Here is a 144,179-nt window from a genome sequence, read left to right as displayed (position 1 = left end):
AGAGTAAATGGTTGGGAAAAGATTTTCCAATCAAATGGACCTAAGATACAAGCTGGTATGGCTATCCTAATATCTAACAAAATAGACTTCAAACCAAAATTAATTATGGAGAAGGACATTTCATATTCATTAAAAGAAAAATCTATCAGGATGATGTCTCAGTTCTAAACATTCATGCTCCAAATGCAAGGGCACTCACATTTGTAAAAGAAACATTACTAAACCATAAAACATACCTTCAACCCTACACATTCATAGTGGGAGATTTCAAAACCCCACTCTCACCAATGGACAAGATGTCCAGACAGAAATTGAACAGGGAAATAATGAAACTAAGAGACATTATAACTGAAATGGACCTAACAGATATCTACTGACCATTTTACCCAAACACAAAAGAATACACCTCCTTCTTTTTATTATTTATTTATATTTGTGTTTTAATTTTACACATCAGCCATGGGTTCCCCTGTCCTCCCTCCTCCCTCCCCTGACCCCACCTTACCCCCAGCCCCTCCCCTGCATTCCCATGTCCTCAAGGTCCAAGACTCCCCTGGGGATTCATTTAAACCTGGTGGATTCAGTACAGGCAGGTCCAGTCCCCTTCTTCCAGGTTGAGCAAAGTGCCCCTGCATAAGCCCAAGGTTCCAAACAGCCAGCTCATGCACTAAGGACAGACAGGTCCTGGTCCCACAGCCTGGGTGCCTCCCAAACAGTTCAAGCTATTCAATTGTCTCACTTATCCAGAGGGCCTGATCCAGCTGGGGGCTCCACAGCCTTTGGTTCATAATTCATGTGCTTCCATTAGTTTGGCTATTTGTCCCTGTGCTTTTCCAATCTTGGTCTCAAAAGTTCATGCTCTTACAGTCCCTCCGCTTTCCCAACAATTGGACTCCTGGAGCTGCACCTGGGGCCTGGCTGAGGATCTCGGCATCCACTTCGATCAATTATTGGATGAGAGTTCCAGCACAACAGTTAAGGTGTTTGGCCATCTGATCACCAGACTAGGTCAGATCAGGCTTTCTCTCGACCATTGCCAGCAGTCTACAGAGGATGTATCATTGTGGATTTAAGGGGACCTCTCCAGCACTCTGCCTATTCCTGTTCTCATGTGATCATCATTTATCATGGTCTGTTATTCCATGTTCTCCCTTTCTGTTCTTGATCCAGCTGGGATCTCCTGTTCCCCTAAGCTTTCTTTCCCTCAAATCTTGCCCTTCATTATTCCCATTTTCATCCAGCATGTTCAAGGAGATCTCATCCAATTCTCTGTCATTGGGTGATCCCTATGTCTTTCCTAGGGTCCTGTTGTGTAGGTAGCCTCCCTGGAGTTGTGAGTAGCAGTCTAGTCATCTGTGTTTTAAATCTAGTATCCTACTATGAGTGAGTACATACCATGTTTGTCTTTCTGAGTCTGGGTTACCTCACTCAGGATGATTTTTTTCTAGATCTATCCATTTGCCTGCAACCTCATGATGTCATTGTTTTTTCTCTGGTGAGTAGTACACCATTGTGTACATGTGCCATATTTTCTTTATCCATTCTTCAGTTGAAGGGCATCTAGGTTGTTTCCAGGTTCTGGCTATTACAAACAATGCTGATATGAACATAGCTGAGCAAATGCCCTTCTGGTATTATTGAGCATTCTTTGGGTATATGCCCAAGAGTGCTATAGCTGGGTCTTGGGGGAGATGGATTCCCAATTTTCTAAGGAAGCATCATGTTGATTTCCAAATTGGCTGCACAAGCTTGCATTCCCACCAGCAGTGGAGGAGAGTTCCCCTTGATCCACTTCCTCTCCAGCATAAGCTGTCTTCTGTGTCTTTGATCTTAGCCATTTTGACAGGTGTAAGGTAGTATCTCAGAGTCGTTTTGATTTGCATTTCCCAGAAAATTAGGGATGTTGAGCAATTCCTTAAGTGTCTTTCAGCCATTTGAAATTCCTCTGTGGAGGATTCTCTGTTTAGCTCTATAGCCCATTTCTTAAATGGACTGTTGGGCATTTTGATGTCTAATTTCTTGAGTTCTTTATATATTCTGGATATCAGCCCTCTGTCAGATGTGGGGTTGGTGAAGATCTTTTCCCATTCTGTAGGCTGTTGCTTTGTCTTGTTGACTGTGTCCTTTGCTCTACAAAAGTTTCTCAGTTTCAACAGGTCCCATTGATTGATTGTTTCTCTCAGTGTCTGTGCTACTGGTGTTATATTTAGGAAGTGATCTTCTGTGCCATTGTGTTCAAGACTACTTCCTACTTTCTCTTCTCTCAGGTTCAGAGTAACTGGATTTATGTTGAGGTCTTTGATCCACTTGGACTTAAGTTTTGTGTATGGTGACAGATATGGATCTATTTGCAGCCTTCTACACATTGACACCTAATTATGCAGCACCATTTGCTGAAGATGCTTTCTTTTTTCCATTGTACAGTTTTGGATTCTTTGTCAAAAATTATATCTTCATAGGTGTGTGGTTTAATGTCAGGGTCTTCAATTCGATTCCATTGGTCCACATGTCAGGTTTTTATGCCAGTACCAAGCTCTTTTTATTATGGTAGCTCTATAATAGAGCTTGAGGTCAGGGATTGCGATGCCTCCAGAGGTTGTTTCATTGTACAGGATTCTTTTGGCTATCTGGTTTTTTTGTTTTTCCATATGAAGTTGAGTATTATTCTTTCCAGGTCTGTGAAGAATTGTGGTGGTAATTTGATGGGGATTGCATTGAATCTGTAGATTGCTTTTGGTAAGATTGCCATTTTTACTATGTTAATCCTGCCTATCCGTGATCATGGTACATCTTTCCATTTTCTGTCATCTTCTTCAATTTCTTTTTTCAGGGACTTAAAAGTTCTTGTCATATAGGTCCTTCACATGCTTAGTTAGAATAACCCCAAGGTATTTTATATCATTTCTGGCTATTGTAAAGGGTGATGTATCTCTGATTTCCTTCTCAGCCTGTTTGTCTATTGTATATAGGAGGGCTACTGATTTTTTTGAGTTGATCTTGTATCCTGCTATGTTGCTGAAGGTGTTTATAAGCTGTATCAGTTCCTTGGTTGAATTTTGGTGTCACTCATGTATACTATCATGTCATCTGCAAATAGGGAAAGCTTGACTTCTTCCTTTCCAATTTGTATCCCATTAGTCTCCTTATGTTGTCTTATTGCTCTGGCTAGAACTTTAAGTACTATATTGAACAAGTATGGGGAGAGCAGACAGCCTTGCCTTGTTCCTGATTTTAGTGGGATTGCTTTGAGTTTCTCTCCATTTAATTTGATGTTGGCTGTTGGCTTGCTGTAGATTGCTTTTATTATGTTTAGGTATGTTCCCTGTATTCCTGTTCGCTCCAAGACCTTTATCATGAGGGGGTGTTGGATTTTGTCAAATGCCTTTTCTGCATCTAGTGAAATGATCATGTGGTTTTTTTCTTTCAGTTTGTTTATATGGTGTATTACATTGACAGACATTCATGTGTTGAACCACCCTTGCGTCCCTGGGATGAAGCCTACTTGATCATGGTGGATAATTGTTTTGATGTGTTCTTGGAGTCTGTTTGCCAGTATTTTATTGAGTATTTTTGCATCAATGTTCATGAGGGAGATTGGTCTGTAGTTCTCTTTCTTTGTTGCATCTTTGGTTTAGGAATCAGGGTAATTGTAGTCTCATAGAAGGAGTTTGGTAATATTCTTTCTGCTTCTATTGTGTGGAACAATTTAAAGAGTATTGGTATTAAGTCTTCTTTGAAGATCTGGTAGAATTCTGCAGTGAAACCATCTGGTCCTGGGCTTTTTTTTTTGTTGGGAGACTTTTAACGACTGATTCTATTTCCTTAGGAGTTATTGGGCTATTTAAATGGTTTATCTGGTCTTGATTTAACTTAGGTATGTGGTACCTATCCAGAAAATTATCCATTTCTTTTAAATTTTCCAGTTTTATGGAGTAGAGGTTTTTGAAGTATGACCTGATGATTCTCTGGATTTCCTCATTGTCTGTTGTTATGTCCCCCTTTTCATTTCTGAATTTTGTTAATTTGGATGCTCTCTCTCTGTCTTTTGGTTGGTTTGGATAAGGGCTTGTCTATCTTGTTGATCTTCTCAAAGAACCAACTCTTTGTTTCATTAATTCTTTGTATTGTTCTCTTTATTTCTATTTTATTGATTTCAGCTCTCAATTTGATAATGTCCTGGCATCTGTTCCTCCTGGGAGACTTTTGCTTCTTCCTGTTCAAGGGCTTTCAGGTGTGCTGTCAAGTCACAAGCATGAGATTTCTCCAGCTTCTTTATGTGGGCATTCAGTGCTATGAATTTCCCTCTTAGCACTGCTTTCATAGTATCCCATAAGTTTTGGTATGTGGAGTATCATTTTCATTGATCTCTAGGAAGTCTTTAATTTCTTTCTTTATTTCTTCCTTAACCCATTGGTGATTCAATTGAGCATTATTCAGTTTCCATGAGATTGTAGGATTTCTGTAGTTTTTTCTGTTGTTGAAATCTAACTTTCAACCATGGTGGTCTGATAGAACACAGGAGGTTATTCCAATTGTTTTGTATCTGTTGAGATTTGCTTTGTGGCCAAGTATGTGGACGATTTTAGAGAAGGTTCCATGGGGTGCTGAGAAGAAGGTTATTCTTTTTTGTTTGGGTGGAATGTTCTGTAGATATCGATTAAGTCCATTTGCATCATAGCATCAGTTAAGTCCATTATTTCTCTGTTAAGTTTCAATTTGGCTGATCTGTCCAGAGGTGAAAGTGGGGTGTTGAAGTCTCCCACTATTAATGTGTGGGGTTTTATATGTGATTTAAGCTTTAGTAATGTTTCTTTTACATATGTGTGTGCCCTTGTGTTTGGGGCATAAATGTTCAGAATTGAGACTTCATCTTGGTGGATCTTTCCTGAGATGAGTATGTAATGTCCTTCATCATCTCTTTTGATTGATTTTAGTTTGAAGTCTATTTTGCTGGATATTAGCATGGCTACACCAGCTTGCTTCTTAAGACCATTTGATTGGAAAGCCTTTCCCAGCCTTTTATTCTTAGGAGGTGTCTATCTTTGAATTTGAGGTGTGTTTCTTGTATGCAGCAGAAAGATGGGTCCTGTTTTTGTAACATTCCTTTAGTCTGTGTCTTTTTATAGGTGAATTAAGTCCATTGATATTAAGGGATATTAATGACCAGTGTTTGTTCGTTCCTGTTACTATTTTTATTTTTTTGGTGGTAGTGTGTATTTACTTCTCTTCTTTGGGGTTTACTGCTGTGGTGTTACCTATTGCCTGTGTTTTCATGGGTGTATCTGACTTCCTTAGGTTGGAATTTTCCTTCTAGTGCTTTCTGTAGGGCTGTGTTTGTGGATAAGTATTGTTAAAATCTGGTTTTGTCTTGGAAGGTCTTGTTCACTCCATCTACAATGATTGAAAGTTTTGCTGGGTATATTAGTCTAGGCTGGCATCCATGGTCTCTTAATGTCAGTATTATATCTGTCCAGGTCCTTCTGGCTTTCAAAGTCTCCATTGAGAAATTGGGTGTTATTCTGATGGGTTTGCCTTTATAAGTCACTTGGCCTTTTTCCTTTGCTGCCCTTAATAGTCTTTCTTTATTCTGTATGTTTAGTTGTTTAATTATTATGTGGTGAGGGGACTTTTTTCGGGGTCTAGTCTGTTTGGTGTTCTATAGGCTTCTTGTATCTTCATAGGCATTTTGTTAAGTTGGGAAAGTTTTCTTCTATGATCTTGTTAAATATATTTTCTGTGCCTTTGAGTTGGTATTCTTCTCCTTCCTCTATCCCTATTATTGGTAGGTTTGGTCTTTTCATGGTGTTCCAAATTTCTTGGACATTTTGGGTCATGACTCTGTTGGCTTTAATGTTTTCTTTGACTGATGAATCTATTTCTTCTAACATATCTTCAACACCAGAGATCCTCTCTTCCATCTCTTGCATTCTGTTGGTTATACTTGCATCTGAAGTTCCTGTTCATTTACTCAGATTTTCTATTTCCAGCATTCCTTCTGCTTGTATCTTCTTCATTTTTTCTATTTCCCTCTTCAGGTCTTGGACTGTTTCCCTTGTCTGTTTCATTTCTTTTTCATGATTTTCTTTCAGGGACTTATTGTTTTCTTCTGCTTTAATTGTCCTTTTCTCTAGTTTTATATAGCGTTCTTCCCATTTTTTGTTTGTCTGTTCCTCCACTTTATTTTTGATTTCTTCTATATAAGGCTCTAGCCTCTTCATCATGTTACTTATAAGGTTGTTTTCTTCTGCTCCTTCCATTCTGTGATGTTCAGGTCTAGATGTTGGAGAAGGGCTAGGTTCTGGTGATGCTGTATTATTCTTTATTTTGTCTTTGTACTTCTGCCTTGACCTCTGCCCATCTCCTCTTGGGTTCGTTCTTGGTCTTATCAGTGTACTTGGTACAGAGCTGACAGATTTAGGGAGCCTCTCTCTGGTCCAGATGGAAGCTCTGGGCTGGATGTGAGCTCTGGTGCAGATGAGAGTGCTGGCCCGATAGGAGCTGGGGGGCTGGGCTCTGAGTCTCAGAAGTCCCTGGGGTCTCCTTATCTTGTCCAGATGGGAGCTCCTCTTGTCCAGATGGGAGTTCCAGGGCAGGATGGAAGCTCTGGTCCAGATGGGAGTTGCTGGGAGCTCTCTGGTCCAAATAGGAATTCTGGGGCAGGATGGAAGCTGGGGGCTGGTTTCTAAGTCTCAGGAAGTGGCTAGGGTCTCTGGCAGATGGGTATGGGGGCAGGGCGTGGAGCTTGTAGGGTTCACCAGAGGGTCTTGGAGAGGGGTAACCTTCCTGGTGGGGATGGGTGGTCCTGCCCTATGGCCAGAACCTGGGGCCCAGTTGGGCTGGTCTTCCCTGGAGTGGCTGGTGCCCAGGGCTGGGACCCAGGTGGGACCTCTCTGGGTGTGACCCCAGGCACACACCTCTCTTCCAGGTGGGAGTTCCAGGGCAGGATGGAAGCTGGAGGCTGGTCTCTGAGTCTCAAGTAGTGGCTGGGGTCTCAGGCAAATGGGTCTGGGGGTAGGGTGTGGAGATTGAAGGGTCTGCCTGCAGTCTTGGAAAAGGGGAGCCTTCCCGCAGGGCCCACTGAATGGCCAGAAACTGGGGCCAAGTTGGGAAGTTCCTCCCAGGAGGATTGCTGGTGCCCAGGGGTGGGACTCAGGGGCGGTTGCCTCTCTGACTATAACCCCAGGCACTCACCTCTGGTCCAGGGCAGAATTGAATATACCTCTTTCTAAGAACCTCATGGAAACTTCTCCAAAGTTGATCACATACTTGGTCACAAAGCAAGTCTCAACAATACAAGAAAATTGAAATAACTCCCTGTATCCTATCAGACAATCATGGATTAGTGTTGGAGTCAACAACAACAGAAATAATAGAAAGCCTACAAACTCATGGAAACTGAACAACATTCAACAGAAATACCACTGGGCAAAGAATGAAAAAGGATACCTGCTTATGTGACTTGTAAGTACAATGCGTTGGATCTAAGAAAACCCACTGTTATTACCATTTTCCTAAGCAAAATTGAAAGAGAAATTGCCTCTGTTAGTAAAAAACACAGTGTTTTTCTCCTGAGCAATCCCCCCCACTTCCAGTCACATTGGTAAACACAGTTCAGAGAGTAGTCATCTCTTTATTGAAAACAGTGTGCTTCTTGTAAGGAAACTTACTGTTGTATTCACATTCATAAATGCAGTTGAAAGACATTTTGCCTCTTTTCAGAGAGAGAGAGAGAGAGAGAGACAGACAGACAGACAGACAGACACAGAGACAGGCAAATTAAAGACTTCATAGAATTCAATGAAAATGACTGCAAAACATATCTAAACTCATGGGACACAATGAAAGTGGAACTAAGAGGAAAATTAATAGAACTAAGTTCCTGCAGAAAGAAATTAATACTCATATCAGTCACTTAACAGCATACCTGAAAGAGATAGAACAAAAAGAAGCAGACACATCCAAGAGTTGTGGCAGACAGGAAATAAAACTCAGGGATGAGATCAATAAAATAGAAACAAAGAGAATAATACAAAGAATCAAGGAAACAAAGAATTGGTTCTTTGAGAAAATCAACAAGATAGACAACTCTTTATCCAAACTAAAAGCCTGAGAAAGAATGTCCAAATTAACAAAATCAGAAATGAAAAGGGAGACATAACAACAGACACTGAGAAAATCCAGAGAATCCTTAGGTGACACTTCAAAAACCTGTACTCCACAAAAATGGAAAATCTAAAAGACATGGATAATTTTCTTGATATGTACTACTTACCAGAGTAAGTCAAAATCAGAAAAAACAATTTAAATAGACCTATAAGCCACAAGGAAATCAATCAAAGCAGTCATTAAAAGTCTCCCAACAAAAAAAAGGCCCAGGGCCAGACAGTTTCAGCACAGAATTTTACCAGACCTTCAAAGAAGAGCTAGTACCAATACTCCTCAAATTATTCCATAAAATAGAAACAGAAAGAAAATTGCCAAATTCATTTTATGAGGCCACCATCACCTTCATACTGAAACCACACAAAGACTCAACCAAAAAGAGAATTACAGGCCAATGAACATAGATGAAAAAACACCCAATAAAATACTTACAACCGACTCCAAGAACACATCAAAAATATCATCCACCATGATCGAGTGGGCTTTATTCCAGAAATTCAGGGCTAGTTCAACATATGAAAATCTGTCAATGTGATCCACCATATAAACAAAGTGAAAGAAAAAAGCCACATGATCATCTCATTAGATGCTGAAAAAACCTTTGACAAAATCCAAACCCTTCATGACAAAAGTTCTGGAGAAATGAGGGACACAAGGAAGATACCTAAGCATAATAAAGGCAATTTATTACAAACCATTAGCCAACATCAAATTAAATGGAGAGAAACTTGAAGCAATGCCACTAAATTTAGAACAAGACAAGGCTGTCTGCTCTCTCTCTATGTATTCAATATAGTACTTGAAGTTCTAGCTGGAGCAATAAGACAACTATAGGAGACCAAGTGGATACAAATTGGAAAGGAAGAAGTAAAATATCACTATTTGCAGATGATATGATAGTATACAAAAGCAACCTTAAAAATTCTACCAGGGAACTCCTACAGCTCATAACACCTTAAGTGAAGTGGCTGGATACAAGATTAACAACAACAATAATAATAACAACAACAACAACAACAACAACAACAACAACAACAACAAAAAGTAACCCTCCTATATACAAATGATAAATGGACTGAAAAAGAAATCAGGGTTACAACACCCTTCACAATACCTGTAAATAATATAAAATATCTTGGTGTAACTCTAACCAAGCAAGTGAAGGGTCTCTAAGACAAAAAATTCAACTCTTTGAAGAAAGAAATTGGAGAAGATATTAGAAGATGGAAGATCTCCCATGATCATGGATAGGTAGAATTAACAATAAAAATGGCCTTCTTATAAAAACAATAAAAAGATTCAGTGTAATCCTCATTAAAATCCAAACACAATTCTTTATAGACATTGAAAGAACAATATTCAACTTCATGTGGAAAAACAAAAAGCCCAGGATAGGTAAAAACAATCTTGTACAATAAAAGAACTTCCAGAGGTATCACCATCCCAGATTTCAAGCTCTACTACAGAGCTGTAGTAATAAAAACTGCATGGTATTGGCATAAAAACAGACAGGTGGATCAGTGAAATCAAATAGAAGACCCAGACATAAAGCTACACACCTATGGACACCTTTCTTTTAAAAAGGAGCCAAAATTATACAATGGAAAAAAGAAAGTGTCTTCAACAATTGGTGCTATTCTAACTGAATGTCAGCATGTAGATGAATCAGATAGATCCATATCTGTAATCCTGCAGAAAACTCAAGTCCAAGAAGATCCAAGACCTCAACATAAAAACAGGTACACTGAACCTGATGGAAGAGAATGTGATAGATTGCCTTGAACACATTGTCACAGGAAAGAGTATAGGTGGAAGTTTTCCCATGTCCTGCCTGAATCTGCAGCTACTCAGTCCCAAATAAACACACAGAAGCTTATATTAATTACAAACTCTATGGCCTATGGCTCAGGCTTCTTGATAGCTAGCTCTAATAACTTACCTCAACCCATGCTTACTAGTCTCTATGTTGCTACATGGCCATGGCATGACTGGTGTGCTGGCATCTTGTTGCTCCTTGGGTGGCAGGCTGGAATCTCTTCTAACTCTGTTTCTTCTCTCACTATCTCTTTTGGATTTTCCCACCACACTCCATCCTGCCCTGCCATAGGCTAATGCACCTTTATTTATCAGTCAATAGGAGCAACTCATATTCACAGCACACAGGAAGACATCCCACAGCACAGTGCTACAGCTGGGTCTTGGGGGAGATGGATTCCCAATTTTCTAAGGAAGCGCCATATTGATTTCCAAAGTGGCTGTACAAGCTTACATTCCCACCAACAGTGGAGGAGAGTTCCCCTTGATCCACATCCTCTCCAGCATAAGCTGTCTTCTGTGTTTTTGATCTTAGCCATTCTGACGGGTGTAAGGTGGTATCTCAGAGCCATTTTGATTTGCATTTCCCGGATAATTAGGGATGTTGAGCAATTCCTTAAAAGTCTTTCAGCCATTTGAACTTCCTCTGTTGAGAATTCTCTGTTTAGTTCTATAGCCCATTTCTTAATTGGACTGTTGGGCATTTTGATGTCTAATTTCTTGAGTTCTTTATATATTCTGGATATCAGCCCTCTGTCAGATGAGGGGTTGGTGAAGACCTTTTCCCATTCTGTAGGCTGTTGCTTTGTCTTGTTGACCATGTCCTTTGCTCTACAAAAGCTTCTCAGTTTCAAGAGGTCCCTCCCATTGATTGATTGTTTCTCTCAGTGTCTGTGCTACTGGTGTTATATTTAGAAAGTGATCTCCAGTGCCAATGCATTCAAGACTATTTCCTATTTTCTCTTCTATCAGGTTCAGAGTAACTGGATTTATGTTGGGGTCTTTGATCCACTTGGACTTAAGTTTTGTGCACGGTGACAGATATGGATCTATTTGCAGCCTTCTACACATTGACATTGGTACATATACACAATGGAGTACTACTCAGCAGAGAAAAACAATGACATCATGAGGTTTGCAGGCAAATGTATGGATCTAGAAAAAATCATCCTGAGTGAGGTAACCGAGATTCAGAAGGACAAATATGGTCTGTACTCACTCATAGGAGGATACTAGATTTAAAACAAGATGACTAGACTGCTACACAACTCCAGGGAGGCTACCTAGAATACGGGACCCTAGGAAAGACATAGGGATCACCTAATGACAGAGAAATGGATGAGATCTACATGAACAACCTGGATGACAGTGGGAATAATCAAGGGCAAGGTTTGAGGGAAAGAAAGCTTAGGGGAACAGGAGATCCTAGCTGGATCAAAAACAGAAAGGGAGAACAAGGAATAACAGACCATGCTAAATGAAGACCACATGAGAACAGGAATAGGCAGAGTGCTGGAGAGGTCCCCTTAAATCCACAATGATACATCCTCTGTAGACTGCTGGCAATGGTCGAGAGAAAGCCTGATCTGACCTAGTCTGGTGATCAGATGGCCAAACACCCTACCAGTTGAGCTGGAACTCTCATCCAATAACTGATGGAAGTAGATGCAGAGATCCTCAGCCAGGCCCCAGGTGGAGCTCCAGGTGTCCAATTATTGAGAAAGAGGAGGGACTGTAAGAGCATGAATTTTTGAGACCAAGATTGGAAAAAGCACATGGACAAATAGCCAAACGAATGGAAGCACATGAATTATGAACCAAAGGCTGTGGATCACACTGCCAGGGGCATCTCAAACAGACCTAGCTACACAACCGTCTCCTGTATGCAGAGGATCTAGTCCAGTCCCATGCAGGTTCCACAGCTGTCAGTATGAAGTTTATGAGTTCCTTTGAGCTTGGTTCAGTTGTCTCTGTAGATTTCCCCATCAAGATCTTGACACCCTCCCTCCCTGCTTGCTCATATAATCCCTCTTCCCTATCTTCGTCTGGACTTCAGGAGCTCAGCCTGATACTTGGTTGTGGATCTCTGCATCTGCTTCCATCAGTTACTGGATGAAAGCTGTTAGGGTATTCACTAACTTAATTGCCAGGGTAGGCTAGTTCAGGCACCCACACACTATTGCTAGTAGTCTAATCTGGGGTCCTCCTTATGGATTCCTGGGAATTTCCCTAGCACCAAGTTCCTCCCTTATGACATAATGTCTCCCTCTATCAAGATATCTCATTTATTGCTCTCCCATTCCAACCCCCCAGCACAAACATCCTGTTCCCTCATGATCCCATCTTCCATCACTATCCTCTATTGACCCTTCCCCATCCTCAGTTTACTTATTTGGATCTCCTCTGTTTCCCCTTCCCAAGGTGATCCTTACTTTACTTCCCTCTTAGGTCCTCCTTGTTTCCTAACTTCTCTGGAGTTATGGGTTGTAGTCTGATTATCTTTTGCTTTACACCTAGAATCCACTTATGAGTGAGTACATACATTTGTTTTTCTGAGTCTGGGTTACCTCACTCAGGGTATTTTCTAGTTCCATCCATTTTCCTGCAAATTTCATGATATCATTTTTTTATAGCTGAGTAATACTCCACTGTGTATATGTACCACAATTTCTTTATCCACTCTTTGATTGAGGGGCATCAAGGTTGCTTCCAGGTTCTGGCTATTATGAATAATGCTGCTACAAACATAGTTGAGCAAGTGTTATGCTTGAGCATTCCTTGGGTATATTCCCAGGAGTGGTATAGCTGGGTCTTGAGGAAGATTGATTCCCAATTTTCTGAGAAACCACCATACTGAGTTCCAAAGTGCTGTACAAGTTTGCATCCCCACCAACAGTGGAGGAATGTTCTCCTTATTCCACATCCTCTCCAACATAAGCTGTCATCAGTGTTTTTGATCTTAACCATTCTGACAGGTGCAAGATGGCATCTCATAGTCATTTTGATTTACATTTACCTGATGACTAAGGATGTTGAACAATTCCTTAAATGACTTTTAGCCGTTTGGGATTCTTCTGTTGGGAATTCTCTGTTTATATCTATAGTGCATTTTTTAATTGGATTGTTTGTTATTGTGCTGTCTAGCTTCTCGAGTTCTTTACATACTTTAGAGATCAGCCCTCCGTCAAATATGGGGTTGGTGAAGATCTTTTCCTATTCTACAGGCTGTCATTTTGTCTTATTGACAGTGTCCTTTGGCTTACAAAGGCTTCTCATTTTCAGGAGGTCCCATTTGTTAATTGTTGCTTTCAGTGTTTGCACTACTGATGTTATATTTAGGAAGTGGTCTCCTGTGCCAATGCTTTCTAGGCTACTGACTACTTGTTCCTCTATTAGGTTCAGTGTAGTTGGATTTATGTTGAGGTCTTTGATCTACTTGGATTTGAGTTTCATGCATGGTGATAGATATGGATCTATTTGCAATCTTCTACATGTTGACATCCAGTTATACCAGCACCATTTGTTGAAGATGCTTTCTTTTTTCCATGGTATAGTTTTGGTATCTTTGTTAAAAATCAGGTGTTCACATGTGTATGGATTAATGTCAGGATCTTCAATTTGATTCCATTGGTCCACATGTCAGTTTTTAAGCCAATACCAAGCTGTTTTCATTACTATAGCTTTATAGTAGAGCTTGAAGTCCGGGATGGTGATGCCTCCAGAAGTTGCTTTATTGTAAAGGATTGTTTTAGCTATCTTGGGTTTTTTGTGTTTCCATATGAAGTGAGTATTATTCTTTCCAGGTCTGTAAAGAATTGTTCTGAGATTTTGATGGGATTGCATTGAATCTGCAGATTTCTTTTGGTAAGATCGCCATTTTTACTACATTTGTTCTACCTATGTATGAGCATGGGAGATCTACCTATGTATGAGCATGGGAGATCTACCTATGTATGAGCATGGGAGATCTTTCCATTTTCTGGTACCTTCTTTAATTTCTGTCTTCAAGGACTTGTCACACAGGTCTCTCACTTGCTTAGTTAGAGTTACCCCAGGGTATTTTATATTAATTGTGGCTAGTATAAGGGTGATGTTTCTCTGCTTTCATTCTTGGCCCATTTATCATTTGTGTATATGATTTTTGTGAGTTAATACTGTGTTCTGACACATTACTGAAGATGTTAAGCAGTTGTAGGAGCTCCCTGGTAGAATTTTTTGGTCACTTATGTATACTATCATATCTGCAAATAGAAAAAGTTTGGCTTCTTCCTTCCCAATTTGTAGCCCTTTGATCTCCTTTTGTTGTCTTATTTTTCTAGCTAGAACTTTGAGTGTTATATTGAATAGATATAGGAAGAGTGTACAGCCTTTCTTGTTTGTGATTTTAGTGGAATCACTCTGAGTTTCTCTCCACTTAATTTGATGCTGGCTGTCACCTTGCTGTAAATTGCCTTTATTATGCTTAGGTATGTTCCTTTTATTCCTGATCTTTCCAAGACCTTTGTCATGAAGTGGCGTTGGATTTTGTCAAAGGCTTTTTCAGCATGTAATGAGATGACTATGTTTTTTCTTTCAGTTTGTTTACATGGTGGATTACATTGACAGATTTTTGTATGTTGAACCATCCCTACATCTCTTGAATGAAGCCTACTTGATCATGACTGATGTTTTTTTTATTTGTTCTTGGATTCGGTTAGCCAGTATTTTATTGATTATTTTGCAGTCTTCATGAGGGAGATTGGGTGGACAATTTTAGGAGTATTAGTATTAGCTCTTCTTTGACATTCTGGTAGAATTCTGCACTGAAACCATCTGGGCCTATGCATTTTTTTTTTTTTTTTTTGGTTGGGAGACTTTGAATGACTGCTTCTATTTCCTTAGGAATTATAGGTCTATTTAACTTGTTTATCTGGTCTTGATTTAATTTGGGTATATGGTACTTATCCAGAAAATTGTCCATTTCTTTTAGATTTCCCATTTTGTGGAGTACAGGTTTTTGAAGTAGGACCTGTTGATTCTCTGGATTTCCTCATTGTCAGTTGTTATGTCTCCCTTTTTGTTTCTGATTTTGTTAATTCAGATAGTCTCTCTCTGCCTTTTAGTTTGGATAAGGGTTTGTCTATCTTGTTGATTTTATAAAAGAACCAAATCTTTGTCTCATCAAATCTTCATGCTTTTCTCTTTGTTTCTGTTTTTATTGATTTCAGCCCCAATTTGATTATTTCTTGGCACCTACTACTCCTGGGTGAATTTGCTCTTTTTCTTCTCGCTTGCAGGTGTGCTGTTAAGTTGCTAGTGTGAGATTTCTCCATCTTCTTTATGTAAGCATTTAGCACTATGAACTTTCCTCTTACTACTGCGTTCATAGTGTCCCATAAGTTCAGGTGTGGTGTACATTTATTTTTGTTGAATTCTAGGAAGTCTTTAATTTTTTTATTTCTTCCTTAACCCAGTGATGATTCAGGTGAGAATTGTTCAGTTTCCATGAGTTTGTAGGCTTTCTATAATTTGAGTTGTTGTTGAATTCTAACTTTAAGGCATGGTGGTCCAATGAAATACAGAAGGTTATTCCAATTTTTTTTTTTATCTGTTGAGATTTGCTTTGTGAACAAGTATGTGGTTGATTTTAGAGAAGGTTCCATGGGGTGTGGAGAAGAAAGTACATTCTCTTGTGTTTGGGTGGAATATACTGTAGATGTCTATTATGTCCATTTGAGTCTTAACATCTTTTATTTTCTTATTTCTTTGTTAAACTTCTGTTTTGCAGACCTGTCCTTTGGTGAGATTGGGGATTTGAAGTCTCCCACTATTAGTGTGTGGGGTTTCATGTGTGATTTAAGCTTTAGTAATGTTTCTTTTACATTTGTAGGTGCCCTTGTATTTGGGGTATAAATGTTCAGAATTGAGACTTCATCTTGGGGAATTTTTACTGCGATGAATATGTAATGCCCTTCTCGATCTCTTTTGGTTAGTTTGAGTTTGAAGTCTTGTTTTGTTAGCTAATAGGATAGCTACACCAGCTTGCTTCTTAAGTCCATTTGATTGAAAAGACCTTTCCCAGCCCTTCACTCTGATGTAGTGTCTGTCTTTGAAACTGAGGTGCTTCTTGTATGCAGCTGAAGCATGAATCTTAGATGGTCTTATTAATAAAATCATACCTGAGGCCAGTTATTGGGGTGAATGCTGGAAGATCAGAGAAGCAGAACAAGCTACAGCCACCTCACCTCGCCAATTCCTCAGCTGATCCTGTTTCCTCAGACTGGAAGCTTCTGAGTCCTTATCCAGATGGATCTCAGCTGAACTGCTGCTCAAAAGTCTAAAAGCTTAACCAGGCTATAGTTCCTCCTCCTCACACCTTAAATACCTTTCTGACTCTTGCCATTACTTTTCTGGGATTAAAGGCATGAGTCACCATGCTTGGCTATATCCTTGAACACACAGAGGTCCAAGTAGATCTCTGCCTCTGGAATGCTAGGATTAAAGGCGTGAGTGCCACCATTTTCTAGCCTCTGTATCTAGTGGCTGTTCTGTTGGCTGACCCCAGATAAGTTTATTAGAGTGCACAATATTTTGGGGAACACAATACCACCACATGCAGCAGAAAGATGGATTCTATTTTTGTATTCATTCTGTTAGTCTGTGTCTTTTTATAGGCAAATTGAGTCTATTGATGTTAAGGGATATTAATGACCAGTGATTGTTAATTTCTGTTATTTTTGGGTGGTAGTGTTGTGTGTTTCCCATCTTTGGAGTTCATTGGTGTGTGATTATCTACTCTCTGTGTTTTCATGGGTGCATGTAATTTCCTTGGGTTGGATTTTTCTTTCTAGTGCTCTCTGTAGGGCTGGATTTATGGATAGGTATTGTTTAAATCTGGTTTTATCATGGAATATTTTCTTTACTCCATTTATGATGATTGAGAATTTTGCTGGGTATAATAGTGTCTGCTTAATGTCTGTCCAGGGCTTTCTGGCTTTCAGAGTCTCCATTGAGAAGTCAAGTGTTATTCTGATGGGTCTGCCTTTATATGTTACTTGGCCTTTTTCCGTTGCAGCTCTTAATATTTTTCTTTATTCTGTATGTTTAGTGGTTTGATTATTATGTAGTGAAGGGACTTCTTTCTTGGGTCCAGTCTATTTGGTATTCTGTAACCTTCTTGTATCTACACAGGGATTTCCTTCTTTAGGTTGAGAAAGTTTTCTTCTATGGTTTTCTTGAATATATTTTTTGTGCCTTTGAGTTGGTATTCTCCTTCTTCTATCCCTATTATTCTTAGGTTTGGCTTTTTCATGCTGTCCTAGATTTCCTGGACATTTTGTGTTATGACATTTTTGGCTTTAGCATTTTCTTTGACTGACAAATTTCCTTTATTGTATCCTTTATGCCAGAGATTCTCCCTTCCATCTCTTATATTCTGTTGGTTATGCTTGCATCTATAGTTCCTGTTCATTTACTCAGATTTTCCATTTCTATCATTCCCTTTATTTGTGCCATCTTCATTTTTTAAATTTCATTTTCAGGTCTTGTACTGTTTCCTTCACATGTTTAATTGCTTTTTCTTGGTCTTCTTTAAGAGGTTTATTGATTGTGGTTAGAGTTTTCCTGCCTGGCCCAGAGTCAGGACAAATCTCTCTCACCCGCCAGGCCCATAGACGCTCAGACCCAACCAAGTAAACACACAGAAACTTATATTGCTTACAAACTGTATGGTGTGGCAGGCTTCTTGTTATCTACTTCTTCTATCTTAAATTAACCCTTTCTGTTAGTCTATACTTTGCCACATGGCTTGTGGCTTACCGGTGTTTTTACATGTTGCTTCTCATGGCAGCAGCTGGCAGTGTCTCCCCCAGACTTCCACTTCCCAGAATTCTCTTCTCTCTTGTCCCGCCTATACTTCCTGCCTGGCCACTGGCCAATTAGAACTTTATTTACACAAAGCGATATCCACAGCAATTGATTTCTACCTTTTTTTGGTCTTTTATTCAATTTCTTTAAGGGAAATTTTCATTTCCTCTTTGAGGCCCCTCTCATCTTCTTTGAGTCATTTTCAAGGTCATTTTCTTCTGCTTCTTCTACATTGTGATGTTCAGGTCTTGCTGATGTAGAACCGCTAGGTTCTGGTGGTGCCATATTGCTATTTATGTTGTTAAATGTATTCTTGCATTGGTATCTACCCATCTCTTCCTCTAATTAGTGCAAATGATGTCTGTGTCTCAGGGAGCCATTCTTGGTGTAATTGGAGCTGGCAAAATCTGTGTCTCAGGAAGCAGCTCCTGTCTTGGAGGATGGGTGAGTTTGGGGAGTAAATTGGGGCTTGTAGGTTACAGGGTCCAGAGGGGAATGGTGGTAGTTGGGCCTTCCTCTAGGAGTCCCACGTGCTGTCCTGCAACTGGTTGTGCTCCTGGGCCTAAGACCTAGAGGCTGGGGTGATCTACTAGGAGAACAAAGTCTCACTTCTTGGTCTAATTGGAGCTGGTTGAGTCTGTATCTCAGGGAGCTTGGTTGAGTCTGTGTCTCAGGGAGCAGTTGCTGTCTCAGAGGATGGGTGGGTTTGGGGGATGGATTGGGGGTTGTAGGTTATAGGGTCTGGTGGGTGATGGTGGTAGTCGAGCCTGCCTACAGGGGTCCTGCTTGCTGTCCTGTAAGTGGTTGTGCTTTGTAATCATTCTTTGACCATTGATTTAAACTGCAGTGTGGCTAGGACCAAAGAGGCAGCCCTGCCACTTGAGTTTTTCAACATGGCAGAAAACTCATCTACCTCTAGCTCTGGTAGCCATGCTCATTGTCAAATCTGGGGAGCAGTGTGTCTATTCATCCATCAAGCAGTGTGTAGGCTAGAAACCTTTTTTTTTTTTGTCTGTACTAGAAAAAGCTAAATCTACCACACAGTGTGCTGTGTGGCTTGGAGATGCCTCTGTGTACCAAGGCTGGAATCTACCATGCTGTGCTCAAGCTTGAATACAGCAGCATCTTTGTACAGCAGCATCTCTGTACTGTGGCCCCCACAAGACATACAAACTAGGAAGCTGCTCTTAGCTCCATTTTAGTAAGTTCTCTCAGGTTTTTGGTGGAAATTCTTGCCATCATGTTGGGCACCATATATAGATGGAATTTTTCCTGTGCAGAGGCTTATATTAATTACAAACTCTGTGGTCTATGGCTCAGGCTTCTTGATAGTTAGCTAGCTCTTGCATCTTAACCCATTCCTATTAATCTATGTGTTGCCAATGGCTGTGGCATTACTGGTCTGCTAGCATCTTATTGCTCTTTAGGCGGCAGGCTGGTGTCTTTTCCCACTCCCTTTCTTCTCTCACTATATCTCTGATTTTCTCATGTTGTTCCTTCATGCCCTGCCATAGGCCAATGCAACTTTATTTATTAGCCAATCGGAGCAACACAAACTCACAGCATACAGAAACACATCCCACAGCAAAAGAGCTTCCTGAATAGAACACCAATACTGTAGATACTAAGATCCACAATTAATAAATGGGATCTCATGAAACTGAAAAGCTTCTGTAAGGCAAAGGACACTGTCATTCTGACAAAGAGGCAATCCATTTGGGAAAAGACTATAAAACTCCATATCTGAGAGGGTTCTAATATCCCAAATATATAAAGAACTTATAAAACTAGATATTAAAATATCAAATAGTCAAATCAAAAATGGGTACAGATCTAAATATAGAATTCTCAATAGAGGAACTTATATGGCTGAGAAACACTTAAATGTTCAATATCCTTAGCTATCAGGGTAATACAAATTTAAACTACTTTGAAATGCCAACTTAATCTTATCAGAATGCCTAAGATCAACAACACAGCTCATGCTGTCAAGGAATTAGAGAAAGGGGAACACTCCTTCATTGTTGGTGGGAATGCAAACTTGTTCAGCCACTATGGAAATAAAATTGGCAGTTCCCGAGATCACTGGGAATCAGTCTACCTCAAGACCCATCTATGCCATTCTTGGATATATACCCAAAGGTCACTACATCTAATCACAAGGACACTTGCTTAATTATGTTCATTTTTGCTATATTCATAATAGCCAGAAACTGGAAACCATATAGATGTCCCTTAACTGATAAATAGATAAAGAAACTGTACATTTACACAATAGCATATCATTCAGAATTTTAAAAAATGACATCATGAAATTCACAGGCAAATGGATGGAACTAGAAAAAAAAAATCATCCTAAGTGAGGTCACCCAGATCCAGAAAGGCAAACATGGTATATACTACCTTATAAGTGGATATTACTATTGAGTAAATGATAATCAATTTACAATCCACAGACTAAGAGTGGCTGAGGACATGAGTGAGAGGGATAGGGAGGAAGAATGTGGGGAGAACTGGAATTGGGGGGCACCTGGGAAATAGTATGGAAACCTAGTGCAGTGGAAATGGCCTGGAATCTCTGAGGGTGACCCTAGTGAAGACTCCTAGTAATGGAGGATATATTCTGAACTGATCATCTTTTTTAGCCAGGCAAGGCTTCCAGTGGAGAGACTGGGTTATATTTAGTTGAGGTTTTGGTCATGGAGGTCCTGTGGAGATCTCTATACAACTCAGGCTTATGAAAAGACAGAAGGTTGCCTTCTGAAAATTGGCAGCTAGTCCCAATTACCAAGGATATCCTCTACTCAGTTCAATGACCATCAAAAGACCTAGCTGGTGCAGGCTTGGGAGCCTTCACCCCATATTTTAGGCTCTTTGGTGCAAGAAGGTACTTTGTAGGCTATGAAAAGAAAACCTGGACAACAACCCAGCCACAAAACCCTCCACCTACAATGACTCTGTCCTGCCTGCAAGATGTGCAGAGGCAATGGTGGTGTCGAACATGTGCAAGTGGCCAACCAATGTTTGGTTTAACTTGAGGCCCACCCCACCAGAGGGAGTCCATGCCCTACACAGCTTTGATTCCCGACAGTGAGTGACTAGATAGCACAGAGACCTAAGGTAGAACCAAACATGATTGGCAAAAGAGAACAAATGAACAAATCAATGGAATGATTCCTAGTGATATTTTCCTATATTCATAGACTAGTATCTTGTCCAGTCATCATCAGAGAGGCTTCCTCTGGCAGCAGATAGGAGGGGATGCAGAGACCCAAAGCTAGACATTATGTGATGAGAGTCTAAACTGGAGGTCTCCATTGGGTCCCTTCCCGTGAAGATTTGGGAAGCCTGCAGAAGAGGTGAAGGAAAGAATGTAGGAATTAGAGGGGATGGAGGATACCAGGAGAGCATGGCCCACTGAATCACCTCACATAGACTGAATAGCAAGTACAGGGCCTGACTGGGTCTGCAACAAGTCCTCCTTATGTCTGTTAGCTTTGTGTTTTTGTGAGACTCCTAATAGTGGGGGTGGGTGTATGTTTGACTCTTTTGCCTGCTCCTGAGACTCTTCCTATTGGGTTGCTTTATCTAATCTTGATATGAGAACTTTTGCTTTATCTTATTCTTCCTTACTTTGTCCTGTCTGTCTGGCATCTCTTGAAGACCTTCTCTTTTCTGAAGAGGAAACAGAAGGGGAGTAGCTCTGTGGGATAAGGGAGGTATGGGGGAGGCTAAGATGAGTGGAGGGAGGGGAGACTGTGGTTGGGATATACTGTATGAGAGAAGAATATTTTCAATAGAAAAGTTCATAAAATAAAATTAAATTAAAAACTATCAAACTTAAAATCAATAGCAAACACATCTCTACTAAGTATACAAACTCATGGAAATTAAGTATCCCATTTCTGAATGATGAACAGATCAAAGAAATGAAAAATAGATGGAACTAAATGAAAACAAACCCACAATACAACAATATCCTTAGAACACATTAAAAGTATTCCTATTAGGTATTTTTATAGCCCTAAGTGCCTACATTAAAAAAATCAGAAAGAGTATAAACAAATAACCTTATGATAAAACTCAAGTTATTGGAAGAACAATTAACAAACCAAACCCAAATCCAATGGACAGAAAGAAATGAACGTCTGAGCAGAAATCAATGAAATGAAAACAATACAAAGAATCAATACATCTCAGAGCTGGTTCTTGGAAAAAATGAACAAGATCAACAGACTGTTGGCCTAACTAACAAAATGGAAAGAAAGAGATGGTCAAAATTAACACAATCAGGAATGAAGAAGGAAACAATACAAAATACAAAAGAAACCCAGAATCTTATCAGGAAATACTTAAAGGACCCATACTCCATTAAGTTGAAAAATCTAACATAAATGGATGAATATCTTGATTAATTCAAATTATCAAAGTTAAAACAAGAAAACTTAAGACCCATAAAACATAAGGAAAATGAAATAGTAATAAAAAAGCCAACAACTAAAAAGCCCAGGGCTACATGGATTTACAGCAGAATTCTACCAGACTTTCAAAGAAAATACAATCAATACTACTTAAAATTTTACAGAAAAAAATTAAAAGAAAAAAGGAAGAAACAAAGAAAGGAAGGAAGGAAAGAAAAAGAGTTCTTCCAATTTCCTTCTACTAAGCCAATATTACTCTAATAACCAAACCAGGTAAAGACACAGCAACAACAAAGACAAAATTACAGATGACTGCTCCTGATGAAAATAGATGTACAATTCTTGAATACCTGCAAACCAAATACAAGCACTCATTGAGAAGTTCACCCACCATAATCAAGTTGGCTTTACCCCAAAGACATGGGGATAAAAATGGTTCAATATGTGTAAGCTAATAAATGAAAAAAAAAATATAAATGAATTTAAAGAAAAAAAATCATGATTATCTCATTAGATGCAGAAAAAACCTTTGACAAAACCCAACATGCTTGCATGATAAAAGTCCTAAAGAAGGTAGTACTTGGAACATAATAGCATAATAAAGACTACATATGACAAACCTATGTTCAGTATTATCCTAAAAGAGGAAAAACAAAACTCAAAGCAATCCCATAAAATCAGGGACAAGGCAGGAATGTGTGAGAGCCCACAGTGAGTGACTCCAGCTTGTGGCTTGATGTCATCTTGACTCAAGGTCAGAGAGTTCAATCTTATCTTTACCCCTTAAGGCTGGATAACAGGATGTTTGGCCAAAGGCATGGTTACCAGATGTCTTGAGAATTTAGGAGGTGTTTATGTTTGTTCCTTGAACCATGGTGTCCTTGAGAAGGGGAGGTCTTTTGCCCCCCCCCTTGCTTTGGTTATAAAAAGGCTGTGAGAAATAAACTCAGGGCTAGTGTGGTATTGACTTGGCCTTCTCAAAGCTATCATATCTCTCTCTCTCTCTCTCTCTCTCTCTCTCTCTCTCTCTCTCTCTCTCTCTTTACATTTATGTCTCTATTTTTCCTATTATTTCTCAATTCTCAATCCCCTATTCAGGACTGTTTGACAGGTTGTGTGGGACCTGGCAGGAACGTCCACCATTCCTAACCCCTTTTAAACATGAAACAAATTTGTCTGAGTGAGGGTAGAAGATCTGCTGAGCCGCTTGCTGAATCAATAGGAAATTTAGAATGAAGAGGTGAAGGTAGTTATGACTATTAAACCAGTTTCAAAATGAAGATTGTAATTAAAATTTAAAAAAAAATTGTATGAGTATTGTGCCAGTATGTATGTGTACCATACGCATGGCTGGTGTGCAAGGTCAGAAGAGAGTGTTAGATTACCCAGGGACTGGAGTTACAGATGGTTGTGAGCTGCCATTTAAGTGCTGGGAATTAAGTCCAGGTCCTCTGGGAGAATAGCCACTGCCTTTAAATGCTCAGCAATCACCCCAAATGCATATTTATTATAGCTCCATTGACTAAATCAAGGAAGGAACCAACCAAGTTGTCCAACAAATAATGAGTGGGTAGTGAAAACCTGGTGCATATGTAAAATTGTAAATTATTCAGCTCTAAAGAACAATGAAATCACAAAATTTGAAGGAAAATGGATGGATTTAGAATGTATATTAAGCAAGGTCACTTACCTCAGAAGGAAAAAAAAAGACACATTCTATTTCATATGCGGATCCTAGTCTATTACACACACACACACACACACACACACACACACACACACACACTATAGTAGTATAACAGCAAAGAAAACAAGACAGGGTAATAAAAAAGACAAAATGCTTACTGATGAGTTCACACACATAGTTCAGTTTAAGTTCTCAGAATAATCTTTCAAGGTACAATATGTTCTCAATGTAAAGTAAGTCATTAAATGGGTAGTGTCCCCATGTGATCCCTTGAGGGACTGTTACTGTAAAGTAACAGCCTAAATTTCAAATTATGTTTTTCATTGAATATTCTTCTAATATATATTTCCTCATAAGTACTTTTAAACTTAGTGTATTTTATTCTTTAGAGTTTTAGCTATTCAAATCATAGAGCATAAGATAGCTGAAAATGTTTAAAATATAATTTTGATAACTCCAAGCATATTTGGGAATACTGATTTATTGTCCCCAAATTTCAAAAAGTAGAAGGCAGAAATCTAAGAACACTGAGAAATTTGGCTTTTCACTGGATCTTGTAATTAAAAATTACATCACTGTTGATGTATAAACATACTTTTTAGAAAATCAAAAATTTTAAAAAATTAAATTTTTTTAAAAATCAAAAAATTTGAATAATGTGTCAAATATCACTGACAGGTTAAGAAAAAGATGAAAAGACTAACTGGCCATTACATTGAACAGTATGACCATTACTGAAGATGTACAAGAGTAACTTTAGACTGCTTTTGTGATAATGATTAAATTTTCCTATGAATTCAACTGAGAGTTGGTGTTTGAGACCAGAAACATACACTGTGAATACTGTTCTTATTGTTGTTGGTGTAGGTGTGTATACATGTGGTATGGAGACCAGAAAATAACCTTGGTGTAGTCCTCAGAAAATACTTTCATTCCTTTGAGACTGGATGTCTCATTGGCTCAGAAATACTTCTGATTCTGCCTCCCTAGCACAAGGATTACAAGTATGTGTCACTATGCACAACACTTTTCACTTGGGTTCTGATTTTCACTCAGTATCTTTTTAATAAAGGATTCAAGACACCCTTTAAATATTATAGAATATATCAAAAGAAATACACACTTGATAAATATAGTAAACAGCAAACTCTTCACAAGAAATAGGTAGACACATAAGTAGGAAAATAAATATAGATTAAAATAGAGGTAAGAAAATGAAATTGATGATGAAAAGTATGTCTATCATGATTTTTATTGCACTTATTTATTTAACAAACACTGTTAGGATGCTAAAACTGTGTTAAGACTGTTGTATAGTAGTTTTCTCAATATGAACCTATAACTCTAAGGGAAAAAAAAAAACACTTTAGGACTGGGATGTTTTAATGGGAAGTGAAATGTTCCATACTGTAGGGAAGCTCATTAAGTCTGGGACATGAACTCAAAATAAATTCAGGAAGTCCCTGAAAATGACCAGACTCACTAGGCTCTTCTCCAGCATGACTAAGTTGTAAGAACTGCTGACACTCTGAGACAAGTGAGCTTCCCAGATTACCAGACAAGATGAGCTACCTGAAAGAAGCAAAGACCAACTAATTAGCCTAGAAGCAGCAAAGACAAGCCCAGATGCCTAGAATAGGCTCAGATTACCTGAGCTACCTGGAAAGGATATTCAAAAACCTGTTGGACTGTCTGCCTTCAAGTTGTGTAGTGTACTCCAGGTTTCCAGTTTTCATGAGCTATTGTCAATGATGAGGTGGGGTTGGGTGATATTGCTTTGAGTCATTTCTGTTCCTCTAAATAACCTTCCCCATATATTTTTGTTAATAAGCACAATAAAATTCATTGGTTCACAATGTTGGACTGTAGTGGTATGTACACTTTGATCTGCCATCAATCAATTGCCTATCAAGTGTGAGCAGATATTTGAACTTGAATTAGGTCACCAAGAAAACGAGTAGGTAGAAGCAGAGAAACAGAGACTGAGGCCTGGGGCACATAAAACATTAGATTAGGAAGATAAGGAATCAGCAAGGAGACAGATTCAGTCATGATTCACTGAGGTAGAAGTATCTTCTATAAGTGAAATATGTATCAAATATTAATAAGACCTTTAGCAATTCATGTTACACATATGTTCATAGGAAAGCTTATATACATTCATAGCAGCATTTTCAGTATCCCATATTGGAAACAATCCAAATGCATCTATCAGATGGATAAACAAAACCTAGTCAGTCCATTTTTAGATGAGTTCTATAATCAATCATGTTAAAAATGTTGGAATGTCTACATTAAGACTTTCTTACTCCCTAAATAATTTAATACAAACTACATTGTTATGTAGCTTATTTTATCTAGAAATATTTAAGATATAGAAGTGTGGTGAGATCATATGTAAAGGTTATTCCATTTCATGTCCAAGACTTAGACAAATGTGGATTTTGATATCCTTGGGGTATTTGGGAACAAATCTTCCAGATACTAAGATTCCATACAATGGAATATTGCTAGGCAATAAAGGCAAAGTACTAATATATGTTATGCTATGACTAAACCTTGTATATATTTGGCCAAGTGATAATTACAAAAGAAAATACACTGTATGATTCCTTGTACATGAAATGCTCACAAATGGCAATTTCTATTGAAGCAGGATGTTGCATAGGTGAAGATAAAAGAATGGGATGACAGCTAATAGCTACAGAATTTATATGGGGGGGGTTAGTGTTCTGAAATTATTAATGCTGTCACCCTACTGAGTATAACTTAAAAGGGTAAGTTTTATGGTATGCAAATTATACTTAAATAAAACTATTTCTAAAAAAAGCAGCAGAATCTAATTGATTATTGTTTTAATATTTCTGTCTATGGTTTCTTCTTGTTGTCCTTACAGTTTGGGATCTTATTTCCAGAGGTTTGATTTTTTAACTAGCTAATCTTGATTTTTTATTCTCTATCCATTCATTATATTTTCTAACTTTCCCAAATCAAAGATTAACCAGAAAAAAAAAATGGATGCTTCTAGAACAAAACTATTGTTTGAGACATTTAACATGTGACTAAGTTCCAGAACTACCTTTCAGATAATCTATGCATAATATATACCAAAAAGTGAAGAAGCTGCTATTAAAGTAGCATAAAATTTAATAATGTAGTGTTTTGTGTATATGTATAAAAGTGACTGTATAGCATATGTATATAGGTACTGGAGGTCAGAAGGTGGCATTGGGTCCTCTGGAGCTCTAGTTACAGATATTTATGAACCACCTGATGTGAGGGCTGGGAACTGTATTTGGGTTCTATGGAAAACAGCAAGTGCTCTCAACTGCTGAACCATCTCTCCAGCTTCTTAAAACATAATTTGTAAGCCCAAAATAAAATATATCATGAAAGAGCCTAAATTTCAAACTTATTTTTGGAATACATAATATTGTAAGAAATCAAAAAACATATACCCTTCACGCTGAAGAATATTTGAGTAAATAAATTATAATAATTTTCTTGATGGAATAAAAATAACAACAACAGCGAGTAGGTTGTATCATTTTTATAGTTAAGATCAAGACAGAACACATAGAAACTCAATGGTAAAGGTAAGTTTACAGCTGACTTCCTATCTTGGATTATAGGATTTTAGGATACAATAAAACCTGAGGACGTTAGTTGAAGATATAACATTAATAGACACCTTGTACAAAATATTCAAATTTGGAGAATTTCATTTCACAGAAAAATATCAAAATTCTCTTCCAAAACAAGTATGTCAAAATACTTCATGTAGATTATGGACAAGTCATAGGACTCAATCTTTTCTTTACCTCTTTCAGAGTGCCTTTATAAGTAACAACAATCCTTTATAACCCAGTTGCCTTTTCAGTTTTCAGTTGCCCATGATAAACTTCTGTCCAAAATATTGATGAAAAACTCCAGAAAGAAGTTCCTAACTTTTAAATGTATGCCATTTTGAGTAGCATGACAAAAACTTCAGTGTCCTGTTCAAAATATCAACAATCCTCTTCATTAAGTGTTTCCACACTGTATATACTACTTGCTTGTCATTCATCTAAATAGACGTTTAGTTATCAGAATAAACGCCATGATTTCATAGCAGTTGTATACAGAATTTGGTATCATCTCCAGTTTCAGGCATCCACTGGCAGTCTTGACTATATCCACAGCAAGTAAGAGGGAACTACTGTAGTAATACAAGTCTTTAAATCCTAGACATTTTACTTTTTTTGGTGCATCTTACGCATTTCTTCAAGAGCTGCTTCTTTCTCTTGTAAAATCTGCTTAAGTCTTCTTATTTTCTCATCTCTGATGGTTTCTTCTAATTCTGGTGGTGTCACTAGAAAAATATCTTCAGTATAGTTTTTATTAAAATAATTACTTGGTTCAAAAGATGTACTTGAACTTAATGTGCCTTTTTCCTGTTTGTCAGGGGAGCAGTGTTCTTCTACTTCAGTTATCTTGTCTTCCTTGGTTGTGCTATGGCTTGTGACAATGTTTTGTTGTGGTATGTCTGATGCTGGTAAAATACTAAGCAGTTGGGAACTGTTAACATCCATTCCATTCATGACCGTGTTACTAGCTCTCTTAATTTTTCTCCTTTTTGTGTAATCCATCTTCTTAACAGTTTTTGCTTTTCTTTTCTTAGGAAAACTCTGTTGCAATGTTAAATAAGACAAAAAATAATGTTATTACTATGCCTCATGCTCTCAAATCAAATATCAAACAAATAGCAATTAAATTTGATTCTATAAATTTTACTGGGGATATAGCTATAGTAAAAATTGGATGCTACTAAGTGGCACCAAAATAAAAAGTCACAATCACAGTCCTAGAAAACAAGCTAGTTTATTTACATAGTCTTGTTTAAATTGGGTATTAGAAGTCATCCTGACCTATCACTAAAATAAAATAGTATCTGAGATAAACAATTGATTTCATTTTTCATTCATTTGCAAAGTAGGCACATGTAGAAACTTCTTAAAAAGGTTTTTCTGAAAAGGTTGAAGTTCACGATACTAGATTATAATGTACGTAAGGCATTACTGAATATATATGCTGCTTATAAATGTATTAAGTGCTAATACTTCAATGAAGATCAGCATGCTCACATTTTCTTTTGTATTTATTTCCTTTAGGTAATTCTTAAAAACAGGATAACTAGTTGAAATGCTTTTGACTATTTTGTTACATTACAAAAGGAAAAAAACAAGGTGACTAAAAATACTTAGAACTCAAATTAGGGATATATTTTTATCTGTGTGTAAAATTCCTTTTGTCATTGTTTTGTATGAGATATTTGCAAATTTGGTAAAAAAAAAATAAATCATCATTTAATCTACTGCACATCAAAAACCAGATAAGAGATAAATGTAACTCTGTATCTTTGTCATACCTACAAAAATGTCATACAGTTAAAACAATTACCTGTTTTATTTCTTCTTCCTTCACCACAGAGTCTGCATCTTTGTAAGAACTACTCTTCATTGAACTGCTAAAAGAATCAAAATCTTTTCTAGAGACCAGATGGTCAGGAATTCGAGTAAGACACACTCTCAAATCTTTAGTGAGACCAAACAGCCTTTTAAATTCAGCATCACTCTTCACATATGATGCTTTAGTGTTGCTTCCTTGAGAATACTTCTTGTTATTTCTTTCTTGGGAATCTTTCTTTAACACTGATGCCATCTCATACTGGGTCTGGAATCAAAAGAAGCAAACACAAACAATATTGCTAATTACTCAGATTACTCTGACAGACATGCAACTAAGCAATTAGCTATTCTCCCACAAAAGAACCATTTATACTTTAAAAGATTTGTACTTCATTTATTTTTACCATGCATTCAAAAACTGAATTTAAATGAATACAAACTTAAAATATCCATACAATTACTCACTTTATTATACAGAAAAGTAACAAAGGTCTATTCTCAAGTAAATGAGGAGAGACTAGATACGACAACCACTTTAAAATAATCTGGGCTGGGCATGGTACCCTATAAATCCCAACGCTCAGGAGGCAGGACGATGGTGAATTCAAGGCCAGCCTGAGTTACATATTGAGGCACTAAAAAACAAATCAAAACAAAAATTTTACATAACAACGTATGAAGAATGTAGTCTTCTGTAAGGTTAATGTTTTCAACAAATCTCATTTTTATTAGAATTTACCTCCTTAATCTTCAAAAATCAGTGATTTCTGTACTGAAGGGAACAGACACTAACATTACTAAGCAAGCAAGCAAGCAAGGAAAAAGTGGCTATACATGTCCTAACAAAATAATGGTAGCTGATAGATATGTTATAGAATTAGAGGAGTCAGAAAGGGCTAAAAAGAAGTACACATCTTCAAAAGGCCAACCCCTGCACCCCCCACAAAAAATTTAAAGCTTGAATAATCAAAGATGTTGATAAAAATTCTATTTGATGGAAAGGTTCTGACATCTTCTATTTCACTCATTTCATGGTACTTAAAAAAAAACTGGATTTTTTTTTCCCACGACCACAACCAAAAACAAAGCAAAAAAAAAAAAAAGCTCCACCCTGAAGTTTCCATCTTTAAATCTTGTCTCTTCTATGAAGTTTATTTTTTATATACTAAACATAGGCTATTAATATTATATGCAGTATACACATGTATGCATAGTCACCCAATCTTACTAATCCTTGAAGACATATCACCCTCCAATTCTTCTGCACTTAGTTCTGCCATTCTGCCTTACAGATTTGCCAAGCTAAATAATGAAAGAGGAAGATACTGCTTAGACTCCATCAACTGTACTCCGCTAATATTTATTCAGATGACAGCTTTAAGTAAGCACGTGTGGTGGGGTGTGTGTGTATGTAGGACACAACTACAGACAATTTTGACGATTAAGAAATATTTTCTACCGAGATATACAAAATGAACACCCTGACACAGGAAAATTACCTGTACTTCTTGGTCTCTGAAAACACACTGTTGTGAAGTAACAGTTGTTGCATCAACAGAGGAACGTATTTTCTCTATGCTCTGGATGAGATTTCCTTTTCTGGGGGCATTTTGTCCTGTCCTAAATCCATCTGGAAAGACTGGGTTTGTAAATAGAGTCTTACTCTGTTTAAGGTAGATATTGGATTGGTTCATAGTATGTAGGTTTGTCATAGAAAAAGATGATCTCTCCACTTTTTCCTTCTTCACTGCTTTTAGATTGGTCATGGAAGCAAGCTGGGTATCTGAAAGTGATTTTGTCTCCAACTGCAAAGATTTACTTTTAATCAAAGCACTATATACCTCTTTGGATGTTTCTGTGCCTGGACTTGAGCTTACTACCTGTGATGAATCTTTCCTTAGTGAAATATCAGAAAAAACAGAATTCTGTTGGTCATTTTGTGATGGCAGACCACATGGCCCCCTTTTAGTCAACAGACAGACTTTCCCATTAAACATTACCAAAGCATTATCTTTAATAGGCACATTTATGGGTTGTGTCCCATTAGAACCGAAGGTATTCAACAGAGGTGTATTTACATTATTATCTCTCATTCTTTTTCTACCTATACAAGTTTTTAAAATCTTTGAAGCCACATTATTTGATGACTTAACAGGAACAAAGGATGGAATACCAGGCTGTAGACTCTCTTGAAAATTCCATTTCATTCGAGCAGCTTGAGAATGCTGATAACCTCTTAACTGTGTCTCTGTAGCAATATTCGGTGGAATTTTCATGGTATTTGATATCGTTGGCTTGGGGTAAATATTCTGAAAGTTCTTGGTAACTCTATTTTTCACTGAATTTACAGGAGATACAAAAATAACTGTTGGTATTTGGGAGGGCTCAACTGTTCCCGAAGTACTTGCGGCTGCAGTTGCAAGTGTCTTTTGCTGAACTGAAGGAGAAAAGGTTGATGCAGGTGTAGAATTCACTTCAGCATGGGCTGGAATCTGTAAATGATGCCCGGAAGGCAAAACTGAAGAATTCACATTCACTGGAAAACTTGGGGTATTGACTACAAAGTAAGATGAATCATTTTGTGTTGAGGGAGGAATAGCAAATGTTTGCATGGTCAGTCCATCAATTTTCACACCATGACTCTCAACTTTAGAAACTGGTGGTGTAAAACTTCCAGTCCCCACAGAAGTAACTCTACCTTTTCCTGATGTATCTACTGTTCCTGTAAAAAAATATTTTGTAGTATTGGCTGGCTGAAAAATGGGCAATTGAACTGACGCACTTGTGGAAGAGCTGGAAATCTGAGTTTGAAAAGTAACTTGAACTGGTTTTCCTGTATCCCCTTTCAAAGTGTCAGATACCACTGGAGACTGAACTACTGGGGTAAGATTTCCAGAAGATTTAGTAATTGGAAGTAATTGCAGAAGATTTTTTCCATCCGTGCCAATCGTCTGAACTACTTGGTACATGCAGCCTGAAACACTTAAAAAAATATTTTGAGTAAATAAACACAACATACTACAAGTTATATACATTTTATTTAAAACAAGTATTTGCAATTACTTTATATACTAAAATTTAATAACAGTATGTAATTTTAAGTTTGCAATGTAAAAGATAGTGGAATAGACTTTAAAGAAAAGATAAAGATATAAGCAACTTTGATTCAGATGTCACAAGTAGGTTATGAAATCTTAACATTTATTCCAAAATGAAAAGGTTTCTAAAGTTGCACTCAAACCTAGTGCTATTAGACAAGACTCTTCACACATAATTATCATTCTCTTCTCCTTTAATTTCTATTCTCTTCCTTTATTTTACCAAGCAGGACTATTATTTCAACTCTAATTTTGCTACTTCTATCACTCTCCCACCTCCAATTTGTTCTATCTTCTTCCCTTGACAAATTCTGCCAGCTTTTTTCTGTTGTTTGAGATCTTTCATGTGTTGATATTTCAGTTTGTTGATGTAATGAACATACTCATGTAGAAACCATTTCCTTCTTGGATTATTGTTTCCATGTATGTGAGGTACATGCTCCATTATTTCTAATGCTTTTACTATAAAACAATCTGAACATAATATTATAGAAATTTTGGTTGAGAGATATTCCATAAAGGTATAGCATACTTGAGAGGAATATATTTTTTTAGATTAGTCCACTGCAATCTCCATTCTTATGAGCTATTTTTAAATACAAATTGTCAAGTTTATACAAAGCCAAGATACATTAATCTCTGCATAATCCATTTGGAGGTTACTTATCAAATTATATCTAAATTCACCTTTCAGATGCTAGAAAGTATAGTGCTCTCATGTAATGCAAGGCAATCACATTCCTCTACCCAGGTACTTCTCTCCTATACAACTCTACTTGGAGCTTAAGTTTCAGCATAAATGATACTTCCTAAGAGGCACATTCTCTAGCCAACTTAACTATCCTCATCCTTCTTTCATAATAAACTTATTGCAGTTAATTTCCTTCATACCTTCATATTCTTATCATATACCTAAGTTTATGTCTACAGATGATTTTTCATGCTAAAGTCTAAAAACGTAACCATGAAGTCCACAAATTGATATGTTCTTAGATGACTAAGAATAAATGAAGAAAACCTTAAAGACACACGTTAATTCTTAAAAGTGTAAAGGTCTGTTTTACAACGTACAGGTGTGATTTTAAAATCAAATATAAATGAAAAAACCACACCCCAAATCCTATGTATCCTCACTACAACCGAAACATGTTATCCTCGAAAGTTTTGAAACACAATTCTGTGTATGAAAACTCATGCTAACTTTTATTAAGTTTAGAGAAGTATAAACACAAGGATAAGTCTCAGTTCTTGCTTTCAGGGCTTGAAGACCCACCTGCACTATCTCTGCAAAAAGTATATTGTAAGCACAACATGAATTTATTCAACATTAAATGAAAATGTACTCAATGAGAGATGAGCATGCTGCCTCATGCATGGAATCTTAACACTTAGGGGCTGGAGGAGATTGAAGGTGAACAACACCAATTCTCAAAACCAACTAACGAATTACCAAGTTTTATGGTTCAAACACCAGGCTTTGTTAGGGAAAATGGGTCAGGCTAAACCTGACCCATTCTGGTTTTATGTTAACTCATGGGCATGTAGTTTTCAGACTTTAAGAGGATGAAAAACACATCAAGAAGGAATTCTGTATCAAGTTCTGTTAGGAGATTAAACTGCAGTATCCAAAAATATGAAGTTTTATTATCACACAGTGGCTGCTGAGCTGCAATAGAGCTAAATAGTTCCAAGAGAGACTAAATGGTTCTCAAAGTCTAAATATTTACTAACAGAACTCATAAACGACGTAGTTGCTGAATCCCCCACTAAAACCAGGTATATAAACACAGACAGGTAATTATCATGAAATAAGATATGTGATATATTTGCACCTAAATCTTTTCCTAAAAATATTCTCATTCGAAGACTTTCAACCATCTTTGACAACTCATCCTAGCTAAAGAATATTAGTCTTTTTACTCTGTACTCTTTTCCACATAGTTTCCTAGGGGCTAAGTGATTCTATATCATCAATAAAAATTTTGCATCGGTAGCTTCTTTGGGATACAAGATATATATCCAAATTCTCCCTGGACATTTTACTCAGAATCTTGTGGGCTCCTGAAACTCAAAATGTCCAGGATGTCTTCCTTTCCAAACTCTCATAATTCCTTGGCATCTCATCTTAGGGGCCTGTGTCAGAGTACATAAATCCTGTTTTCTCACCCTGCTATAATTCTACTAAAACTTCATTCTCAAAGATTACCAAGTATGTCTTCACACTTAAGTCTGTCTGTCTTTTACCCCATTCTCTACATGTTCTGTTGCAAATGACACTTTTTTTTTTTTTTTGGTTTTGTTTTTGAAGAGAGGGTTTCTTGTGTGGCCCGGAATGTCCTGGAGCTTACTCTGTAGAGCTCACTCAGAGAGATCTGCCTGCCTCTGCCTTCAAGTGCTGGGATTAAATGTGTGGTATCACTGTCACCTGGTGCAACTGACACTCTTATTATAACTTCCTCATGAAGCTTTTCTCTTTCATGGTTCCTATTGCGTATAATATGTTCTCTTGACTTAATGTCTCCTTATTAACATTCCTGTATTTAAGTATTCATCCTCGATTATTCCCCCAAATATAGTTATTGCCCAATTCATTTTAACACTGTTTTTCTCCTTCAAGATATTTTCCCCTTAAAGACTGAACTCATTTTCATGGCTTCAACTAATTCCCTCAATCATCTCCTTTGCAATAATGACTATTATAGTTATATATTTTTACTCCTAGCCCCACTATTAATCATCACTCCCTTATTTGTGGTCTTTTATCAAACATTTTAATTTAAATATCATTTAAAATCCAACAAGGTAAAATTAATCTCTATTAAAACTAGTACTATATTCTACTTTCCAATCATGTAACAGTGCTGATTGCAAGCTCACATAGATTAATTACCTAATTAGCTTTGACTTATTATCCTTCTTATAAATTTTTAATTCATAGCACCATGAATACGTGGTTATAAAAGATAAACAGCTGATAAATATATCCTAAAATGAATGAAACATCCAGATTATAAAGTTTTCGTTCTTTTACTACGTCTTCCCCATTTTGTTTCCACTTCTTTCCTACTAGAATATCTAATATCTAAACTAGCTCCCACCATCTTGGGTCTCGCATTCTTCATCTCATCCCTGTACTCTGCTCTGCTGTTTAGCCTTTCTGATTCTAACTGCTGTTGGTTAGCATGTAGCTATGAAAGATTAATGCTGGTTTTATAATGTTGCTTCATACTCAGTTTTAAATTAATATTCATCATTGCCAATCCAGTTTGCCAAAAAAAAAAAAAAGAAAACTATAATCAATAGCTACACCACCATTACCTGTAACTTCTCTACATGAAATCTCTGCTCTTATCAAAGAAACTCCTTTATGCCATGTGAATTATTTAACTAAGTATTCTTTGGTCCATCACAACAATATAAAATGAAGTTCTAATTCTAGCTCTTCCATAAAATATGGAAGACATACCAACTCAACTTTTGTCAACTTTGGACTATAAAGTATTATTAATATTATTCCAGTTAATATTGGAATATAATGCCTTTAATACTAACTACTTTTTTAAAAAAGGAATTAAATATTGTTTTTCATAGTAACACTGAAATTCCTTAAGATGAGAAACAATAATTCCACAATTATTTTTCAAATACCAGGAATAGTAAACACTCAAAAATATTATATATATATATATAAAAAAAACCAGTGTAGTTCTTTCCAATTGCCAATCCAAGAAAACTAGTTCAATACTTGTGTTTAGTCCCCTTTGATATAAATATATTTCATTTATTAGAAAAATATGCCTAAAAAACCAGAAGCTTCAACAGAAATAACCTATATTTTATAATTATTTATATTAAGAGCAAGTATATTTCAAATGGCATGTAACTGAACAAATCACACTTTTAATGTCTCACATGTTATATTATAGGCTAAACGGTCTCCCTATTCTTGCTTTACAAAGAAATACACTTTATATAGTACATTTTATATATCTGTCTACCTATATTTACAACTGCCACTTCCCTGCCAAAGTGACAGAAAAAAAAAAATGCAGCTTCTTCCAAGTCTACATATCATAAGAAATTCACATAATCTACCAGACTGTAAATTCTTTATGGTTAGATTATCCTATTCATATTCTATTCTCTGTATCCAATAGAGCAAATTAGCATGCTACCCAAATTGATTCCTACAAGCTATTAAAAATGATTTGATTTACTGACAAATGAGTTCTTAAAACTAAACTGAAATGCAGATTTCTAAAGAAAAAAGTAATAAATTGAATAAAATTCATACATACTCTTTCAATTGGTATACACATTTTCCAGCTCTAGTGGGCATCTCCAACAATCACACTTAGATTCCACTTTCTTAAAAATATTCCATTTTCTTAGAGATCACATTCTGTGGCCTAATGTCGTCACTAAAACTAGAATCAACAAGATTCTTCATCCCATAATCCAGTTTGGACACTTAGAATTATTAGTGCACCAACTACATTAAACCACCTGGTATTTGAACCGAGAAACTACACTGAAAAAAAAAAACAACACTAAATTTTAAGACTTAAAAAAGAAAAGAGAAATACATTAGAAAGATTACTTCTAATTCTGGCTCTTCCATTTACTGGCTAACTGACTTTAGAAAACCTACTTAACTATAGCAGCTTACGTCTGTAGTTCCAGCTAACGTCGAGGGCTGAAGTCGGTGTGGGAAATCACATGAGTCTTGGTGTGCAAGACGGCCAGGACAACACAATGATAGACAATCTCAACATTAAAGAGTCTTGCTAAATGTGCTAACAAAACTATGTAATCGCTGAGGTTGTTTTTCTATTCTGATATGGATATGCATCATTCATGTATTACAAATGGAATGATGAACACCATGGAGGCTAATAAGTATTTTATAATTTTGAAAATAATGTATTTTTCAGCTGTTAGGAGACCATTTCCCTTCCCATTCTACTCTAAAGTTGTAAAGATAAAACTTGAAAACTAAAGGCTTCAAGCAGCAATAAAACATTTTCTTTCTAAGAGAACTAAGCCACATTCCGACAGTAGTAATTTTAACTGGGCATTTGTGTGTTTGTCTTATCTAATTCCAAATATTGACCAGAAAACTGGCATAACATCTCGAAAGAAATGGTAATTTGCTGATCAGTTCTGCCTATTCCATTCCACTTCTTTTAATCTAGTCCGTATTCTCTACCACCAAATCCAGGCCCTCGGTATTTCTCAAAAATCACCTAAAATCTAATCCTTATTCTAAATCAGCACTGTCATTAATTATCCAAACTTCACACCTAGCTGCATCAATCCTATTCTTAAAATTTCCTGACCAATCAGTCTCCAGAAGATAAAATCCTTGCTAGACTGAAGCAACCCTTCAGAGCTGTTCTCCCACAAGTGAGTAAATAACTTTTCAGTGCAAACTTGAATGAGATGGGTGCTACTGCACAAATATCCAGATTTTGCTCTGCACTCATAAAATTGAGTTCCCTATTTTTATGCTCAATTAAATCAGATAAATTAAATAATAAACATCCTTTATCACAATACTGAATTTTCATTAAAAGAATAGTAACTCAAGAAAAGTTCAAACATCTACAGAAAAGAAAATCCTATCAATTTTATAAAGAAAACAAATAACAGTGCCATCAAAATATATACATACAACTTCCAATAAAACAAAGAACCAACATTAATCAAATTATTTACATAATTACATTTCAACATCAAGCATGTTATTATTAAAACAAAGTATAATCTAATATGTAACCAGTAAGGAAACTGTCAAACACTTCAGGAAACCATCTGGCGGTAAATGCCTCAATATGTTATGATAATATCAGACAATTTAAAGAATTAAAAGCATGTAAGTATAACAAAGCACCAACACACAAACCAATGAATTAATGAATTTGAAATGACTTTTATGAAAGTAACCAAAACATAATTGAATTTAAAATGTTCTTCAGAGTTCAAAATTTGCCAAATTAGTAACTTTTTTAAAAAGAGAATCCCAGTCCTCCAAAAGTTTTATTTATCACTTAATCTTACTCCTAGAATTCAAAAAGAATGCTGTCTTAAACACCTGCTATAAGCTATATAGTACATCAGATATCACAAATATACAGGCATTAAAATATAGGAAAAATTAGTTATTAAAAAGTAAAGTAGTCGGGCGGTGGTGGCGCACACCTTTAATCTCAGCACTTGGGAGGCAGAGCCGGGCGGAACTCTGTGATTTCGAGGCCAGCCTGGGCTACCAAGTGAGTCCCAGGAAAGGCACAAAGCTACACAGAGAAACCCTGTCTCGAAAAGACAAAAAAAAAAAAAAAAAGTAAAGTAGTTTTACCTTTGCCTATAGGATACAATCTGTTTCCAATTTCCACAAAATATACATACTACCAAAGAGCTGTCTCTTAATGATATATAATGGTTCTTCAATATCAACAGCTCACTATTTACTATTCATGACTTTTTTTTTGTACTTACACAGTAATAACTTCCTATAGACCCAGTTACTGGGAAGGCTGAGGCAGGATGACCACTTGCTTTTCAACCCAGGGATTTAAGGGAAAATTAATTAAAAACAAACAAAAAAAACTATAGTTTTTTTTCATCGCAATTATTATTGTATCTACCTGTAACTAAAAGAAACCCACTTCAGGCTAAAAACAGGACACAAAGTTATATTCTTATAATAGTAGCAAATATTAAAGTAATCCCTTTTTTTTTTTTTTTTCTTACACTATTTCTTGTTTCTTCTTTTTCTGTTATCAAAATATTCTTGGGAGCTATTATTTTGATCAGAGAGTGGTGCGTTAATCTCATAAACACTAATAAATAATAACGAACAATGCTGAAATAAACACCAGGCAGTCTTTTTCTTCAACTGCAAATCCCCTTTCATGAGTTTTGCTCTTAGATTTCATGCTCTTCATTTACCTTCTTGTAGACATCTACTAATCTCTGCTTCTCACCATGATTCTCAACAACCATAGAAGTCATAAATTAAAATATTTTTCCTAAAGAACAGTTTGTTGTTCACCTGGATTAACACAAACTGAAAAAGTTACTGGTGATCTGTTTTTTAACGTGAGAAGTCTGTCGCAGCCCGTAATCCTAACACTAGGCAAGGCCCGGCTGGACTGAGAACAGCCTCTGCTATATAGTTGCCTATCCAGCCGGAGCCACAAAGATAGTGTAGGAAATAGTCAGCCCAGCTGCCCCTTGTGGAGACCACCAAGGAGATGCACTCCCTTCACACCAGTTTCAAAGGCGCTGCCTGGAAAAGCTGGTGTAACGTTTAAACTTTTCACTTTTCTCCATATTAGTTGAAATTTTCAAATACCGAAGTCCCTTCTAGAACAACGTTTTCTAAGTACATTAAAATGTGACTATTTCACTTGAAGGTCCAGCGCCCCGGGGCTGCATTTGCTAATTCAAATTGTGTGTTTCGCTGCCTGTGCTTGAGATTCTTCCAGAAGGATTCTCAACACCTGGAACGTCGCCATGATGCTTTTCTTCCGTGGGTATCTACTCCGTCCGCCTATGAAATTCCAGCCGCTGGCCTTCTGCGCGCCTGAGTCCAAGAGACGCTAACTGCGTCACCATCTGAGGGCGGTTTACGTTTCCTGGAGGAATGTGCGCCCGGAGCTCTGGAGCGCCAGGGGGAAGGCACTGCGCTCGCACGGCCCCGCAGCTACCCCCTCTGTGCGGCTGAACCTCAGCCAACGCGGCCTTCGGACATCTTAAGATACAGGGTGCGGGCGGGCGCGTGAAGGGCTGGGAACTGGTACTTACCAATGCGAGCCTGAGCCTGAATTTTCCTCTGCGGTTTTCAGAAAGGCGTTCTGGAGACTATTAGACATTTCAGAGGGGTGGGAGGGGACAGGGCAGGGAGTAGTGTGGGGACAGGGTCCCCAACCCGGGCGCGAACCAGAGTGTGAGGGACCGCAGCCACTGAGGGGCGTGATGCGGGCGGCAAGGTGCGTGACCGAAGGCACTCAAAAGGGCTGATTTCCTGGCTTCGGAGGGAAGTGGCTGTGGAAGCCGGAAGACACGATACGGAGACCGCACCCTCCCAGATTCAGGCAGGTTCAGACGAGTCTCTGAGCCACGTGACGCGCCAGAGCCAGTCAGAGCGGACGCGGGGGGCGGGCCATCGATGGCTCCGCCCCCCCGCCCTGCCGCTCCGAGAAGACAGCGAAGGCCAGGCGCCCGGGACCGCGCCCAACTGAGCCGGCCGCTGGAGCGAGCGAACCTCTGCCCCGACCTACTGCTTTGTCACCTACGGTTACCAAGGCGGATGGATCGCTGCGGCCCCGCCCTTATGACGTGGTCCAATCGCCAGCCAAGGCTGATGTCTCTTCTTCCGGATCAAAGGAGGAATCAAAAGAGAAAGTTCTGTCGCTGCCTACGCGAAATAAAATATTTCCGGGGTCAGTCGTAGATTGTCTGCTCTTGTGCGTGCGATTTTGCATGCCAAAGGCGTCTCATGTCTTCCTTTGCTGCTTGCTTCAGTAGACATGGGCGGGCTTTTGGTAGTTGCTACAAATTAGTGAGAAGCTTTATATACCTTCCTCTGGCTAGAATTTATTGTCTTTTTTTTTTTTTTTTTTTTGAGTTTCTGTTTTCTTTTCTTTTTTTTTTTTTTTTGAAGTGTTGCCTCTAGATTAATCGATTAACCATTTCCTCCATGCCCACACTCATGCTTCAGTTAAAACTGTATCTTACTGTTGTATATTTGATTCTTCGAGTCTCTGTATGTTTAATCCCCGGTATAATCTTTGGTGGTTCACATGGTTATTTTAAAATGGATTTACCATGTTTAGTGACACTCACATGCAATCCCAACACTTGGAAGATAAAGAAGGAGAATATGGAGTTTAAGGTCATCCTTGGCTACTCAGCAAATAGAAGACCAGCATGTACTACATGAAAATGTATCACAAAAAGGAAAGAAAGAAAGGAGGAAAGGGTTTACTCATTTCCCTAACTGCTAAATGTAGTGGATATTTAAGAACTTCATGCCTCGATATGTTAACAGAAAGTGGTATTTTCCAACTTCTGAATAAGGTTGGGGATTTTGCTCAGTGGTAGAGCGCTTGCCTAGCAAGTGCAAGGCTCTGGGTTCTGTCCTCAGCTCTGGCAAAACAAACAAACAGAAAAACACTGAGCTAAATCCCCAACTTCTGAATAACACATTTATTTTTGTATAAAATACATCCCATACTAAAGACAAAAAAGAAAGTGGGCAGCCCTTAATGCTCTCTTGCTTCAGGCCATCTTTTGTTTATGAAATCAAACTTTTAAAAACTAGCCCTTTGCCAGGCATGACTTTTTGTCCAGCATTCAGAAAGAAAAGGCAGGTAGGTCTCTGAATTTGAGGTCAGCCTGATCTCCATAGTGAGTTCCAGGTTAGCCAGGGCTACACAATAAGACCCTATTTTAAAAAAAGAAAAGACGTTGGGCGGTGGTGGCGGCGCACGCCTGTAATCCCAGCACTTGGAAGGCAGAGGCAGGCGGATCTCTGTGAGTTCGAGGCCAGCCTGGTCTACAGAGTGAGTTCCAGGAAGGCGCAAAGCTACACAGAGAAACCCTGTCTCGGAAAACAAAACAAAACAAAACAAAACAAAAAATAGAAAAGAGAAAGAAAAGGAGCCGCGTTTGCTTGCTATCGTATCAACTGCCATTCATTGGTTATATTTTCTAGTCTGGCTTTTCATATTCCTCACTACTAAGCCTATAAGACTAGTTGTCACAGGTTAGCTATCCAGACTCTGGAAGGCAGGAAGTTTCTGCGAAAGAAAAAGGAGAAAAGTTGGCAGAGAGAGACAGGGGAAAGGAGGGAGAGAAATAGCGGGGAGCATTTGGCTGAGATGCAGAATCTCAAAAAAGTCTTATCTCAGTCCAAATCTGAAATAGTCTTCAAAGTTTTTCCCATGGAGGATGCAGATATGAGGCTTTATGCTCCATGATAATCACTTACTGCACCTATGCTGTGACCAAAAGAAAACTAGGGTTTCATACCCATATGTAAGAAGGAATTCTGTAATCAAGAGGCTGATTGCTAAGGCATGTCTACTGGCAAGAGTACAAGCAGCTAGAATAAAAAAAGACCATGATTGTATCTGAAGAAAATTCTAGGAGCTGGACCACAGCATCTCATGTGCTCATTAAATAACTCATGCAACTGTTTACAGCAATTAATGCTGTATATCTGACACTTAACATCTTTAGCCAGCAACAACATTAAATATTCTTTCACTCTTGATGTCTTGGTAATATACTTTAGTGTGTTTCTTCCTACCTTTTGATCTACTCTGTGCCATGAAGGTTCATTTCTGTATTTACTAAATAAGTGAATTCTCATTCACTGCTCCTCTTATTTTCACAAATTGTCTCTCTTCAGCTGATTATATCCCAGCTCATGGTTTTAATTACTACCTCTAACCCATTATTATGCTACAAAATGCATACATAATAACATGTTACAGGCATTGTTAAGTGCTTTATAAATAGACACTCATTTGCTCCTAAAAGCTAGTAAAAATATTATACTTCAGTATAATGAAGAAACTAACCATATGCCAGGCAAATACTTTCTGGAAGTCACATAGCTGGTGACTGGTGGAGCTAAGTTCCAAATTCAGGTTGTTTGTTGGAAGATTCTATGTATCTTCTTCCTAACTTACAGCTCTCTATCTTCAGTTTTTAGTTCTCATCAGATTTGGATGTAGCTGGATTTTCATGAGCACTGTTGAGGTTGCATATTATAAAATTATCTTGAAATGAAATATGTTCAAAATCAAACATTTTTTTTACTACAATTTCATTTTTGTTTCATCACAAGATAGCAGAAGTCACTGAAAGACAGTGGATTCTAACAGGATAACAGATTATATTTGAAAATAGGGCACATCTTTTTGCTGTATCCAAGAAACACACTTTAGCATCAAGTATAGACATCACCTCAGGGTAAAAAGATGGAAAAAGATATTCCAAACAAATGGACATAAAAAGCAAATTGGAGTAGCCATTTTAACACCTGACAAAACAGACTTTAAACCAAAGCTCATCAGAAAAGATAGGGAAAGATACTACATACTCATCAAGGGAAAAATAATCCACTAAGATGATATTGCAATTCTAAACAATTATGCACCAAACACAAGGGCACCAAGTCCATAAGAGAAACACCACTATAGCAAAAATCATGTATTGGCCCTCACACAGTGATAATGGGTGACTTAAATACTCAAGCCACACCAATAGAAAGGACATTCAAATAGAATTAAAACAAAGAAACACCGAGGATAAAGTACATCATTAATCAAATGGACCTAATAGATATTTACAGAATATTTCACCTAAACATAAAAGATCATACCTTCTCAGCAGCTCGTGGAACTTTCTCCAAAAATGAACCATATACCCGGACACAACGTAAGTTTCAACAGATACAAGAACATTGGAATAACAACCTGCATCCTATCTGACCACCACAAATTAATGCTGGATAACAACAACAAGAGAAACAACAGAATGCTTACAGACACCTGAAAACAGAAAAATTCACTACTGAATAAAAAAATGGGAACACCAGTGGACTTATACTGGTCAGGCTCAGGCTGCATCAGTCAGAAGAATAGATGAGCAACTTACCTACCCATAGAACTGTATCACTCCCTAGAGTCTGCTCCCAAAGACCAGTCCCACAACCTTGCCTTTCCACCCCATTGCCAATCTGTTTTTGGGCTCTGCTGCCCTTCACCCCAACTCTAGCAAACTTCAGCTGCTCAGGTGCAGACTACATCAGTTAGAAGAATAGATGCAGGCCACACCAAGCAGAAGAACAGAGACCCCTCTGATGCACCAAAGACCAAGCTAATTGCCAAAAGGCCATCTCTCAACTTGGACAGAGACTCCCTAGTAGATCAGAGGTCATGCCAGCTGTCAGAAATCTAGACCACAAATTCTAGAAAACCAAAGAGTAAACAGAAACCATGGAACAAAACACCCATGCAACAAAGACAAACTCAGAAATCAGGAACTAGAGCTAATCATTCCAAACCCAGAGGCCTAACCGCCAATGTAGGAATCCAACCAACAATAGCCAAGGAATTATGACACCACCAGAGCTCAGCTATCCTATGACAGCAAGATCTGAATATTCCAACACAGCTGAAGCACAAGAAAATGACATTAAAAACAACTTTATGAAGATGACAGAGGTACGTAAAGAAGAAAATTAAAAAAAAAAAAAACTCCCTTAAAGAAATCAAGGAAAAGATAGCCAAAACCTTGGAGGAAATTGAAAGAGAGAGAGAGAGAAAGAGAGAGAGAGAGAGAGAGAGAGAGAGAGAGAGAGAGAGAGAATAGGAGAATCAGTGAAGGAAACCCAAAAATCAAAATAGAAGAAATAAAATACAAACTGGGGGAATTCGGGAAATGGAAAATCTGGGAAAGCAATCAGGAACTACAGAATACAAGAGATGGTAGAGAGAATTGCAGGCATTGAAGATATGATAGAAGAAATAGATTGATTGGTCAAAGAAAATGTTAAATCTAAAAGACCCCTAACACAAAACACCTAACAAATCTGACATACCAAGAGAATAATAATAGGAATAGAAGAAGGAGAAGAATCTCAGCTCAAAAACCCAGAAAATATATTGAATAAAATCATAGAAGAAAATATCCTTAACCTAAAGAAGGACATGCCTATAAAGGTATAAGAAGCTTACAGAACACCAAATAGATTCTATCAGAAAGAAAGTCCCTAAGTCACATAATAATTAAAACACTAAACATGCAGAACAAAGAAAGAATATTAAAAGCTGCAAGGGGAAAAGCCAAGTAACATATAAAGGCAGACCTATTAGAATTATACTCAAATTTTCATTGGGGACTCTAAAAGCCTGAGGGGCCCAGACAGATGTCTTGGAATCTCCATGAGACCATGGATGCCAAACCAGACTACAATAGCCAGCAAAATTGTCAATCACCAGAGATGAAGAAAACAAGATATTTCATGACAAAGTCAAATTTAAACAATATACATCTACAAATGTAGCTCTACAGAAGGTACTAGAAGGAAAACTCCAACCTCTGGAAGTAAACTACACCCACAAACATAGGCAATGGGTAATCCCACACCCGCAGAACCCAAACAACGGAAATACACCCCCCCACACACACACACTACCACCACCAACAACAAAATAACAGGAATTAACAATCACTGGTCAATAATCATTAATATCTTTCAATATCAATGGACTAAATTCACCAATAAAAAGGCCCAGGCTAACAAAATGGATATGAAAACAGGATCCTTCCTTCTGCTGCATACAAAAAACACCTCAACATCAAAGACAGATATTGCCTCAAAGTAAAGGGTTGGAAAAAGATTTTCCAAACAAATGGATCTAACAAGCGAGCTAGTGTTGCTATCCCAATATCTAACAAAATAGATTTCAAACCAAAATTAATCAAAAGAGGTAGAGAAGGACATTTCATATTCATTAAAGGAAAAATACACTAGGATGATATTTTAATTCTGAACATCTTTGCCCTAAATGCAGGGCCACCTACATCTGTAAAAGAAGCATTACTAAAATTACATCACACGTTGAACCTCACACATTAATAATGGAACACTTCAAAACCCATGCTCACCAATGGACAGGTTGTCCAGACAGGAACTAAACAGGGAAATGACAGAACTCACAGATGTTAAGACTTAAATGGCCCTAACAGATTTCTACAGAACATTTCACCCAAACAAAACAAATATATTTTCTTCTCAGAACCTCATGGAACATTCTCCAAAATTGACCATGTACTTGGTCACAAAGCAAGTCTTAACAGACACAAGAAAACTGAAATAAACCCCTGTATCTTGTCAGACCACCATGGATTAAAGCTGGATTACAACAACAACAACAAAAACAATAACAACAACAGAAAGCTTACAAAGTCACAGAAATTGAACAACTCTTTACTGAATTGCCACTGAATCAAGGAAGAAATAAAAAAAGAAAGTAAAGACTTGCTAGAATTCAATGAAAATGAATGTACAATATACTGAAACTAATGGGACACAATGAAAGCAGTGTCAAGAGGAAAGTTCATAGCACTAAATGCCTACATAAAGAAGTTGGAGAAATCTCACACTAATGACCTAACAGCACACCTGAAAACTCTAGAACAAAAAAGAAGCAAACATACCCAAGAGGTATAGGCAGCAGGAAATAATCAAACTCAGGGCTGAAATCAATAAAACAGAAAGAGAACAATACAAAGAATCAATGAAACAAGGAGTTGGTTCTTTGAGAAAACCAACATCCAAACTAACTAAAAGTCAGAGAGATTATCCAAATTAACAAAATAAAATATGAAAAGTGTGACTTAACAACAGACACTGAGGAAATTCAATGAACCATTAGGTCATATTTCAAAAACCTGTACTCCACAAAAATGGAAAATCTAAAAGAAATGAACAATTTCCTCAGTAGATACCATGTACCAAAGTTAAATCAACATCAGATAAACAATTTAAATAGACTTATAAGTTCCAAGGAAATAGATGGAGTCATTAAAAGTCTCCCAAACAAAAAAATTCCAGGGCCAGATGGTTTTAGGGCAGAATTCTACCAGATTTTCAAAGAAGAGTTAATATAATTCTCCTCAAACTATTACACAAAACAGAAACAGAAGGAACACTGCCAAATTCATTTTATGAAGCCACAGTTACCCTACGACGCAAAACACTCAAAGATTCAACAAAGAAAGAGAATTAACCATGCATTGTTGGCTCACGCCTTTAATCCCAGCACTCAGGAGGCAGAGCCGGGTGGATCTCTGTGAGTTTGAGGCCAGCCTGGTCTACAAAGCCAGTTCCAGGAAAGGCACAAAGCTATATACAGAGAAAACCTGTCTCAAAAAAACAAAAAACCAAAAACCAAAAACCAAAAAAAAAGAAGAATAAGAATAAGAATTAAAGGCCAATTTCCCTCATGAACATTGATGCAAAAATACTCAATAAAATACTAGCAAACCAAATCCAAGAACACACAAGAAAAAGATCAACCACCATGATCAAGTATGCTTCATTCCAGAGATGCAGGGATGATTCAAAATGTGAAAATCTGTCATTGTAATCCAGTGTAAACACACTGAAAGGAAACAACTACATGATCATCTCATTAGATGCTGAAAAGCCTTTGACAAAATCCAACACCCCTTCCTGATAAAAGTCTTGGAGAGAACAGACATACAAGGAACACACCTAAACATAATAAAGGCAATATACTGTGAGCCAACAGCCAACATCAAATTAAATGCAGAGAAACTCAAAGTGATTCCACTAAAAACAGGGTCAAGGCTAGACTGTCCCCACTCTCCCCATATCTACTCAATATAGTATGTAAAGTTTAGCTAGAGCAATAAAACAACTAAAGGAAATCAAGTTGGTACAAATTGGAAAGGAGAAGTCAAAGTATCGCCATTTGCAGATGATATGATACTATACATAAACAACTCTAAAAATTTTCCAGGGAACACCTACAACTGATAAACACCTTCAGTCATGTGATTGGATACAAAATTAATTAAATAAAAAAATCTGTAGCCCTCCTATATACAAATGATAAACAGGCTGACAAAGAAATCAGGGAAACAACACCCTTTTCAATAGCCACAAATGACAGGCCACCAGCACCAACTGGACAAAGAGGTGAGTCATTGTTCTCACAGCTGAAGACCACATCCTCTAGGCTTCGGACCCAGGAGCTCAAACCTGCACCCTCACACCATCACCCATTACAGTCCTAGTTTCAGGCCAGTAGGTAAGTCTCCTGCAAACATATTGGACTACCACCATCCTCCATCAGACCCTATAATTCACAAGCTCCACCATTCCCAAACCCACGCACCCTTTGAGACAGCAGCTGCTCCATAAGACAGAGCCTGCAGCCTGCAGTGATAGAGGCATTTAAAGAGGAAATAAAAAATTCCATTAAAGAAATCCAGGAAAAGACAAACAAAAAACTGGAAAAGATAAATTTCTTAAAGAAAGACAAAAACCATGATAAAACAATTAAACAGGTGAAGGAAACAGTTCAAGACTTGGAAACTGAAATTAAGACAATAAAGAAGACACAAACTGAGAGAATGATGGAAATGGGAAATCCAAGCAAACAAGCAAAACTACAGATGCAAGCATAACCAACAGAATGCACAGGGACAAATAGCCAATCAAATGGAAGCACATAAATTATAAACCAGCGGCTGTAGAGCCCCCAGCTGGATCAGGCCCTCTGGATAAGTGAGACAATTGAATAGCTTGATCTGTTTGGGAGGCACCCAGGCTGTGGGACTGGGACCTGTCCTTGGTGCATGAGCTGGCTGTTTGGAACTTTGGGCTTACACAGGGACACTTTGCTCAGTCTGGACGAAGGTGACTGGACCTGCCTGTACTGAATCCACCAGGTTTAAATGAGTCCCCAGGGGTGTCTTGGTCTTGGAGGACATGGGAATGGAAGGGAGGGGCTGAGGGAAAGGTGGGGGTGGGGGCGGGAGGGGGAGGACCAGGGAACCCATGGCGGATGTATAAAATTAAAACACATAATAAAAATAAATAAAAATTGGAAATCTAAGTAAACAAGAAGAAACTACAGATGCAAGCATAACCAACAGAATGCAAGAGATGGAGGAGAGAATCTCTGACATTGAAGATACAATACAGGAAATAAATTCATCAGTCAAAGAAAACATTAAAACCAACAAATTTTAACACAAAACATGCAGGAAATTTGGGACACCATGAAAAGACCAAACCAAGAATAATAGGGATAGAAGGAGAAGAATGCCAACTCAAAGGCACAGAAAATATATTAAACAAAATCATAGAAGAAAACTTTCCCAACATAAAGAAGGAAATGAATATGAAGTTACAAGAAGCTTACAGAACACCAAATAGTCTGCATCCTAAAAAAAAGTCCCCCTGACACATAATAATCAAACCTCTAAACATACAGAATAAAGAAAAATATTAAGAGCTGCAAAGGAAAAAGGCCAAATAACATATAAATCCAGTCCAATCAGAATAATACCTGACTTCTCAATGGAGACTCTGAAAGCCAGAAGATCCTAGACAGATGTTATGCATACACTAAGAGACCATGGATGCCAACCCAGAGTATTATACCCAGCAAAACTCTCAATCACCATAGACAAAGTAAACAAAAGATTCCATGATAAAACCAGATTTAAATAACACCTATCCACAAATCCAGCCCTACAGAAAGCATAAGGAAAATCCAATCTAAGGAAGTTAGATACAACCATGAAAACACAGGCAATAGATAATTGCACACCAACAAATACCAAAGAAGGGAAACACATAACACAACCACCAAAAAAATAACAGGAATTACCAATCACTGGTCATTAATATCCATTCATATCAATGAATTCAATTCACCTATAAAAAGACACAAGCTAACAGAATGGATACAAAAACAAGATCCATCCTTCTGCTGCATACAAAAAACACACTTCTGCTGTGGGATGTCCTGTATGTTGTGAATGAATAAAATGCTGATTAGCCAGTAGCCAGACAGGAAGTATGGGATAGGCAGGACAAACAAAGAGGAGATGCTGGGAGGTGGAAGTATGGAGGAGATGCCAGCCTGCATTCCAGGGAGCAGCATGTAAAGAAAACAAGTAAAGCCACAGAACACATAGCAACATATAGATTAACAGAAATGGGCCGAGTATAAGCGTAAGAGCTAGAAAATGGTAGGCCTGAGCTAATGGCCAAGCAGTTTAAATAATGTAAGTGTCTGTATGTTTATTTTATAAGTGGGCTATGGGAATGCCAGGGCTTGGCAGGTCCCGGAGAGAAAAACTCTAGCTACACACCTCAAAGAGAGACACTACCTCAGAGTAAAAGTCTGTGAAAAGAGTTTTCAATCAAATGGACTTAAGAAGAAAGCTAGTGTAGCTATCCTAATATCTAATAAGATAGACTTCAAACTAAAATCAATCATAAGAGATTGGGGAAAACATTACTTATTTATTATAAGGAAAAGCCACCAAGATGAACTATCAATTCTGAACATTTATGCCCCAAATACAAGGGCACACACATATGTAAAAGAAACATTACTAAAGCTTAAATTGCACATCAAACCCAATACACAAATAGTGGGAGACTTCAACACCCCACTCTCACCAATGGACAGGTCTGTTAGACAGAAACTTAATAGAGAAATAACAGAACTAATAGATATTATGACTCAAATGGACTTAATAGATAACTACAGAATATTCCACCCTAACACACAAAAATATAACTCAGCATCCCATGGAACCTTCTCTAAAATCGACCACATGCTTGGTCACAAAGCAAATCTCAAAAGATAGAAAAAAAGTGGAATAACCTCCTTACTTTATTGGACCACCATGACTTAAAGTTAGATTTTAACAACAACAAAAATTACACAAAGCCTACAATCTTATGGAAACTGAATGATGCCCCAAAGAATCACCAATAGATCAAGAAGGAAATTAAAGATTTCCTAGAAATCAATGGAAATGAATGTAAAACATATTCAAACTTATGGGACACTATGAAAGTGGTGCTAACAGGAAAATTCATAGCACTAAATGCCCACATATAGAAGCTGGAGTAATCTCACACTAGTGATGTAACAGCACACTTGAAAGCTCTAGAACAAGAAGAAGCAAACTCACCCAGGAGAAACAGATGCCAGGATATAATAAAATTGAAGGCAAATCAATAAAACAGAAACAAAGAGAACAATACAAAGAATCAATGAAACAAAGAGTTGGCTCTTTGAGAAAATCAACAAGATGGACAAGCCCTTATCCAAATTAACCAAAAGACAGAGAAAAAAATCCAAATTAACAATATCAGAAATAAAAAGGGAGACATAACAACTGACAACAAGGAAATCTGGAGAATCATCAGGTCATACTTCAAAAACCTGTACTCCACAAAATTGGAAAATCTGAAAGAAATGGATAATTTTCTGGATAGTTACACATACCAAAGTTAAATCAAGACCAGAAACTATAAACTATTTAAATAGACCAATAACCTCTAAGGAAATAGAAACAATCATTAAAAGTCTTCCAACCAAAAAATGCCCAGGACTAGATTATTTCAGTGCAGAATTCTACCAGATTTTCAAAGGAGAGCTCATACCAATACTCTTCAAATTGTTCCACACAATAGAAACAGAATGAACATTACCAAGCTCCTTATATAAGGATACAGTTACCTTGATACCCAAGCCACAAAAAAATGCAATAAAAAAGAGAATTACAGACCAATCTCTCTCATGAACATTGTTGCAAAAATACTCAAGAAACTATTGGCAAGCCGAATCCAAGAACACATCAAAAAAATCATCCCCCATGATCAATTAGGCTTCATCCCAGGGATGCAAGGATAGCTCAACATATGAAAATCTGTCAAGGTAATACACCATCTAAACAAACTGAAAGAAAAAGACCACCTGATCATCTCAGTACATGGTGAAAACCTTAGACAAAATCCAACACCCGTTCATGATAAGGGGTCTAGAGAGATCAGGAATACAAGGAACATACACCTAAACATAATATAGGCAATTTACAGCAAGCTGACAGCAAACACCAAATTAAATGGAGAGAAACTTGAAGCTATTCCACTAAAATCAGGAACAAGGCAAGGCTATATCCACTCTCCCACAATTTAATCAATATAGTACTTGAAGTTCTAACTAGAGCACTGAGACAACAAAAGGAAATCAGGGGGATAGAAATTGGAAAGGAAGAAGTTAAAATCTCACTATTTGCAGATGATATGATAGTATACATAAGTCACCCCAAAAATTCTACCAATTTCTTCTACAGCTGATGAACTCCTCCAGTAATGTGGCAGGATATAAGATTAACTAGAAAAAAAATCAGTAGCCCTTCTATATACAAATGCTAAATGGGCTGAGAAAGAAATCAGAGAAACATCACCCTTTATAATAGCCACAAGTAATATAAAATACCCTGGAAAGATCTGTATGATAAGAACTTTAAGTCTCTGAAGAAAGAAATAAAAGAAGATATCAGAAAATGGAAAGATCTCCCATGCTCATGGATAGGTAGGATTAACACAGTAAAAATGGCAATCATTCCAAAAGCAATATACAGATTTAATGCAATCCACATCAAAATTCTAACACAATTCTTCACAGACTTGAAAAGAATAATATTTAACTTCATATGGAAAAACAAAAAACCCAGGATAGCTAAAAGAATCCTGTATAATAAAGCAACCTCTGGAGATATCACTACCCCTGACCTCAAGCTCTACAATAGAGCTATAGTGATAAAAACAGCTTGGTATTGGCATAAAAACTGACATGTGGACCAATGAAATTGAATTGGAGACCCTGACATTAACCCGCAAACCTATGAACACTTGAATTTTGAAAAGAAGCCAAAACTGTACAGTGGAAAAAATAATGCATCTTCAACAAATGGTGCTGGCATAACTGGATGTCAACATGTAGAAGATTGTAAATAGATCCATATCTGTCTATGCACAAAACTCAAGTCCAAGTGGATCAAAGATTTCAACATTAATACAGTTACACTGAACTTGAGATAGGAGAAAGTAGGTAGTCTTGAATGCATTGACAATGAAGACCACTTCCTAAATATAACACCAGTAGCACCGACACTGAGAGAAACAATTAATAAATGGGACCTCCTGAAATTGAGAAGATCTTGTAGGGCAAAGGAGACAGTCAATAAGACAAAACAACAGCCTACAGAATGAGAAAATATCTTTACCAACTTCACATCTGACAGAGGGCTGATCTCCAAAATATATAAAGAATGAAAAAAATTAGACATCAAAATACTGAACCATCCAATTAAAAATGGGCTACAGATAAACAAAGAATTCTCAACAGAAGAATCCCAAATGGCTGAAAGACATTTAAGGAATTGCTCAACATCCTTAGTCATCAGAGAAATGCAAATTAAAAGGACTCTGAGATGTCATCTTAACACCTGTCAGAATGGCTATGATCAAAAACACTGAAGACAGTTTATGTTGGAGTGGATGTGGAGCAAGAAGAACACTCCTCCACTGTTGGTGGGAATGCAAACTTGTACAGCCACTTTGGAAATCAGTCTGGCTGTTTCTTAGAAAATTGGTAATCAATCTACCTCAAGACCTAGCTATAGCTCTCTTGGGTATATACCCAAGGAATGCTCAACCACACCAGAAGGAGACATGCTCAACTATGTTCATAGCAGCATTATTCATAATAGCCAGAACCTGGAAACAACCCAGATGTCCCTCAACCAAAGAATGGATAAAGGAAATGTGGTACATATACATAACGGAGTACTACTCAGCAGTAAAAAAAACACAACGATATGAAATTTGCAGACAAATGGATGGAACTAGAAAATATCATCCAAAGTGTGGTAACCCAGACACAGAAGGACAAATACCATATGTACTCGCTCTTAAGTCGATACTAGATGTAAAGCAAGGAATAACCAGACTACAACCCACAGCTCCAGAGAAGCCAGCTAACAAGGAGGACCCTAAGATCCAGGATGAAAGGGTAGATTAATGAACTTTTAAAGAACAACAACTTGTTTAAAATGTCTTACATTGGTATAGATTTTAGTCTATTGATACAAACTTAATTTTGTTATAATATATATACTCTCGTTTAAGGTATTATGTTTATGCAACTCATTTAGATTGTAATGGATAATTAAGAAATACAGATCAATTAGTCTTCTATGATAGTCAAACTTTAGTCATGTTAAGTTTTCTAGGTATACATAGATATATTTCAGATAGACAGGTAATCTTCAAACACTTCAAAGACCTACAAAATATGGCATTTAAAGTATTTTTAAAATTTAGTCTTTCTGGACAGTGAGACATGTCTGCTCCTGGCAGCACCGATTTACTTCAGAGAGGAGGATGGACATTGAAGACACTTCATATGGAGTTTATCTTCACCTTGGCAAAAATAGCAGTTTGGGCAAGAAACTGTTTTTGCCTGGACTGCTTGATCAACTGGACATGCAGGACCCATAGAAAGGTGACCACTGAACTTTGCTTGACAAAATGGTCCTTCGGGTTCCTGCTTCACAGAGAAAACTGCCAGACATTCTACAGAACACTAAAAAAAATTACCAAGAGACTCTAGCCCCAACTTTACAAAGGAACATTAGGTGACTGTCCAGGCTGCCAGCTGTCTCTATCTACCCTGCAAGACTCCCGAAAGTTGCTTGAATCCTTCTCCCAGTTCTCAGGTAATATTATATCCTTCTGAGGTCTTTGATGTGGTTAAAGACTAGATAGTTATAATTTTCTCAGTTATGATAAAAGATAAATTAGATATAAAACCTTGGACTCACAAATATAAGATAGATAGGATATCTTCTTTAATATTGTAACTGTAATTCTTGCTTGATAATTGTTTTGTTATATGTAATTTTACTATGTAAAAGTTAAAACCTTCCTTAAAAAAAAGAAAAAGGGAAGTGCTGTGGATATCGCTCTGTGTAAATAGAATTCCGATTGGTCAGTGCCCAGGCAGGAAGTATAGGCGGGACAAGAGAGAAGAGAATTCTGGGAGGTAAAAGGCTGGAGAGAGACTGCCAGCTGCCGCCATGACAGGAGAAATGTAAGGTACTGGTAAGCCACAAGCCACATGGCAAAGTATAGATTTATAGAAATGGGTTAATTTAAGATAAAAGAAACAGATAACAAGAAGCCTGCCACGGCCATACAGTTTGTAAACAATGTAAGTTTCTGTGTGTTTACTTGGTTGGGTCTGAGCGACTGTGGACCAGGCAGCAAAACTCTAACTACAAAGGGACACCAAGAACATAATGGGAAAACTTACAGAGACAGCCAGCCAAACTAGCAGAAACCCATGAACTATGGATCGAAAGCTATGGAGCCCCATGGGACTGGACTAGGCTTTCTGGATATGCAAGACAGTTGTTTACCTTGAACTTTTTGGAGGTCCCCAGGCAGGGGGATCAGGATTCATCCATGGTACATGAGGGAGTTTTTTGAGCCTAGTGCCTAAGGTGTGACACCTTGTGCAGCTTTGGTGCAGGGAAGGGGGGGCGCTTGGAACTGCCTCAGCTGAATGTACTAGGCTCTTCAGACTCCTCATTGGAGACCTTGACTTGGAGGAGGGGGTAATGGGGGAAAGTTTGGGGGAGAAGGCTGGGGAGCAGGAATAAGGAAGAGGGAGAATCTGTGGTTGGTATGTAAAATGAATAGAAAATTTCTTAATAATAATAATAATAATAATAATAATAATAATAATAATACAATAGCCATGATTAATATAAAATAGCTTTGTGTAATTTTAACCACACAAGTGAAATACCTGTATGACAAGAACTTCAAGTCTTTGAAGAAAGAAATTGAAGAAGATATCAGAAAGTAGAAAGCTCTCCCATGTTTATGAATTAACATAGTAAAAATGGCAATCTTACAAAAAGAATTCCATGGATTCAGTGCAATTATATTCAAAATTCCAACACAATTCTTACAGAAAATGAAAGAACAATACTCAACTTCATATGGTGCTGGGGCCCAGAATTGGCTCGGGTTCAGGTCCTGAGACAGGTAATGGGTGTTGGTGCAAAGAAAACATCTGACCACCAAGTGTATTGCACTCAAGTGGCCCTGAATAGCTCAAGCCATCTTTATTTATACTTAATCAGAGTTTTTCTTACCAGAGTAACATGAACAACTTTATTATTGGCTCCTATTTTTGACTTTTAAGGAATCCATCATATTTTAAGAAATAAATCACAGTCATTATAAAAACCCCTGTTGTTCCCATTTATGCTCCCCCAAATACCATTTTCCACCCTCTACATAAACCTAACTCTATACACAGAGTTCAGCATTTTTGCAGGCTTAACTAAATATCGAGCCAGACATTTCCTGCTCTTGCTGCACTCATGTCAGCTAGCAGATACTTGCAGTTATAAAGTTAAAAAGTAATAGACATGGGTACAATGTTTTAAGGACAACAATATTCAAATCAAACAATTCTTTCATTCTGCAAGATAGGCTTTTCTACAAGAGGGCCCCATGTCTTGATCTGTCTATAAAAGGCAGACTTTCATAAAGCACTCTTTCCCCATCTCAATATACCACCCTTCTTTCACCAATTTAAGTTCCTGTGTATGACAAAAAAAATAGATCTTTCCATCCCATGTCTTATATTGCATTTTTTCATTGGGTCATACTAGATGCTATCATTTATTCTACATGCTTGGTGTCCAGAGAACTTACTCCCAACAGTTGGTACTATTTGTATTCCTGAGTCTTTTCCCATATTCTGCATATACATGCCTCACTTTCCTTTCCAGAACTGTGAGACATAGTTAATGTTCCAAGTGTTGTTTTCTCATATGTACCTGTCTCTATTCAGTCAGTAAAGTTTCCAGGATTAGGAGTTGTAGTTAGTAATTCCAGATAAGAGATTTGTGAAATATTAGCCCCCTGTGAATCTTAGGTGGAAAATATTGAGAAATAACAGAATTTCCAAGAAAAATGACAGCTGTTGCATGGGTGACTGACAAAGTAAAACTAAAAACTACCCAAAAAAATCACCAATGTAATTATAGAGAGAAGAGCCTGCACACTGCACAAATTTTGCAAATTTCTACACTGTCTCATGGACTACTGGTCCTTGGCAAGTGAGAATATTTCCACAGGTGCCTTGCTCTGTGGTAACACATAGTCATATGGACAGGTAAGTCATATGTTGATCTGAGACTAGGCTTCACGATTTCCAACAATATAGATAAAGATAGCTACTACAATCCTGTATAAATAAAGAAGTTCTGGAGGTACTACCATCCCTGATTTCAAGGTCTACTACAGAGCTACAGTAATGAAAATCTCATGATGTAGGCATAAAAACAGACAGGTTGACCATGTAATCAAATAGAAGACCTAGACATAAATCCATACACCTAAAGACACCTGATTTTTGACAAATAAGCCAAAATTATTCATTAGAAAAAGAAAGCATCTTCAACAAATGGTGTTGATCTAACTGTAATTTGGCATGTAGAAGAATGCAAATTGATCGATATCTATTACCCTGTACAAAACTCAAAGCCAGTTGGATCCAAAATCTCAATATAAAACCAGGTACACTGAACCTAACAGAAGAGAAAGTGGAGAATAACCTTGAATGCACTGGCACAGGAGACAACTTCCTGAACAGAACAACAATTGCAAAGTCACCAAGATCAAGAATTAATAAATGGGACCTTATGAAACTGAAAAGCTTCTGTAAGGCAAAGGATACCATCAAAAGGACAAAACAGTCAGACTAAAGAATGGGAAAAGATCTTCATCAACCTCAAATCTAACAGAGGGATAATTTCCTAAATATATGAAGAACTCAATCAACTGGGACATCAACAAACCAAATAATCCATTTTTAAAAACAGGATAGAGATCTAAACAGAGAATTCTTAACTGAGGAATCTTAAATGGCAGAGAAACACTTGAAAGAGATGTTCATCATCCTTAACTATCAAAAAATGCAAATCAAAATGACAGAATGGCTAAGAACAAAACCACAAGTGACAGCTCATGCTGGTGAGGATGTGGAGCAAGGGGAATACTCCTCTACTGCTACTTGTGTTAGTTTGAAAAAAAAAAATAGTCCCCAAAGGTGGCACCAATGACAAGTGTGGCCTTGCTGAAGTAGGTGTGGTCTTGTAGGAGTAAGTATGTCACTGTGAAGGCAGACTTTGAGGTCTGGCACAAGCCATGCCCAGTGAGACAGTTACTTCCTATTTCATTTGGATCAAGATGTAGCCAGCACCATGTCTGCTTGCATGCTGCCATGTCCTGCCATGATGATAATGGAATAAACCTCTGAAAATGTAAGACACACCAATTAAATGTTTTCCCTTTCAAACAGTTGCCATGGTCATGGTGTTTTTTCACAACAATGAATCCTTATCTAAGATACTGATGGGAATACAAATTTGTATAACCACTGTGGAAATCAATATGGCAGTTTCTCAGAAAATTGGGAATCAACCTACCTCAAGACCCAGCTAGACCACTCCTGGGCATACACCCAAAGTATGCTCCACCATACCATAAGGACACTTGCTCAACTATGTTCATAGCAGCTTTATTAGTAATCACCAGAAACTAGTACAAATTAGATACTTATCTACTGAAGAATGGATAAAGAAAATGTAGTACATTTACACAATGGAGTATAATTCAGCTGTTAAAAACAATGACATCATGAAATCTGCTAGCAAATGGATGGAAATATTCTGAGTAAGGTAACCCAGACCCAGAAAGACAAACATGGTATGTACTCAGTTATAAGTGGATATTAACTGTAAACTAAAGGATAACTATAGTACAATTCACAGACTCAGAGAAGTGAAGTAATAAGGAGGGCTCAAGGGAGGACATGTGATTCACTGTGAAGGGGAAACAGAATAGAGATCACAGGTGGAATGGTGATGGAATACTGGGTGGGGGAACTGGCATAGGACCAAAGGATCAGGTGAGGGCAGGATGAAGGGACAGAGTACTGGGAAAGACAACTAGAGTATGGGGTATCTTTGGGAAGAGCTAAAAACCTAGTGCAATGGAAACTCTAAGAATCTATGAGGGTAACACTAGCTAAAACTCCTAGCAATGGGGAATATGGAGCTTGAACTGGCCATCTTCTGTAACCAGGTAAAACTTCCAATGGATGTACTGGACCCCAACCCCGCCAAATAACCTTCAACCTACAATTTTCCCTGCCTACAAGATATGCTGGGATAAAGGAGGCACAGAAATTATGGGAATGGCCAACCTATGACTGGTGAAGCTTGAAACTCATATGATAAGAGGAAGATTATCCCTGACACTGCCTGGAGGGCCAGGACTCAGAGGCTGGATAGCCAGAGACCTAGAATATAATAAAACATGGCTGTCAAAAAATAGTCAATGGAAAAAATAGTCAATGGAATTATTCTTAATGATATTCTGCTAAAGTCATAGATTGGTACCTAACCCAATTGCCATCAGAGAGACTTCCTCCAGCAACAGATGGAAACAGATACAGAGAACCAAAGTGTTGTTGGAGACCTTCTCTCCAGCCCCTGACAAGCCCTGTTAGTCCAACAACCCACTTGTAAAATAAACACACAGACATTTATATTATTTAAACTGCTTGGCCATTAGCTCAGGTCTACCATTGTCTAGATCTTATTCTTATGTTTAGCCCATTTCTATAAATCTATACTTTGCCACGTGGCCCGTGGCTTACCAGTACCTTACATCTTTCTTGTCATGGCAGCAGCTGTCAGTGTCTCTTTGTCCCAGCCTTCACCATCCAGAATTATCCTCCTCCTCGTCCTGCCTACCCTATCCTTCCTGCTTGGCTACTGGCCAAACAGCATTTTATTTATTGCAACCAATCAGATCAACACATTTGACATACAGAACATCCCACAACACTTCCACTTTTCTTTTCTTTTTTTTTTTAAAGCAAGGTTTTAACTTTTATATAGTAAAATTTAAGATAACAAAACAATTATCAAGCAAGAATTACAGTTACAATATTAAAGAAGATGTCCCACAGCACCAAAGCCAAACATTAGGCAGAGCTTGGGGAATCCTGAAGAAAGGGAGGAAGGATTGTAAGAGCCAAAGAGACTAAGGACACCACAAGAAAACCCACAAAATCAACTAACTTGGGTTCATAGACTCACAGAAACTAAAACAACAACCAGAGACCTTGCATGAGACTGACCTAAGCCAGTAACAAGGAGGGCTCAAGGGAGGACACATGAATCTCACTGTGAAGGGGAAATAGATTGGATACCACCATTTGCTATGGGGAGGGGTTTGGATGAGAGGATGGGGATGGGAACAGGAGGGATTTGGTTGGGGGAGAATAGAGGAAGAGAATACTGGGAGAGACAACTGGAATGGGGGGGCATCTTTGTTATGAACTAGAAACCTAGTGCAATGGAAATGCCCAGGAATCTATAAGGGTGACACTCCTAGCAATGAGGGATATGAAGCATAAACTGGCCATATCCTGTAACAAGGCAAGACTTCCAGCAGAGGGATTGGGATACCAACCCAGCCACATAACAGTCAACCCAGAGTTTGTCCTGCCTACAAGATGTGCTGGGGTAAAGGTGGCGTAGAAATGGTGGGAGTGACCAACCAATGACTGGCCCAAGTTGAGAGCCATGCCATGAGAGGGAGCTCACCCCTGAGGGCCAGGACCCAGAGGTACAATACCCCAGAGACCTAGGATAGAACCAAACATGACTGACCAAAAAATTGTCAATGAAATGATTCCTGATGATATTCTGCTACACTCATAGACTGGTACCTAATCTAACTGTCATCACAGAGGCTTGAGTCATATAGTAACTGATAAAAACAGATGCAGACCCACAGCCAACATTAGGCAGAGCTGGAGGAATCCTATGAAAGAAGGGGAGAAATAATTATAGGAGCCAGTGGGGTCAAGGAAAGGACACCACAACAAAACCCACAGAATTAACTAACTGGGCTCATAGATGTTCACAGAGACTGAACCAAAAACCAGGGAGCCTTCATGGGACTGACCTAGGCCCTTTGCATCTATGTTACAGTTGTGTAACTTGGTCTTCTTGTGGGACTCTTAACAGTGGGAGCAGGTGCTGTCTCTAACTCTGTTGCCTATTTTGGGGATGCTTTCCTCCTACTGTATTGCCCTGTCCAGCCTTAATAGGAGAGGAGGTGCCTAGTCTTACAGCAACTTGGTATACTATGTTTGGTTGATATCCATGGGAATCCTACCCTTTTCTGAAGTGAAACAGAAGAGAAGGACTGGATGTGGAGGTGGGGCTTAGGGACTGGGAGGAGGGGAGGGAAACTGTGGTCAGAATGTAAAAACATAAAAATAAATAAATAAACAGCAACAAAAATGTTGTTTTTATTTTAACAGATGTTAAGAAAGGAAGAAAATACTTTATGGAATTGAATGAAAATGAAAGCACAACATACCCAAGCCTATGGGACACAATGAATGTGGTTCTAAAGTGGTAAGTTAATAATACTAAGTATCTCCATAAAACAAAACAGAAAATCCAGAGAGATATCAAATAAGTAACTTAACATCCCACCTAATAGCTCTAGAACAAAAAGAAAAAAAAAAAGTACCCCAAAGGAATAGATAGCAAGAAATCATCAAATTTGGGTTAAAAATAAGTTTAATTTAGAAACAAACAAAAAATACAAAAAAAACCCCAATGGAATGAAAAGTTGATATTTTGATAAAAATTAATGAGTTTGATGAACCCTTTGCCAAAGGTTAACTAAAAAACACTGAGATGCTGTGGGATAATGCCCCTGTATGCTGGTTTAATAAAATGCTGATTGTCCAGTAGCTAGGCAGGAAGTATAGGCAGGGCCAGCTGAAGAGAATGCTGGAAAGAGGAAGGCTGAGTCAGGAGTTGTCAGCCACACAGAGGAAGCAAGATGACAAGGCAGAACTGAGAAAAGGTACAAAGCTACATTGCTAAACATAGATTAAAAATTATGGGTTAATCTAAGTGTAAGAGCTAGTCAGTAATAAGCCTGAGCTAGTGGCCAAGCAGTTATAAGTAATATTAAGCCTCTGTATGTTTATTTGGGTCTGAGTGGCTGCAGGACTGGGCAGGACTAGAGAATCTTCCAACTACACGAAGAAGAAAAGATCCAAATTAATAAAATCAGAGACAAAAAGGGTGATATCAAAACAGACACTAAGAAAATCTAGAGAATCATATGGACATATTTTAAAAATCTGCACTCCACCAAATTTAAGTCAAGATCAGAAAAGCAATGTAAACAGATGTATAATCCATGGTGAAGTAGATGCAGTAAGTAAAAGTCTCCCAACAAGGAAAAGCTCAGGGCCAGGTGGATTTAGAGCTGAATTCTACCAAATTTTTAAAGAAGAATTAACACAAATATTCCTCAGATTTCTCTGAAAAATAGAAAGAGAAGGAACATTGCACAGTTCTTATGAGACCATAGTTCCTCTGATACTTAATTATATAAAGACTCAACAACAACAACAACAAAAACCAGAAATACAGACCAATTTACATTGTGAACATACATGCAAAAATAATATAATACTTGCAAACTGAATATAAAAACACATCAAAATCATCATCCCAGAGATGCAGCAATGATTCAATATACATTAATCAATAAATGTAATCTACCATATAAACAGACTAAAAGACAAAAACCACATGATCATTACATTAGATTCAGAAAAAGCCTTTGACAAACATCAACAACAAAACAAAACAAAAAGCAGCCCTTCAGTATGGTGATATATTGTGTACCCTAATAAATTTGCCTGAAGATCAGGGAACAGTACAAGCCACCAGATTAAACACAGAAGCCAGGCAGTGGTGGTACACACCACTAATCCCTGCACTCGTCCTAGATGGATCTCTGTGAGTGCAAAGCCACCCTAGACTACAGGAGATTGACTCAGTTTAGGAGAGAAACAGAGCCAGGCAGTGGTGCACACATCTTTAATGCAAGTACTTGGTGGTCACATATCTTTAATCCCAGAACTAGGAAAGTTGAGACAGGAAATAATATGAGTGAGTGGAGAAAGGTATATAAGGCATGAGGAGACAGGAACTAAAGTTTTTTGGCTGAGGAAAGCTTTTCATGCTGAGGAGTCCTAGAGGTAAAAGGTGGCTTGCTCCTTTGTATCTCCTATCTTTCAGCATTCACCCCAATATTAGACTCTGGGTTTTTTAAAATTTTTATAAAAAGACCATTTGGCAATTTGTGTTACACATCAGGATAAAAGTCTTTGAGACACTAGGGATACAAGCCCTCAACATAATAAAGGTGATTTACAGGAAGCACATAGCCAACATTAACATACTTGGAGAGAAACACAAAACATTTCCAATAAAATCAAAAACAAGATGAGGTCTTCCATTCTCTTCATGTATTCAATCCAAGGAACTGATAAAGCTTATAAACACCTTCAGCAACATAGCAGGATACAAGATCAACTCAAAAAAATCAGTAGCCCTCCTACATACAATAGACAAACAGGCTGAGAAGGAAATCAGAGATACCCTTTACAATAACCACATGTGATATAAAATACCTTGGGGTAACTCTAACTAAGCAAGTGAAAGAACTGTTTGATAAGAACTTTAAGTCTCTGAAGAAAGAAATTGAAGAAGTTATCAGAAAATGGAAAGATCTCCCATGCTCATGGATAGGTAGGATTAACACAGTAAAAATGGCAATCTTACCAAAAAGCAATCTAAAGATTCAATGCAATCCCCCATCAAAATACCAACACAATTCTTCATAGACCTGGAAAGAATAATACTCAACTTCATATGGAAAAACAAAAAACCCAGGATAGGCAAAAGAATCCTGTACAGAAAAACAACCTCTGGAGGCATCACAATCCCCTGACCTCAAGCTCTACTACAGAGCTACAGTAATAAAAACAGCTTGGTACTGTCATAAAAACCAATATGTGACCAGGCAATGGTGGCGCATACCTTTAATCCCAGCACATGGACGGCAGAGGCAGGCAGAACTCTGTGTGTTCGAGGCCAGCCTAGTCTACAAAGTGAATTCCAGGAAAGGCGCAAAGCTACACAGAGAAAGCTTGTCTCGAAAAACAAAACAAAACAAAAACAACAACAACAACAAAAAACAAACAAACACACACACACAAACAAAACAAAACAAAACAAAAAACGAAACCAAAAAACAAAAAAGACTATTTGCCTTATATGACTTTAGAGAACAGCAGATATAAACATTTGGCAAAACTTATGAAATTATTTCCTGTGGAAATGTGTTATACCATTAAGCCAATTTACTCTTTTTTTGGGGACATTTTCTCAGGATGACTTTTCCTTCTTCTTTAGATGTCTGATTTGTACATTGGACTTCAGATTCTTTCCTTGGATGTTTTTATTTTCCTGAAAAGACACAAACAATACCCTGCTCCAACCCTAACTTTAGGGAATTTCCCCTTTTTGGCAGGTATTTTCTGATCAAATGAAAGACAATTGTTAGACTTATAAGCTAATTTAGGTGGAATGGTCATACAGTTTGATGACCTATCACCTCTCCTAATCAAGAAGAGGTCTCACCTGGTCAAACTTAATGTTTATCAATCCTAATGGTATCCATAGCTTTTTTTCTCCTTTGGAAACAAAAACAAAACTCTTTCCCCAATGTAGCACGTATCCTGCTTTCCATTATGATGTCAACGTATCTTTAAAGTATACACACTGATTTAATTCAGGTTTTTTCTACTATCGAATGTTTCTACACAGCTTTTGTTCTTTTCTCACTAGCATTTAAAATTTTAAGATAATAAAGAATTGTGCAGTCTAACAAAAAAAAAAAAAAAAAAAAAACAAAACTCTACAAATGTCCGTATGAAAAAAAATATTTAAAAAAAGAGGACATGAAAAATTCCCTTAAATAAATCGAGAAAAAGACAAAAAAAATGGAAAAAAAAAATAAATCCCTTAAGGAAAGCCAAGACAACACAATTAAACAGATGAAGGAAACAGTTGAAGACTTAAAAAATGAAATAAAGGCAATAAAGAAGACAAAAAAATTAGGGAATGCTGGAAATGGAAAGTCTGAATAAACAAGCAGGAAGTACAGATACAGGAATAATCAACAGAATACAAGAGATGGAAGAGAGAATCTCTGACATTGAAGATACGATAGAGGAAATAGATTTATTAGTCAAAGAAAACACTAGAACCAGCAAAATCATAACACAAAACGTTCATGAAATTTAGGACACCATGAAAAGATCAAACCTAAGAATAATAGGGATAGAAGGAGAAGAATATCAACTTAAAGGCACAGAAAATATATTCAACAATATCATAGAAGAAAACTTTCTCAACCCAAAGAACAAAATACCTATAAAAATACAAGAAGATTATAGAACACCAAATAGACTGGATCCAAGAGAAAGTCCACCTGACACATAATAATCAAACCACTAAACATACAGAATAAAGAAAAAATATTACAAGCTGCAAAGGAAAAAGGCCAAGTAACATATAAAGACAGACCCATCAGAATAACACCTGACTTCTAAATGGAGACACTGAAAGCCAGAAGGTCCAGAACAGATGTTATGTGGACACTAAGAGACCATGAAGCCAAACCCAGACTATTATACTCAGCCAAATTCTCAAACACCATAGATAGAGTAAACAAAATATTCCATGATAGAACCAGATTCAAACAATACTTATCCACAAATCCAGGCCCATAGAGAGTAGAACAAGGAAAATCCAACCTAAGGAATTTAGATACACCAATGAAAACATGGGCAATAGATAGTCCTACACCAACAAATACCAAAGAACAGAAACATATAACACTACCACCAAAAAATAACAGGAATTAACAATCACTTGTCATTAATATTCATTAATATCAAAGGTCTCAATTCATCTATAAAAAGACACAGGCTAACAGAATGGATATGAAAGCAGGATCCATCCTTCTCCTGCATACAGGAAATACACCTCAACTTCAAAGACAGACAACACCTCAGAGTAAAAAGCTGGGAAAAGACTTTCCAATCAGATGGACTTAAGAAGCAAGCTGGTGTAACTATTCTAATATCTAATAAAATAGACTTCAAACTAAAATCAATGAAAAGAGATTAGGGAAAACATTACTTATTTATCACAGGGAAAATCCACCAAGGCGAAGTCTCAATTCTAAACATTTATACTCCAAATACAAGGACACCCACATTTGGAAAAGAAACATTACTAAAGTTTAAATCTCACATCAAACCCCATACACTAGTAGTGGGAGATTTCAAAACCCCACTCTCACCAATAGACAGGTCTGCCAGACAGAAACTTAACAGAGAAATAAGGGAAATAACAGACATTATGACTCAATATAATTTAATAGGTATCTACAGAATATTCCACACTAACAAAAGAATATACCTTCTTCTCATCACCCCATGGAACTTAATCTAAAATCAACCGAATGCTTGGTCAAAAAGCAAATCTCAAAAGATACAAAAGAAAATGGAATAACCTTCTGTATCTTATTAGATCACCATGGCTTGAAGTTAGATTTCAACAACAACAAAAATTACAGAAAGTCTACAATCTCAAGGAGAAGAAACTAAAGATTTCCTAGAATTCAACGAAAATAAATGTACAACATATCCAAATTCATGGGACACTATGAAAGCAGTGCTAAGAGGAAAACTCGTAGCACTAAATACCTACATAAAGAAGTTGGAGAAATCTCACACCAGTGACTTAACAGCACACCTGAAAGCTCTAGAACAAAAAAAAGCAAACTCACTCAGAAGTAATAGATGCCAGAAAATAATCAGAGAACTGAAATCAATAAAATAAAAACAAAGAGAATAAAAAGAATCAATGAAACAAAGAGTTGGTTCTTTGAGAAAATCAACAAGATAGACGAGACATTATCCAAATTAACCAAAAGGCAGAGAGAGAGGGCATTCAAATGAACAAAATCAGAAATGAAAAGGGAGACATAATAACAATGAGGAAATCCAGAGAATCATCAGGTCATATTTCAAAAACCCGTACTCTACAAAATTGGAAAATCTGAAAGAAATGGACAATTTTCTGGATAGATACTATATACCAAAGTTAAATCAAGACCAGATAAACTATTTAAATAGGCCAATATCCCTAAGGAAATAGAAACAGTCATTAAAAATCTCCCAACCAAAAAAAGCCCAGGGCCAGATGGCTTTAGCACAGAATTCTACCAGACCTTCAAAGAGGAGCTAACACCAATACTCTTCAAATTGTTCCACACAATAGAAACAGAATGAACATTACCAAACTCTTTATATAAGGCTACAGTTACTCTAATACCCAAACCACACAAAGTGCAACAAAGAAAGAGAATTGTGGACCAACCTCCCTCATGAACACTGATGCTAAAATACTCAATAAAATATTTGCAACCCAAATCCAAGAACACATCAAAAGAATTATCCAACATGACCTAGTAGGCTTCATCCCAGGGATGCAAGAGTGGCTCAATATATGAAAATCTGTCAATGAAATATACCATATAAACAAACTGAAATAAAATGACCACATGATCATCTCATTAGATGCTGAAAAAGCTTTTAACAAAACCCAACGCCCCTTCATGATAAAGGTTCTAGAGAGATCAGGAATACAAGGAACATACCTAAACACAATAAAGGCAATTTACAGCAAGCCAACAGCCAACATCAAATTAAATGGCAAGAACCTCAAAGCGATTCCACTAAAATCTGAAACAAGACAAGGTTGTCCACTCTTCCCATACTTATTCAACATAGTACTTGAAGTTCTAGCTAGAGCAATAAGACAACAAAAGGAGATCAAGGGGATACAAATTGGAAAGAAAGAAGTCAAACTTTTACTATTTGCAGATGATATGATAATATACATAAGTCACTCAAAAAATTATTCCAAGGAATCCCTACAGCTGATAAACTCCTTCAGTAAGATGGCAGGATACAGTTTTAGCTCACAAATATCAATAGCCCTCCTATATACAAATGATAAATGAGCTGAGAAATCAGAGGAACATCACTCTTTACAATAGCCACAAGTAATATAAAATATCTTGTGGTAACTCGAACTAAGCAAGTGAAAAACCTCTATGATAAGAACTTTATGTCTCCAAAGGAAGAAATTGAAGAAAATATCAGAAAATGGAAAGACCTCCCATGCTCATGGATAGGTAGAATTAACATAGTTAAAAAGGCAATCTTACCAACAGCAATATACAGATTCAATGCAATCCCCTTCAAAATCCCAACACAATTCTTCAAAGACATGGAAAGAACAATACTTAACTTCATATGGAAAAAAAAACAGGATAGCTAAAAGAATCCTGTATAATAAAGCAACCTTTGGTGGCATCACCATCCCTGATCTCAAGCTCCACTAAGGAGCTATAGTAATAATAATAGCTTGGTACTGGCATTAAAACCAATATGTGGACCAATGGAATAGAATTGAAGACTCTGACATGATTTAATCTGCATACCTATAAACACCTGATTTTTGACAAAGAAGACAAAACTGTACCATGGGGGAAAAAGCATCTTCAACAGATGGTGCTGGGATAACTGGATGCCAACATGTAGAAAATTACAAATAGATTCATAACTGTTCTCATGCACAAAACTCAAGTATGTTGGTATATAAAATGAATAGAGAATTTCTTAATAATAAAAATTAAAGAAAAAGCTATGTAAACCAGATGTTCATGTACAGAATAATAAAGCCAGACCCCTACTGTGTTATTAGTATTCCATAACTGTGACAAACTACTTGAAAAATACAACTTAAAGAAAGGAAGATTGGTTTTGATTTACAATATCAGAGGTTTCAGTCCAAAGTCACTTCAATAATTACTCTAGATGCTTTTAGTTCTAAGTTAAGGCATAGCATCATGACAGAAGAGTGACATAGAAGACAGATGACCACCTTAATAGGTTTGCTGGGCCCACACTCCTTCTTAGGGTGACTTCCTGATACTTATAAGAGGCCAAAAGACTAAATGACAGAAAATACAGGGGTTTCCCTTCACCCGAGCCATAATGCATACAGTAGGAGTCCTCATAACATGGGTCTCCATCAGCAATGGCACCAGAAAGCTACACTGGAAAATACATACATGGCATTAGTGTCTCTTCTTTTAAATGCACTCTGATTTTTAAGCATCAAATATTTCAGAGAAAGCATGGCATTTTAACTTTCTAGCTTAAATTGTGCTTAACAAAATGCTATATCTAAACCAGAGAGAATAATATCATCCTTGTAACCAATTATTTCTCTAATTGCCTGGAGTAAGTTTCTTCACTGATGAGATAATAAACAGAAAATCAGACATGAAGGGCACATGCTGAACACAGCAAGAAAGGATATAGCCTAGACTCACCAGCTCTTCTCCAAATCCAGATTCTGGTACTGAAATTCAGCATCTAGAGACATATTTAACTTCTCAGAAGGTCAGGTAATTCAGAAAAAGTACAATATGGAAGGAAGGTTTTAGAAAAATCCTCAAGAAAGATCTTTGCAAATAGTTCTGTGAAATGTTAGGGGACATTATGGGTATTCCAGAAACAAGACATTTGGGAATTTTACACTAAGACTAGGTTTTTATTTTTAAACTGTGGGGTTTGGGATTGATTTTGCAGGCCATTTCTGCACTATCCATCTGAAGTGTTCTCTTCATGTGTTATTTTCCATCATTAAATTGATGTAAGTCAACTTACATAGAGAATAGTCTCATCTGGCCTCATGGTTTTATGCTAGGGCTATTGGGCTGGGCCTGGCGGGAGTTACAGTATCTCATAGTAGAATGCAGGAGTTGACCTAGTCATGGCAACTGGGAAACAGGATGAATGAGACAGGAAGGGGACATGGCTCTCATATCACTTTAAAGGAATGCCATCACTGATCTAAGTTACTTACATTAGGCACCAGTTCCTAAAGTTTCCACCACAACCTAACAGTCCTACTGCCATGTTACATGGACTTTATCAACATTCTAGATCAAACTCTGCCTTTTGCCATCTTGTCTTTCCTGAGCCTACATCTGTCTCTTATCACACACAATGACTGTCTAATTTCCCCTGTACAAGGCAATGAAAAAGTCTCTAAAGTCTGTTTTCCAAAAATGTAGAAGAGGAAAAGAGGTATTGGCCCATTAAATTCTCTGTAAGTCATTTCAGCCATAGGGAAAGTAACATAACTCTAGGGATATAGAAAATATAAAAGCTCTTCCCATTTTTGTGCATTTCTGTGATCAGAAGCAGCAGTTACAACCAAAATCCTTGTTATGTGGACAGGTTCCTTTTCTTCTGCTGGATCCAACAAACCATGTGCTATTTGCTCCTAGACCTTGTAAGCAGTTGTCTGCCATGGGTCTAGGAGTAAGGGTTAGGTAGCTGCTAACGTACTAATGTATTAAAAGATTAAATGGGCAAGGTGGCGGTGGTGCACACCTTTAATCCCAGCATTTGGGAGGTAGAGGGAGGTGGATCTGTGAGTTTCAGAACAACCTGGTCTACGGAGTGAGTTCTATTATATCCAGAACCAACCAGAGAAACCCTGTATCAAACCCCTAAACAAACCAAAACCAAAGCCAAATCCCACACCCCCTCCAAAGCAAAACAACCAAACATTACACGACAGTTTTCAGTTAGACTAGAGTCTCAAAATAAATACATGAGCAAGATACTATTGGTAAAAGATCCCACCCACCCTCCGAGATTACAACTGTTCCCTGAGACAGAGCCAGCTTGGACTAAGCAGTGAATCTCTATCCTCATACCTGAACACCCCAGCCCCTAGGCTTTGCACCCAGGGGCACAACCCTGCACCCCTACACCCCCCACCCATTGCAGTTCCAGTTTCAGGCCAGTTGGCAGGCAAACCTCCTGTACACAGGTCAGACTACCACCATCCCCCATCAGACCCTATAACCCAAGCCCCACCTCCTCCAAATCTCACCGCCCTCCAAGATTGCAACTATTCCCTGAGACAGAACCTGCAACCACCCAACTGGACTAAGAAGCCAGTTGGCAGGCAGACCACTTGCAGACAGGTCAGACTACCACCATCTACCATACGCTAAGACTGCAGCTAAGCCCTGAGACAGAGCCCACTAGCACCAGTTGTACTAAGAGTGGTCCCTAAGACAAAAATTCCATCAGCATCAACTAGACCAAGAGCTCCCACTGGATCAAGAGTATCAATCAGACCAAGAGTGGCTCCCTCAGACACAGACACTGCTTGCAACATGTGGAGAAAGAGATGGGTAGATTCCAGTGCAAAAATACAGTCAACAACATATAAACAAATATGGCTCCATCAGAACCTACATCAGCAAGGCCTGAATATCCCAACACAGAAGAAACAGAAGATATCTACCATAAAAAATGACTTTAAGAAGATATCAGAGATCTTAAAAGAAGAAATGAAAAATTCCCTTAAAGAAATCAAGGAAAAGTCAAACAAAAATTGGGAAGAAGTCAGTAAAACCCTTGAAATCCAAGAGAAAGCAATTAAACAAGTGAGGGAAACAGTTCAAGATTTCAAAACTGAAATGGAGTCAATAAAGAAGACACAAATGGAGGTAATGCTGGAAGTGGAAAATCTGAGTAAATGAACACACTCTATAGATGCAAGTATAACCAACAGAATGCAAGAGATGGAAGAGTGGATCTCTAGCGTTGAAGATACAGTTGAAGAATTAGGTTCATCAGTCAATGAAAACACTAAAACCAATAAAGTCATGACCCAAAATGATGAGTAGATTTGGGACACCATGAAAAGACCAAACCTAAGAATAATAGGGATAGAAGAAGTAGAAGAATACCAACTCAAAGGCACAGAAAATATATTCAACAAATCATGGAAGAAAACTTTCCCAACCTAAAGAAGGAAATGCCTATAAAAATACAAGAAGATTATAGAACACCAAATCGACTGGATCCAAAAAAAGTCCCCTTGCCACATAATAATCAAACCACTAAACATACAGAATAAAGAAAAAATATTAAGAGCTGCCTAGTAAAAAGGCCAAATAACAAAAAAAAAGGCAGACCCATAAGAATAAGACCCAACTTCTCAATGGAGACTCTAAAATCCAGAAGATCCAGAACAAATGTTATGTGGACACTAAGAGACCATGGATGCCAACCCAGACTATTATAGCCAGCAAAACTCTCAATCAACATAGACAGAGTAAACAAAATATTCCATGATAAAACCAGATACAAACAATATCTCTCCACAAATGCAGATCTATAAAAAGCACTTAAAGAAAAAAATCCAACCTAAGGAAGTTAGATACACCCATTAAAACTCAGGCAATAGATTGTGCCATACTAACAAATACCAAATAAGTGAAACATACAGCACTACTACCAAAAAATAACAGGAATTAACAATAGCTGGCCATTAATATCCATCAATATCAATGGTCTCTATTCACCTATAAAAAGACACAGGATAGCAAAATGGATACAAAAACAAGATCCATCCATTTGCTGCATGCAAGAAACACACCTCAACTTCAAAGATAGACACCACCTCAGAATAAAAGGCTGGTAAAATACTTTCCAATCAAATAGATTTAAGAAGCAAGCTGGTGTAGCTATCCTAATATCTAATAAAATAGACTTCAAATTAAAATCAATTGAAAGAGATTGGGAAGGACACTGCATATTTATCACAGGGAAAATCTGACAAGATGAAGTCTCCATTCTGAATATTTATGCCCCAAATACAAGGGCACCAACATTTGGAAAAGAAACATTACTAAAGCTTAAATCACACATCAAACTCCATACACTAGTAGTGGGAGACTTCAACACACCCCTCTCACCAATTTCTGCCAGACAGAAACTTGACCGAGAAATAAAGGAACTAACAGACATTATGACTCAAATAGACTTAATAGATATCTACAGAATATTCAACCCTAACACAAAAGAATATACCTTCTTTCCAGCACCCCATGGAACCTTCCCCAAAATTGACCACATGCTTGGTCACAAAGCAAATCTCAACAGATACAAAAAAATAGAAATAACCCGCTGTGTCTTATCAGACAACCATGGCTTAAGGTGAGATTTCAACAACAACAAAAGTTATAGAAAGCCAGCAATCTCATGGAAGCAGAATAATGCCCAATTGTATCACCAATGTATCAAGAAAGAAATAAGAAAGAAATTAAATATTTCCTAGAATTCAATGAAAATGAATGTAAAACATACCCAAACTTATGGGACACCATGAAAGCAGTGCTAAGAGGGAAATTCATAGCACTAAATGCCCACATAAAGTTGGAGAAATCTCATACTAGTGAATTAATAGCACAAATGAAAGCTCTAGAACAAAAAGAAGCAGAGTCACACAGGAGAAACAGATGCTAGGAAATAATCAAATTGAGGGCTGAAACCAATGAAATAGAAACAAAGAGAACAAAAATGAAGAGAATCAATGGAACAAAGAGTTGGTTCTTTGAGAAAATCAACAAGATAGGCAAGCCTTTATCCAAATTAACCAAAAGAGAAAGAGCATTCAAATTAACAAAATCAGAAAGGAAAAGGGAGAGATAACAACAGACAATGAGGAAATCCAGAGAATCATCAGGTCATATTTCAAAAACCTGCACTACACAAAATTGGAAAATCTGAAAGAAATGGATGATTTTTCTGGATAGGTACCCCATACCAAGTGAAATCAAGACTACATAAACTATTTTAAAAGACCAATAACCCCTAAGGAAATAGAAATGGTCATTAAAAGTCTCCCAAACAAACAAACAGCTCACGATGGTTTCAGCACAAAATTCTGCCAGAGTTTCAAAGAAGAGCTAATACTAATATTCTTCAAATTGTTCCACACAATAGAAATAGAAGGAACAAGACATTCCAAGACAAAGCCAGATTTAAACAATACTTATCCACAAACCCAGCCCTACAGAAAGCACCAGAAGGAAAATTCCAACCTAAGGAAGTCAGATACATCCTCAAAAACACAGGCAATAGATAACACCACAGCACTAAACCGCAAAGAAGAGAAGTACACACACACACACTACCACCAAAAAATAAAAATAATAACAGGAATGAACAATCACTGATTATTAATATCCCTTAATATCAATGGACTTAATTCACCTATAAAAAGACAGACTAACAGAATGGATATGAAAACAGTACCTATCTTTCTGCTGCATACAAGAAACACACCTTAAATTCAAAGATAGACACTACCTAAGGATAAAAGGCCTTCCAATCAAATGATCTTAAGAAGCAAGCTGGTGTAGCCATCCTAATATCCAGAAAAATAGACTTCAAACTAAAATCAATCAAAAGAGATCATGAAGGACATTACACACAGGAAAGATCCACCAAGATTTAGTTTCAATTCTAAATATTTATGCCCCAAACACAAGGGCACCCACATATGTAAAAGAAATATTACTAAAGCTTAAATCACATATAAAACCCCACATATTAGTAGTGGAAGACTTCAACACCCCACTTTCACCTCTGGACAGATCGGCCAAATTGAAACTTAACAGAGAAATAATGGACTTAACTGATGTTATGACTCAAATGGACTTAAGCAATATCTACAGAACATTCCACCTGAACAAAAAGAAGAATATACCTTCTTCTCAGCACCCCATGGAACCCTCTCTAAAATCAACCACATACTTGGACACAAAGCAAATCTCAACAGATACAAAAAAATTGGAATAACCTCCTGTGTTCTACCAGACCACCATGGTTTAAAGTTAGATTTCAACAACAACAAAATGGATGGGAGGGGCTGGAGGGAAGAAGGGATGGGAGGAGGGAGGACAGGGGAACCCATGGCTGGTATGTAAAATTAAAACACAAATATAATTTTAAAAAATAAAAAAAAAGAAATAGAAGGAACATTATCAAACTCCTTTTATGAGGCCACAGTTATGGTTATACTCAAACAACACAAAGATGCAACAATGAAAGAGAATTATAGACCAATCTCCCTCATGAACATTGATGTAAAAAATACTCAATAAAATATTAGCAAATCAAATCCAGGAACACATCAAAAAAATTATCCACCATGACCAAGTAGGCTACATCCCAGGGATGCAATGATAGGTCAACATATGAAAATCTGTCAATGTAATACACCATATAAAGAAACTGAAAGAAAATGACCACATGATCATCTCATTAGATGCTGAAAAAGATTTTAACAAAATCCAACACCCCTTCATGATAAAGGTTCTAGAGATACCAGGAATACAAGGAACATACCTAAACATAACAAAGGCAATTTACAGCAAGCCAACAGCCAACATCAAATTCAATAGAGAGAAACTCTAAGCAATTCCACCAAAATCAGGAACAAGACAAGGCTGTCCACTCTCCCCATACTTATTCAATATAGTACTTGAAGTTCTAGCTAGAGCAATAAGACAATAAAAGGAGATCAAGGGGATACAAATTGGAAAGGAAGAAGTCAAAATTTCACTATTTGCAGATGATATCATATTTGTATATGATAATATACATAAGTGACCCCAAAAATTCAACCAAGGAACTTCTACAGCTGATAAACTCCTTCAGTAAGGTGGCAGGATACAAGATTAACTAGAAAAAACTCAGTAGCCCTTCTATATACGAATGATAAACAGGGTGAGAGAGAAATCAGAGAAACATTACTCTGTACAATAGCCACAGATAATATAAAATAACTTGGGATAACCCTAACTAAGCAAGTTAAAGAACTGTATGATAAGAACTTTAAGCATCTGAAGAAAAATTGAAGAAGATACCAGAAAATGGAAATATCTCCCATGCTCATGGATAGGTAGAATTAACATAGTAAAAATGGCAATCTTACCAAAAACAATATTCAGATTCAATGTGTTCCCCATCAAAATCCCAACACAATTCTTCACAGACTTGGAAAGAACAATATTTAACTTTACATGGAAAAACAAAAAACCTAGGATAGCTTAAAGAATCCTGTATAATAAAGCAACTTCTGGAGGCATCATGATCCCTGACCTGAAGCTCTACTACAGAGCTACAGTAATAAAAACAGCTTGGTATTGGCATAAAAACCAACATATGGACCAATGGAATCGAATTGAAGACCATGACATTAATCCACACACCTATGAACATTTAATTTTCGACAAAGAAGCTAAAACTTAACCATGGAAAAAAGAAAGCATCTTCAACAAATGGTGCTGGCATAACTGGATGTCAACATGCAAAAGATTGCAAATAGATCCATATCTGTCAACATGCACAAAACTCAAGTCCAAGTAGATAAAAAACCTCAACATAAATCCAGTTACACTGAACTTGATAGAAGGGAATATAGGAAGTAGTCTTGAATGCATGGGTACAAGAGACCACTTCCTAAATATAACACCAGTTGCACAGACACTGAGAGCCACAATTAATAAATGGGACCTCCTGAAACTGAGAAGCTTTTGTAGAGGAAAGGACATGGTCAATAAGACCAAATGACAGCCTACAGAAAGGGAAAACATCTTCACCAATCCCACATCTGACAGAGGACTGATCTCCAAAATATATAAAGAACTCAAAAAGCTAGACATCAAAATACTGAACAATCCAATTGAAAAATGGGCTACAGAGCTTAACAGAGAATTCTCAACAGAAGAATCTCAAATGGCTGAAAGACATTTAAGGAATTGCTCAACGTCCTTAAGCATCAGAGAAATGCAAATAAAAACAACTCTGAGATACCATATTACACCTGTCAGAATGGCCAAGATCAAAAACACTGAAGACAGCTTATGTTGGAGAGGATGTGGAGCAAGGGGAACACTCCTCCACTGTTGGTGGCAATGCAAACTTGTACAGCCACTCTGGAAATCTGTATGTTGGTTTCTGAGAAAATTAAGAATATGTCTTCCTCAAGGCCCAGCTATACCACTCTTGGGCATATACCTAAGGAATGTTCAATCTTACCACAAGGACACATGTTCAACTATGTTCATATCAGCATTATTTGTAATAGCAAGAACCTGGAAAGAACCTAGATGCCCCTCAACTGAAGAATGGATAAAGAAATGTGGCACATATACACAAAGGAGTACTACTCAGCAGTGAAAAACAGTATCTTGGTGCAGTGGGGATGACCTTGTACCTGCCTAGGTTCAGTGTGCTGAGCTCTACTTACTCATGGGAGACTTTGATTTGGGGGATGTAGGGGTGTGAGGTTGCTTGGAGGGAGGGCTGGAGATGGGGGGATGGAGGATATGTGATCTGTGGCTAGTATGTTGAGTGAGTAGAAAATTTCTTAATAAAGAAAAATGGGAAAAAAGGATTCTATTGGTGCAATTGTTATCTAGCTAGAGAGGTAGATATCTATTGTTGCATATTTTTTTGTTTGCTTTCTAATCCTACTTCTTTCCAGAAACTACCTCTACAACTTAATTTTATATATGAATCTTGCATATTGTATCTTCATTTAACTCACTTATCAGTTTGACTATTTTTCTAGTCTCCACAACAGTCTTGACTGCTTGCATTTGATTTGCTGAACTGAAACAGACCTTGTACTCTTTTCCGATTTTAGATGGAAACTCTTGCAATCTCTCATCACTAACCATAAGGCTAGCCAATTTGTTAATTTTATATTTGCTTTAAAAAAAAAAAAAGTCAGGTGAGAGTTTTCTTCTAGTTGATGTATCTTCTTTCATGAAAGTTTTGAATTTTTCCAAATGCTTTTTCTATGTATGTTGAGGTAGATGATAATGTGAACTTGTTTTCCTAAAGGTGTGTTAGATTCATTTACTTTCAGATATTACATCATCCATATATTATCGCAATAAGCACCTCTCAGTCATGATATCCAGTTCATTTAGTTGATCATTTTTTACCTGCTTTTTTTTTTTTTTTGATTTTTCAAGATAAGATTTCTCTGTAGCTTTGGAGCCTGTTCTAGAACTTAATTTGTAGACCAGGCTGCCCTCAAATTCATAGAAATCTACCTGTCTCTGCCTCCAAGTGCTGGGACTAAAGGTGTGCACCACCACTGTCCGGCTTGACATGCTTTTTATAGACTTTTGTACTATAAGTGTAAGCAATTTGGTATGGATGTATCTTGTGATGATAATCTGATTTGATTATCATAGTAAAATTCTGTTTCACACCTAGTGGCAAAGAAGTAAGTAATGTTCTCCATATTTGCTTTTTAGAAAGATTTTGTGAAAAATCTCTGTTAACTTCTTTTAGAAATTTTGCTAGAGTTCATAAGAAAACTTTCTATAACTGGAAAATGTCCTTCTTTACTTCTAGCAACATGGTTTCTTACAGACTTAATTGGTTTCCACATGCATGGAGTCATTTTCTATGTCTTAACTTCCAACATTTTTGTTCTTTTGAATACAAACTGCTTCTCTTATACACAGCATGTAGTTGGATCATTTTTTCTAGCATGGCATTTTTTTCTTCAATTTGCTTACTACCCATTCACATTTAATATTAGTAGCCATGTAATGGGTTTTATACCTGCCATTTGCCTTTTGTTTTCTATGTGCACCAAACTTTTTTGATATTCTATCTCTCCACCACTGCTTTCTTTTGCAATGGGAGATTTTTCTAAGTTAGTTTTCATATGTAAATATGTGTGAATGCCCATTTAATTTTAGTTTCAACTCCTCTTCTCCTTCTCCTTCTTCTTCTTTCCCGAGACAGGGTTTCTCTGTGTAGCTTTGTGCCTTTCCTGGAACTCGCTTTGTAGACCAGGCTGGCCTCGAACTCACAGAGATCCACCTGCCTCTGCCTCCCGAATGCTGGGATTTAAGGCATGTGCCACCAACGCCCGACCTACCTTCTTAAAGAAGCCCATTCCAGCTTTTCTTTGGCACATCAAAAATGTCTGCATCACCATTCTTCCATTTTAGGTCATGACTGAGTAAAAGTTTACTTGAACACAATCACTACAAAATCATTCTGATAAACAAGAAGCATGGACATCTTTGAACTTATAACCCTCTTTTCTTGGCCCCCTGAGTGCTAAGTTTACAGGTGTGGTGCCATAGCCACCTGAAGACAATTATATTCTTCTGCTACATTTGCCCCTATAAGTTCTGAAATTTCATTTCACATATCTTGGTGTAACTAAAGATTTCTCACATTCTTCTGAGATCCTCTTCATTCCTTTTTCTTCATTCTCCTTTTAAATTATTATTTGGCTTTTCTCTTTAATGATTCATATTCAGTTCCTCACAGTCTTTCTTCTTCTAGTTAATTGTCCCCTGCCTTTAAATTTCAGTTATTGCACTTTTTAGTTACATCAAAATATTTGAGAATTTTTCTTTATTTCTATTCTGTATCTGATGGAAACCCATCTAGTCTTGAATGTGGGAAAGAGTAACCAGTGTACTGATCTTCCAATGCACCTTACTTATGGCAGAGATTATGTTGTAGGGCTGAGAAGCAAAAGAGGATCCATGATTTAACTTCACTCATGCAGAATTTACCTGCACTAGTAGGTAGCTAGAGGCAAGAAGCAAGGAGCTTACTTCATCTGTGAGCTACTATAGCAAGTATTTTTTAGTATATTTTTTGTTTAAAAATGACTCTCTCTCTCTCTCTCTCTCTCTCTCTCTCTTCATGTGTGTGTGTGTGTGTGTGTACAAGTTTTTGACTGAATTGTGTTTTATATAAGGTATATTTAAGACATTATCTTGGTTATTAAAGGCTATATCTAAGCAAAACTTTGAATGTTTCACCTAGTTTCTTCTGTTTAGATTGAAATGTGAAGAGACAGAAAATTGGAGGACCTTTTTCGTGAAAAGGAATCAGGACTTAAAGATTAGAAAAAAAAATCTGTGTTTTGTATATGTTGAGAAAATATGTTCAAGAAAGAATAGGATAGTTCTGGCCAAAGATTACATCTGGATAGAGATTATCCATAGATTGAATCAACCATCTCAGCTGGAGCCAAGTATGTACATGGGATTACAACAGCAGAAATGATGCTATGTAGACTAAAAGGCTCAGGCCATACAAGGAGGCTTCCAGACTTCTTGTTTGGAAATACAAGAGTTTACTATAGAACTAGACAAGTGAATATATTCATATTAGGAAAAAATAAACATAAAGACAATTTCTTTGGGTCCTACCACAGACACATAGCATGTGGCCTTAAGACTTAAGATTGTTAACTACTGACTTTAAGAAACTAGAGCCATCTCTATGTCAGCAGATCAGACTAGTTCCTACAAAGAACCAGAGGGGATGAGCCACTATAAAGATCCACAGAGGTGGCAGAGTGTAAGGAACTGTGGTGATATTTTATTTGTGCTTTAATAAATAAAGTTTGTCTGGAGATGGGGGCGAGGGGAGGAAAGGCCAGCTATTTTAAGTAAACAAAATGTCATGCAGCACACGCCCTTAATCCTGTCACTTAGCAGGCAGGATCTCTGTGTGTTCAAGGCCACACTAGGAAACAGAGCCAAGCTTGGTGACACACACCTTCAATCCCAGTACCAACCATAGAGACCAGGATGTCTGTACAGACAGACAGTGACAGAGCTGTGTAGGAAGAGGAAGTAAGGTAGCTGGGCTAAGAGCCAATGAGAGAGTAGAAAAGCAAGGCATATAAGCCTGGGTAGACAGGAAGTCATGCTCCTTGAAAGCTGCTGAATTGGTGAGGTGAGGTTAACTTGTGGCTTTTGTATTTCCCTGATCTCTCTAAGGCTTTAACCCAAATTTCTGGCCCCATGTTTTTTATTAATAAGACCATTAGAAATTTGGCTACAAGGAGCCATGTAGGTTTGGGGTGCTGACTAGTTTTATGTCCACTAGACACAAGCTAGAGTCACTTGAGAGGAGGGTGCCTCACTAGAGAAATGCCTCAGTAAGATCAGGCTATAGTAAGACATTTAGAGCACTTTCTTAATTATTAATTTATGTGGGAAGGACCAAACGATTGTGGGTGGTACCACTCCTGGGCAGGTGGTCCTGGGTTCTATAAGCATGAAGGCTGAGCAAGCCATGTCAGCAGGGGTGGGGGTGGGAGAGTAATGCCACTAAGTAGCATCATTCCATGGCCTCTGTATCAGCTCCTGGTACAGAGCTTCCTGCCCTGTTTGAATTCCTATCCTGACTTCTTTTGATGATAACTGTGATGTGGAAGCATAAGCCAAATAAATCCTTTCCTCTCCAAGTTGTTTTAGTCTCGGTGTTTCATCATAGCAACAGTAACCCAAACTAAGACTTGTTGCCAAGATACAGTCTCATAGGTATGGCACTGCCATCTCACTAGGATAAGATGGCAGAATATCAATCCAAAGAGGATGATCTCTTAGTCTTAAGTTCTAATGGAATTTGTCTTGCTAGGTTTGTGTTTGTTGGGGATATATCATGCTTTTTATTTCCAATTTCTCCACTTTGGAATGTATGTCCCATCATTGTATTGTGAACATATACAGCTTACATTTTTTCCAAGAATTACATTTTGTTCCAATGATAAATGACACTTTATTTTAGGTTGTTAAGACCTGTATTAGCAACTAAAATATTATCTATTTTGGAAAAAAAAATGTGTGGTGGTAAAAAACAATGTGTACTCCACAGTGTGATGGTTAGTTTTTGTCAACTTGAGACAAACTTGAGTCGCTTGGAAAGAGGGAACCTCAAATGAAGTACTGGACTCATCATATTGGCCTGTGGGCATGTTTGTGGGAGCATGTTATTCACTGCTGGCTGATGTAGATGGGCCCAACCCACTGTGGGTAGTGCCATCCCCAGCAGGGGGGACTGAGTTAAGAAAGTTATCTAAAAAGGTAATAGAGTGAATTTTAAGCAGGTCTCTGCTTCAGTTTCTGCCACAGGCTCCTGCCTTGATTTTCCCCAACAGTGGATTGTTATCTGGTAGCTTAAAATAAATAAACCTTTTCCTATTACAAGATAATTTTGATCAGTGTTTTATCACCGAAACAAAATGCAAACTAGAACACACAGCTACTGGATGCAGTATTATATAGATGTGTGTGGTTTCCATGATTATGTTGTTAAATTCTCAAGTATCTGATGATTTTTGACTTAATATTCTATTAATGAAAATGGGATATTGAAATTCCCTACTATCATTGTATTTAGACAAATGTATCCCTTTATGTCCAGTAGTTTGTTTGTTTGTTTTTTAAATTGGGTACATCAACATTCAGTGAATATATAATTGTTACATCTTATTGAGAGACTGTTTCTTGTATTAATATATAATAGCTTTGCCTCATTTATTTAATTTGTTTTAAGTATACTTTATAACATATAAGTCATGTTAGTATTCTCATTGTTGAGACAAATTACTTCATAAGAATCAACTTAAAAGTGGAAGAATTTATTTCAGGTTGCAGTCTATCATGGTAGGGAAGACATTGTATCAGGGACAAGTCTTGTTTGTAGCAGCAAAGCATGAGGCTACTTCCTCATATCTGAGTGGAAACAGCATGAAGGTGCTTATCTGGCTTTCCTCTTTCCTTTGTTTGATTTATTTATTTTAGTATTTTTTGAGGCAAGGTTTCTCTGTGTAGCTTTGGCACCTTTCCTGGAGCTCACTTTGTAGCCCAGGCTGGCCTCGAACTCACAGACATCCGCCTGACTTTACTTCCCATGTGCTGGGATTAAAGGTGTGTGCCACCACCACCTGGCTTCTTCTTTCCCTTTGATTCAGTCTAGGCTACCAGCTCATGGGACAGTGCCACTAACATTCAGGGAGGGTCTTCTCTTCTCAGTTAATCTATTCTATGACTGTTCTCACAGACAAGCCCACAAACAAAAAAATCCCCTTGGTAATTCTAAATCCAGGCAAGTTGACAAAAAAAGATTAACAATTAGAGAAGTATTTTTGTCAGATACTTTCTTGAAAAAAAATCTGTCCAAAATGTTTACTTAGAATTTGTATCCCAAGATTCTACTTTTAGTCTCTGTGCCTTTGCCAGCAATATGAAGTTTCTTGTAGACAGCGAACAGTTGGATTTTGTATTTTAATTTACCTAGACAGTCTGTGTCTTCTAACTGAAGAGCAAAGACAATTTCTTTTTAGCAGTATTATTTAGAACTATGTGTTAATTCATGGTTTTTTTTTTTAATTTTTGCCTTTTTGTCCTTTTTGCTGGTTGATTTAAGTACTCTCTGTTCTTTTCTTTCTCCACTATTCAGCTTGGCGAGTTTGCTGAGTTGGATATGTTTGATTTTTTTTCCTATTTTTTATTAGTTCTACTAATTTTATGCAATTAATTTTTCCTGGACTCCTTTGCTTATGCCTATCTCCCTGCCCCCACTGGTTTGTATAATTCATTTAAGTATCTTCAGCAGTTGTTGGTTTAGTGGTCATGTCTTCAGTTCATGCTTATATCTTGGGTTATACCTCTTTTGGTTTTAAAAGCTGATTTTGCTGGATACAGCAATCTTGGCTGGCAGTTATTTACATTAATGTACTGAAATACTCATTCCTTATTTCTTGACTTTTGTGGTTTCTGCTGAGAAGTCTAATGGTTTGCTTCTGTTTGTAACTAGACATTTTTGTCTTGTAGCTTTCAATATTCTTTCTTAGCTCTATACTTGTGATATTTTAACTTCAGTCTGATATGGATAAGTTATTTTCTAGTCATGTTCATTTGGTGTTACAATTGACTTAGGTACTAAGATGTTCATATATCTCCCTAGACTCATTGAACAGAATTCTCCATGTCATCAATTTTTTATTTTAGCTTTTCATCTATACCAAGGATTTGTGGCTATGGTCTCTTTATGTGTTTCAGAGTTGTTGAAAATTCTGTAGTCATGATTTTTCTTTATTTATTGTTATCTGAATAAAATAATTCACTGTCATTTTCTCTTATTGACACTTTTGATGACGAGCAATTTCTTCACTTTTCATTTATGTCCCAGATGTCTAAGTAGTCTTTTTTCTTCTTTCTTCTTCTTTACCATCTCTATCACTGAGGAATTTCTCATGCAAATCCTTTATTGACATCTTTTGCTTTATTCAGTGTTTGTTTGAATCCTGTTTGAGGACACTGATCATTTTCAAATTGAACTTTTGATTATTTGTCCAATAAGTCAAAATATTAATGCCTTTTCATTCAGTTATGGAGGAGTTATAAAATTTTGAGAGTCAAAATGCTTGATTCTCATTGTTTTGGTGTTTCTATATTATTTATGTATGTGCTGAGGCAGATACCTCCTCTTTACTATATATGCAGTTTTCTCAGTGGCAAATTTTTCTCTTGTAGTCTCATTCCCCACTACTGCTTAGTGGAGAAAAAGCATAAGATGGCAACATTAACAATATTTTTAACTAGATATTTGAATATAATAAACAAAATACACAAAATGGAATCAACGGGTTTTAATTCAATACAAAAAACATAAAGAAGCTAGAGAAACTAATTTTTTATTAGGGAATATAAAGTGTTAGTAAGTAAGAAGTGGGGATGAGAAAAGAAAAAGAGAATAAGGGATGAAGGCATGAGAAATGAAAATGCAGAGGAATAAAGCAGCATAATAATTACAAAGCAAGGTAGAACAATTGAAAAGATTAATGATATTTCTTTCTTGTGGAAAAAAAAAAAGATGGAGATGCCACTTTTTTCCCCAGGCTTTTGTGGGTCAAATGGGTGTTAAGTCACTTACTCTCTTCTGTGAAGTCCAAACACGTTAAAGAGGTTAGTTCAGAAACAGCTATTTGCAGGCTGCTCTCCATCCTGCCTTCCCCTTGGAAGTATACACACTACTATTATGACTGCTGGTAGGCTGAATTCTTGCTAATGTTCTTCAGATATAGGACCATCAATATAGCAAGTTTGGAAGCTGCCACCATGTTGTTCCAAACAACTGAACCCAAGCCCTACCAGTTAACTGTCCTTTGATGCCAGAGGCACTCAACGAGTGTATGCCTAGGTGTAAGGAATGTCCAAGTATTAACTGTTTCCACCAAATGTCTCCATGTCTCTTGGAGTGTGGAAAGCAAGCAAAAAAGAAGACAATCTGGGATGAGATATGGGTCATGAAGTATCCTATGCACCCTGGCCATTCCAGTCTCTGTCCTAGTCATCCATTTGTTCTCCTGGGGTGAGATATGGGCCATGAATTATCCCATGTACCCTGGCCCTTCTAGTCTCTGTCTTAGTCATCCACTGTATTCATGCACAGCTAGTCTGACGTGGGTGAAACTTTGGGTGAGCTGCAAATTCCAAATGCCTGTGCCACCTGCTTCCCTATGTAGTGATGCCACTACCTACTACTACATGGATCTGTGTTCCTAGGTCTGTATCCAAGTCAGTTTCCTGGGCCGACACTGATACTCAGTGTGTTCACTCAGGCAGTAGAGAGGAGAGATCTTTTGTGCATGGAAACACAAAATGCAGAAGCCTGTGCTACCCTCAGCTGAAAAGCTTAACAATTATATTTCTCTTAATGTAGCTGAGAGTAGTGGTGAATAAACTTCGAAGTGTGAAGGGGTAGGGTGTGCTTTCTCTGGTGTCTGCTTTTTGCACAGATGACAAATATTCTACATTAAATTACATTTTCAGGGGGTCAGATTGTATGCCTGTGCAATGTTGCAAGGCTTTACTTACCTATGAGAGGTTTACATTATTTATCATTTTGCTTCCCTCTGAATATTAATGCTCATTATTTCCACTATAAACATTTGCATAAATATTTATGGCCTGTAAATAGCTACTATTTAACTTTTATACTCCTGTACCTTTCAAAGTCACCCACCTTTTCCTTTAATTGTGTACCTGATGCTTATTTTCAGACTCAAGGAGATTCATAAAAGTTATGGGTGTTTCTAATCTACAAATTTTTGAAAGGTATTAATAATCCTCAAAGACCTATTCATTTCCCACTTAGTTCTCCACCACTGGAGGATTAATCACCTCTCACCACACTGGACTGATCAACTTTCTCACACATAAGCTTTTGGAGAACAAACTATATTGAAAGCATATCAGAAGATTTAACATTTTATATGTGAAATTAATAACATTTTTGGATTATATAAATACACATTCACAACTATAAAGATAATGAGGCAAACCAATGATCATGTTAGCAATATTGCCATAACCCTTTTGGTAAATTAATGATTAATGTTAGGTACCAGCTTGACTGGGTAAAGGGATTTCCAGATAGATGGCAAAACATTTCTGTGAGTGCCTATAAGATTATTTCAGAAAGAGATGAACATTTAAATCTATGGACTGAATAAAGAATATCACTCTTACTTAGGAGAAGAGCATCACCCAATCCATTTAGGTCCAAATGGGACAAAAAGATACAAAAAAGGCAATTTAACCCCAATTCAGCTATAATTCTTTTGTCCTCAAACAGGGATGTCCTGGTTGTAGGTCTTTTGGACTCAGTGAATCATACTACTGACTTTCCTGATTCTTCAGTTGGTAAACAGTGTATAGTAGAAGTCTCAAATATCCACAATTGTTTGAGTCAATCTTAGAGATAAAGAGAGAGTTTTATAGATGTGAAAAATGATACAACTACTCATTTGCTCTCTAGCTTTTTGTCTGATTATAATATCTATTCCTCCTAAACATGCTTCTACTATAATACTGTTATCTATCACAAAATCCACACCAGAGTTAAGGCAATGCTGGCACATTGCCCTCAAGTCTTCAAGACTATGAGATGAATAAACAAACATTGTTTTTCTTCCAAAGTTAGTATACCTCAAAAATTTTATGACAGTGATGCAAAACAGATTAAACACATCTATTACCTCGGACTTCAAAGCATTTTCAAAAGCCCTTTTCTGTAAATGGAAAGGCATTTCTGAAAAATGCTTTTTTCTTCATTCCTGTCCATAATGCTTATCAGAATAAATTTGCTTTCAAAGAACAGCAATATATTTTCATGATTCTTTAGCACTATGTTACAATTTAATTTTGTGAGATTTTAAAATTGTTTTTATTAGATCCATTTATCTATCTATCTATCTACCTATCTATCTATCTATCTATCTATCTATCATCTATGTGTGAGAGGGGTGTATCTTGAAGTTTTTCTGTGTCCCACCTAGTTCACAGCCACTCAGACTGTAAACACACAGAGGCTAATATTATTTTTAAACTATGGGTATAGCAGGCTTCTTGCTAGCTAGCTCTTATATCTTAAATTAATCCATTTCTAAAAATCTATACTTTGCCATGTGGCTTGTGGCTTACTGGTACCTTTACATCTTGCTTCTCATGGTGGCAGTTGGTAGCATCTCTTCTGCTCTTTTTTCTCTTCCTGTCTGTTTGGATTTCCTGCCTGTCTCTAAGCTGCCTTGCCATAGGCCAAATGGCTTTATTTATCAACCAATTAGAGCAATATATATTCACAGCATACAGAAAGACATTCCCATCATTTCCCCCTTTTTCTCTCTATTCAAAAGGAAGGTTTTAACTTTAGCACAGTAACATATAACAAAACAGTTATCAAACAAGAATTATAGCTACAATACCTAGTCTATTTATATTTGGCAAAATTAAAGAAGATATCCTATCTATCATATATTTGTGAGTCTAAAGTTTCATATCTAATTTATCTTTTCTTATAACCAAGGAAAATTATAACTATCTAGTCTTCAACTACATCAAAGACCTCAGAAGGATATAATATTACCTAAGTAAGCAGGATGTACATTGTAAGCAACTTCCAAAAATCTAGAATGACAGAGACAGCTGGCTGCCTGGACAGTTACCTAAAGTTCTTCTGCATTGTTGGGGCATCCATTTTCAGCCTATAGGCCTAAAGTCTCTCAGTCATTTTTCTCTTTGTCCAGTAGAATGTCTGGCAGTTTCTTCTGTGAAGCAGAAGTCACCTTCTTACGGGTCCTGTATGTTCAGTTTATATAACATACTGTCAATCAGTCAACACAAGGGCACTTTTTTGCCTAGTGGCTAACTTTTGTGACAAAGAAAGCTAACTCCATAATGAGTTTCTTCAATGCTCATTATCTTTTTTGAAGTAGATTGGTACTGCCAGGAGCAGATGTGTCTTACTGTCCAGAAGTTTTAAGTTTTTAAAACATTTTAAATGCCATATTCTGTAGGTCTTTGAAGTGTTTGAAGATTACCTACCTAATTGAATTATATCTATGTATACCTAGAAAACTTAACATGACTATAAGTTTGACTATCATAGAAGACTAATTATTAATCTTTATTTCTTAGTTATACCTTACAATTTAAAGGAGCTGCACAAGCATACTACCTTAAACAAGAGTAGAATTATGCATACAGTATAACAAAATTAACTTTAAATTTGTATCAACAGACTAAAATCTATTCTAATGTAAAACATTTTAAACAAGTTGCTCTTTAAAAGTAGGTCCAACAATCCATCCTTTTATCCTATCATATCTATATCCTATATTTCCATATCAGAGAGGGGACACACACATGCCTCAGCAATGCATGTATGGAAGTCAGACAGCAATTTTTGTAAGTCAGTTCTCTCCTTTCACCACGTGGGTCCCAGAGGTTGAAGTAGAGTTCTAAGGCTTAGCAACAGTCACCTTTATCTGCTGAGCAATTTAAACCATCTCACAAGGCAAAGCTGGAGAGATTATAATAATACCCTTTTCCTTCTACAAGATATCACAATGGTCCACTATATTGATGACAATATCCTGATTGGACCTAGTGGGCACAAAGTCATGACCACTCTAGATATATTGGTGAGACATTTTAATGTAATATATTGGGAAATATATCCAAGTAAACCCCTGAAACTTTCTAACTCCATGAAATTTCTAGATTTCTGGAACTCTGGTGAATAAATCATTTATTATGGTCCTCCATATAACCAGGAAAAAGCCACTACAACTCTTATTTTGCCCATTTAGATTTTAAAGGCAACATATTTCTCATTTAGTGCATTACCCTGGCCTGTCATTTACTGAGGGACTAAAATAGCTACTAGCTTCAAGCAGTGTTTAGAGTTGGTCTTTGATTGAGTACTCTCAGGTTGACAGAACAACAGAAATTCATTTCTTACAGTTCTAGAAACTGGAAAATCTAAGAACAAGTCTTCTAACTGTCTAGTTAGGCCCACTTCCTGGTAAACAGACTCTGCTGTTCTTATTGTTTTGTTTTGTTTTCTCATTATAACCTCATCCAGCAAAAGAAGGATTAGTTAGGTCTCTGGAATCTCTTTTATAGAGCACAGATCCCAATTATGAATGTTCTGCACTAATTGCCTAATCACCTTCCCCAACTTCAACTTCAAACACTGTACCAATGGATTTAAACATATTATTTTGAGGGATGGATCACAAACATCTTTACCATAGCAATCTTCTGCAGCAGATGCAAGTTGATGTGCAAACTTCTACCAGTGGAGCTATGGTATCCAAAAAAAATAGTGCTTAAAGTTTCACTGGCAAACAAAAATGCTGCCAGAAACCTCAAGAAGGCTTTGTAAGACAAATTACAATTCAGGCCTTTGGGATTTCTGCAATCTTTGCCTGATACCCACTGTAATTTTAAGAAATAGCTCTTGGATTTTTATTGTGTCAACATGCTATCATGTGATCTGACAACTTATCAGTAATTGGGTATATCTGATATACAAAGCCATAAAATTCTAAGCCATAAAATTCTAATTACTAAATGCAAATGTAAATTGAGACATGACCAGTCCCAATCAGTCCCTGAAGTCGATAGTTAAACATGAGAATAGCATAAATACTCATGGTTCCCACTCCCATAATTCTGGCTTTCTTCTCCCAGCCTGCACCTGTGATCTCACAGGGGGTTTCCTATGATCAACTCTCACAGGAAAAGAAAGCTCAAGCCTTGTTTATATAGTGTTATTCTACAGAGAGAGGGAAAGGAGAGAGGGAGGAAGGGGGGATAGAGAGAGAAAGAGAGAATCTGCAGGCACCACTTAAAATATGAGAGCTACAGCTTTATAATCCCTTTACAGGATATACCTGAAAGACAGGAGTAAATGGGCTGATCTTTGAACAATCTACCTTGTATACTTTGCTTAAATGTAGAAATGGATAGATAAGGAATTATATAATGATTCATGGATTAAATCTAATTATTTGGATTCATTGTCAGGTACTTGCAAGAAATGGAATTGGGAAATTGATGACAAAACACCAGAGGAAAAGGTATGAGGATAGAGATACCCAAACAACCATGAATATAAATTTACTGTAAAAATTGAAAAGCTCTGAGCAGAAGTCTCAGTATACAGTACATGCTTTAGTTTATTTCTAAATCAGTTACAATTTAGACTGGGTAATTCATGAAGACTAAAATTCCCTGTAATTCCAGAAGCTAAGAAGTTGAAGACCAATGTGGCAAAAATTTGTTATCTGATGAAGGCTGTTGTCTAATTACAAAGTGGAATTTTGCTCTTATGCCCTCGCATGGAGGTGTGTAGAAGAACAAGTCTTTTGTGAAGGTAGAGAGCTCACAGCCTAACCACACTCAAAAGCCCCTACTTAAGAGTATCACATTGGGTCTTAGTTTTCCATGTATGAATTATGAGGGAACATAAATCATTCAAATCATTGCCATCTGGATCATAATCAAATGAAAAGATTCCTATCACCATGGAATTAATAAATTAAAACAAAAATTATATATCACTTTACACTTATAACAATGGCCCAAAATCAAACAGCTAACACAAATGATACTGAAAATATGGAGAAATACTAGTAGTATAAATACAAAATTTACATTTACTTAGAATAGTTTGACATGGATTCAGGGTTTTTTTTGTTTGTTTGTTTGTTTGGTTGGTTGGGTTTTTTCCCACTCAAAAATCATTCTTCTGGTATTTACATAAGCAGATTGAAAACTAGCATCTACAAGCCATGTAGCAGTTTCCTCTGAGATTCAAAGTCTCTATCATGCAGGGAAATTCCTTAAAATATAGGATATGGAAAGGAAGGTAAAATAATAGGATATTTTAAGACAGGATGTTTACAAGGTTAATCAACAGGGTGTTCCAGGGGAATTGGAAATGTTTATCCTTCAGAGAAGCTCTTAACCTCAGAAAGTAAATAACTTAAAATTAGTTTTAGGAAGTCTGTGAAACTGATCAGATTCACTAATCAGCTCCTTCCCTAAGCATATAAAAGTAGTAAAGACTCCTGAAAGTCACTTTCAGACATATGGAGCTGCCTAGAAAAGGTTCAGATGGGCAAAGCTGCCTGGAAGGGTCAGAGACCAGCCTAGCTTCCTGGAGGTAGCAGACAGCAACCCAGCAGCCTGGAAAAGGTTCAGATCATCTGAGCTACCTGGAACCTGTTGAGCTACCTATAGGCTGTGCAGTGTGCTCCAGCTTTCCAGCTTTCATAAGCTGTCACCTGTATTAGGGTAGGCTTTTGTTGATGCTTCTTTCCTTGAATCATTTTCCTCTTGTGAGCAACCCCACACCCATACTCCTGTAAGTAACCCTAATAAAATTCACTGCTTCGCCAAGCTGGACTTTTGTGCTTTGATCTGTTATCAGTTCCCTATCTGGTATACATTTAGGTCTCTAAATTAGTAGACATTTGTTCATGTCTTCCCAGGAATAATGTCAAACAACACCACACAGAAACTTGAGTATATACTTTTATAGTAACTTTACTTGTAATTGACAAAACTCCAAAGCAACAAGGATGTGTTCCAATAGGCAAATGGCTAAAAATTTATGATACTGCCATATGTATGATGGAATTGTTAAAATAATTCAGTTATAATATTCAATTATAAAGAGTCATGGAGGAGTCAAATAGATATTGTTAGCTGGAGGCTACCTGAAAGCATGTGTACTACGTAATTTCAACTATGTGAACTGCTGATAAAGACAAAATTACAAAGGCCATAAAACAACTGTGGTTGCCATGCTCAACAGAAAGGAAGGATAAGTAAGTAGGACACAGAAGATTTTAGGGCAATGAAACAATTATTCTGTATGATTTTGTAAAAGTAAATATACATGTTACTTACACTTATAAATGTAAATATGTTCATAGATTGGTCAAAAACCACAGCACATATAACACCAAGAGTAACCTTTTTGAATGTATCATCATTGGCTTATCAATTGCAACAAGTAGAAAACAGGCATATAAGATGCTCACAATAAGGGAGAAGATATTGGAGATGAGGAGGTACATGAAATGTTCCCACTTTCCTGTATCTCTGAAAGTACTTAAATATAAACTATTCATTTTTAAAAGTGATAGAATACCTCTAAAGAAGTACACGAAGAGTCAATAAATTGCCTGCTTACATTCATGGGAGTTCTCCAGAGCAACCAAATCAATTAAAGTTTTGTATTGATTATACATTTTTATTTATCCGCAATGTTGTGAAACAATGTTCTCTAATTCCAAAATATTTTCACCAATAGGCAACCATCTTTAATCCTTCTTCCAGGCTCTCAGCAATCACTGATCTCCATTCTACTTCAGTGGAATAAGCTATACTAGATAGTGCATACACACTAAAACTGATGTCACATGTTTTGTGTATGCCTAATCTTCTTAGCATTGTGCTTCTGAATTCAGGTAGTTGTAGCATACACCATTCTTCTTATATATTACACTCTGCTAATGCACTTCACCTGATAATGGACATTTGTATTGTTTCACTTTGGAAATGCTGCTACTATGAACAGACTTGTGAAAAACTTTGTTTGGGAACCTGTTTTCAGCCAGACATGGTGGGTGTACACCTGCAACCTCAGCACAAGAACATGGAGGCAGAAGGATCCGAAGTTTGAGGTTATGTTTGAGTATATAGAAAGTTCAAGACCAGCCTGAGCAACATAAAACTTAGTCTACATAAAAACATACATAGAAGTAACATTATATGGACTGAATGGTTATATGTGTGTGTGTGTGTGTGTGTGTGTGTGTGTATGTGTGTGTGTGTATAAAATACAAAAAAAAAACCAATTAGTTGAACAAGAGGCCATGAATTTGGAGAGTGGAGAGGGGGGGCTTGGAAGGAAGAGGAGGGAAATGTTGTAATTATAGTCTCAAAAATAAAAATAAAAGCAAGCAAGCAAGAACTCTGTTTTTATGTTTCTGGAACTGCTGGGTCATATGGTAAATTTGTCATTTAATTTGTGAAACTGCTAACCTGTTTCCAATAGTACATATATAATTTATGATATCAGCCAAAATGTATAACTGTTCAAATTCTTTCCCATGCTTTCCAATAGCTGCTGTTATGCAATATTTTAAAATTATAGTCATCCTAGTGAGTAAACTACTAGTAAAACTGTCTATGTGTGGTATTAATTGCATTTTCCTATGACTAAGTATTTTCTTTTCATCTGTTTATTATTTATGTAATTTCTGAGGAGAAATGTCTACTAACATCCTTTGTCCATTTATGACTTGGCATTTAAATGTTATGTAGTTATCCATATTTCCATTGACACAGTAATTTTATGTGTATGGGGCACAATGTGATATTTCAATACATTATGCAATATGCAATAATCAGAGCAACTGGCTTATCTTCTCTTCAGACATTCATCGTTTCTTTATAGTGGGACATTCAAAATCGTTTCTGTTAACTGATTTTTATTTATTTATTTATTTATTTTGCCTTGGCAATAGATTAAGATACACGCTTTTCCACAGGAGGTTCTCTTGACCAATGAAGATCCGAGAGCCTACGATGCTCACTCTAGCTGCACAGACAGCTGGTCCTTCTATGCAAGCGGTACTCACCGGCCTCTTGTCTGCCCTGCTCCTTGCGCGGGTCCCGCCAGCCATGGCAGCCAAGCAATACAAAGTGCTCTGGGGAGTGAGCTCCGGATCTAAAGACCTACCACCGCTGGCGTACCGAGTTCCCAGGGGACAGTCCTCTGGCTAGCACCTGAGCCTGGGACTGTAGCCTCGGCTGTGACGGCTGTGACGTCGCGGCCGGAAACTGTGGTTCCCGCGAGACAGCAGCTGAAGTCGGTTGCCCGGGAAACACGCATAAGTAGATGACTGGTTCGGGATGGAGGCGGAGACATCCTAGAGGTCTCTGCAGCCAAACCTTTCAGCCTCAGAGCTGGAACAGAATCTGAGCTGATGCAGGCTCTAAATCAGCCAGGTGGGGGCAGTTTTGAGACGTGATCATAGAACAATCATTTAACTATGAAACTGAATATTTTTTCACTTAGTAAGTTGGAAAAGGTGAGCAAATACAAAGTAGCTTTCTTTTTAGACTCATCTCATTATATTTTATACCTAAATTACTAACAGTTCATCTACATGTACCTTATGATTAGGTTTTATTTCTCCATACATGTACCTTTAAAACTTTTCAAAAACAAAAGAACAAAACTTGGTTGAAGATGTAAATTGTTTTGCGACAGGATCTCAGGTAACCCAGATTGGTCAGGAATTGGTTGGGGCTGAGAGTGACCTTGAACTCCTGATTCTCCCGCTTCTACTAGAGTACAGGCATTAAAGGCTTGTGTGCTACTGTTCTGGTTTAGTCACCCCTGGAAAAGCCAGGGATACTTCCACATCTGGCTGGCATAATACCAACTGAAGAACTTTTATAACGTGTCCAATTTCTTCAAATATGAAGGATTCTTCCTATTATGTGCTTGATCGGGAACAATATATTTAACTCACAGGCATTGTTTAAAATAATGTGTATACTATTGAATGTAGCAGCTTTTAAGTAATCTGAGGTATAATTGCACATTAGAACTTTTTTTCATGTTTGGGCTTTTAATGTTTCTTTTTTATTATAGACATTATTGTCACAGTGAGGTTCTACTCTATGCCCTAGTTATTAAATGCAAACTTTTTAGTGGTAATTTTTTTAACATTCAAAGTATCAGTTATCATTACAGATTGTCATACCTATTAAGCTTGACATCTGAGTCACTGTTCTATTGTTATGAAGAGACACAATGACCAAAGCAACTTTTATAGTAGAAAACATTTCATTGGGGGCTTGTTGACAGTTTCACAGATTTCATCCACTGTTATCATGGAGAAGAACATGCAGCATGTAGCAAGACACTGGAACAGTAGCTGAGAGCTACATCATGATCAATGGGCAGAGAGAGAAAAAGAGGGACTCTGGGCTTGGCATGGGCTTTTGAAACCTCAGATCCTATCCCCAGTGACAGACTTCCTCCAACAAGGTATAGATCTTAATCCTTTTAATCCTTTCAAATAGTGTCACCCACTGGTGACTAAGCATTCATGCATATGAGTCTGTGGGGCAATTTTTATTCAAACCACTACTGTTGGCTTGACCCCCCCCTTCTCTTTCAATTTCCTGAAGCCCATCCTCATCTTAGTATTCTATTGTCAGTTTTACCCTTTTACTTTTATATCATGCGTGATCTACTTCTCTCTCTGTGTCTGTCCCTTCAAGCCTCTTTCCCCCTCTGTCCTGGACCCTTGCCTAGTTTCCTGGCATCTGATGTGGTGGTTTGAAAGAAAATAGCCCTCCCCCAGGATACAAGATTAACTCAAAGAAATTAGTAGTACTCCTATACAAATAATAAACAGATTGAGAAAGAAATCAGAGAAACATCACCCTTTACAATATCCACAAGTAATATAAAATACCTTGGGGTAACTCTAAGCAAGAGAAAGAACTGTTTGATAAGAACTTTAAATCTCTGAAAAAAGAAATTGAAGAGGATATCAGAAAATGGAAAGATCTCCCATGCTCATGGATAGGCAGGATTAACACAGTAAAAATGGCAATCTTACCAAAAGCAATCTACAGATTCAATGCAATCCGCATCAAAATCTCAACACAATTCTTCACAGACTGGAAAAAACAATATTTAGCTTTATATGGAGGAAAAAAAAACCTAGGATAGCTGAAAGAATCCTGTATAATAAAGCCACCTCTGGAGGCATCATGATCCCTGACCTCAAGCTCTACTACAGAGCTACAGTAATAAAAACAGCTTGGTACTGGCATTAAAACCGATATGTGGACCAATGGAATCGAATTGAAGACCATGACATTAATCCACACACCTATGAACATTTGATTTTTGACAAAGAAGCCAAAACTGAACCATGGAAAAAAGAAAGCATCTTCAACAAATGGTGCTGGCATAACTGGATGTCAACATGTAGAGGATAGCAATTAGATCCATATCTGTCAACATGCACAAAACTCAAGTCCAAGTGGATCAAAGACCTCAACATAAATCCAGTTACAATGAACTTGATAGAAGGGAATATAGGAAGTAGTCTTGAATGCATGGGTACAAGAGACCACTTCTTAAATATAACACCAGTTGCACAGACACTGAGAGCCACAATTAATAAATGGGACCTCCTGAAACTGAGAAGCTTTTGTAGAGGAAAGGACATGGTCAATAAGACCAAATGACAGCCTACAGAATGGAAAAACATCTTCACCAATCCCACATCTGGCAAAGGGCTGATCTCCAAAATACATAAAGAATTCAAAAAGCTAGACATCAAAATACTGAACAATCCAATTGGAAAATGGACTACAAAGCTTAACAGAGAATTCTCAACAGAAGAATCTCAAATGGCTGAAAGGCATTTAAGGAATTGCTCAACATCCTTAGGCATCAGAGAAATGCAAATCAAAACAACTCTGAAATACCATATTACACCTGTCAGAATGGCTAAGATCAAAAACACTGAAGACAGCTTATGTTGGAGAGGATGTGGAGCAAGGGGAACACTATTCCATTGTTGGTGGGAATGAAAATTTTTACAGCCACTCTGGAAATCAGTATGTTGGTTTCTCAGAAAATTAAGAATAAGTCTTCCTCAAGACCCAGCTATACCACTCTTGGGCATATACCTAAGGAATGCTCAATCTTACCACAAAGACACATGCTCAACTAGGTTCATATCATCATTGTTTGTAATAGCAAGAACCTGGAAACAACCTAGATGCCCCTCAACTGAAGAATGGATAAAGAAAATGTGGCACATATACACAATGGAGTACTATTCTGCAGTAAAAAAACAATGATATCATGAAATTTGCAGGCAAATGGATGGAACTCATCCTGAGTGAGGTAACCCAAACTCAGAAGGACAAACATAGCATGTACTCACTTATAAGTGGATACTAGATGTGAGGGAAGGGATGGCCAGACTACAACCCCCAACTCCAGAGAGGCTAGATAATAGGGGAAGACCTTAGGAGGGACATGTGAATGGCCCAGGGAAAGAAAAGTGGATGAGATCTACATGAGCAGACTGAGAGTGGGAGGCAGGGGTGGAGGTCAATGTGGGAGGGATGTTAACATAGGGAAATGGAAGAGTCAAGCTGGAACAGGGACAGAGTGGGAGGTCAGGGAGGGAGACACCAGGATAGATGAGGACATCATGGGAATAGGAAGAGGCAGGGTGCCGGGGAGGCTCTCAGGAATCCACAAGGGTGACCCCACCTGCACATGTTGGCAGTAGTCTAGATGGTGCCTGGACTGGTCTAGTCTGGTGACCTGTGGGATGGCTTGTCCCTAACAGGCTTGTGGTTCATCTGGCCCAAACAAGTGAAAACAACTGGGAGCCAGCCTGGGTCTGCCTGATGATCTTAGCAACAGCAGCTGAAACATGATCTGGAGATGACCTGGACCAATGAGAGAGAGCCATGTCATACCAGCTGATGCATATTCACTAGACCTCCCCCCAGGGTGGGGTGGACGGTATATAAGGCTTGCCCATTCCTGAATAAACTGAGCTCCCAGAGTCTGTGTGGTTTGACTCTTTGCCTACTTGGACCCCGCCCCCAAAGGGAACAACAGCAAGGACCCTACTACATCTGGTGCTGAAACCCATGAAATTTGGCGCTGATCTGTAAGGCTGCTAATGAATTAGGTCCTGACTTGACATATTTTGAGCAAGTCCTTGGCAATGGGCAATACATTTGCAGACTGATTATGACTGGCACCATTTGATGAAGGCTGGTGTTGGAGCCTGAGGTCTTCCTTAATTGGTGAGCTGCCTATGATGACCAGGCTGAGGCTCAGGCTCATTTTAATATACAGCACAACATCGCTATTTCTCTTGAGATGCTCACAGGCTGAGGGCCATATGTTAACCCTATCACACAAGCCCAAATTGGACAACACACTTATTTACTTGCCTTGGGAAACACCTTTGCTCTTGGTGGATTGAAGGGATCCCATCACCCTTCAGTGGCAACATTCTGTTCCCCTATTAACCCTGGGGCAAGGATATGCTTGCATTTTTTTTCACAGAATACCACCACACCAATATAGGTACCCTCCAGTGATGCGCTTCTGGCAACAGACCAAGAGACTCGGGACAAAGAAGCTTCAGAGGGGTAATGTATGATTTGCCCTGCTACCGTGGCATTAGTAAAGGTCGTGTCATCACTGGCATGTGACCCTGGATATAAAGCAATTGTCTCACCCCCTACAAGGTCAATTACACATCACCAGAAGTTCTTCGACCGGCATGATAAAAGTGACTGGGGTCCCATCCATGTCCTTGAAATTTTTGACTAATCCTTCTCTTGTTCACATATCTTCTACAACAGGTTCACCAACAGAAGGCGGCCACAAACGTGACCCTACAGGTTTTATTGGCTCTCATACCTAGATCAGAGTCCTCCTAGAGAGATAATACATATATGGCTCACTGAGATACAGAAGGCTACTGCCTAAAGCCCACCACCTGGACACCTCTCCAGGACTGATGCTCTTCCAGGGCTGGTAGTCAATGACGGATCCGAGCTTGTTTGGCAAGCTGATCTAAGAGAGGCACAGTCCATTATGCTGACCTCTCCTGAGGTGGGGTCAACAAGGTTAGGGCAATGCACCCTAGCTCCCACTGAGCATGTCCTATAAAATAATAAAGGGGGGTTGATATATGGGATGACTCATCCCTAACTGGCTTGTGGGCCATCTGGCCCAAACAAGTAAAAAAGATACTTTCTGAGAGCCAACCTGGGTCTGACTGATGGTCTTAGCAACAGCAGCTGAAACATGATCTGGAGATGACCTGGACCAATGAGAGACAGCTATGTCACACCAGCTGATGCATATTCATCAGACCTCCCCCCAGGGTAGGGTGGAGGGTATATAAGGTATATGTTTTGACATTCTCCCTGAGTCTGTGTGGTTTGACTCTGCCTACTTGGCCCCCTACCCACAAAGGGAACAACAGCAAGAACCCTGCTACAGTGACCAGTGTAGTGAATACCCTAAGGCCATCATAGAGCCTCAGTCCAGTGACTGATGGAGGCAGATGCAGAGATCCATGGCCAGGCTCTAGGCTGAGCTCTGGGAATCCAATTGATGAAAGAGAGAGGAGGGATTCTGCAGGCAGGGGACATCGAGATCATGATGGGAAGGCATGCAGAGATAACTGGCCACACTAGTGGATGCCTATGAACTGTAGACTAGTGGCTATGGAGCCCCCATGGGACTGGACTAGGCCCTTTGGATAGAGAAGATGGTTGTTTGGCTTAAACTGTTTGGGAGGCACCCAGACAGGGGGATGGGGATCCATCCCTGGTACATGGGCAGGATTTTGGGAGCCAAGTGCAGGTGGTGTAATGCCTTGTGCAATCTTGGTGCAGTGGGGAGGGGCTTGGACCTGCCTAGGCTTAGTGTGCTGAGCTCTGCTGACTCCCCTTGGGAGACCTTGATTTAGAGGATGTAGAAATATGGGGTGGCTTGGGAGAGAGAGCTGGGGGTGGGAGGAGGGAGGAGATGGGATCTGTGGGTGGTATGTAGAGTGAGTGGAAAATTTCCTAATAAGAAAAATGAATAAAAAAAATAAAGAAAATGAAAAATAAAGAAAATAGCCCCCAAGACTCACAGGGTGTGGCATATTTTGGAGGTGTGGCCTTACTGGAGTAGGTGTGGCTTTTTGTAGGAAGTGAGTCATTGGAGGTGGGCTTTGAGATCTCAGAAGCTCAAGCCAGGCCTAGTGTGTCTCACTTTCTTCCTGATGCCGTCAGATCAAGATGTAGAACTCTCAGCTACCTCTCCAAAATCATGTCTGCCTGCATTCTGCCTGAGATGGTGATAATGGACTAAACTTGTGAACTGTAAGCCACCCCCAATTAAATGTTTTCCTTTATAAGAGTTTCCATGGTCATGTTGTCTCTTCACAGCAATAGAAACCCCAACTAAGACATCTAACCTCCCTTGCTTGCCTGCAGACATGTGCAAATAGGAAATTAGAGCTATGATCTACATTTGACATAGAACATGCAGTGTTTATGTTTCTAGTTTGGGCTACATCACTATAATATTTTTCAGTACCATCTATTTTTCTGGCAAATTTGATAATTTCATCTTATGACTGAATATAATTCCTCTGTGTATACACACTACATATTTATTATCTATTCCTCTGTTGGTAGGTATCTAAACTTATGCTATTTTGTTGATATTGTCAAAACAGCAGCAGTAAACATGGATTGCAGGAAACAAGAATCATTTGACTACATGCCCAGAAGTGATAGAGCTGGGTCACATGTATGGTGATATTTTATTTGTGCTGAAATGTGATTTTATTTGTATGTTAATAAGTAAAAGTGCCTAGAGGTCAGAGCTAATAGCAAGCTATAGCAGAAGTCTGGCAGTAGTAGCACACGCCTTTAATCCCCACCACATAACAGATCTCTGTGTGTACAAGGATACAGCTAGCATGTAGACACACGCCTTTAATCTCAATACCAACCATAGAGACCTGGAGGTCTGTATAGACAGGCAGTGATGAGGAGGTCATGTGGTTGGGTTTACAACCAATTAGAAGGCAGAACAGTCAATAAAAGTCAATAAAAAGACAGACACACAGGAAGTAGGTATCTTTCTGAGGAGAAGGATGGCAGAGGCAGCGAAGGTTAAGAAGGCAGTTTTAGTTTCAGCTCTTAGCTACTGCTCTGACCTCTTGGGCTTTTGACTGCATTTGGCTCTGTGTTTCTTATTTAATAAGACTGTTACATCTATAACTGTGTTTTAGCTCCACACTGATTTCTACTGTCATCTCATCAATTTATACTCCTTCTTAAATGAATAAGTATTCCTCTTTCCTCACACACTCTCCAGAAAGTGTTCTCATTATTTTCTTGGTGCTAGCCATACAGTCAGGGACTGAGTCTTGGAATAGTTTTTACTACATTCCTGATAGCCAAGGAACTTGGGTATTAAAAAAAAGGTATTTATTGGCTATTTGTATTTCTTCTTTGAAAACTTTCTGGTCAGCTTCCTAGCCCAGTTTTTGATTGAGTTGTTTATTTTTCTGGTGTTTGTCTTTTAAGTTCTCTCTACATTCTAGATAGCAATTTTCTTTCAGCTAAATAGTTAGCAGTTAGCAAAGATTTTTTCTCATTCTCCTGACTTGATTAACTGTTTCCTTCACTATACAGAATACTTTTCAATGTCATGATATTAGTTTATATCCTATTGGTTGATAATTGGCCTAATTCATGAATCAATTGGAGTCCTAATCAGAAAGACTTACCTATCTTGAAGTATGTCCCCTACATTTCTCTTCTAGTAATTTCATATTTTAGGTCTTATGGTAATTAATGTCTTAGATTCACTTGGAATTTTTTTGTGCAACATGTGAGATAAGGATTTCATTCTTCATACATAGATATTTAGTTTTTCCTGCATTTCCCTGTATCATAAAGTTGAAATGTTGCCTTTCCTCCACTGAGTATTCTTGGCATCTGTCAAAAATATCTGAGTCTTCCATTCCATTGATCTATATGACTTTTTTTCTGCCAATATCATGCTGTTTTTTTTATTTTCCTGTTGAATATAAATACAAAATTCTCAACAAAGCACTTGTCAGTTAAAATTAACAACACACCAAAAGGATCACTCATCACTGCCAGGTAGTTCTTTATTCAAGGGATGCAGAGTTGGTTCAACACACACAGACCTATATATCACATAAATGATCTTGGACAAAAATTACATCATCATTTTGATGACAAAACTCAATATCCCTTATGATAAAATTTTTGAAGTCACCCAGAGAAGAAGGAACATTCTTGGAGGCTATAGTGAGACTCAGTGGTCAAGATGTCATACTACTCTTCCAGAGATCTAATTTTAGACCCAAATGCCCTTAATAGGTGGCTCAGAACTGTCTATATCTCCATCTCTAAGAAATCCAACATCATTTTCTTGCTTCCACAGGCATCTGTGTACACACACACACACACACACACACACACACACACACACACACTTTTTGTCTTAGTTATAATTTTCTGTTGCTGTGATAAAACATATCAGCCTGAAAAGAAAGGATTTATTTCATATCATAGCTTATAGCCCATCATTCATGGAATTCAGGACAAAACCTCAAGGCAAGGACCTGAAGACAGGATCAGACACAGATTCCATGGAAGAGTATTCCTTACTGGCTTTCTACCTATGGTTTGCTCAGCCTATTCTATTATATACCCCAGATCACCAGCTTAGAGGTGGCACCACTCACAGTGAACTGGGCCTGCTTAACCAATCATCAACAAAGAAAAATGTACCACAGGTTTGCCCATAGGCCAATCTGGTGAGGGCATTTTCACAACTGAGGTTCTCAAAGCTTCAGCTATTCTTCCTGACCCCTTTCTGCTATCAGAACTAGTACCACCAGGGTGATTTTCCCACTACCAAGTTTGGCTGCCAGCATGATATGAAGCCTCAACCTGCTCTGAACCAGAGCTTCTGACTCTGAAGTAAAACTTCCTAAAAGACTTCTCAGTCTCTTCTTAATCACCACTAAATTCTCAGCTACAGCTAACCAGCATCAATTGTCCCAGCAGAGCAAGGTTTCATGTTAGTTGTTCTTAATTCAAAATATTAAATGGCCCTCATAGAGTGTTTAAGGAACTCTCAAACTTTACTCTGAAACTCCATAAGCCAGGCCTCCATTGTTTGCACTCCACTTTGGTTTATCATCTTAGTTCCCACAGAATAATCCACTGAGCTCTGAGCACTCAATGGCTTTTCCAGCACAAAATTCCAAAGTCCTTCTGCAATCCTTGCAAAATCATGATCCAGTCTGTTGCAAAAATACCCCACGACTATTAGCAATTTCTCTCTTATTTCTATTGCTGTAATAAAACACAATGACCACAGTCATCTTCATGAGGAAAGGGTTAATTTTACCTTTTTTATTTAAGATTTTTTTCATTTTATATACCAACCACTGTTCCTCTTCCCTCCCCTTTTTCCGCTCCACCGTACCTCCTCCCATCCACCCCTTCATCCACTCTATATAGGGAGTAGGGACTCTCTTATGTAGTCAACATAGGCAGTCATACCAAGTTGTGTCAGGACCAAGCCCCTCCCTTCTGCATCAAGGCTAAATAAGGAATCCCATCCTAGGGAATGGGCTCTAAAAAGCCAGTTCATGTACCTGGGATAAGTCCTGGTCCCATTCCCAGAGGACCCACAAATAGATCAAGCCACACAACTGTCACCCTCATTCAGAGGGTCCCATGCCAGCTCCCCAGCTGCCAGTCCAGAATCCATGAGCTCCTGCAAGCTCAGGTCAGCTATCTCAGTGGTTTTCCCCCCATCATAATCTTGTCCCCACTTGCTCCTCTAATTCCCACTCTTTCTTCAATTGAACTCTAGGATCTTGGCCAAGTGCTTCACTGTGGGTCTCTGCATCTGCTTCCATCAGTCACTGGATGTAGGTTCTATGAAGACAATTAGGGTAGTTGCCAGTCTGAGTACAGGGGAAGGCTAGTTTAGGCACATTCTCCACCATTGCTACAGGTCTTAGTGGGGCACATCCTAGAGATTTCCCTAGCACCAGGTTTTTCCTCAACCCCATAATGGCTCACTTTATCAAAATATCTCTTTCAGTATTCTCCTTCTCTATCCCTCCCCCACTTGGCCACCTCAAACCCCCATGTTCCCATTCCCCACCCCCTGTCCTCTACTGCCCGCTCCCAGTGTACCCAACAGATCTTAATCATTTCCCTTTCCTGGGGCGATCCTCATTTAGTGTCCTCCTTTGTACCTGGCTTCTCTGGGGTTGTAGATTATATCCTGGTTATACTTTGCTTTGTATTTAATAATCAACTTATGAGTGAGTACATACCCTATTTGCCTTTATAAGTCTGGGTTACTTCACTCAGGATAATTTTTCTCTAGTTCCATCTATTTGCCTTCAAATTTCATGAGTAATACTCCATTGTGTATATGTGCCACATTTTCCTCACCCACTCTTCAGTTGAGGGGGCAACTAGGTTGTTTCCAGGTTTTGATTACTGCAAATAATGCTGCTATGAACATAGTTAAGCAAATGTTCTTGTGGTGTGGCTGAGCAACTTTTGGGTACTGCTGGGTCTTGAGGTAGGTTGATTCCCAATTTTCTGAGAAACTGCCATACTGATTTCCAGAGTGGCTGTACAAGATTGCACTCACACCAGCAGAGTAGGAGTTTTCCCCTTGCTCCACATCCTCTCCAACATAAGCTGTCATCAGTGTTTTTTTATCTCAGCCATTCTGACAGGTGTAAGGTGGTATCTTGGTTTCATTTTGATTTGCATTTCCCTGATGACTAAGGATGTTGAGCAATTCCTTAAATTTCTTTTGGCCATTTGAGATTTTTCTGTTGAGAATTCTCTGTTTAGATCTGCACCCCATTTTTAATTGGAATATTTAGTGTTTTGATGTCTAGTTTCTTGAGTTCTTTATATATTTTGGAGATCAGCCCTCTGTCAGATGTGGGTTTGGAAAATATCTTTTCTCATTATGTAGGCTGCTGTTTTGTCTTATTGACTATGTCCTTTGCCTTACAGCAGCTTCTCAGTTTCAGGAGGTCCCATTTATTAATTGTTGCTCTCAGTGTCTGTGCTACTAGTATTATATTAAGGAAGTGGTCTCCTGTGCCAATGTGTTCAAGGCTACTTCCCACTTTCTCTTCTATTAGGTTCAGTGTAACTGGTCTTATACTGAGGTCATTGATCTACTTGGACTTGAGTTTTGTGCTTGGTGATAGATATGGGTCTATTTGCAATCTTCTGGATGTTGACATCCAGTTGTTCCAGCATCATTTGTTGAAGATGCTTTCTTTTTTTCACTGTACAATTTTGTCTTCTTTTTAAAAAATCAGGTGTTTATAGGTGTGTGGATTAATGTCAGGGTCTTCAGTTCAATTCCCTTAGTCCACATGTCTGTTTTTATGCTGATACCATACTGTTTTTATTATTATAGCTTAATAGTAGAGCTTGAAGTCAGGGCTGGTGATGCCTCCAGAAGTTCCTCTATTGAATAGGATTATTATGGCTATCCTGGGTTTGTTGTTTTTCCATACAAAGTTGAGTATTGTTCTTTCAAGGTCTGTGAAGAATTGTGTTGCAATTTTGATGGAGATTACATTGAATCTGTAGATTGCTTTTGGTAAGATTGCCATTTTCCTATGTTAATCCTACCTATCTAAAAGCATGAGAGATCTTTCCATTTTCTGATAACTTCTTTCATCAAAGACATAAAGTTCTTGTCATACAGGGCCTTCACTTGTTTGGTTAGCATTACCCCAAGGTATTTTATATCATTTGTGACTATTGTAAAGGGTGATGTTTCCCTGATTATTTTTCAATCCATTTATCATTTGTATGGAGGGGGCTATTGATTTTTTTGAGATAATCTTGTGTCCCTCCACATTGCTTAAGGTGGTGATCAGTTGTAAGAGTTCCTTGGTAAAATTTTTGGGGCCACTTATGGATACTATCAAATCATCTGCAATAATTTCTGCAAAGGAAAGTTTGACTTCTTTCTTTCCAATTTGTATCCCCTGGAATCACTTTTGTTGTCTTATTGCTCTAGCTAGATCTTCAAGTATTATATTGAATAGGTATGGAAAGAGTGTACATCCTTGTCTTGTTCCTTATTTTAGTGGAATCACTTTGAGTTTCTCTCCATTTAGCTGATGTTGGCTGTTGGCTTGCTGCATATTGCTTTTACTATGTTTAGGTATGTTCCTTGTACCCATGATTTCTCCAAGACTTTTAATCATGAAGGTGTGTTGGATTTTATCAAAGGCTTTTTCAGCATCTTACGAGATGAACATGTGTTTTTTTTCTTTCAATTTGTTTATATGGTGGATTACACTGACAGATTTTCATATGTTGAACCATCCCTACATCTCTGGGATAAAGCCTGCACTCCTCCACTGCTGGTGAGAGTACAATCTTCTACAGCCACTCTGGAAATCAGTATAGCAGTTTCTCAGAAAATTGGGAATCACCCAATCTTAAGACCCAGCAATATGCCACTCCTGGGCATATACCCAAAAGTTGCTCAACCACACCACAAGTACATTTGCTCAACTATGTTCATAACAGCATTATTTCTAATAGCCAGAACCTGAAAACAACCTAGATGCCTCTTAACAAAAGAATGGGTAAAGAAAATGTGGTACATTTACACAATGGAGTATTACTCAGTGGTTAAAAAAAATCATGAAATTTGCAGGCAAATGGATAGAACTAGAGAAAATCATCCTGAGTGAGATTATCTATACCCAGAAAGACAAACATGGTGTGCATCCACTCACAATTTGATCATTAGATGCAAAGCAAAGGATAAACCAGACACAATCCACAACCCCTGAGAAGCTAGGAAAATAGGAGGACCCTAAGAGGGACACATATGCATTGACCCAGGAAGGGGAAAGGGTTAAGATGTCTTGGGTAAATTGGGAGGGGAGAGTGGAGTGAAAGCAATGGGAAGTGGGAACATGAGGGTTCAAGATGGCCAAATTGGGGGAGGGTTAGAGATAGAGAGCAATTAAAGAAATATTTTGGCAGATATTTTGACATTATGGGGTTAGGGAGAAATCTAGTGCTAGGGATATCCCCAGGAACTCACAATGATGTCCCCAGCTAAGACTCTTAGCAATGGTGGAAAGGGCACTTGAACTAGCCTTCTCCTGTACTCAGATTGGTAACTACCCCAATTGTCTTCATAGAACCTACATCCTGTGACAGATGGAAGCAGATGCAAAGACCCACAGTGAAGCACTTGGCCAAGATCCAGGAGTTCAGTTGAAGAGAGGGAGGAGGGATTAGAGGAGCAAGGGGGACAAGATCATGATGGGAAAAACCACACATACCACTGACCCAAGCTAGTGGGAGCTCACAGACTCTGGACTGGCAGTTAGGGCCTGCATGGGACCACACTAGGCCCTCTGAATAAGGGTAAGAGTTCTGTGGCTTGATCTGTTTGTGAGTCCTCTAGAAATAGGACCAGTACTTATCTTGGGTCCATGAACTAGCTGTTTAGAACACATTCCTTATGGTCCTATGCCTTACTCAGCCTTGATACAGAGGGGAGGGGCTTGGCCATGCCTCGGTTTGGTAGGCCAACCTGTGTTGAATAACCAAGAGAGACCTTACTCCTTCAGGAGTGGATGGGGTGGGATTGGGGGTTGGTGAGGGGGTGGGAGAATGAAAGGGAGGGGAAACAGTGGTTGGTTTGTAAAATGAAAAAAAAAAAACTATTTTAAACTAAAACAATAAGAAAGAAAGCATGGTAAAAATATAAAAAGTAGCTTAAATTCTCTTATTTGAGCATATGATTCCATACATGATACCCTAAATGTTCTTCCATAAAACATTAGAATTGATAAATATTTTAAATAAAGTTTCTAGATAAAGAATTAACACAAAATTCAATGACCTCCCTATATGCTAGTAGCAGAAATGTTGAAGAAGAAATAAGGGAACAATCTTATTTATAATTGCCTCATAAAATACCCTGGAATAAGTCAAGAAAGTGAAAAGCACCTACAAAGAAAACTTTAAAATATTCAAGAGATAAATTGAAGCAAGTAGGCAATAGAAAGAACTTGGATGCTCATGGATTGGGACAATCAATATAAAAATGCTATCTTATGAAAATAAATCTACATATATAAATGCAATTATCATTATTATTATTACATTATATAAACATCATTTAATTTGCAAAAAGGTTTCCATTAGTGTGTTGAGCTGGGGTGTAGAGAGGAAGTCCCTTAATGTTGTTAGTAAGATAGGAACCTGGGTGCAAAGCCTTATTAGTTAGTGACTAACATGGGCCTTTTTCTCTATGAAAGTCAAATGGGAAGATAATATTTGGCATGAACCAGAGGCAGATGGCAGCCTCTTTGTCCACCAAGAGCCAGTTTAGTCTATTCTTACTGCAAATAGAAAGTATGCATTTAGGGATAGCCAGTGCCTAAATCTAAAATCAGCTCCCTTTTGTAAATAACTCTATAATTGGACATTTCTTTTCCTGACTTTCTGGTTTCAAATAACTGACTCAGAGACTGAATATGAATTATAAATGCTTGGCTCATAGCTCAGGCTTGTTACTAGCTAACTCATACATTTAAATTAACCCGTATTTCTATTTATGCTTTGAGACATGGTGATACCTTTATTAGCATGGCATGTTTACCTCCTTCTCCCTCTGCATCTGGCTGATGACTCTTCACTCTACCCTCCTTCCCAGCATCTTTAGTTTGGCCGCCCCTCCAATACTTTCTGCCAGGCTACTGGCCAATCAGCATTTTATTAAACTAATGAGTGACAAATCTTTACAGTATACAAGAGGATTATTCCACAGCATTTCCCCCTTTTTATCTCACTAAAAAACAAGGTTTTAACTTTAACATAGTAAGATGTTATCCAATCCATTTGCACTTGGCAAAATTAGAGAAAATACCTAATTATCTCTCTTATCTTGATGAATCTAACGTTTTGTATCTAATTTACTGTTCATTATTACTAAGGAAAATTATAATTATCAATATTTAGTCTTCAGCTCCATCAAAGACCCCAGAAGGATGAAATGTTACCTAATGATAGGGATATCTCACTGCCTGGACAGTCACCCAAAGTTCCTCTGTAACATGAGGGCATCCACCTCTGGCTTACAGGCCTAATATATCTGACAGACTTTCCTGTTAAGCAGGGAAATTTGAAGGACTTTCCTACCTTGTATTGGCTAAGTTTGGTTTGGCTGTCACCTTTCTTGCATCCTGGTTGTCCAGTTTGTACAGTAACTGTCAGCAATTGAGGCAATGGCAGTTTTTTTGTCCATGTGGCTAGCTTTTGCCATAAAGAAAACAAACTCCATATGGAGTTTCTTCAATGCTCATCATCCTCTTTGAAGTAATTAGTGCTGCCAGGAGCAGACCTGTCTCACTGTCAAGAAAATTCTAAGTTCTTAAAACATTTTAAATTTCATATTCTGTAGGTCTTTGAAGTATTTGAAGATTGCCTATCTATCTGAAATAAAGCTCTGTATGACCTTGAAAACCTTGCTAACATGACAATAAGTTTGTTATTATAGATGACTATTAATCTGTATTTCTTAATTATATATTACATTTTTAAATGAGATGCATAAACATAATACCATAAACAAGAGTAGACATAAATATATATATATATATACATTATAACAAAATTAACTTTAAATTTGTATCAATAAATCAAATCCATACCAACATAAAATATGTAAGATTAATAGTTGTTATTTGGCATTGTAGTAGATTCAATAATCTACCCTTTTATCCTATCATTTCTATATCCTCTTTTCTTTTTACAATGAGATCCCTGAATCTAGTCTCCTCTGTTCACCTCTTTTCTGACCATTACCAATAACAACTTGTAACCAACTACCTAAACAAGGATAAATATTCATAATTTATTTTTGGAAATGTGGGCATAGTTCTCTGGACTACTTCCTGCTGATTGTGAGTGCTGGTAATCTTTGGGAGACACTGAGAAAATTTAGGATTATGGTCAAGTTCTGACTAGAGTACTCTGTGAGGTTGGATCATCTCAGCCAGCAGCCTTGAAGGTGTTCTGGATGTAGAACTCACACAAAATTGCAACAGAGATGTTCTGACATGTTGAATCATCTGGGCCATCCATTCCCATCAGAAATTTTCCAGGGGGGTCTTCCTATATCAAACCTGTTTTTTCCTAACCCAGAATGAATCTAGAGTTTCCCATTTCCTGTGGAAATAAAAGAAGAGTCTCTTTCCCAAAGTAACATATCTTTTGACTTAAAATTTGAAGTCGAGGTATTTTTAAAATATATAGGTTGGTTTAATCTAGCAGCTTTCATAATCAAATGTCTCTCAGCAGTTATCATTTGTTCATTAGCTATCAAAAAATTTAAAGACAACACAACAACATACATTAACCAGACTCTGTATATTTTCCATTTTACATGGCTTATATATTTTTATTACTCTATTCTTTTTTAAAAGACTTTCTCTACCCTTTTTCTTTTCTCTCACAAGCCTACACATATTTTTAAATATACTGTGACCTGTGTAGAGGCTCTTTTTGTCTGAATCTGTCCTTGCTATGCATTTGTAACATTTTCTGTCTGCATGAGCAAAAAACCACTATGTATCTTAAATCATGGCATGCTGGTGTTGGCTCCTCCCTCTTGGTAACCTGAAAGTCTAGTCTCATGGCAGAGGCATGTTTACTGCCATCTCTGGGAGCCATGTTTCCTGCCCTAAGTCTGAGAAGTTTCTAGTTCCATGTGTCATAGAGGACCATGCCACTGGCTGCTTGTAAACACCATATTAAGTGTTTGTTAGTGACCTCTTAAAGGAGCCAACAATTTTTGCCTCTATCCCTGAGCCAGGAAGCCATCTTTTCAAGAAACCATGCCTCTGATCACTGCCAGCAAACAGAGCCAATCAGAGAAAAGGCAGCTACCAAGAAGTTGTGCTTGATTGTGTTCTTTTGTGTTTAGAATCCTTTTTTAAAGCTTTCTCGGGTTTTATGTGGACATTGAGTGTCATACATAATTGAACATTTCTTGTCCTTTGACTGCCTGTTCCCAAATAAGCAACTCAGAAGCTAAATTTGAGTGATAGATGTTTGTTTAATAGCTCGGGCTTGTTACTGGCTAACTCATACAATTAAATTTACCCATATTTATGCTTTCTCATAGGGTGGTACATTTATTAGCATGACACATTAATCTACTGCTCCCTCTGTGTCTGGCTGGTGAATCCTCACTCTACCCTTTTCTTTCCCATCATCCTCACTTAGGTCAGCCTGCCTATACTTCCTGCCTCTCTCTGGCCAATCAGCATTTTATTAAACTAATTAGAGTAACAAATCTTTATTGTGTACAAGAGTATTATTCCACAGCACTACTGTCATAGCATGTGGAGATAATGCCAATGCTCCTTATTGGGATCTCCTGTGGAAGGTGGTAAAATTGTAACGTTGTAAATAAATTGAGGTAAAATTGAAAGAATATGTTGCTGACAAAACCAGAAGACTAACAGGTATTCAAAAAAAGCAGTACATGGAAAGACAGAACACTAAAAGCTAATATTAACTATAGTTAGAATTTTCAGCCTATTCTTAAGATTTTAACTAAGGTTGATGAATTTTAGACTTTGTGAAGTGACATGTGCTCCCTACTTCTACTTTCAGTGTAAAGATATATGTTCAAATTGACTGTGCTTGCAGGAGAAACTCTGATACAAAGATACCATCCATAGAATGTGAGGAATAAGAAAGTTTATGAAAGACTCTGTACAGGTCCTGAAGACATAGAACACAGGAAATAGCTAAGTTGCTTAAATTACCCATGATCTCAGCCATGGACCCAGCAGAGATATGTCAATGTGGTGCACCTGGAAAATGCATTCTGTGTCCCCAGCTCCATGTATGGAATCTGAGAAAGCGCTTGGGTCCAGCCCTTCTCAGCAGTGGTCAGAAATAAGACTTGCTGGCTGCACAGGAACTCCTAGAGACCCACAACTGGGTCTACAGCCTCACTACCAAGTAGAGACTGAAGTGGATCTAAGTTTTGGCACTGGTCTTCCTAAGCAGTTGTCTAAAATTAGTTCCAATACTGGTCTAGAAACTCAGAAGTAAATATGACTCCCTGAGTCTTCTGGGCAGGCCTTTTCACTTTGATGCTGAAAGTGGACCTTGTTATAGCCCTGCAACTCAGTTTCTTCCCTTCAAAAGTAGAGCTTGCAGAACTGTCAGCCTAAAAATCTACCCCATAATCTAGCAAGAGTCTTCCAGGAATCCAAAGGAAGCTAGATAGCTAGATTCTCTTCTCTCTCTCTCTCTCTCTCTCTCTCTCTCTCTCTCTCTCTCTCTCACACACACACACACACACACACACACACAGAGAGAGAGAGAGAGAGAGAGAGAGAGAGAGAGAGAGAGAGAGAGAGAAACAGGCCCATTGTTTGTAGTTACTGAAGTGGATCCACATCCCAGAACAAGTACCAGAGACCCTGGTAATAAACTGTGTTGGTCACACTTTTCATCACTGTGACTAAATACCAAAATATTATAAAGGAGGAAGTTTTGCCTTTTACTTATGGTTTCAGAGGTTTGGGTCCAAGAAAGAGCAGATAAACCTGACAACAGAGGAAGCATGGAGGGAGAATGTTTGCACTAGTGCTCTTATTTTATCTGGCCTCACAATCAGTGGATTATGCTACTCACATTTATTTACGTGTCTGGAAATATTTTCAGACATTTGTATTTTACTAATGCTTCTGAATCTAACTAAATTGAAATCCAAATTAACCATTGTAAGTCTATCCCTTGTCAATTTAACACTCAAACATATTTCATTAAAACAAATCATCTATTTATGGCTCCCAAAAGACTCATGTCTATCTCCTAATGCATGTGTAGACTGATACTGTGGGAAAAAAGCATTGGCTGTAATGCTGGCTACCTTATTACAAATTCCTCAAGTTTAACAGTATCAGTCTTTTCTTCCTGTGGCAGTGCAGGTTGACTGTGGTAATTTTCTAAAATCAGGGCTTGTCTCCACAAGATAGTCTGGAATTTCTTGATCAGCCTCCAAATTTCCAGGAGGGAGAAGCGCATTTAGTGTAGGAAAAAAAGTACCCCACTCCAGACAACCAGGTGTAAGTTATTTTCTTTTATTTTTTTTGAGATTATAATACAGACATTTATCCTTTTGATTTCTTCTGCCCACAACCTTCCATATACCCCTTCTTGATGTCTTTCAAATTTGTGGCTTCTTTTGTCACCAATTTTTATTGCATGCACACATGTATATGTACATACAAATAAATTCTTAAATATAACCTGCTCATTCTGTATAATTCTACCTGTGTGTATGTTTTCAGGATTCACTGTGTAGCACTGAACAACAAATTGGTGTGCTCTTCCTTGGTGAAGACCACTTTCTCTGCTTTCAGTTTTAGTCATTTGCCTATAGTTCTTTGTGGAAAACAGAGGCCTCCTGAGCTTTTCCTTGTCCACTTTGTCATGTCATCCTTGTTCAGCTCACGTTTGGGTAGTCATGTGTTGTGGGATAGTCAATCACACTGTGAAACCCAAGTTTGCATTTGCATTAATTAAATAAAATCAACCTTTAGTCAGGAGGCCAGAGTTAGAAACTTGTTGACAGAAAGTAATCATAGAGAGTCAGACGGTATCTATAAGATGATAGAGAGATGCACAGGAAGTAGCAGGGAAGGATTTTGTATGGAATTGGGGTTTGTTGTTTGTTTGTTTTGGTAGAGTGGAAGGATGCTCTCTTTTGGAGACATTGGCAAAGAGAGAAAGTCAGCTAGTTGCCACTCAACCTCTCTGAGCTAGCAGGTTTTCACCCCAGCCTTTGACTCCTGAGTCTTATTGAAAAATAGAATGATAGAGATTTAAATAAAAATTATATTTGGCAGAAGCAACATGGCTAGTGCCTGTGGGAACAGAATTCCCACCAGGCCACAGCCTGAGCAGCTGGCCATATCAGGGAAACAGACCAGTAACTATGGATCTGCAATTGCTGGCTGAAACAGCAGTAAATTAAAATTCAATCTCTGTGCCAACAGAAAAATAATGGTCATGATGTTGAGACTTTCTGGGTATAGCTTCTGACGTTAATAGGAAACACATTTCATGGAAACCCCCTTGATCCTCTAGCTCTCACAATCTTTGTGCCTCCTCTTCTGCCATGTCCCCTGAGCCTTAGAGACCAGTAGTGCTTTATGGATGTTTCTATTGGTGTTGGGCTCCACAACTCTGTATACTGACTAGTTGTGGCTTTCTGTCATGGTCTCCTGTCTGCTGCACAGAGAAGTTTCTTTGATGATGGTAAAGACTACAATAATAGTCTTTATTGGTATAAGGACAAATATTTTTATTTTGCTGTTAGGGACTATTCTGGTTTAGTAGATTAGTGCTTGTAGACTCTCTTTCCATAACCTTGATTTCATTAGTACTGAGTAGTTGGCTAGGTTTCCAGTCCCAGGCATAGTTTCACTCTTGTTGAGTAGGCCTTAAGTCCAATTAGAGAGCTATTTATCACTGCCAAGGTATGTATGCTACTGCTGTACCCTTAGGGTTATCATGTCATGCTGGTTATTGATGTTCTCTGGCATCATTGCTGCATAGAACTGTTGATTGCCTCCCTCATTTGAAGGTACTGTGAAAGTTAGTCCTTTAGGGGGGGTCATTCAGATTCCAGCTCAAGATCTCTGGATCTTGTTTCTGAAGTGTATGATGTTTTCATTAATATACTTACCTTCCATATTTGGGGGGCAACCAAGGGCAATAGCAACAGTTTATGTGTTTTGGGAGTCTTTGACAGCCCTGGCCAACAACTCAAAGAAAGCCTTCTGATGTCGGGGTTTTTGTTAGGTGGTTTTGGGGGTCTTGGAAGGAGCTCTATCATCTTTGATGAGAAAAGTTCATTAAAATTATATATACACAAACTTGCATGTATTATAATTTCATTTTAATATAAGTAGTTAATAGTGTGATACCTTCTGGCTTTTTCAGATGTCTTGATTGTTATATTACTCTCTTCCCTCTTTCTGCATTTGCCTCTTCCTTTCCCTAAAGAGAGTCCCCACACTTTTCCAATTTCTTCTATCATGACAACTGGATCCATACAGAAGAAAGTAGGAGAATGGTAAACAAAGAAAATTCTTAAAACCCATTACACCTCCCCTACCCCAGGTTGAGTAGATCTGATCCAAATGATGAAATCTGAAGTAGGAAGCATTCTGGAATGTGTCATGACTTTCTCAAATAAGTAGAGAGTTGCATATCATTAATCTGGGGCTCAGTTTATGGTTCTCTCACCACTACCAATGAGGAACACAGAGTCAGACAATGTAAGTTGTGATTGTACCGTGTAAAAAGGATGCTGCTCATCTTTTTTTCATATTTTATTTTTTTATTTATTATTATGTGTTTTAATTTTATACATGGGTTCCCCTGTCCTCCCCCCTCCCTCCCTCACCCCCCTTCCCCTCATCCCCTCCCCTCCTTTCTCATGTCCTCCAGGACCAAGACTCCCTTGGGGATTCATTTAAACCTGGTGGATTCAGCACAGGCAGGTCCAGTACCCTCCTTCCAGACTGAGCATGTGTCCCTGTGTAAGCCCAAGGTTCCAAATAGCCAGCTCATGCACGAAGGACAGGTCCTGGTCCCACAGCCTGGATGCCTCCCAAACAGATCAAGCTATTCAATTGTCTCATTTATCCAGAAGGCCTGATCTAGCTGGGGGCTCTTCAGCTGTTGGTTCATAATTCAAGTGCTTCCATTCGATTGGCTATTTGTCCCTGTGGTTTTTGCAATCTTGGATTCAACAATTCACGCTCTTGCAGTCCCTCCTCTTTCTTGACAGTTGGATACCTGGAGCTCCACCTGGGGCCTGGCTGAGGATCTCTGCATCCACTTCCATCAGTTATCAGATGACTGTTAGGGTGTTTAGTCATCTGATCACCAGACTAGGTCAGATCAGGCTTTCTCTTCACCATTGCCAGCAGACTACAGAGGATATATCATTGTGGATTTTTGGGGACCTCTCAAGCACTCTGCCTATTCCTGTTCTCATGTGGTCTTCATTTATCATGGTCTGTTATTCCTCATTCTCTGTTTCTGTTCTTGATCCAGCTGGGATCTCCTGCTCCCCTAAGCTTTCTTTCCCTCAAATCTTGCCCTTCATTACTCACACTGTCATCCAGGTTGTTCATGTAGATCTCATCCATTTCTCTGTCTTTCCTAGGGTCCGGTTTTCTAGGTAGCCTCCCTGGAGTTGTAAGTAGCAGTCTAGTCATCTTTGTTTTACATCTAGTATCCTCCTATGAGTGAGTACATACTGGGTTTGTCCTTCTGAGTCTGGGTTACCTCACTCAGGATGATTTTTTCTAGATCCATCCATTTGCCTGCAAACCTCATGATGTCATTGTTTTTCTCTGCTAAATAGTACTCCATTGTGTATATGTACCATATTTTCTTTATCCATTCTTCAGTTGAAGGGCATCTAGGTTGTTTCCAGGTTCTGGCTATTACAAACAAAGCTGATATGAACATAGCTGAGCAAATGCCCTTGTGGTAAGATTGAGCATTCCTTGGGTATATGCCCAAGAGTGCTATAGCTGGGTCTTGGGGGAGATGGATTCCCAATTTTCTAAGGAAGTGCCATATTGATTTCCAAAGTGGCTGTACAAGCTTGCATTTCCCCCAGCAGTGGAGGAGAGTTCCCCTTGCTCCATATCCTCTCCAGCATAAGCTGTCTTCTGTGTTTTTGATCTTAGCCACTCTGACAGGTGTAAGGTGGTATCTCAGAGTCGCTTTTATTTGCATTTCCCGGATAGCACAGTAGGCAGCATGTCAGTCTCATAATCTGAAGGATGCTGCTCATCTTAAGACTGTCCTTTTGTCACTGCCATAGTTGAAGAATTCACCTGGCTGCTAAAAAGGGTTTAGGGGGATAAGCCCTTATGGTACTGTGACCACTGATGCTAAAAACAATTGTAAGGATGGCAACAGAAACTAGAACCCAGAAATATAGACTCCACCACCTTTAAGGATGCGACTAATACATTCATTTCCCAGATGAATTTCTACAGAGATGGAATTTAGAAAATCTTTAGGAAATATTCAACATCCTTAGCCACCAGGGAAGTACAAATCAAAACTACAATAAAATTTCATCTTACACATGTCAGAATGGCTAAGATCAATAATACAGGTGATAGTTTATGCTGATAAAATGTAGAATAAGGGAATACTCTTTTATTGCTGGTGGGAGTGCAAACTTGTACAGCCATATAGAAATCTATGTGGCAGTTACTTAGAAAGATTGGAGTAAGTCTATCTCTAGATCAAGAGATACTTTTGTTGGGCATATACCCAAAGGGCAACTAATCCTACCACATGACACTTGTTCACCATGTTTATTGCTGTTCTATTCACAAGAGGCAGAAATTAGAAACAATCTACATATCCCTTAACAGAAGAATAAATAAATAAAATATACATTATCACAAGGGAGTATTACTCAGCTGTTACAACAAATGACATCATGAAGTTTTCAGGCAAACGGATCAAGCTAGAAAAAATTATCCTGAATGAGGTAACTCAGACCCAGAAAGAAAAATATGGTATGTATTCACTTAGATGATATTAGCCTTAAGTAAGTGATAACAAAATGTGCTAACTAGTCTTATGTTAACACAAGACATACAAACTAGAGTTATCTGAAAGGAGAGAAACTCAGTGGAGCAAATGCCTCCATAAGATTCAGCCATAAGGCATTATGATTAGAGATTTATGAGGAGGGCCCAACCCCTTGTGGTTGGGCTTCCATCTCTGGGCTGGTGGTCCTGGATTCTATAAGAAAGCAGGATAACCATGCCATGGGAAGCAAGCTAGAAAGTAACACCCATCCATGGCTTCTACATCAGCTCCTGTCTCCAGATTCTTGCCCTGTTTGAGTTCCTGTCCTGATTTCCTTCAATGATGAGCAGCAATGTGCACATGTAATCCAAATAAACATTTTCCTCCCCAACTTGCTTTTATCCATGATGTTTCATCATAGCAATAGTAGCCCTGACTAAGACAAGTTGCTATCAAGAGTATGGTATTGCTGTGACAGATCCGATTTATGTTTTGGGGAGGATTTTGGAAGGACTTTGGAACTTGGGGCTCAAAAAGCCAATGAGTGTTGAGAGCTCATAGGGGTGTTCTGTGGGAGCTTAGAAAATCAGAATGTTAGAATAGTGCAGAAGATGGAGGACTGGCTTGTAAAGGTTCAGAAAGAAGCGTTAAGATTCAGTTGGGGCCATTTGATATTTTGAATTGAGATCCTGTAGTTTTATAGTTCTGAAGAGTCAGCCATAATTGACAGGAGACTGGCAACCTTGAAGGGAAACCTTTACATTATTGAGACAATTTATGGCGGTTATCTGGAGCTAAGAAAATTTGCAGTTATTAAGAAGAGACCAGCATCACTGAGGTTAAGTCTTCTGGGAAGTATTTCCTGAAAGCATGAGGAAGCTGTTTTCCAGAGGCAGTCAAGGTTGTACTTCCCGTTGGCAGCTAGACTTGGTTATATGTAAGAGTTGCCCAGGTGGTATTGATTTTGAAAGCATGAAGGGATCATAGAAAGCAGCTAAGGATTGACACTGTGAGATGCCAGGAGAGGCCATTGGTGAAGGTGCAACCTCAGTGGTAATTGAAGGCCCAGGATTGAAGGAGTCACACAAAGAAGTTGAGGCCTGGTACCATGAAGAGAGCCTATTGGAGACTACTGGCGGAAGTGCAGCCCCATTGCAGTTTTGAAAAGCCACTACCATGGGATGACCACCAAGAATAGTAGCAGCAGTGGAGTATAGCCAGCTAGAGCTTAGAAGACAAAGTGTGTGTAATGTAGAGGACAGAGCTGGAGAACTGGAAGAACCTCTTTGGAGGAGCCCATAAATAGTGAGTGAATATCAGATAATAAGGCATTCACCCAAAAAAAGACAAACACAGGAATCATACCTAGATCATCTCAAACCCAGATGCTTAAATGCCAGTGTAAGAACACAATCAAAACAGAAAGGGTAATATGACACCACCAGAGCCCAGCTTTCATAGGACAGCAAGACCTGAACAATCCAACACAGCTGAATCACAAGAAAATGACTTAAAACCAACTTTATGAAGATGATAGAGTTCCCTAAAGAGGAAATGGAAAAAATCCTTTAAAAATTAAGGAAAAGACAACCAAAAAATTGGAGGAAATCAATAAATCTCTTAAAGAATGCCAAGAAAACCAAGAAAAAAAAGAATTGATGGAAACAAATAAAATGGATCAAGACTTGAAAATGAATGTAGAAGCAATAGAAAAAACACAAGCTGAGAAAATTATAGAAATGGGAAACATTGGGTAAGTGAACAGGATTACAGATGTAAGCTTTACCAACAAAATACAAGAGGTGGAAGAGAGAAGTTCGGGTGTTGAAAATATGATAGAAGAAATAGATTCATTGGTCAAAGGAAATGTTAGAATCTAAACAATTCCTAACACAGAACATTCAGTAAATCTGAGACATAATGAAAAGAAGAAACCTAAGAACAATAGGAATAGAAGAAGGAGAAGAGTCCCTGCTCAAAGGCCCAGAAAATACACTCAAAAAAATCATACAAGAAAATATTCCCAACCTAAAGAAGGACATATCTATAAAGGTACAAGAAGCTTACAGAACACCAAATAGATTGGACCAGAAAAAAAAGTCCCCTTGCCACATAAGAAGCCAAACTCTTGTCTTCCTCAAGACCCAGCTGTAGCACTCTTGGGCCTATACCCAAGGAATGCTCAATCTTACCACAAGAACACATGCTCAGCTATGTTCATATCTCAATTCTGAACATCTATCCCCCCAAAATGAGGACATCCACATTTGTAAAAGAAACATTACTAAACATTAAATCACATATCAAAACCCACACATTAATAGTGGAAGACTTCAACACTCCACTCTGACCAATAGACAGGTCATCTAGACAGAAACTAAGCAGAGAAATAACAGAACTAACAGGCTTTATGACTCAAATGGAACTAACATATTTATAGAATATTTTACTCAAACACCAAAGAATATACTTTCTTCTCAGCACATCATGGAATCTTCTTAAAAACTGACTACATTCTCTGTCACAAAGTAAGTCTTAAAAAATACAAAAACAATGGAATAACATCTGTATCTTATATCACCATGTTAAAGTTGGAGTTCAACAACAAAGACTACAGAAATCCTACAAACTCATGGACACTGAACAACTCTCAACTGAATGGGTCAGGGAAGACGTAAAGGAATTAAAGACTTCCTAGAATTCAGTGAAAATGAATGCACAACACACCCAAACTTATGAGACATAGTGAAAGCAGTACTAAGAGGAAAGAACTTAGTGCCTACATAAAGTATTTGGAGAAATCTCAAACTAGTGACTAAACAGCACACCTAAAAGCTCTAGAATAAGAAGAAGTGAACACACCCTAGAGGAGTAGATGGCAGGAAATAAATTCAGGGCTGAAATCAATAAAATAGAAACAAAGATTCCCCACCCCCTCACCAAGCCAACCATCCCCTGCAGCATCAGTGACCACTGGAGCCATGCACCCACTCTGCACTGATTGGAAACAGGTAAGGCCTCATCTCTGGGCAGAGTTCTCTAGCCCCTAGACCCTGGGGGCACATTTTGTGCTCCTTCCCCCCCAGCCAGTGCATCCCCAGAGACTGGGCAGCAGATTCTTCCCCCACCCCCTGTCACCACACCAACCATCCCTGTGACATCAGTGACTATAGGAGCCATATGCCCACTCTGCACTGATTTGGAACTGTTAAGGCTCTGATCTCTGGACTGGGCAGACCAGATCTCTAGCCCCTAGGCCCAGGGGCACATTCTGTACCTCTCCCTTCAGCCATTGGAGCCCCAGGGACCAGGCAGCTGCATCTTCCCCTGTACCCTCACCAAACTAACCATCCCCTATGGAACCAGTGATCACTGAAGCCACATGCCCACCCTGCACCAATTGGGAACAGGTGAGGCCCTCATCTCTGGACTGGGCAGACCAGTTCTGTAGATCCTAGGCCCCAGTGGCACATTCCATGTCCCTTTTCCCCACCAGTGCAGCCTCAGATACTGGGCAGCAGATTCTTCCCCCATGCTCTGGAAAAACCAACTATCCCCTGTAACTCCAATGACCACCAGAGCCATATGCCCACCTGCCAGGGACAGCATATAAGATGCCTGATGTGCTGCCAGCAGAGATTGGAGGTGAGGGACCTGAGATTGTGAACCATCAACCCTCCGTGTGTTCCTCTCCAGATCTTCTGCTTAGCATGACTCTAGAGGGCCAAGGCAGAAATGCCTATGTGTCTTAAGGTCATGCTTTATGGCATGCACATGTCATGTTCTTCTCCATATAATTATTTTTTGTAATGCTGGTCTTTTTCTTCTAGCTGATCATCATGTTCTGTGTTCCTAGATCAATGGTGATTTCCATGATTCAGGAGAGGAGTGAAGTAAATTTCACAGGAAATTATACAGAAATGATCACCCAGGCTGGGGTTAAGGCAGTTATGCTGGTCATGGAAAAGAACCTGCAGCCTGGGGAAGCTTTTCAGGCTTGGATAAACTGTACTATATGTGTGGTCAGCTATAGCACATGATATGATGTGTATCAACACACTAGACCCAAATTGGTCATGATGATTAATTCAGTGTCTGAGGATATTCCAAGAGCATTGTGTAAAACTTGAGACCCTAAGGAGTATTGGCTGAAGACTATGGATGGAGTAACATATAGATGGGATGACAAACTAAAAGTGTGGGAACCTAGAATAGGAGAAAAATAGTGGCCTCCACCAAGAAAGGGAAATGACAATTTTAATCCAGATGTTTTGATTCCTCCTGAAGGAGTGTGGAGACAATGAGGCAATGGTTGAAGTGACTGCTGCAAGCTTTATTGGGCTCCTAGATTGAAAAGAGCTTCCAGGAAAGGTGATCTGCCTTTCATGGAAGCTCTAAAAATTGGATCAGGTCTTCCTTGAAATTGTTGGGATAAGAAACACAAAAGTCACTGACTTGAAGGGACAGATTTCTTGTCTGAGTTCATTGTGGCCCACCAGTCATGGAGCTTGGTGTTTACAGAAGGCTGTGTAGGAACTTAGGCAGTCTTGAGGTTGGAGCAGGCTGTGTGAGAAGGAAATGACTGGTATATTAACTACTGTTCTTATTTTTACCTTTTCTTGTGAAATTGCATGTTGCTAGCCTCTGGGTCAAGTGCTCAGAAGATTGTATAATCATTAATAATAAAAATAGATTATGCTTGCTTTGGTGTTAAGTTTGGGATAGATTTTGTGTTTAGTAAAAGATAAAGAAGAATATATTGGTGATTTTCTAAGAATAACCTTTGGAATCATGAGAACACTCCATATTGGGTGATTTCCCCTTTTTTTCTGCTTCCCCTTGCTTATGATAATAAAAGACTGAGGCTACCAAGGCAAAAGCAGAAGCTAAAGAAGCTGTAGCAAAGAAGCTACTTAGCAACTGCAGAAGCCCGAAGTGACCTGTCAGCTTACACAAGCACTGTCTCTGAGTCGTCACTTCCAGGTATCCCATCCTTAGTAATCCCAAAATTGCTGAGGCTGGTCCCTGGCACCAGTTGGGAACAGATAAGGTCCTGATCTTTGGACTAGCAGACCATATCTCTAGCCCTTAGGCCCCAGGGACACATTCCATGCTTCCCCAACCATGGTAGCCCCCAGAGACTGGGCAGCAGCTTCTTCTCCAGGCTCCCCCTCACCAAACCAACCATCTCCTGCAGCACCAGTGACCATGGGAACCAAAATCCCACCCTGCACTGATTTGGGACAGGTAAGGCTCAGATCTCTGGATTGGGCACACTAGTTCTCTAGTCCCTAGGCTCAGGGGCACACTCCATGCCCCCTCAGCAAGTGCAGACCCAGAGACTGAACAGCAGATAATTCCCCCACCCCTATTGCCAAACCAACCATCCCATGTGACACCAGTGGCCACTGGAGCCATAGGCCTACCCTGCACCAATTGGGAACAAGTAAGGCCAAGATCCCTGTACTGGGCAGACCAGGTTTCTAGCCCCTAGGCCCCGGGGACACATTCTGTGCCCCTCCTTCCCCAACCAGTGCAGCCCCAGAGACTGGGCAGCAGCTTCTTCTCCTGCCCTCTTCACCAAACCAACCATTCCCTGCAGCACCAGTGACCACTGGAACCATAAGCCCACCCTGCGCCAATTGGGACAAGATAAAGCCCCATATCTGGACTGGGAAGACCAGTTTTCTAGCCCCTGGACATTTTGGGTTATAACTTTGTTAGCTTTAATATTTTCTTCAACTGACAAATTTATTTCCCGTATCGTATCTTCGATGTCAGAGATTCTCTCTTCCATCTCATTCTGCTGGTTATGCTTGCATCTGTAATTCCTGTTTGCTTAGTCAGATTTTCTATTTCCAGCATTCCCTCAGTTTGTATCATTTTTATTGTCTCAATTTCAGTTTTCAAATCTTTAACTGTTTCTTTCACCTGTCTATTTGCTTTTTCTTGGCTTTCTTTGAAGGATTTGTTGATTTCTTCCAATTTTTTGTTTGTCTTTTCCTTGATTTCTTTAAGGGGTTTTTTCATTTTCTCTTTGAAGGCCTCTATAATATTCTTAAAGTCATTTTTAAGGTCAATTTCTTCTGCATTGGGATGATCAGATCTTGCTGATGTAGAACCACTAGTTTCTGGTGGTGCCATATTGGCCTTTATGTTGCTATTTTTGCACTGGCATCTCTCCATCTCTTTCTCTACTTGGTACAAGCAGTGTCTGTGTCTGAGGGAGCCTCTCTGGGTTCAGTTGACACTCTTAGTCCTCTTAGTCCATCTGAACTGTCAGGTTACATCTCATGGAGATGCTGTGGTATGGGAGGGTGGGTGGTTTTAGAGTGTGGAGTGGGGGATTATGATAGTCTGGCCTGCCTACAGGAGACCAGCCTGCTGGCCTGAGACTAGGTCTGTAATGGGTGGTGTTGTGTGGGGCATAGGGTTGTGTTCCTTGACCCAAATCCTGGAGACTGGGGTGATCCAGTAGAAGAACAAAGACTCACCACTTAGTCCAATCAGTGCTGGTGGGCTGTCTCAGGGAGAAGCTCTGGTCTTGGAGGGTGGGTGGGTAGGTGGGATTGGAGGGTGGGGAGGGGAAGGGTGGTAGTCCATTCTGCCTGCAGGAGACCTGCCTGCTGGTTGAGACTAGGTCTGAGGGTGGTAGTGTGTGGGTATGGGGTTGTGCCCCTCTGCCAGAAGCCTAGAGGCTAGGGTGGTCAGTTAGGAAAACAAAGACTCACCTCTTAGTCCAATTGGCACTAGCGGGCCCTGTCTTGGTGAAATTTTTCATGGGAGGAATTAGTTTTTTAAAAAAAGGGAAATATGAAGATACAAGAAACCTATAAAACACCAAAAATACTAGACCCCCCCCCAAAAAAGTACCCTTGCCACATAATAATTAAACAACTAAATGTACAGACTAAAGAAAGAATATTAAGAGCAGCAAAGGAAAAAGGCCAAGTGACTTATAAAGGCAAACCCATCAGAATAACACCAATTTCTCAATGGAGACTTTGAAAGCAAGAAGCACCTGGATAGATATAATGTAGATACTAAGAGACCATGGATGCCAGCATAGACTAATATACCCAGCAAAACTTTCAATCATCATAGAAGGAGTGAACAAGACATTCCAAGATAAAACCAGATATAAAACAATACAGACACTACCTAACAATGAAAGGCTGGGAAAAGATTTTTCAATCAAATGGTCTTAAGAAGCAAGCTGGTGTAGCCATCCTAATATCCAACAAAATTGACTTCAAACTAAAATCAATCAAAAGAGATCATGAAGGACATTACTTACTCATCACAGGAAAGAACCACCAAGATGAAATCTCAATTCTGAACATTTATGCCTCAAGCACAAAAGCACCCACATATGTAAAGGAAACATTACTAAAGCTCAAATCATCATGCACAAAACTTAAATCCAAGTGGATCAAAGACCTCAACATAAATCCAGCTACTCTGAACCTGATAGAAGAGAAAGTAGGACGTACTCTTGAATGCATTGGCACCAGAGATCACTTTCTAAATATACCACCAGTAGCACAGACACTGAGAGAAACAATCAATCAATGGGAGCTGTTGAAACTGAGAAGCTTTTGTAGAGCAAAGGACACGGTCAACAAGACAAAGCAACAGCCTACAGAATGGGAAAAGGTCTTCACCAACCCCACATCTGACAGAGGGCTGATATCCACAATATATAGAAGAACTCAAGAAATTAGACATCAAAATGCCCAACCGTCCAATTAAGAAATGGGCTATAGAACTAAACAGAGAATTCTCCACAGAGGAAGTTCAAATGGCTGAAAGACTTTTAAGGAATTGTTCAACATCCCTAATTATCTGGGAAATGCAAATCAAAACGACTCTGAGATACCACCTTATACCTGTCAGAATGGATAAGATCAAAAACACAGAAGACAGCTTATGCTGGAGAGCATGTGGAGCAAGGGGAACTCTCCTCCACTGTTGGTGGGAATGCAAGCTTGTACAGCCACTTTGGAAATCAATATGGCACTTCCTTAGAAAATTGGGAATCCATCTCCCCCAAGACCCAGCTATAGCACTCTTGGGCATATACCCAAGGAATGCTCAATCATACCAGAAGGGCATTTGCTCAGCTATGTTTGTATCAGCTTTGTTTGTAATAGGCAGAACCTGGAAACAACCTAGATGCCCTTCAACTGAAAAATGGATAAAGAAAATATGGTACATATATACAATGGAGTACTATTCAGCAGAGAAAAACAATGACATCATGAGGTTTTCAGACAAAGGGATGGATGTAGAAAAAAATCATCCTGAGTGAGGTAATCCAGACTCAGAAAGACAAACATGCCATGTATTCACTCATAGTAGGATACTAGATGTAAATCAAAGATGACTAGACTGCTATTTACAACTCCAGGGAGGCTACCTAAAAACAGGATCCTAAGAAAGACACTGGGATTGTCCCAATGACTGAGAAATGGATGAGATCTACATGAACAACCTGGATGAGAGTGGGAGTAATGAAGGGCCAGGTTCAAGGGAATGAAAGCTTAAGGGAGCAGGAGATCTCAGCTGGATCAAGAACAGAAAGGGAGAACAAGGACTAACAGACCATGATAAATGAAGACCACATGAGAACAGGAAGAAGCAAGGTGCTAGAAAGGTCCCCAGAAATCCACAATGACGCATCCACTATAGACTACTGGCAATGGTCAAGAGAAAGCCTGAACTGACCTAGTCTGGTGATCAGATGGCCAAACACCCTAACTGTTGTGCTGGAACTCTCATCCAATAACTGATGGAAGTGGATGCAGAGATCCTCAGCCAGGCCCCCAGTGGAGCTCCAGGACTCCAAATGTTGAGAAAAGAGGGACTGTAAGAGTGTGAATTGTTGAGAGAGTCAGCTGCACCTGGGTCCCACCACTGGACACAGGCCACTCCGGGAGGACCTGACCAACTTGGCCCCAGTTTCCTGCCAATTGGCGGGCCCTGCAGGAAGGCTCCCCTTTTCCTAGACTGCAGGCAGACACTGAAGTCTCCACACCCTGCCCCCACACCCATCTGCTGGAGACCCAAGCCATTTCCTGAGAATCAGAGACCAGCCCCAAGCTTCCATCCTGCCCTGGAACTCCCATCTGGACCAGACACCAGAGGAACTCCCATCTGGACAAGAGGAGCTCCCATCTGGACAAAATAAAGAGACATCAGGGACTTCCCGAGACTCAGAGTCCAGACCTCCAGCTCCTATCCAGCCAGCACTCTCATCTGGACCAGCGCTCCCATCTGGCCCAGAGCTTCCATCTGGACCAGAGAGAGGCTCCCTAAATCTGTCAACTCTCTCTGGACCAAGTACACTGATAAGACCAAGAACGAACACAAGAGGAGATGGGCAGACATCAAGGCAGAAGTACATACAACAAAATAAAGAGCAATACAGCATCACCAGAACCTAGCCCTTCTCCAACAGCTAGACCTGAACATCACAGAATGGAAGAAGAAGAAGAAAACAACCTTGTAAGTAACATCATGAAGAAGCTAGAGCCTTATATAGAAGAAATCAAAAATAAAGTAGAGGAACAGACAAACAAAAAATGGGAAGAATGCTATAAAAAACTAGAGGAAAGGACAATTAAAGCAGAGGAAAACAATAAATCCTTGAATGAAAATCATGAAAAAGCAAGGGAGACAATCCAAGACCTGAAGAGGGAAATAGAAATAATGAAGAAGACACTAGCAGAAGGAATGCTGGAAATAGAAAACCTGAGTAAACGAACAGGAACTTCAGAGGCAAGTATAACCAACAGAAGGCAAGAGATGGAAGAGAGGATCTCTGGTGTTGAAGATACGGTAGAAGAAATAGATTCATCAGTCAAAGAAAACACTAAAACCAATGAAGTCATGACCCAAAATGTCCAAGAAATTTGGGACACCATGAAAAGACCAAACCTATGAATAATAGGGATAGAGGAAGGAGAAGAATACCAACTCAAAGGCACAGAAAATATATTTAACAAGATCATAGAAGAAAACTTTCCCAACTTAAAGAAGATACAAGAAGCCTATAGAACACCAAACAGACTAGACCCCCCCAAAAAAGTCCCCTTGCCACATAATAATTAAACAACTAAACATACAGAATAAAGAAAGAATATTAAGGGCAGCAAAGGGAAAAGGCCAAGTGACTTATAAAGGCAAACCCATCAGAATAACACCTGATTTCTCAATGGAGACTTTGAAAGCCAGAAGGACCTGGACAGATATAATGCAGACACTAAGAGACCATGGATGCCAGCCTAGAGTAATATACCCAACAAAACTTTCAATCATCATAGATGGAGTGAACAAGACATTCCAAGACAAAACCAGATTTAAACAATACTTATCCACAAACCCAGCCCTACAGAAAGCACTAGAAGGAAAATTCCAACCTAAGGAAGTCAGACACATCCATGAAAACACAGGCAATAGATTACACCACAGCAGTAAACCCCAAAGAAGAGAAGTACACACACACTACCACCAAAAATTGAAAATAACAATAGGAACAAACAATCACTGGTCATTAATATCCCTTAATATCAATGGACTTAATTCACCTATAAAAAGACACAGACTAACAAAAACAGGACCCATCTTTCTGCTGCATACAAGAAACACACATCAAATTCAAAGACAGACACCTCCTAAGAATAAAAGGCTGGGAAAAGACTTTCCAATCAAATGGTCTTAAGAAGCAAGCTGGTGTAGCTATCCTAATATCCAGCAAAATAGACTTCAAACTAAAATCAATCAAAAGAGATGATGAAGGACATTACATACTCATCACAGGAAAGATCCACCAAGATGAAGTCTCAATTCTGAACATTTATGCCCCAAACACAAGGGCACCCACATATGTAAAAGAAACATTACTAAAGCTTAAATCACATATAAAACCCCACACATTAATAGTGGGAGACTTCAACAGCCCACTTTCACCTCTGGACAGATCGGCCAAATTGAAACTTAACAGAGACATAATGGCCTTAACTGATGTTATGGCTCAAATGGACTTAATCGATATCTACAGAACATTCCACCCAAACAAAAAAGAATATACCCTCTTCTCAGCACCCCATGGAACCTTCTCTAAAATTGACCACATACTTGGCCACAAAGCAAATCTCAACAGATACAAAACAATATGAATAACCCCCTCTGTTCGATCAGACCACCATGGTTTAAATTTAGATTTCAACAACAGAAAAAACTACAGAAATCCTACAATCTCATGGAAACTGAATAATGCTCAACTGAATCACCAATGGGTTAAGGAAGAAAGAAAGAAAGAAATTAAAGACTTCCTAGAGATCATGAAAATAAATACACCACATACCCAAACTTATGGGATACTATGAAAGCAGTGTTAAGAGGGAAATTCATAGAACTGAATGCCCACATAAAGAAGCTGGAGAAATCTCACACTAGTGACTTTGACAGCACACCTGAAAATCCTTGAACAGGAAGAAACAAAGTCTCCCAGGAGGAACAGACGCCAGGAAATTATCAAATTGAGAGCTGAAATCAATAAAATAGAAATAAAGGGAACAATACAAAAGATTAATGAAACAAAGAGTTGGTTCTTTGAGAAGATCAATAAGATAGACAAGCCCTTATCCAAACTAACCAAAAGACAAAGAGAGAGCATCCAAATTAACAAAATCAGAAATGAAAAGGGGGACATAACAACAGACAATGAGGAAATCCAGAAAATCATCAGGTCATACTTCAAAAACCTCTACTCCACAAAACTGGAAAATCTAAAAGAAATGGATAATTTTCTGGATAGGTACCACATACCAAAGTTAAATCAAGACCAGATAAACCATTTAAATAGTCCAATAACCCCTAAGGATATAGAATCAGTCATTAAAAGTCTCCCAACCAAAAAAAGCCCTGGACCTGATGGTTTCACTGCAGAATTCTACCAGATCTTCAAAGAAGACTTAATACCAATACTCTTTAAATTGTTCCACACAATAGAAGCAGAAGGTATATTACCAAACTCCTTCTATGAGGGTACAGCCACTTTGGAAATCAATATGGCGCTTCCTTAGAAAATTGGGAATCCATCTCCCCCAAGACTCAGCTATAGCACTCTTGGGCATATACCCAAGGAATGCTCAATCATACCAGAAGGGCATTTGCTCAGCTATGTTCATATCAGCTTTGTTTGTAGTAGGCAGAACCTGGAAACAACCTAGATGCCTTTCAACTGAAGAATGGATAAAGAAAATATTGTACATATACACAATGGAGTACTACTCAGCAGAGAAAAACAATGACATCATGAGGTTTTCACACAAATGGATGGATCTAGAAAAAATCATCCTGAGTGAGGTAATCCAGACTCAGAAGGTCAAACACAGTATGTACTCACTCATAGTAGGATACTAGATGTAAAAGAAAGATGACTAGACTGCTACACAACTCCAGGGAGGCTACCTAGAAAACGGGACCCTAGGAAAGACCCAAGGATCACCCAATGACAGAGAAATGGATGAGATCTACATGAACAACCTGGACGACAGTGGGAGTTATGAAAGGCAAGATTTGAGGGAAAGAAAGCTTAGGGGAGCAGGAGATCCCAGCTGGATCAAGAACAGAAACAGAGAATGAGGAATAACAGACCATGATAAATGAAGACCACAGGAGAACAGGAATAGGCAGAGTGCTTGAGAGGTCCCCAGAAATCCACAATGATATATCCTCTGTATTCTGCTGGCAATGGTTGAGAGATAGCCTGATCTGACCTAGTTCGGTGATCAGATGGCCAAACACCCTAACAGTCATCTTGGAACTCTCATCCAATAACTGATGGAAGTGGATGCCGAGATCCTCAGCCAGGCCCCAGGTGGAGCTCTAGGTGTCCAACTCTTGAGAAAGAGGGGGGTCTGCAAGAGCGTGAATTGTTGAATCCAAGATTGCAAAATGCACAGGGACAAATAACCAAATGAATGGAAGCACATGAATTATGAACCAAAGTCTGTGGAGCCCCCAGCTGGATCAGGCCCTCTGGATAAGTGAGACAATTGAATAGCTTGATCTGTTTGGGAGGCACCCAGGCTGTGGGACCAGGATCTGTCCTTATTGCATGAGCTGGCTGTTTGAAACCTTGGGCTTATACAAGGGACAGTTTGCTCAGTCTGGAAGGAGGTGACAGGACCTGCCTGTACTGAATCCACCAGGTTTAAATGAATCCCCAGGGGTGCCTTGATCCTGGGGGACATGGGAATGGGGGCGAGGGCCTGGGGGGAAGGTGGGGGTAGTGGCAGGAGGGGGCAGGACAGGGGAATCCATGGCTGATGTATAAAATTTAAAACACATAATAATAAAGAAAAAAAAAAGAAATCTGGCTTTTCTGAGCTAAAACATTAAAAAATAAAGAGTGTGATTGTTGAGACTAAGATTGGAAAAGCACAGGGACAAATAGCCAAACTAATGGAAACCCATGAATTGTGATCCAAAAGCTGTGGAGCCCCCAGCTGGATCAGGCCCTCTGGATAAGTGAGAAAATTGAATAGCTTGAAGTGTTTGAGAGGCACCCAGGCAGGGGGACCCAGACCTGTCCATAGTGCATGAGCTGGCTTTTTGGAACCTGGGGCATATCCGGGGACACTTTGCTCAGCTGGAAAGAGGGGACTGGACCTACCTGTACTGAATCCACCTGGTTGAATTGAATCCCCAGGGGAATCTTGGCCCTGGAGGAGATGGGAATGGAGGGGAGGGGCTGGGGGGAAGGCAGTATCAGGGGCCGGAGTGGGGAGGACAGGGTAACCCATAGCTGATATATAAGATTAAAACACAAATACAATTAAAAAATTAAAATAACAAACAGGATCCCCAGGCTCCTGTTTCAAGCTTCCTTGTGAATGGGTAGTCTGTGGACTGGCATAACAAGACAGATAGATAACCCAATCTGATATAGATATGATAGGATGAGAGGGTAGATTAATGAACTTACTTCTAAAGAGCAACAACTCATTTAAAATGTTTTACATTGGTATAGATTTTAGTCTGTTGATACAAATTTAAAGTTAATTTTGTTATACTATGTATATATTTCTACTCATGTTTAAGGTATTATGTTTGTATAGCTCATTTAAAATTGTAATGGATAATTAAAAACAGATTAATAATTAATCATCTGTGATAATCATACTCATAGCCATGTTAGTTAAGTCTTCTAGGTATACATAGAGATATTTCAGATAGACAGGTAATCTTCAAACACTTCAAAGGTCTACAGAATATGGCATTTAAAATATGTTTAAAATTTAGACTTTCTGGACAGTGAGACATATCTGCTCCTGGCAACACCGACTTACTTCAGAGACGAGGATGGGCATTGAAGACACTTCATATCTTATCTTCACCTTGTCAAAAATAGCCATTTGGGCAAGAAACTGTTCTTGCTTGGACTGCTTGATCGACTGTACGTGCAGGACCCATAGAAAGGTGACCACTGAACTTTGCTTGACAAAATGGTCCTTCAGGTTCCTGCTTTGCAGAGGAAACTGCCAGACATTCTACAGGACACTGAGAGAAGTGACCAAGAGACTCTAGCCCTGTGGGCTAAAAACAGATGCCCCAACTTTACAAAGGAACATTAGGTAACTGTCCAGGCTGCCAGCTGTCTCTGTCTACTCTTGCAAGACTCCTGAAAAATGTTTACATCCTTCTCCCGGTTCTCAGGTAATATTATATCCTTCTGAGGTCTTTGATGTGGTTGAAGACTAGATAGTTATAATTTCCTCAGTTATGATAAAAGATAAGTTAGATATAAAACCTTAGACTCACAAATATAAGATAGATAGGATATCTTCTTTAATATTGTAACTGTAATTCTTGCTTGATAATTGTTTTGTTATATGTAATTGTACTATGTAAAAGTTAAAACCTTCCTTAAAAAAAAAAGAAAAGGGGAAGTGCTGTGGATATCTCTCTGTGTAAATAAAGTTCAGATTGGTCAGTGGCCAGGCAGGAAGTATAGGCGGGACAAGAGAGAAGAGAATTCTGGGAAGTAGAACGTTGGAGAGAGACACCGCCAGCCACCGCCATGAGAAGCAACATGTAAAGACACCGGTAAGCCACAAGCCATGTGGCAAAGTATAGGTTAACAGAAATGGGTTAATTTAAGATAGAAGAAGTAGATAACAAGCAGCCTGCCACGGCCATTTAGTTTATAAGCAATATAAGTTTCTGTGTGCTTTCTTGGTTGGGTCTGAGCGACTATGGGACTGGCGGGTGAGAGAGATTTGTCCTGACTGGGCCAGGCAGGAAAACTCTAATTACACCAATCATTATCAGGAAATGGGCAAGGGCTGGGCGTACATACTGGAGAAACCCCCCGCCAGGACAGCATTTAATACTTCATCAAGAGAGAATGATTTGTGGTATGCAGCCAAGGACTCCCTGGGTGTCTAGTGCAAGGAATATAACTTAGGGTACAGTTTCAGGAAATGTCAGGGGGAACAGAAAGGGAAAAACTCAACAATCTGGTTAGTTGGTGTGGTGTGGGGGTCCAGCAGCTGGGCAAATGAACAAAGTGGAGTGGCAGTCGCAGGTCCAGTGAACTGTGGTACAGGTTTCCGGATCACTGGAAGAGCCTGTCTCATCACAGCACCACTGTAAGAATGATAAGCGGTGCTGGAGAACCAGGCCTGGGGAAGGAGCATGTACACAGAGAGAGAGAGAAAGATAGTGGGGGTAAAGAAAACAAAACAGAGAGAGAGAGAGAGAGAGAGAGAGAGAGAGAGAGAGAGAGAGAGAGAGAGAGAGAGAGAGGCCGGGGTAGGTTCTGTGTCTGGCTCTACATAGCTATGCCACACTTGTGCAGATATTGTGACCACACCGTGCATACATAATCACCAGTGCACACTTACAATGCAAGATGCAGGGCCTTTGCTTAGCTCCTGAACTGGGAATGTGCGGTCATGCATCTGGAATTTGGACAGTATCCTAACATTCATGTCTCATGTTGTAACACTCTTCAGATCTCCAACTCAGTTCAGCTTTGTTGACTGCAACAAACTTCTTTCTCTTGGGATGGTTACACTTCTTGTTAGTAGCTCTCCTTGGCAGGTATCCCATGATTCTAGGATCTGTAACATCTTGGAATATCCAAGGCTATCCAAACTTCAACATCACAGCTTCACACAATGGCCTCTTTACTTGACCTCCTGACACATGCCTGGCCTCAGTGGCTTTATTCCATAACTCTTTTCTTCTATCCTTAACTCTAAACTCAGAAACACATGGTCAAAGCTGCCAACTTCTGCTGTTTGCAGAGAGTGGGACATGACCCACCCACTCAATTACATCTACAGCAGCTTCTCTTTTTCACTGACTATACTTGGCTGTCCTGAAACTTTCTCAGTAGAACAGGCTGGCCTCAAACTCAGTGACCTGCTAGCCTTTGCCTCCCAAATGTTGGCATTAAAGGCAAGCACCACCACATCCTTTTCTAAGCTTTTCTTTAATTCCTTTTCATAAGTTGGAAATGTAGCTGGGTAGGATCTTCCCCTGAGCTCACCACTCCCTTTATTCCATTTGTAAGCTGTTTTTCTCCTTGAACACAGGATTTAGCTCCATTCCACTTCCTGGTGCTCCTTTTCTCCTCAAATTTTCCATTTTGTAATTTATCCTGCTCAGTTTGCTCCTTTTCATTATAAATTTTCATTAGAGTTACCACTAATCTCCTCATGGCAGAGTCTATACTAGGCTGTTTTGAGATTTCTTCTGCTAATGGAATTAATCCAAAACTCTTCACTTTAGCATTAGGCAGTAATCCAAAACTCTTCATTTTTGCCTTAGGCAGACTCTTCAGAGAAGGGCAAAAGGCAGCCACTTTTTTCAACAAAATATCACAATAATGATCTCTAGGCAACATACTAACATTCTTCTCTGAAAACTCTTGTGTTAAGACCCAACAGCTCAAATAAATCTTTGCACTGCTGTCTTTTATGCTCCTACCAGTACAGCCCACCAAGCAGTGTTTAAAGCATTCTAATGCTTTCATAACCCAAAGTACCAAAGTCCAAATTCCTCCAAACCAAAAAAAATGGCCAGGCCTATCACAGCAATACCCCAGTCCCTTGTACCAACTTCTGTTTTAGTTAGGGTTTCTATTGTTGTGAAGAGACACCATATCCACAGCAACTCTTATAAAGGAAAACATTTAATTGAGGTGGCTCACTTATAGTTCAGGGGTTCAGGCCATTATCATCATGGTGTGGAGCATGGTAGCATGCAGATAGACATAGTTCTGGCTACATTGATCAGAAGGCAACAGGAAGTGGACTGTGTTTCTGTGAGTAGATTCAGCAAAGAGTCTTCAAAACCCACCCCCACAGTGACATACTTCCTCCACAAGGCCACACCTACTCCAACAAAGCCATACCTCCTAATAGTGTCACCCTCTTTGGGGTTTCTTTCCAACCCTTCCACTACACTCCCTGGCCACCAAAGGCTTTAAGCCATATCATAATGCAAAAACACATTCAGTCCAACTTCAAAAGTCTCCATTATGGAATATTCCTTTATACTGTGTGAATATATGTCACTGTTAGTGGGTTAATAAAGAAACTCACTGGCCAATAGCTGGACAGGTAGAGGTTAGGCAGGAGTTGCAGAAAAAGAGAGCATGAAAAGGAGAGTATCAGAATCACAAAGATACATGGAGAGAAAGAGATGAACTTACTGTCCTGAGAAAAGGTTCCAAGCCATGTAGCAGAGCATAGATAAAAATGTTGACTAATTTAAAATATAAGAGTTAGCTAGTAACAAGCCTGAGCTATTGACTGGGCATTTATAATTAATAATAAGTCTCAGTCTAGTTATTTGGGAGCAGCTTCAGGGACACAGAGAAACAGTGCCTACACTCTTTGTCTATAAACTTGTCTCAAAGTCCAGTCTTTTCTGAGATTCATGGCAATGTCTTAAATGTAATCCCCTATAAAATTAAAATAAAAATGCAGATCACATACTTGCACCATATAATGGCACAGGATATACATTACCATTCAAAATTACAGGGAAGGGAGCATAGTAAGGAAATAATGGACCAATGTAATACCAAAAACCAAACTCCCAAATCTGCATTTCTATGTCTGATGTCTAAACACTCTTCAGATCTTCAACTCAGTTCAGCTTTGATGACTGCAACATACTTCTTTCTCTTGGCCTATTGCTACTCCCTGTTAGCAGTTCTCCTCGGCAAGTATCCCATGACTCTGACATTTCTAACATCTTGGGGTCTCCAAGGCAATCCAGGCTTTAAGTTCACAGCTTCATGCAATGGTCTTTCTAGACCTCCATTCAGGGACACTCCTTGACACATGCTTTGCCTCATCAGCTTTCCTAAATCTTGGTGGCAAATCCATAGCCCCTTCTTTTTATCCTTAACTTCAGAATGATGTGGCTGAAGCTGCCAACTTCTGCTGCTTACTCATGCTGGGACATGGCTGTCTTGTTCAATTACATCTTCACCAGCTTTCTGTATTTCACTGACTAAGCTTTGCTGTCCTGAAACTGGATCGCTAGATCAGGCTGGCCTCAAACTCAGAGATCGACCAGCCTCTGCCTTCCCATTGCTGAGATTAAAGGTGTGCACCACCATACCCAGCTCTAAGATTTTTTTTTTACTCCCTTTTCACAAGCTGGAAACTTACTTCAATGGGATCTTGCCCCAAGGTCACCACTCCCTTTATTCCATTTCTTAATCTATTTATCTCATTGAACACACTATTTAGCTGTATTTCACTTCTTGGCATCCCTTTTCTCAATCCATACATTTTGTATTTTCATTTGCTCAGATTGCTGCTTTTCATTATTAATCTTCGTTACAGTTACCACTAATAACCACAGGACAGTGTCTATACTATGCTGTTTTGAGATTTCCTCTGCCAACATAATTTCTGTTTTTTGATGGCTTTCTTAACCTCATAAGCTTGGCTTTCCTGAAACTCAATCTGTATAATAAGTTTTCTGTAACATTATATTAGGTTTCTCTGACAATGCAGGAAGCCAGATCATGCCAAATTGAAAAAGTAAAAGAACAGGTTTATTTGAGCAAAGAAACTCCCAGTGAGTCCTCTAGCCCCAGAGATTAGGGGCCGGAGAAATCACATGACTGAATAAAAGCAAGGAGTTTATATACCCTGTAGGCAAGGAGTGATGACATGTCCTCCACAAGCTGGGTTTGTGCCAAAACATGGTAAAAAAAAAAAAAAAACAACAAAAAAAAAACAAAACTACATGGTTTTTGGTCTTACATTGGTCCAGTATTTCCTTACTATGTTTCCTTCCCTGTATTTTTAAATGGAGGTCTTGGGCTACTGGCAACCTCAGGGGAGGAGCTTCCACAGCCACCAAGAATATAGGACTGTGCATTTTGGCACCTTTTTTGTTGATGGAGATTCTCTGAGAGGGTGAGGTTTTGAGAGAGAGAGGAATGGGGCTTTACAGATGAAGCAGGAGTGATCTAGAGGTTCCAGGCAAACATCCTGACCTTTTTGGGTATATGGGCACCAGTTCCAATCTTGCTACTTCCTGCTACATGGCATAATGTGGGAAAGCAGAGTCAGGAGTTAATGGGCTTATGCTCAGTGGGGCTATGGGTGAAGAAGCATTCAGTTAACCACTACCCTGGAGACCTCAGAAATTCATTCCTGGAGGAAGCAGAGAAGGCAAATTGCTATGAGAAAAAAAAATAGATTATTACCACTGGCCCTATGAATGGGAAGAGTGAAGATTGGAAGTAAGAATGGAATGGAGATATGCCCATTCCATTGAAAGACAAAGGTGAATGAGAAAGGCAAAAAAGCAGTTAGGCTTGACCATGATGGCCCCTCAATGGGGACATTCTTGAAAACCAGATGGTGAAGGGTCCCAGTTGCTGGACAGACCATTCATCCTGTCTCAGGAGCTTGGTAGATGAAGGGGTAGTAAGGATCGCAGTGTAGGGTCCTGTCCACCAGGGCTCTAGAGATTTAAAATATAACTGAGGAATATCCCAGGCCCTGGGGAGAGTGGGGCAGGCTCAGAAGCCATTGGGCCCATTGACATGTGGGTAGAGAGACAGCTGTCAGCATGTGTATGGAGAAGTTATCATATGAGGGAGAGGTAAGATAGGTACCTGGCCAGTGAAGTGGTCTCGGCCAAGAGGTGGTGTTTGAGGAGGAACAGCCTTCTGTAAAGGAACTAAAAAAAAAAAAAATCTTAGGCCTGTAGGAGAGTGTGGGATGGCCCAGATGTTGGGTAAGAGTAGTAGGGAGAAGGGAGAGCCAAGATAACTTGAGCTTTATGGAGAACTTGGTAAGTTGTTGTTTGATGAGTCCATTGGCCCTCTCAACCTTTCCCAAGAATTGTAGGTGGTAGGGGATGTGAGATTTCCAGGAGATGATGAGGGTTTTAGACACAAACTTGATGACCTTGGAAGTAAAAGTTGGGCTGTTGTCCATTTGGATGGTCTGTGGCATGCCAAACTGAGGAAATGATATGTTCAAGGAGTATCTGAGCCACCACATCTACTATTTCTTTGGAGGTGGGGAATGCCTCTTTCCATCTTGTAAAGGTGTCAACAAGAGATAGGAGATCACAGAGCCTTTAATGAGTAGACATGTGGGTGAAGTCAGTCCTTGCCAGGTTGATGTCCTCAGAACTGGTGCAAGGACTGGCATATCTGAAGGGCCCCCTGATGGTTGGTCTTGGCACACATTTGGCAGGAGGAATGGACCTGTAAAATATGGGTTTAAAGATAGGTGGGATCAAAGAGGGATTCTAAGAAATGGAACAAAACTTTGGGGCCTATATGTAAAGTTTGGTGGATGTCTGAAATGATGGAGAATGTCTGATCCTGGGGGAGGATGAAACAGTTAAGTAAAACCATCCACCTTTTGTCTATGTGGCTCCTTTATTCAGGAGTTTGTCCGTCTCTTCTGGTTGGTAACAGGGCTGATAGTATGATGTCAAAAGCAAAAATATGTCCTATAGATCTAGTGGAGCTAGGGGCTAGTTCCCAGGCTACTGAATCAGCCCTAGAATTGCCTAAGATCTTAGAAAACTGGTGTCCCTGGCAGTGGATTATGAATATCTCTGCAGGGAGATGGAGAGCCTCCAAGAGTTTGGCTATAAAAGGTCTGTTGACAATGGGAGTGCCCTTGGTAATGAGGATACATTTTTCCTTCCAAAGGAAAGGATTGGTATGGACTATTAAAAAGGCATATTTAGAGTCAGTGTAGATGTCATCCTATTGACCCTTAGCTATTTGGTGTGCTCTAGTCAAGGAGATTAATTTGGTCTTTTGTGAAGGGGTTTCCACTGGCAGGCAGTTTGCTGTTTTAGTGGAAGTGACCACTGCATAAGCTGCCTGGCAGTTTCTTGATCTGTCTATAAGAGAGTTTCCATCAACAAAGATGGTGAGTTGGGTGTCTGTGAGGAGACCAGGTTGGGGTGAGCATAGGACTCCATAGCCTCAGGGTAGGAGTGGGAGGGAGTATGAGAGAAGGACGGAACAAGGTTTAAGGCAGGGCAAGGGAATTTGGGGATTTTCTAAAAACAGTAAATGAAAAACCAGGACCCATGAGGGCCCAAAGAGGGATGACTCAGAAGGTCTGAGAGTTGGTAAGTGGAGTATACAGTGATTAGCTGAAACGGTGACCTTGAGGGCCTCCTGGGTGAGTTTGGCTGCTGCTACTAGGGATCTCAAACATGGCTGTCATCCATATATGGTGGGGTCTAGTTGTTTGGACAGAAAAGCAATGGCTCGATTTGAAGGCCCAACTGGTTGGGCTAGAACCCTGGTGGCCACTCCCACCTTTTCATTTGTAAAGAGGTGGTAGGGTCAGGTGGAGTGTGGGAGAGCTAGAATGGGAGTTTTTAGGATGGCATCCTGCAGTAAAAAGTGGTGGCAGGTGGTATCCAGGTGGGTGAGAGGCCCTGTGGGGGTTTCTACAGTTGCCTTGTACAGGGCCTTGGCCATGATGTCAAAGTTAGGAATCCAGTGATAGAAGAATCCTATCAGGTCCCAAAATGAGAGTATCTTGTCAGCTGTGGTCAGGGCTTTAAGTCCTGCAGAGCTCAGACTCAATCAGAGATGACAGTCTTAGACCCTGGGCTAAATGCCCAAATAACAACAATGGGGAAGCATAGCTAAGACTTAGATGGGAAAACTCAGTATCCCAGGGGCCAAGGTAGTTTAGGAGCAAAGAAGTGGTCCATTGGGACAGAGACAGAGAGGGACTACAAAGTAGGAGGTTGTCTACTGTAGAGAGCTGCGTACAGATGCACCTCAAAGATGGCGCCAGCTTCCACCCTCCACCTTCCCGATAGTGAGCGCTCTCTGTGATAAACAACTCCATATTTGGCTAAGGCAAAGATTCTGGCTTGCTTCCGCACACCTGGACCTATTGGTAGTGCCCACGTGGCATATCAGGGTTGGCTACCCAGTGATTGCTTAAGGCTGTGAGTGGTCCCCCCCCCCCCCCCCCCCCCCCCCCCCCCAGGTCAGAAGATTGTTCAAGGTCCTGAATAAACTGCTGAAAGAAGAGCCTGGTGGTGCGTCTTCCTTGCTGGCCGAGGCGGTCGCGGCAGTCTACATACTGGAGAAGTGTGCTAGGACTGGGGTCAAAGGTGGAAAGATCCCTGCCCAAGGCTTGGCCAAAGAAATGGGGCCATCTCAAGACCCTGAGGGAGAACAGTCCATGTGAGCTGTCTGGTGGAACATGTGTCAGGGTCCTCCTAGGTGAAGGCAAAGAGAAAATATGCATCAGAGTGTAGAGGGACAATTAAAAAGGCACCTTTTAGATCCAGGACAGTAAAGTGGAAAGCTGTAGGTGGAATATTAAAGAGAAGGGTGTAAGAGTTGGTGACCAATGGGTGGGCTAAAATAACTACCTCACTAATGAGACAGTGGTCCTGAACTAAGCAGTAAGCACTGGAGGGGCTTATGCACAGGGAGAATGGGAGTGTTGTAAGGCGATTCCATAGGGATTAACAGTCCCTGAGAAAGGAGGTGGGTAATAATGGGTTTGAGGGTTTGCTTATGGATTTCAGAAATAGGAAACAGGGGGTCTGGAAGGGAAGGAGGAGGGGTCCTTAAGGTAGACTAGGACTGATTGGTGGTGAATAGAACCATCAGGGTGGAGATATCCCATACTTGGGGGGGTCAACTGGATCTGAGAGGGAAAAGACCTGGCAGTATGGAGTAGGGACCTGTAGGGCAATTGAGGGAAGAAGATGGGAGTCAGAGAGTGTGTGGAGGCCAAGGAGAGGGTGGTCCCAAATCATCTGAGGATATCATGGCTAAGTAAAAGTACCAGACAAATGGATATGACTAGAAAAGTGTGTGAGAAAAATCATCCTGCAAGAATGCAGGGAAGTAGCAGGGGGTCCCATTTACCCTAGGACAGATATTGCCAAAGGAACTATAAGACCCAAATGAGAAGTCAAGAAAGAAAATGTAGACCCCATGTTCATGTGGAAGGTAATGGACTTACCTGATACCTGGAGCATTACCCTAGGCTTGGTGAGGGTAATGGGAGTCTCTGCACCTGGGTCCCATCACTTGTTCACCAAGAGTTTCAGATACCTGTGCTGGTGGGACTGGGTCTCCATGCCACAGCATAGAAGATGAGCTCACATGGAGGCATTCCAACTTCCAGTGGCCAGGCTGATGGCAGAAAGGGCATAGCCTTGTTAGCAGCCAAGTGTTGGAGCAGCATCAGGACTAATGGCCTTACTGGCCACATTTGAAACAGGCTGCTGGTAGAGTTGACTTTGGCTGGGCTCCAGTGGGATGGAGCCTTGTGGATTTACCTTGCTCCCTTTGTGGGTGTGCTGATGGCCTCAGGGCAGCTGCTAAGGCATGAGCTTGAAGCATAGCCTTCTGCTGCTGTGGAGCCTGTCAGGAAGACTCAGCTGCCTCCTCCTGGGTGTTAAAAACCTTAAAGGCTATTTCACAAATTCCTGTAAGAGGGTTTGGGGTCCATCCTCAGCCTTTTAAAAAAATTCTTTCTAATATCTGGTGATGAATTAAGTGGGTAGCCAGGACCATCGCTCCTGCTGGGGAGGCTGAATCAAGGCAAGTATATTGAATGATCTCTTGTAATAGATTTAGAAAAATGGCTGGATTTTCATCAGCTCACTGTGTAATCTCTTAGAGCTTGTCAAAATTAACAACTTTGTTTGAGACCACCTCCATACCCTAAAGAAGGCAGTGGACCATGAGGTCATCCCTTCTCTGGCAGCCATTTTGACCTGGCTGGTAGTCCCAGTTGTGTTCCATAGCCAACACTGCCATGTCACCCACAGGGACCATATTGTCCACTAGGTGGGTCTGGTCTGCATACTGTCTAGCTGCTACCTGAACCTGACCTTGCTCCTTGGGAGTGAGAGTGGAGGCCTGGATAGCATAAAGGCCATGCTAGGTCACGTCATAGCCTTGAGAAAGACAACAGAATTCAATGATGTAGACAGAAGGATTAGTAGAAAAGTAGCCCAACCACTTTTCAATCTGTAAGAGGTGAAAGGGATATGGACTTGAACAATTTCCTCAGTTTTGGCTACCTCTTGGAGAGGGCAGAGGAGGGCAGGGGTCTGCTGAGACGAAGTATGAGAAGCCATCAGGGAGGATTCAAAGGAAGTAGGTCAGTGTGTGAATGGGGACTAGTGGGCAGACTGTGGCATTATAGAATGGAGAGGGGATAGGGAAGAAGGAGGGGCAGTGGGAGGGAGAGGGAGAGAGGAAGGTGGGTAAGGAGAAGGAGGTTGTCACTCAGCCTTTGTCCCAGAGAGAAAGAAGGGGGGAGGGATGAGTAAAGGGAAGAAGGTTGGCCACTAAGTAGAGCATGTGGCAGTGTAGGGGGGTAAGGGTAAGCAGGGTTGGGTGAAGGGGCAGGGATACCAATGACTCAGGTAGCTCAATCAGGGTGGAGGGCTCGGGGTTCAAGTCCCCAGATAAATTGGAGTCTGGAGGCACCACAACCCTAGCCAACAAACCTGGACGATTGAGTGCTGCCTACAGAGGGAGGAGCAGGAATGCAGAACCCCAAAGCCCTTGATGTAAGGAAGTTCAGACCACTTGTCTGTATGTGGCAGAAAGTCTCAAGATCACAGAGGATGTTAAAGTCAAGAGTTTCCTGTGGTGGCCATCTTGACTTATTATCAAGTGTGTATTGAGGCCAGGCCACAGAACAAAAGAAAACCAGGCATTTGGACATATGATATCAGACAGCCCCAATTTGGATAAACTTTGCAGCAGACACCACAGAGGTGACTGAGGATTGGGTTTAGACCTATGTTGTCCATTTCCAAGCCTGTGCTGGAGACTGAAGACTAGGACGAGGTGTCCTCTGTGATAGCCCAGGGTAGAGCAGTGGGGTTGGGGGTAGCCTTTGGGAAGGGCAGCTCCTTAACACAAACGTCCTCCAGAACAGATTGCATTTTCTATGGAAATGAATTGGGCTTGCCCCGGTGTGGCTGTGTCTTATCAGGGGATCTTCTGGATCTTTGACCCAGAAGAGATTTTGACCCAGAAGAGTTGCCCGGAACATCTGTAGGTAGTGGTTTAGAAATGGGTGACTTACTCCAAGTCAAAAGTCAATCATGTCTGGCAGAGAGGAAGAAAAAGGGAGAGGAGTCTCACATGGTTGGGGGACCTGGTCCACCCAGCAGAAAGGCTCAACCTCCCAGGGTTTTGGCACCAAGATAATAGGTTTTCTATAGCTTGATAATAGGTTTCTCTGACGATGCAGGAAGCTAGATCAAGCTGAATTGAAAAAGTAAAAGGACAGGTTTATTTGAGCAAAGAAACTCCCAGTGAGTCCTCTAGCCCCAGAGAACAGGGGCTGGAGAAGTCACATGACCAAACTCAAGCAGGGAGCTTATATGCCCAGTAGGCAAGGGGTGATGACATGTTCTCTACAAGTTGGGTTTATGCCCAAGAAACAGTCAAAAGCTGACTGCTTTGGGCAGGGTCTTGGGATACTGGCAACTTCAGGGTAGGAACTTCTGCAGCCACAAAGAATGTGGAACTGGACTTTTGGGCACATTTTCTTTGCTGGAGATTTTCTGGGAGGGTGGGGTTTGGAGAGAGATTAATGGGACTTTTCAGGTCAAGCAAGAATGACCTGGGGGTTCCAGCCAAACATTGTAGACCAGGCTGACCTCAAACTCAGAGATCCATCTGCCTTTGCCTTTGAAATGTTGGGATAAAAAGGCATCCACCACGACACACAGATATAAGATCTTTTTTTAATTCCTTCACATGTTGGAAGCTTAGCCCTGAGGTCAACATTCCCTTTATTCCATTCAACATCAGGATTTTCTTTAATCTGTTTATTGTCTTGAACACAGGACACAGGTCCACTATACTTTCTAAAGCATGATCCTAATTAGTCTCATCTATAAAAACCAGGAATTAGATATTTTGGTAAAAACTGAAAGATCAGAGAAGCAAATGAGCAGCCATAGTCACTTCTTACCTCTGCAAATCCTCAGACCAAAAGGCAAGGGTCCCATATCCTGTCTCCACCT

The 144,179-nt window shown here is 39.0% G+C and overlaps 1 protein-coding gene across 3 annotated transcripts; it reads right to left on the bottom strand.

Annotated features, from left to right (window-relative positions):
- Positions 1-27,466: 27,466 nt before the first annotated feature.
- On the bottom strand, positions 27,467-94,111 carry Lrif1 (ligand dependent nuclear receptor interacting factor 1). Of its 3 annotated transcripts, XM_036191449.1 has the most exons (4): positions 40,286-40,785; positions 30,878-32,360; positions 29,371-29,643; positions 27,467-28,598 (listed from the first exon to the last, which is right to left on the bottom strand). In XM_036191449.1, exons 1-4 carry the CDS (start codon positions 40,351-40,353, stop codon positions 28,164-28,166), a joined length of 2,259 nt encoding a protein of 752 aa, XP_036047342.1. In that variant the 5' UTR covers positions 40,354-40,785; the 3' UTR covers positions 27,467-28,163. The 3 variants fall into 3 exon arrangements, with proteins under 3 accessions (XP_036047342.1, XP_036047343.1, XP_036047344.1); XM_036191450.1 differs by lacking the exons at positions 30,878-32,360; positions 40,286-40,785 and adding an exon at positions 93,926-94,111; XM_036191451.1 differs by lacking the exon at positions 30,878-32,360 and having other exon boundaries at positions 40,286-40,349.
- Positions 94,112-144,179: the final 50,068 nt, after the last annotated feature.

The sequence above is a fragment of the Onychomys torridus genome, chromosome 6 (genome assembly GCF_903995425.1).
Source record: "Onychomys torridus chromosome 6, mOncTor1.1, whole genome shotgun sequence".
In the NCBI taxonomy this organism is placed as follows: Eukaryota; Metazoa; Chordata; class Mammalia; order Rodentia; family Cricetidae; genus Onychomys; species Onychomys torridus.
Note: the sequence above shows the minus strand (reverse complement) of the source record. Positions and strands in the feature narration are given on the sequence as shown.

Excerpts from the sequence above, each read along its gene's own strand:
- Lrif1 (XM_036191449.1), bottom strand. The coding sequence starts at position 40,353 with ATGTCTAATAGTCTCCAGAACGCCTTTCTGAAAACCGCAGAGGAAAAT. Across the intron at positions 29,644-30,877 it reads TCAGAGACCAAGAAGTACAG|ACCCAGTATGAGATGGCATC; the intron begins GTAATTTTCCTG and ends TTTTGATTCCAG. Across the intron at positions 28,599-29,370 it reads AGGAAGAAGAAATAAAACAG|AGTTTTCCTAAGAAAAGAAA; the intron begins GTAATTGTTTTA and ends ACATTGCAACAG.